Below are 132,381 nucleotides of genomic sequence, written 5' to 3'. Positions count from 1 at the left end.
AGCTAAGACTGGTGCACTAGCTGTGACCTCGTCCAGGCAGAGATAACCTAGCCACAATTTTTCATGCTCCAGTGACATACCTTTTAGACTATTACAAAACGCAGTCTATGGGACTGCCCTTGAAGATAGTTCAGACAGTACAATTAGTACAAAACATAGCATCTAGGTTACATACCTGGCATATGGCACTCATCTTCCCAGCCTTGAATGAGTGCCCTGGGACCCAGTCCATTTCCAGGTTCAATGACAGCCCCCTCACCCCTGCCTGGTTATCGGTTTGTTTTGTTCTTGCTTTTATTGTGTATTTTGTGTTTCTGTCTTATATTGTTATGCTGTGAACCACCCTGAGATAAATAAATAATAATGTCAAATGCTGGTTTTAACTTTAAAAGCCCTAAATGACTTTGGAGCAGGGTCCCTCAATAGTTACTTTCTCCCTTATATGCAGGTCTCTTCATCAGAGGCCCTTCTATCGCTCCCACAGATGTGAGGTGGATTGTGACGCAGGACAGAAACCCAGACACATCCCATAATAAGCCATTGCAATGTATTAAAAGGCACAACCTGGAACCCTGGCAAACTTGAAATTGCCAATTCATATTACACTGATGTTTGGCGAAATGTACAAAATTTCACGAGAGCCTAGAGAGGGCAGTGCAGAAAACAGATATATTATCTTCTATTGCCAAGCAAGAAAGACGCAGATATAATCAAATACAAATGCGTTGCAATATAGTCCATTTATAAATTGTTTCCCATAGAATATCTCAATGCAATTTCACAGTAGAAACAATTCCATATTTTGAAAATTATTTCAAATCCAATACAGTCCCCCTGTTCATGCAAGGACTTCCAGTCCCTCTCCTCTCCCCATGTACCCTTCTGCCCCCCAAATCTACTCTGAAGGGTTGAAGGAGCCCCAGGGCAGATTTGAGAATGTGAAGGGCAGGAGGGGAAGTTGCATTGTGCAAGCAGAAGTCATTGCCCTACAGGGATAGATTTGTTGAATCTAACACAGAGACAGAGATGAAAATATATATGCATCTGTGCACACATGCATTGTGTGTGTGTGTGTGTGTGTAGATTACTAGATTGTGAAACAAGACTCTTGGTGGATAATCATAGCTAAACTAAAATTGTTCAAATAATCCACTTCCCTTCCCTTGAACAATTGAAGTGAGCAAAGGGACAGGAAATAAGGAAAGGTCAGATTTGCATGCTTTGTTTGTTTCCTTAGATTTTCCATAGTTGTGGAACTGAATGTCCAGCATTTGAAGATCAAGTTCACCCTTTAGGCTTGCAGTTGCAACCCTCTTCAGAATAAGAACTCAAATGGGGCCTTTGTAAAGAAATAGATATACACAAAACCATGATGTCTTCTCCCTGCTCTTGAGTGATGTCAAATGACCTCTCTACCCTCCAGCCTAAGCTGCTTTTCCAGACAGTGGAATCAATCACTGTATTCCTAGGAGTGGTGTAAAATTCACCTTTTAGCAGACAGAGTTTGGCCCATCTCACTAGGGACCCGAGCCGTGGACACTCAGAGCATCATTACATCAACCTAAGAGGAGAGCCGATTCCATCTGCAGTGTAAAGAGACACCAAACTATTCATTTCTCCTCTCTTTCTCTCTCTGTGTCAGTTAAAAATCCTTTAATTCATTATATAGTACTTTGCAAACCATAAACAACTTAAGAAGGAATACTCTTCCTAAAAACAACTTGGCCTCATCTAAACAAGTCTCATGGAAGACTGACTTAAGAGTAAGTAGGCTAGTCAAAGTGATTTGTCAATCTCGGCTTTAATGTGCAAAACATTTTCTAATCCTCCTGTCATTGAGCCTCCCAATAGTCTGTCATTCCCATTTTCTCTCATGGGATGCTGAACTCTGAGGGCCAAATGAGATGTGGCAACAGAATGTATGAATCTCTCTCAGATCTCTCTAAACTTTTGGAAGTAGCAGCCACTGTGTGTGTATGTGGAGAGGGGGATTGAAGTCAGGACTGCAGCATAGGGGAAGGGTATTGAGAGTTTTTTGCCATACAGCATCCTGGAACCAACATAGGTAGGGCATATGTCACCCAGTTCACTGCTCTTAATTGAAGTGCTAGGAACTGATGAAATCTGTCTCACATTGAATACAATGGGGCTTTGAGGAGGGGGCTTCACCTTTCGCTGGGTTGGACCTATTATTTATTTTAAAGGTGTGCATCCTGCCTTTCCTTCACTTGATCTCTTAGCTGGCTTGCATAATTATAAGCCTGTATAAGCAAAACAAGCTGAAAAACAGGAACAGACACACAATTATTGTGAGAATCACTGTACAAAATGGCAGATCAATCAAATGCATTCTGTAATAACCATCAATCCATGGGAGGGGTAATTTAAAAAAAATAAATCACCAGGCACTTAAGGGATAGAGGGGGGATGGGACGGGACTGAGACAGGTATGTTTGCTTAGGGAGTTTTCATTTATTTGTGCATTTATTAATGCATTTATTTATCAATTTTATATTCCGCCCTTCCTCCCAATGGAGCCCAGAGCAGCAAACAAGTGATAACAACATCTTTAAAGTCACCCAGCACCCACCTTGTCGTCTTTCCTGTTCGGAACAAAAGCTGTGTGTTTTGTTTTGTTTAACTGCCCCCAGCTTTTTAATGCTTTTACATTTAAACCCTTCTTTACTTGGGAGTTTGTACCACCAGTGCTTTTTTTCTGGGAGGACACAGGGGTACGCATACCCCTAAACATTTTGTGAATCTAAGTTTGGCCTCATTGAGGGGCAGTATTTCAATATGAGTAAGAAAATGAAAGTACCCCTAACCAAATTTTTTTAGGAAAAAAGCACTGTGTACCACTGAGCTCACTGGCACTTGCTACTTAGTATGCCTAGGGCTGCAATGCACAGCTGTGATCAAAATCTATAATCCTTTCCAGGTTTTGTATTCTGCATTATGCTTTCGTATCATTAGAGTGTTTTCTTTTTGTTTACTACACAAACTTATTTTGTTTGAAGCTGTTTCCTTGATGGAGATAACAAGGTGCCCTGGGAATACCTATCAATCCAGCAGGGAAGGTGTGCATAACAGTCACGGAAACACATAAAACAAATGAAGGCTCAAAGGGGCCACAACAGAAAAGTCCCTGTCACTGGTGGCCATCCACCCAGCCTCTGAAGAGGGGTGAGAATTGGAGAAGGGCCTCAGTGGATGATCACAGTAAATGCACACGCTTGTGCCTCCACATTTGCTCAAGTAAGAGATCATCATGGCCAGTGTACTGTCCTCTGAATCATTTGCAAGCAGACTCTTTAATGGATGTATTTACCTATGCCCCGGAAGAGAGGCAACTGGACACTTGGGAAATCAAAGCTATTTATATTATGTTGCTACATTTTTATCCTTTTCCTCTTGGTCAGGGTGACATGCATGGCTTTCCCCTCCCTCTTCCATCCTCTCAACTAGGGATTGGGCAGAAATTCGATTCAGTTCGCATCTGAAGGGGATCTTACCAAATTCGCACTTTCTGAAAAAATGTATGAACTGAAACACAGCCATCCTTCAAAATCCACCCTCTCCCAGATTTTATAGTGCGTTTTCCCCAGTCAAGCAGTGTGTACAGAAAGGGTAAAGTAAAGACACATACTAATGAAAGCAGTGAAATGACTTTAAATGGGGGAAATATTTATGGGGGGTTCCTTTTGGGGGGATCCCCTGCCCCCCAGCCCTAACTTGAGCTTCCAGGAATTGAATTTGAGATTTTCTGCATGCAGGGCAAATGGGTCATCACTCTGCTATGGCCGTTCCCATAGAATATCTTTATATGGTGAACTTTGTTTAGAGTTTTTAATCTTTCGAACCTCTTTCCTTTTCATATTGTTTTTCTCAATATTGTTGTTCTGTTAAGATGTAGTTTCAATGAACATTTTAATTTCTGTAAGCTACTCTGAGTAACTGAGTTTATTAACTCAAGGATTGAAAACTTTGAATACATAAATTTTTTAAAAAAATTACTTCTAAAGAACACCTGTACCTTATTTAGACCTGTTTTCCTTCAGACATATAACAGCACCATTATACAGCAATGTATGGCAAAATCTGCAAAGGCTGAGTTTATAAGGTTTTATTCATTTCACATTTTGATAGGAATTTAACTGCCTCCCTCAATGGACAGCCGCCATAGTGTTTGCTTCTACATTCTTAAGGGTGGGGTGTGCTTCGTGTTCTTCACAGTATTTGAGGATGAGTCACAGAGAATGAACTACCTATCACTCTCTGAAAAGGAATTTCCTTCATACAAAGAACTGAGGTCAATCTGTGATGGAGGGAGAAGCCAATAGATCGTAGATGGGGCATAAAAGTAAACTTTAGTTTCCACAGCTGCCTTCTGGCAGCCTGGTTGTGTAAATGCATTTTATGGAGCAAATAGCAGCTGTTGACCCCACTGCAAATTAAAGCTGTATCTTAAGCTAGGGCAGAGGCAGAGGCATTCAGCACTGTCTTATAGGCTCTTGCAAATCCTGTCAGATAGCCTTCCCCAACCTGGTGCCCAGCAGAGGTTTTGGGCTGGGCACAATGGGAAATGCTGAATAGTGCTGCCTGCTGAGTGCCAAGGCATTACAGCTACCTCCACCTTTTGTACTCTAACTTTCTTCAGAAATGTCCAGTTGACTTAGCTTTCATTGTTGTTGTTTTTTAAGAGTATAGGGCCCCTGCTAGCATGGGGCCTGGTACATGTGTACCTCTTGCACCTCCCTGTTAGCAGCCCTGAACATGAGTAATTCAAAATTTCTATCAGTGATATAAGACAAGAACAGTGAGGTCACATCTGTGCCATACATTTAAAGCATTCTTACACCACTTTGACAGTCCATGGAGAAGCTTGGGAACTGTAAAGTGCTGGGAATTGTAGCTCTGTGAGGTCAGTGCCAAATACAAGCAACAATTCTTGGAATTCTTTGAGAGAAGTCATGACTATTGAAAAGATATGAGAAATTTCTGTTTCAAATTTGTGAGGTTGATGTGACCTGAATTTCAGGCACTGCACTACGGGGCATGGGGGGGCGCGGGGCACCACGGGGATCTGTAGGGAGGTACCAAAGTCTTTAGTGCAGTGGCTGCTGTGCATCTGGAGTTGGGATTCTGGGTGGCAGGGGAGCTTGTGGGCTTGTTGGTTCCTTGGTTTTTTGGGTGCTGCAGTGGGGCGGAGCCACTTCCAGTCCCTGAAATCAGCGGCTGCCCTAAAAAACTGAGGCGGACGTACCTCAGCTTGCCCTCAGCCAGCCCCCACCTGCCTACCCCGCTACTTACAATCAGTCCAGGGGGTTTCACTGTCTGTCAGCTTCTTCCTTCTTTGGTCTCAGTGTTAACTCCAGGGAGGGGGAGGGGGGTAGAAGTAGAATTAATTGACTCTGCCTCCCATTGGCTCTGGTTCCACCTTCTGTTGGGACTTGAAGCCAGACACCCAACTACTCCCCAGTGTGCACCAGCCACCACTGAAGCAGGTGGAGGGATTTGTAGAAACGCAAAATGGACAAACAGATGAAGGGGAGGAAAGCACACAATGAGAGAGAGAGGTGGGTGGCAGAGAGAGAGAGAGAGAGAGAGAGAGAGAGAGAGAGAGAGAGCGCTCTAGACAAACACCTACTGCTGACTATAGCTCCACACACTCCCAGCACCCAGCCCTTGGCAGATCCCTGCTGAGAGAATGTAGGCCTTCATTTAAAAAAAAATATATTTTTCATGTCCAAGGCAAAATCTAGTGTGCTACTTCAGGGCTTCTTTACTGGCGGCTCAATATGCAACATTTATTGACTTGATTGGCCAACAGTAACTGTGGCCAGGACAGTCTAGTGTGGCTGCAATTTCCTCTTGTCAGTAGGATGTTAATTAACCAGCCATTGGCTCTGTCAGACATTGCACCTCAGGCTGTTATAGTATTCCTGCTCCTGTACCTAAGTTGCATTTCCTCTATTTTCAGAACCTCACCACGTCCTCTTCACCTTCTGGGCCTTGGCACCTGCCCTTCAGCTTTGCTTGGAACTTAACCTAGTTCAGATCTACTGCCTTCCCCTGAAAAAGGGATGTATTTGCTGTAATTACTTGCACAACCTTTTTTGATTCTATATATCTGAGGTTCCACTGAAGCTGCTTGGTTCCCGGTTCCTACTCTGCTGGCGATTATTGACCATATTGATGGATTAAGGCCAGGGATGACAGATTGCTTCCCTCACCCTGAAAACTCCAGGCTCAGTGACAAAAAGACAAACGGTGAAGACACTTTTTAATGTAATTCCTTCATATTTTGCCAGTGTTTTGTTCCTGTCCACATTTGGCCACAGCTGACTTTTCTCCTTTGCTTTTACTCTTCTCTGTTTGTAGAATGTAGCTTGTAAAACTTTTAGCTGGGCTCTCTAAAGCACCGTGTATATTGATAGTACTCCAAGTACCAGAGAGAAGAAACAACCAGGCTAACTGTCTCCCAAAACTATGACAAAAATTAAATAGCCTGATGATGACATCACTGCAAAACAAACAAGGCCACCATTTTAATACCACTCATGTTGAATGCAATGAAGATTAACAGTATGTTTATTGCTTTTCGAAACAAACAAAACGACCCAGGTTGGTCTTTCCTAATGGAAAGTTGCAAACTTTACAAAACAGATTAAATTTGGGGGGGGGGGAATGTACAAAGATTTTCGAACAGAAGCCGAGCCAACACTCAACAACTTCTCAACAGCTGGGTCACTGTCGCCTACCAAGAAGGGTGGGGCAGTAGGGAGGTCAGAATGGTGCAAATGCACCGCCAGAATCAATCTAGAATTCTTCTATGGCACCAACCTCCCTGCTGCCTCACCTCCCTCCCAGTAAGCAACAGCAACCCACCTGCAAGGAAGCTAGCTTGGTCTACATAACTCACATCAGTACTGACTGCTGGCCATGATGTCGGGGGCTGGTGGGAGTTGGAGTCCAACAGCATCTGGAGATAGCAGGTTCCCCAACCCTGTTTTAGATGCTTGACTAAACCATGGCTCTTCCAGAAGACTTTCCGTTTATTGTTCCTCTTGGCTTTGTTATATTAGTTATACTATGGCTCATATCATTTTATTGGTGGTACTTCATCATATATACATATATGTGTATATATGATGTGTTTTGAGGTATTGTGTGGTTGTTTCTATATCTTTTCCAGTGCTATGATATCATTATTGAAGATGGAACAAGCAGAACTGTACATGGTCTTCCAATCCACACTGGACAGTTATGTAGAAGCCCAAAGAGACTGGCAACTTTATTTTCAGTGCCTTCACTAACAATATGCTAGCTATACATAACAATGATAGCAAGATAAAGTATGTCTGAACTGTTACCCCCTTGCTTTCCTGTGTTCAAATGGCATTGTTTCCATCCTGCTCACTTTTCAAATTCCGTCTCACAGGATTGTCATGGTTGCTGCAGTCAGATGATATTACAATTGCACATAGTGAATAAAAAAATATATATTTAACAAATAATTGAGTCTTTCATTATTTTAGTCAATGGTATGAATGAGAATTCAATCCATGAGCTCTTTGTTGATTTACACAGGTTGGCCCTGTAACATCAAGTTTCAAGATCTTAAGGTTATGCAACAGTACCAGAGTCTGCACTTTTCCCTCACAATACACGTGCACGCATGAACACACATCCACACTTGCTACAACTTGCAGTTGAAGCTGAACTTAACAACAGAAGCACATGGTAGCATTTGAGAGTGTGGCACTTACAGTACCGGCTAGTTTCTGCATTTTAGAACACATCGTTCTGTACTATTAATCCATCAAAACTGTCTGGAGTTGTAACAAAGACACCACTTTATTTATTATAGCACTCCCCTAGCAACATGTTCTCTGTGGAACCCAGGGCTGATCTGTCCCCTACCTTAGTGTGTGAAAACTAAGTGCAACGATATTTACATCTGCAAAAAGCTAGGTCAAGTCTGGAGCAGCATTGAGACTTTGCAGTTCAGTTTACAATGTTTTACTTTAATAGATTTACTGCTTCAGGCCCCATTTGCATGGTTTTTGACCAAGGCCCAGTTCAGATGAAATGCTGTATGCACAATAGTTTGTATTATAATATACTAGCAGAAAGTGCTTCGTATAGCCCAGCACTGCTAAGGGGGGGCGGGACCAGCACAGTTTTGAAATCTGTGGTTAAAATAAGGGCAGTTTTGAAAGATTTAGTCCACCATCTTGATTATTGTTGGGTTCAATTGCATACTGTATTTAGACAAAAATCTCCTCTTTGATCTCAGGAACCGTCATGAAAAATTTGGTTACCATCCTTTTTCGAATGAAACCAAGTCCAGCAGTTCCCAGACCACTCACGGGGCAATCTGAAAAGAGAGATCTGGTCACAGTCCAAAGTCAAAGCACAAGAGACAAGGTCAAGGAACAGTCCAAGGTCAAAACAAAGGCCAGCCAAAGAGCTGGTACAAAGACATTCTAGCATTCTTTGCCAGGAACTGGGGGCTTTTAACCAAGAACCTTTAGAGTCCCACCCACAGCAAAGTTGCAGACCATCTGGGTTGCATGAAGAGTTTGGTCTACTTGTGACAAACAGTCTTTGTGGGAAACAGTCCCACAAATAGTCTTTTACACCTGAGGAGTCCTTGTTCTCCAAATGGGCACTCTGGTATCTGGCATCTGAATGGGCCTGCATTTTTAGGTACTGGTGGTCCCAAGATTGGGTGGTGGCTCAGCCTCTGATTCTGTTCAGGGACCCTCTGTGTCTTGTAGAGGCGGTTGGGCTACTGTGACTCCTGAGAGACCTGTATCTCCTTGCTGTTCATTGTCAGAGTCTACTCCTCTGTGATGTTTGCTCTGGGGAATGCCAAGTGTTCTTCTGGATAGGGTTCTTCCAGAAGCAGCCTAGCATTTAAATTATCTTCAGAAGTCTACAAATCAGTGTAGTTTTGAAAGGATCAGTAGCCCATCTTGATTCAAAATGGCGTCCAATGGTATCCAAAAGCTGCTCCTCAACATCAGGAACCTTTGTGATAAATTGGGTGGCAATATTTTCAGAGATGTACAAATCAGTGCAATTTGGAACATTTCTGTCTGCCATCTTGATTCAAAATGGCATGTGATGATATCCTAACTGATTCCTTTATCTTGTGAACTGATGCACCAAGTTTGGTGACAAAATCTCAAGAGGTGTCCAAATAAGTGCAGTATGGAACGTTTCAGTTTGCTGACTTGATTCAAAATGGCATCCAATATTCAGACAAGCAGTTCCTCCACCAAGGGAACCCTTGTGCCAAATTGGATGGCAAGAGGTGTCCAAAACACAGAGAACAGATGGACAGAGAGACATGTCAATTTCCAAAATATGTAATAGATTTGGGGGCTACACAATATTTTGTTATAGGAAGCAGAAAAATCAATGTCTGTTTATTCATGTTAACCCTTTTTCTACACAGATAAAATCACAAATGGTTACATCAAAAATAGTACCAAACCTCTGGCTCATGTTATGCATCTGAATGGTAGCCATCTATTCTCTAGCAATTAAAAGACAGTCATCTCTGTAATGTGCATTTTACTATAACCATTGTATTGGGCACACTTGTTTAAAAAGAGATAACGAAAAACAGTGAGCTTTCAATGTATACTTCTGGAAATATACATCTAACATCAACACTGTGATACTCATTGTAGAAGATATAGTGCACTCACTGCTGAATGAGGAAATAGTCCACATTAAAAGGTACATGAGGTGAAGAATCAGGTAATAGTGGTAATAGGTAATTGTAACCATGGTCCAATTTTAAGCAGGCATCAGAATCCCTCAATAGGTAATTCTGATATTTGTTTAGCACCTCTGACAGAAAGGGAACACTGGTGTCAGAAGTATCCCTTAAACCAGGGATCGGGAACCCATTTTAGCCCGAGAAACACATTTCTACATGGGGAACTTTCCAGGGGCCACATGTCAGTGTTGGATGAAGTCAGTGGCAAAAATGGTCAGAAGAATGGATGTGACTCTTACTTTTGTACAATACGCTACATGCCAGTGACACAAAATCCAGAAGTTTCTACATATACTAACATTTGGAACATGTGCAGAGTGGTGCCAACAAGATCATACTGGGTCTGAAAACCAAGCCTTATGAGGAGCAGTTGAGGGAGTTGGGAATGTTTAGCGTGGGGAAGAGAAGACTGATATGATAGCCATTTTCAAATATCTGAAGGGCTGTCACATGGAACATGGAGTAAGCTTGCTTTCCGCTGCTCCAGAAGGTAGGACCCAAAACAATGGATTTAAATTACAAGAAAGGAGATAATGACGACACAAGAGGAAGAACTTTACAACAGAGCTGTTTGACAGTGGAAGAGATTACCGTACTTCAGAAGGTGGTGGACTCTCCTTCATTGAAGGTTTTGAAACACAGCTTGTTCATCTGTCAGATGTGATTCCTGCATTGTAGGGGGTTGGACCAGATGACCCCTGGGGTATCTTCTAAATCTACAATTAGAATCATAGAATCATAGAATCATAGAGTTGGAAGAGACCACAAGGGCCATCGAGTCCAACCCCCTGCCAAGCAGGAAACACCATCAGAGCACTCCTGACATATGGTTGTCAAGCCTCTGCTTAAAGACCTCCAAAGAAGGAGACTCCACCACACTCCTTGGCAGCAAATTCCACTGTCAAACAGCTCTTACTGTCAGGAAGTTCTTCCTAATGTTTAGGTGGAATCTTCTTTCCTGCAGTTTGGATCCATTGCTCCGTGTCCGCTTCTCTGTGATCCTATTATCTTTCCATTCACCATCAAGGAGGCATGATCACAGCTGAATGTCACCTTTTCAAAATGTATTTCTCTGCTTGTTTAAAAGCATTTATACTGTGTACCACTTAGCATTTCAAAAATCTCTAAGCAGTGTACAGCTTGAAAAACAAATATAGAATGAAAACATTAAAGCAAAAACACAGCCTAAAAACCAGTTAAGACAGCAATATAAATACATATAAAAAGCACACAAAAATGAATAAACTCCCAGGATTCCATGATGTGAAATGGGGCCTTTTGATCATTTGTTTTAGTAATATTTTGCCAATAAAGCAAATCAAAACCAGAGGACAAACTAGGAACCAGACCCAGGAAACAAGAACACGCCACTCCTCAGGTAAACCTTGTTTTTCAGGTGAGGCATCGCTGGAACAGGAAGCTTGTTATAGTAGTCCTTTCTGCCCAGGAAGATCCCATGGCCAGCTTGGATGGGCAGTCAGTCCAGGGTCTGAATGTACCGTACTCTACTTAAAGAAACTGCTGCCTGCAGTTCAGTGGTTAACCACATGGGGCAGCTGCATCCAGCAGCTCCTGACAGTGCAGCATGAGAAATGATGCTCACATCATATGTGTGTTAAATTACTGAATTTCTGTCTTTCATGTGGTAGTTCTGTGGCAGTCCTTCCTGATTATTGTTTATTTCACAATCAATACTAAGTTGTTGCACAGTTGTTCAGAGGAACTGTGAGTCTTTTCCACAGCAAGTTCATCTCTTGTGGGGAAAATAACATTTCCTTGGTCTTCAAACTACAAGATCTTATCAGTTGGGAAATGTAAGAGAGAAAGAGAATTCAGATGTGGGGATTATTGTGTTAGTTTTTCTGCTTATGGTGCCAGTGTTTCTGTCCCAGATTTTAATATTCCTTTTTAAACAGCATACCTGTGGACTTTTAAAAAAATGATATACCATTGTCATGTTGTGCTACATTTCATTCACGCCAATAGGAAAATTCAGTGTACAACATCCTCCTGTTCCCATCCCAGTTTTTTAAAAGCATTTTATATTTATGTTTCAATTTTTTAGAGCTCAAGTGTTCCATGTACAACTCAAATAAGCCTTTCAACATTTAGGAATAAGAGATGTTTGTCCTTATTTTATAGCCATCTACTGCCATTTTGTAAGCCTTTTCCATTTTTTTCTCTTCTGTTTCAGTTGTGGGCTATGTCAATCACTGTTTACACTGTTTTGGTTTTTTTCAGAATTTTGAAAAAGAAAAAGCAATACACCATAATACCGGCTTATCCAGGTATAAGTTTCTTAACTATTATGTGACTTACACTTGAAATGACAAAAGGAAAAGGTATGTGCTGTTCATTAGAAAATGAAAAATAATACGTTATAATTATTTCCACTTTTTCTAGACACACTTTGGCTTAACCTTTATTCCCAGTCGTAACGCAGCTTTATGTACATCATGTAACTTCATTTCCTCAAGTTTTCCCCTCCCAACCTTTGTACTGCACTTCCCTCTCCCAGTGTTTGACAGAGAATCAGACTGTAAGCTCCTTGAGGTCAGGGAACCTTTTTTGCCTATATAACACTGTAGAGGGATAAATAGGTGTTTTATTCCAATAGGGGTTTTATTTAAAAAAATAAAAAATAAAAATGTGGTTGAACCTCTGCTCAATCCTTTGAGTAAAACAGGGGAAAGAAAGAAAGAAAGAAAGAAAGAAAGAAAGAAAGAAAGAAAGAAAGAAAGAAAGAAATGAACTCCCATTTTTAATAGAAAAGGAAAAAGACGAGCACTAGGACCTGCCCGGAGTCTTTGAATCAAGAGGTCCCTTGATTCATTCAATCTCTCCTAGACATACACATACACTCTCTCACACACACTCACACAAACTGCAACAAGAGGAGGAAAGTCGGCCAAAAGGGCTTTAAAAATTTCAAAGTTTCCATTTGCAGAAGCAATGGGGAAACGTGGCAGGCCGAGGAAGGAATTCAAATGTGAAGATGATGCTGTGGAGCCTGGCGTAGGGCAGCCGCGGCAGCAGCAACTGCCAGTGGCAGATAATATGTCCAGGTGCCCGTTCAGTGACATTTTCAACACCAGCAGCGAGGACTCCATGGAGAAGATCAACACTTTCCTACAGAACGTGCAGATTTTGCTGGAAGCAGCCAGTTACCTGGAGCAAATCGAGAAGGAAAACAAAAGTAAGTGGAGTTTTGGTTATGTTTGGTTCCTTCTTCTGCTGCTCCTTTAAAAAATAAAAAAATAAAGAGAGCCAGGCATGTGCGATGACAACAGAAAATGAAGAAAATCTTCATGAAGATGCAACAAGACAGAAAGAGAGAGAGCCGGGGCTACCAGATCAGGCTAAACTCTCGGTTAGTTTCACCCTTACAACCACATCCCAGCAAATATATACGGTATTTCTTTTTTAATGCACCAAGCGATTTCGATTTTTTTTATTAAAAAAAAAACACCCGATCGAATTAGAAAAACATTGTTTTTGTATAGTTCTCTCTTTTTTTAGAAACAGAAAAAAGCAAAGCCACAACCCGTGCTATCCGTAAAGTGACCCAGAACAATGTCATCATGTTATATTTGCATCTTTGTGGCATGTTTTTCTGAGATCTCCCGTCCCCATAAAAGACTGGTAATGTGTCAAAAGGGGCGGGGGGAGAACAAAACTGGCCCAACTAGGGGCTGGTGTGGAGGGAGGAGGGGAGACAATGCAAAACAAACTTTATGCTCGGCTTGTAGACAAACGGAATACTTCGAAGATTTAAGCAGAAAGGAAAAGGGAGGAAGGAGCTTGTTTATATTTTTAAACTCTTGCACTCCTCCCCCTCCCTCCTCCGTCCAGAAAACCGAGCCGGATAATAAGTGAAAAGGGAACAAAAGCGGGGTAGCCAAATAGAGAGAGATGTGTATTTTTCTCCCCTTCCCCCTCTGGTGGAAAAGGATTTGCCCCAGCACCCCTCCCCCCTCGCTAGCGTCGCCGTCAGCGAAAATAACAATCCGTCGGGAAACGCTCGTTTGCAACGTCTTCGCGCGGGGCTCCTAGAACAATAACAAGCCGGGGATCGTTTTAACCAAACCTCGCTGGCGTGTGATCTACTGTACCAGGAAGGTCAGGGGGGAAATAAATAAAGCAATGCATCGCGTCAGCCCCTGCAGTGGGGAAGAAGAGGGGGGGGGGATGTTGAAATAACTCGCTCCCCTTGGGTTTAAGTTTATTATTTGCATCTTGCAAGCAGTCTCTGGGTTGTGCGTTTGTTGTTTCAGCCCCACGGACAAAGTGGGCCTGACGGATCTCGCGCTCCCCCCCGCCTGTCGCCCCCGCGCAATCCCCCCGTGTAAATTTCCATTGCAGCTCAACTCGCTTAGCCTTTGTTGATCGCTTTCTCTCTCTCTTTTTAATGAATAAGTGGATATGGGTATTGTTTCCGGGAGGAGGAGGATGGAGGGCGAAGACTCGACAAAGCCTCCCCTCCTCCTCCTCCTCCTGGTCGTCGAGCTTTGCAATGGCAAAGGCCTTGCTGTCATCAATGGAAATATTTTTAGAAGGCAGCTCGTTTCCTTGTAGATCCTGTTCCTCCTGAGTCGCCCAACCAGACTTGTGAGGACTCAGGTGGAGGGACCTTCGCTTGACGCGGCCGGATCGCACAAGGCAGATGAGCTAAATTAATGGAGCAGGATCCCACCCCCCACCCCCGCTCCTTCCCTCCCTTTCCAATGGGAAGTCACGTAGGCAAAGAGCAAAGAAGCCAGGTAGCCCACGAGAGTGGGGTGGCGCCCGCAGTTCTCTTTCTCGGCAACTTGGCCCGTGTGGGACCAGTCCATGTCTCTTGGTCACCTCCTTTCATTAGTGCAGGTGAAGGTGGTGGTGTACATAACTGGGTCAGGCTCGCCTCTCTCTTTCTGAGCTTAGAAAAACAAACCTGCACCAAAGTACAGTATCAGTTTCCCTCCAGAGAATTTAAAAAACCTCTTCCAAGCTTTCTAAAAAGACCTCATCCAATGCCAAAGAAAGGGAGAAAACAACAAGGGATTACATCAACGTAGCAACCTACGCATTGTCTTGCTAGTTCTGTAGAAGTAGCCCCGCCAGTTATCTTGCATGGGTTGTCGGTGCTGACAGTAGTTGAACTCAAAACAGTAATTTTGCTTACAGCGGAAGATCTGCGTGTTGTTAAATGGTGCTATAAAAATGGTTTATTTTTATATTCTCTTTGAATCAGCAAGGCATATGCGGTAGGAACACTCCTCGCCTCCATTATGTCCTCCTCCTACAGCTTTATTTATTTTGAATTCGCCAGGTGTCTCCTGCAGGAAGGCCTAGATAAATATGAAACTTGATGTAAACAGCAGCACTCTCATTTAATGCGAACTTTTCGATTATCCCGTATTTTTTGGGACGCTCTCCAAGCTATTTGGATAAATGGAGGGGCGGCAGCAGCAGCAGCAATGCACTGGCTTCAGAAAGCAATCCGAATATTCATAACGCCTCCGTGGAATAACACTGCAGTCCCCCTGGACCCGATTTGAAAGTCTGTGGGGCTGCTGGTTTGGTGAGTTGTAATCTCCTCCAGGGAAATCACGTGCGCGTCCCCCACCCCACCCCTTCGGGGAACAAGCATCTTTCTCGGTTTACTCTGGATTTCTCACACCTTGGTGCACGGTTAGAAAATACTGAGGAGCAGGTGCTGCCTTCTTTTCTCCGCCTGCATTTGCAAACAACAGTGCTGCAGCCCCCCCACCCCCTCCCCGCATGTAGCTCTGCTTCACTAAAACTTTTTAAAATGCGCTTATCCAATGCCATTTTGTACAACTTCTTTAAAAACACACACAAACAAGGCGTGAGGACTTGGGCAGCGTCCACACGCAGCCCCCGCCTCTCTCCGCCCCCCCTCCCCGCCCTGAAGTTTCATCAGCGAGGCTGCAACGCAAACGCCGGGGCTGCCTCGGCTGCACTCTGATCCGCCTGGCTGGGTTACAGTATAATCAGCCCCGGCTCCGCCTCCTGCTCAGAACCACATGGTTTCCACATGGAGACAAACTCCTCTCCTCTGATTGGCCCCGCTCTAACTCAGAAGGCGCGGCTATCCCGGGCCTCTCCGCCAATGGGGGCGCCCCTTCATCCCTATGACGTCACGCGTTGCTGAGCCTGGAGATCAAGGGGAGGCGCCTGCAGCCGAGAGGGTGTCCTTGTTGGGAGTTGTGGTCGGGTGATGTCATAGTCTCCGCTTAAAGGGGCAGGGGCCCTCCTCGTCAGGGCGAAGAAGCGCAGCAGCGGCAAGGGCAGGAAGGGGTGCCGCGAGATGCAGGCTTTTTCCCCTGCGAGGCAGGCAATGGCAGAGCCCCTCGTAAATTCCTGCAGGATTGCAAAGCAAGTGATGAAATCCTTTATCTGCGGGGCGCCCTGCTTCTCCCGAAGGAGAGCACGCTCAGGCCGCCCAGAAAATGCTCCGTGTCCTCCTTCCTTGGGGCACAGATGGGGCGGGTGCTTTGCCAGGCAGTAAAAGTTATTTATGTTTGGAAGGCTTTCCTCTCTGTTTATTTTTCCACCAGCTGGATTTATGCCCGTCAAGGTACCAGAAACTCATAGGCCTCGATAAAAGATTGGAAGTTTTTTTCCAGGATGTTTCCAGTCTTCTGTCGCACTTCGCTTTGCCTTTGAATTTTTGGCACATCAAAGGCTTTGTGAAGCCAGTGCTCTACCGTAAACCTTCGTGCGGAGGGCACGAGCAGATTCGCGCTCACCTCTTGTTTACTAGCTGCAGATTGGTAGTGCCATCCCCGCTCCCCGCCCCCACACGGACCAGTAAATAGGACTTTCGGGAAAGCCGCAGTTTCTTTTAGGATATATATATATATACAATGTAAATTAAATCACCTTGCAAAGCATGGCTTCTTTGTGATATGTAGAGAGACGACCGTTCCAGTCCACTAAAACAACGTGTGCAATTACTTTGCAAAAATAAATAAATGCATAATTAAAGGCAGCGAAGAAAGAAAAAGTAACTCTGACTTAACATCAATATCATTTTAATTTTTTATGGCAGGTTGCACTTGGCTTGTGCACTGTCTTCCCCCTCCCTTATATAAAATATTTATCATTTTCACTTTTCTAGTGCCTGTTTATAACTCACATTGGAACAGGAGAGCTCAGTTCCATTTCATCTTCTGATTCTCATACACCATATGTCATTGTCTCCGCACGCAGGCTACTGCTTGAGGGCAATATTTGCATTAATTTTATAAAGCCCAGCACTGGCATAATTCACAATAATGGTGGTAATCATACTAGTTTAATGCATTTTCCAAAAAGCATAATACTTGGGCATGTGCTTTAAACAAACATCTCAGGCCTAAACATTTTTAAAGAAAGGAATCCCCAGTTGCAGCACAAGATCATTGTAACTTCAACATGTGTATTTGCATTGTAGATCAAAATGGAAACAATACAAAGCACCCATAATGGAGAGAGAAGAATATCTGTATTTTAAAAATGCATGATTGAAAGAGGCATTGGTATTACTGGCTGCAAACATTTAAGGATATATCCATATGTTCATTATGAGATGAATGCTCAAACCGGAAACGCTTTTTTTAAGGTTAGCAATACAATAATAATTATACCCTACATGCTTTGCTAGCCAGCCCATCAGCATATCAGTAAGGTCTTTTCACCCTCTTGGGAGATTGTCTCAAGATGATTTTTACATGACCTTAATGATTTCCAGAAGGGAAGCCACGTTAGTCTGTTATAAAACAACAAAGAGTCTTGTGGCATCTTAAATGACTAATAAATGTTTTTATTCTGTGGCCCACATAGTCTGTAGCCCATTACAGCTATTCCTGTAATAAATCTGTCAGCCTTCAAGGTGTCACAAGACTCAGTGATCTTTCTAAAAATGTGGCATCATCAGAAGCGCTACTGTGGTGCCGGTGGTACACCAGTGCTAGTCTCTGAGCTTTGTGGCTTCCAGGGTTGATAAAAAGTTGGACCACATCAGATCACCATGGCTCCTGCTTCTCTTTTTAATCACCCAATGTCTAGAAATGTGCTTTACATAATGATTTCTGAGGCAGGAGTGTTTTGCTTAAATAAATGGTATTGACACCCCTCCAAAATAATGAAAAATGTTTGGAGGGCCCCCCAAGCTGGAATCCTTGATTCTGCAAATGCTAAATGCCAGCCATATAGCCTTCTGGCTGACAAGTGACACCAAAGTTTCTTTCTCGTGCATCCTTAAGACCAGTGCTATAATTGTGTTGGACAAATGATCCATGGAGCCTTCTGAGCATGTGTACATAAAGCATAGAAGTAAGACAATTCACACAAAAGCCACATGGACTACAGATAAAGCAAAATAATAACACCACAGTGATTCTTAGCAATTCTACCATTCAACAATAACTCACCATTTCCCAAAGATTAATCCCAGGATTAAAATCCACTTCATACGTTGTAATCTAGTGACAGTCCATGTGGGAGCTATACTGTCTGAAAGCTGCCATCCACATGGCTTGGCTTCAACATGGGGATCCTTGTAGACTGTGTGATGGTCCTGGCATACATACAGTTAGGTTCAATCATGGGTGAAGTTAAGCATTTTTAAGATGTTACCAACACCATGGTCCAGAATATATGCAACTAGCATCTAATTGCAAGGTTTTTTGGGGGGAAGGATCTGTTTTAAAAAAAATAAATGTGGTGTGATTCCCCACCCCTACCATCTTTACAGATTTGTAGCGGAGGTTGTGGACCTTATTCTAGTGCAAGAGGTTTCCTTAAATTTACCACTTGGTAAATTTTTCATCAATAGTCATAATCCATAGCTGACGACAGTGAGCAGAAAAGGTTTTTGCTTTGAGCTACAAGCTCTGGTAGTGGTTCCTCAAGGTGGTTCCTCAAGAAGTACCTTGAGGTGGTTCCTCAAGAAGTACCTTGCCTTTCCTGCTTTTTCAACATTATGTTATGCTCTGTTTTGATTTCTGTTCTAAGTGCTTTTATGTATTTTGAAAGATTTAAATCTTTGCAGTTTTCTGAAGTATTTGCTTATAAGTATATTTCTAACAGGACTTTTTGTGTGTTTGATGAAATTTTTCATAACGAGGGCTGGGTGAAGTGTGTGTGCTCATGATCAATCTTAATTGCAAAATAATAATAAACATAATACTATTTTATGATTGTTCATTTCCATTTTGTTTTCATTCAGATTGTGACAGGCCATAATATATACATCAGACTTCCTCAACCTAATGCCCTCTGGATTATTTTGGACTTTGGCTCCCATCAGCCTTAACAACACAGCCACGCATCAGGTTGTGGGAGGCTGATCTATATTCTTCAGGCATTGGTCATCATAAGCATGTAGACTATGCGGGATAAGGTACCAACCATGAAAAACTGTGCCAGCATTAACTTGGTGCTAATATAGCAGAAGAAAGTTCCTACAAAGGTCACATTTGCTTCGGGAAATGCATGCATATGCACACATCACAACAGTGGATTTAAAAAACTGACAACATGCATACAAAATAAGGTATGGATAATCTAGAACAACACATCACAAGCTTAGTAGCAACGCAACAGAAGGCTTCATAGCAATGGCGCAGCTAGGTGCTGTTGCTTCTTTAGAAAAAAATAATAATCCTGAGATTAATAGCCTTACAGGGCCCCCTGTATATTTTTTGCTGTTTGGCACCCAGGACTTCTGCCCTGACAGCCCCACTGCTGCACAGGTTTAAATGCAACAGAATCTTCTTTTTAAATCCTGGGCTTTTCCCCCTAAGAAGAGAAAGAGAACAACTTCTGAGACAGAAAGAGGGAGGGGGTGGAGAAAGAGAGAGAGGAGACAATGTTCTGCTGACTTGGTCAAAACAACACCATGATCAGTATGAATAACTTTTTAAGACTACGAGGACAGAATTAACCATATTTTCCCCTAAAGAAAGAATCAGGAAATGGTGAGAAAACAACACTAGGGCAATGCATGGAGAAATAGTCTTTATGTATAGTAGCAGAACAAGTCAGTAATGGGGTAGAATAGAAGAATACTACAAATCCAACCAACCATGGTCCTTTTATTGGTGTACCTAAGCATACATTTTATTGGTGTACCTAAGCATACATTTAAGAAATTAGCAAAATTACACTGTGGTCAGTTGGATGTCTGTATGCACTCCATGTGGAGGTCTGCCATATCAATAAGATTTTAGCACCAACACCCCTTTGAGGCCATAACAGATGAAGTGGCCCTGAGGAAGGAGCTCCAAAGACCCCTCTATGAAGAGCGCTCAACCATTGGCATAGCCCCATGGCTATTTTTCATGTTTGTGAAAATACGTTGTGTGTTCCCCAAATTAACTATTTAAAGATTCATTTTGCTATGACAGAGGTAGAATGATAAAATAAGGACACACATAGGAAATAAGGTTGAGTGCCTGTGGCATTCAGCATGCATTTAACAAAACACTTTTGGTCTGTTAGCCGTTTTCGTGCAAGTTGGAGAATATATAAAGAAAAGCATTGTTTATGTTCTTTTATCAGAAGCATCTCACTTATTCTGTATGCATCAGTCAAAGTATTAATTTCTAGTTGGTGGTAAGTTGCAAGTGCTGCTATTAGAATGAGGTAGCATAGTTCAAGTTCACTGTAGCTTGAGTGCATTCTCTTTATTGTTTTTCCTTGTATGTATGAAAGTGCTTCAACTTCATCTCATCCATTATTCCCTTTTCCTTTTTTCTTCTTCACCATGTATCTGCAGTAAAAATAAAAAAAAATAAAATGTCTGACCTCAGTGTAGCCTAAAGGCTCAGAAACCAGATGGCAAATAAAAAGCAATCTAAAATGTATTATTTTAGATCACATAATATATAAGCCTCTCTTGCAATTTGGATGAGGATGAGAGTTGACTTGCTTTTCTGAGCATCAGGAGTTGGCAAACCTGATTAAGAAGGCAGATAAATGAAGGGTTTAAAGGAAAGACAACAGGAATGTGTCTGCTGCAGCAGAAGGGCAGGCAGGACAGCGAGGGGCAAAATTGTTTTGTTACCAGAATCCAGATGTCTTGCTTAGCTTTCACAGTTGACCAACATAGACTGAACTTGATACCTGCAGAGGTGCTACGCACTCTTCTCCAAATCACTTTGCTTTCCAACGTGCCGCCAGGAAATCATTTGAATCTCATCCATGCTACTTTCTGCCCTTGGGAATCACTAGTCGCAAGTACACTGGAAGGTTTTAAAATTATGCTTTCATCGTTTTTCTGCTTGTCTAAGAATAAGGCAGGTTAGCAATTGTAGTGGCTTCTTGTCCTTTTTCCTCTGGTCCCCCTGATAGCGCTGAGCAATATGTGTGTGGCTGAAGCATCCCTATGGAACGCCGCTGCAATATTATTCTCAGGTTAAATGGGTATCTGAACAGTATTATGCATTTATGTGGACTTTGAGGCCTCCTGCTGCTATAGCCATAGAGGCTTATCTTGGATGTTGAAGCATATGTATCATAGACCCAAAGCAACAAAGGTAGGCGGTAGAATAGTGGCGGAGTGTTTACACATATATTCATGGTAGTGGAATTTTGATATATCCTCAGGTATCAAGGGTAAAAGATTACACACAGGGTGCCCTAATTACACAAAGTATTAAATATTTAGACATATTTATCAATGCACATGTTAGTGACAAGCATTGCTTCAGAAAGAGTGACAGACATCCAACTAAGTAATACTTAAGAGAATTGTTTGTTTCACTGGGTCTGCTCTAAGTATGATAAACACAGGATATTGCCCAGCGTCTCTGAAACCAAGTGCAGTTATTTCCATATATAAAGTCTGGGGAAGTGTTTTCATAAGAAAACACTTTTTTTTTCATTATCTTAAGATAAACCAGAGCCTGCTTCTTCAGTTTGGTGTGTTGGCAATTTGAGTTTGTGCTTATGAACAGGAATTTGCTATGGAGGTCCTTCCTTGGATTCAGGATCTTGTTAAGAGATGGAAGGGGTTGGGTGTTGAAGTGGCCATTAATAAGATGTAAACAGCCCCTTTCTTAAAAGGTCAAGTGGGAGGAGGCAGCCCATTGGTGTCAAAGCTGCCAATTGGCATGCAGTGAAATCCAAAGAATGAACTGACAAGGACATCATTAGCCATAAAAGGTGCTCTCTTCTTCTCCCTGACTGTGACCTGATCTGTACTTCTTGAGGGTACTCTGACTTTCCATTCGATGGTTACTTTGCTGTGGTGTGTGTCTTGTGATACGAGAGGTTTTTAACAAGCTAACCGTCACAAGACTTTCCAAGGAAATGATGAGAAGTTCATTTAAAGGGGGGGGGCTGCATTATTTGCCGTGGTTGATGTTTACAGAAGAAAGCTCAACCGAAAAGTTGATGTGAGAAGTAAAATTCCAAAATACCTCCAAACAACGCCCCTCCTCCACAGCCTAACTGTGTTTTCTGGGTGTGAGGAGAAATATAGCACTTTTGCTAAGCAAATTTTACAGCCCTTATTTCCTTCAATCTCAGAAAACTCCTAAAATGGCCCCACTTTCCAGATGAGGAGCTGAGCTTGAAAGGCAATTGTTTACATACAGTTCCTGGGGGGTTTATGGATTAGTCAGCATCATGGGACACCCTGATGTAGCTTTGAACCTTTCACTGATGGCACAAACATTTTGGCAGATAATTCCAACTCACTGGATTGTTGTTGTGAATCTTGCAACCACACCACAGTGTAATTTGCCTATAGAAGAGGGATGGGCCCTCCAGATGTTGTTAGACTCCAGCCCCATCAGTCCCAGACATGGTTACCCTTGTTTTGGAAGGATGCTTTCACCCAGTCCGCACCTTGCATCTCTCAGGTCTGCATCATGAGATGGTGAACCGTGTTACGGAAAGCCAGGATGTTGGCGATCCTATCCCTATGATATGAGAACTGAAGGGAAAGGCAATAGTGGACACTTTGACATAAGACTGTTTTGCTCATTTAGTAGGAGAGTGACTTTCTGCAGTTAAGACCAGTCCTAGAAGACAGTCATGAAACTGGATGGCATTCACCTACAGTCAGTTTTACAGGGTACTAAATGCCATCTAATTTGTAACCCGCTCTTCTGCCAAAGTGATCAGGCAACCACCCCACCCTTGATAACATTTTTTATATGCATTGTGATCGGTATTGTGATAGTTTGCCATGCCTCATTGGTGAGATCAACTTCTATGTGTTGGGGTGCATAGAACCCAATGCACTTTGGCTCCTGCAACATGATCTGTGCACGGGAAATAGGGCACAGGTTCATGCCAGTCTATGTGGTCATTAGTGCATGCCAAGGGGCAGGACCAGATGGCACAATTATATTTGGCCCCTGCACACAAATAAAATGCTATCTGCACAAGGCGACAGCGGTGGTGATTCCCATGTGGTCTCCCTTCTAAGCACTGCTCAGGACCAAACGCTCTTAGCTTCATCACTAGAACTCTTCACGGGCCTTCATATTTTCTGGGCTAAGGAATGCAGACCAACATTTGAAAATCCTAATCAAAGATATAGGCTGTGTACACACCAAACATTTAAAGCACCCCATGACAAGAATCTTGGGAACTGTAGTTCCTTCCTGGAAGTGCTGCAACTCCCAGTACCCTTAAACTACAGTTCCCAGGATTATTTGGGGGGGTGCATTACATTTTTAGCCATAGTTTTCTCCTCCCTTGATGCCCCCAACTCTTGCTGAAATTATAGACTTTTAGAAGGGGAAAGGACCTTGTTTGTCTGGAGCGGGCAGTAAGGCATGCACCAACAGTGATGTGCTTTCGGCTCTTGTTGAAAACTCACTTGTTCTCCTAGGCCTTTGAGGCTCGTTAGTATGAGCTTGCTGTATTTTAGTTTGGTTCTTTGGGTGGTGTCATATTTATTTTTGAATTGTAATGATCTGAATGGCTTTGCATTTTATATTGTTGTGGGTTGCCTCGAATGTTTTGAATAGAAGGTGGCATATAAATGCATTGAATAAATAAATATTTCTCAGCTCAAGGGCTACATGCCTTCATGGACAACGCTCCAGGAGTTGCATGCCAGTGCTGGGCAGGGCCAGCAAAAGCAAGCAGAGCAATGGACTCTTACCTTTGTTCAGCTGGGTACTTTCCTGCAATGAAGATTTATGACATTTATACCCCGCCTTTCTTCTGTCATGAACCCCAAGGCAGCTTACGTGTGGTTTCCAGGGAGTCACCCATCCACGTGTCTACGCACAATACACTGTGTACACACTGTGCACCTTTAAAGCACATTCATAGCACATTCTTATCTTCAAAAAATCCTGGGCACTGTTGTTTACCCCTTGCAGAGTTAGAATTCCCAGCAACCCTCAAACTCCAGTGCCCAGAATTCTTTGAGGGAAAGAATGTGCTCTGAATGTGCTTCAAAGGTATTAGTCTTTTATCCAGGCACACGAGATGGACACATTCCGGCCAGGCAAAAGCGCAGGACTGGAGTGTAGACTTGGAGAGCCTTATATAGCTCCTGGGCCCAAGGCTTCCCACCCTTGTAGGGGATCTTGTCCAAGCTCCTGCTCCATGCAGGGCACAGTCCTGGGTTGTTTTGAGTTTGCCCAAGCCACATTCCTGCAGGTATGTTAGGAGCTTTTTATGAAATACTAAATAAATAACTAATTCACTTGCCCAGGATCCTAGAATTGCACGATCCACTTGTGTTTCTTCCTTTACTGTGTACCCACTATACTTTTAAAGAACATTCAAAACACATTTCCCTACTTAAAAAATAAAATAAAATCTCCAGCTTTGCTAACGCAAGGATTACTGCATACTATATTCCTTTGCTTCTTCCTTCTGTCTTGCAATTAGGGCTAGAGGCATGCCTGAAGAACTGCTAGTGTTTATATTTTTGCAGAGAGAACAGCTGTGCTTCTCTGTCCCTACAGTTTTTGGGACAACCTGAGATCCTTTGCATGAAGCCTGGTCTAACTTAATTAAGGCTTCAATTCTATGCACACTCACCTGGGAGTAAGACGCATCAAACACAGGAAGTCTTACTTCTGAATAAGGAAACATGCATAGGATTGTCCTGTACTTCTGCACAGCATGTCCTCCCCATCATTGTGTCTTCAACTATTACCAGTGCTTTTTTTCTGGGGGGACGCAGGGGTACACATACCCCTAAACATTTTGTGAATCTAAGTTTGGCCTCACTGACGGGCAGTATTTCAATATGAGTAGGAAAATGAGAGTACCCCTAAACATTTTTTTAGAAAAAAAGCACTGACTATTACAAATTGCAGACATTGTCTTTCCAAAATGTGCTCAGCAGTTCTGTGTGCCCCCCTCTCTCTGTTTGTGTGTGTGTGTGTGTATGTGTGTGTGTGTTTACAATCCAGTTTGCTGAAGAGTTTAGATCACCTGAAAAGCTGGCTAATTTCTTTATGGCTTTTAATTTGTTCCTAATAAAAGTATGATGTTACTCTTGCTTTTGTGTGACAGTTTATGTTGCATTTTTTGTTAGCCTAGGTGGCTCAGTTTATAACTTCTAATGTTTTTCTTTTCTTTGTTTTTATTTGCTGATGTTTGATTAGCCGAATTTTAATCAACCTGCAGGACAGGTTAGTTCAGTCTGGCCTATTATTGCATTTCTAGAGTGGCAACAATGGCAGCACCAATAAAAAGGATGGGAAGCAGAAAAGTGGACTTCTGAAATTTATTTCTATAACAGGATTTAGATACTTAATGATCCAAACCTGTAAGCAGCTTACCTAAAACATCTACATTAAAATTACCAATAAAATCAGATGTTAAAAAAGGTTAAGCTGAAAAAATTAAAAACAGAAATAAAACCAGCACTTAAAAATATGAATTGCAAACTAAAGTTACATATTAAAATATATGCCTGGGTAGCTTGTTAAACAAACAGACAAACAAACAGTACAGCAAAAGCTCTTGCCTAATATCAATGAGCAGGGAATTCCGAAGTGTACATGCTGCCACTCTGAAGAATAAAACTTGAGGGTGAGAGTGAGCTTTCTCCTTACATGACAGTGGTACCTCGGGTTACATACGCTTCAGGCTACAGACTCCGCTAACCCAGAAATAGTACCTCGGGTTAAGAACTTTGCTTCAGGATGAGAACAGAAATTGTGCTCCGGCGGTGCAGTGGCGGCAGCAGGAGGCCCCATTAGCTAAAGTGGTGCTTCAGGTTAAGAACAGTTTCAGGTTAAGAACGGACCTCCGGAACGAATTAAGTACTTAACCCAAGGTACCACTGTATATTGAAGAGAAATTACAGTATTTTTCACGTTAACACTCTCATCCTAAACCTATTTTCTCTTAAGTAAGGCTGCAATTCTAATCCTGTTTACCTGGAAGTAAATTCCATTGAATTCAATAGGGCTTATGTATAAGTAGCCATTGGTTAGGCTTGTGCTGTTAGTCCAATTGATTTTGATGGAATTAGCTTTCAAGTAGTAAGCCTGCTTAGGTATTCAGCCTTCTTTTAATTTTCAGTTGATTATTTGGGAATAATCTGAATATGAAAAGTGCATCTCCTTGAAATAATTACAGGGGTCTGGCAAAGTGGTAGGGGGTGGGTGAAGGAAAGGACCACTTGTGAGAAGGGTGCATGCTTGCTTTCCATCAACCATTCCTCTGCCCCCACCAATGAAATAACCAGGGATCTTTGATCACCAGTCAAAAATTAAAATACTTGATAACGCTTCAGATGACGCTGGCAGCAGTAACAAACCGCCTATCAGACTGGCATGGAGACAAATCAGCCCTCCTAAGTGGGAGCCTTTCATGCAAACAGAGTGGGCAGTTCTAGGCTGAGATATTCCTGTCCTGATAAGACTCCAGAAGCTGAGATTTGGCAGTGCTGATTCTGAATACGTTTGACCTTGTGCTTTTTACACCACCTCGGGTGGATTAACAGCAGGGTCCCCATCCAGACTAACCCTCCTACTACCGCGTTTTTACCGGACAGCTCTGCAACATAGGGAACATGAGGTGAAGGATTTTCGTCCAATCAAAAATGTGTTTACTTCGAAATAAGTCCCACTGATCTCAGCGAAACTGACTTCCGGCGTCTGCTCGAAGAGTTGCAAGAGCAGAATTTTGTAGTTTTGACAGCAGGCATTAAAATGTTTTAAAAAATAAAAATAAAAGCAACGCAGAACATATGCAGTCTTGTAATGTCACCCCCTCCCCATACACACACGTTTGTGCCACAATTCCGTGCACACTAACTTGGGAGCAAGTCCCACTGAAATCAGTGGCGCTTACTTCCGAGTAGACCCAGATAGGCTCTGGCTCCTTAGCTGTTCCGTGCAAGTTAGGGGCTCAATTTGCGCAAAGTGCGAGGGACACTTTAAAATGCAAGCGATTTCCCTCAACGAGCGTCTTGGCGGCAAGAAACCTGCCTGCATCACTCAAAAGGTCTCACTGAGCCTAGATCTCGGATTTTGTTAAGTGGGGAATGAACGATGAAGGGGCTTCGCCCATTCCCGGGCCCCCCAAGAAACGCAGGGGTGCAACGGGAAGGAGGGTGGGCGAATGAAGCCAGCCTGCCTCGGCGATGATCGCCTCGCCGCTACAGCCGCTTTCGTCCAGCCACGAAAGGGTGCGCGCAACGCGGAAGGCAAGAGGCTTCCCACAATGCCATTGCTATTGCTATTGCTGCTCCTGTGCACGCTCCCCGCCCTTGAAGGGGGAGCGCAGGCAGGGAAACTACATTTCCCAAGCGGCCCCGCGGCAGAGTCTTCTCATATGTGTGTGTGTGCGTGCGCGTGTGTGAGTGTCCCCTCCCCCCGCCTCCCATGATTTCTAACCAGAGGTAAACAAACTGTGAAAGAGGCAGGGACCTACAGGATCTGCTGCAGGAGGCGGAGAGAAAACGGCCGCCAGATCCCAGGGAACAGGGCTTGGACCATGGATGCAGGGGCAGCCCCGAGGTGGAGAGGGAAGGTGTAGGGTCAAGGGAAGGAGCGGGCAGCGGCGGCGAGCAAGGATGCAGGACTAGCGGGGCAAGGCTGACGGAGAGGTCGGAGGAGGGATCGATGGTGGGACTCGGCGTGTAGGGAGGGGGAGGCGCGGGGCAAGATCGACGGAGAAGGGGGGAAGAGCACCCGAGAGCCAAGGATCAGGACTGGGGGGTCGCGGGCAGGATCGGTGCTCCTTGACCAGGGGATGAAGAAGGGGGGTAGGAGACTGAGCGCCAGGCTCTCGAGGTAGGATGTGGGCAGGGTTCAGGGGCAACTACGGCAGGAGTTGTTAGGTCCTCTCCATTTCTTGGTCTCGCTGATCAAACTTCCCGGAGGCATCAGAAGGGACCCCCCAGCCCCTTAGTACCGCCTCGCCTGCTGCCCTGTGCCCGTCCCCTCCCGGTAAGAGGAAGCGGAGTTGTTGCCACCCTTGCTGTAAAAGGGGAGAGCAGGGAGTCCTTCCTCTCAGCTCTCCAGGAGAAGATCTAAGAGTGCCCAGGGGCTGGCAAGCGGCCTCATCCAGCCCAGGGGCTATGGAACGGGTGGAGGTGATTAACATCCAGCGCCTTCTGGAGGCAGCTGAATACCTGGAGCGCAGAGAGAGAGGTAACTGGATTGAGGAAGGGGGTGGGGATTGGAGTGACACGTCCCCCATAAGGGGGAATTGTTCTCTCTCTCCTTTTTAATGAATGGGGTGTTTGGGGAGGGCTTAGGGAAAAGGGGGGGCGAGCAGGCTCACATGCTGTAGGTAAACAGGGTGGAGAGATGCCCCCCCCTCAAATGTCAGAGTCTAGGCACTGCTGGCATGCCGTCCCAAGCATTTGCCTGCTATGTTCTGGGCTCTCCCTCGGACAGGTGGCTTGTTGTCTGTAGCCCCTGTGTCCCGTCAGAGTTCTTGGTGGTTTGAAGCCACTCCCTGAGGACTTCTCTCTGGGCTCGCTGAAGCTTCCTGCCTAAGTCCATGTGTCCTTGGAACCTACTGTTTTGTTCCCTCTTGACTGACCCTTCTCTTTCCCGTTTGCTGGTGATTTCTGCAGAGTGTGAGCATGGGTATGCCTCGACCTTCCCCTCCATGCCGAGCCTTGGACTGCAGGACCCAAAGCCACCGCAGAGGCTGAGCCGGGCAAGAAAGCATAGCAGCGGAGGGAGCAGCACGGGCACTGCTAACAGGTACCAATTGCAGGGAGTAAAAAAAAAAAAGAGGCTTTTGTCATCCTTTGTAAGCCCATCAGGCACAATAGGCTGTATTTTGCTTGCAACTTCTGGGGATTCAGTTTCCTTTTCTCTGCGATCTCACTTCCTCTCAGTCCTTGATAATCTGTAGGCTTGTGCCTTTTAATAGAAAAATTTCCCAACATGCTGTTGTGGTAGCTGGCTCTTTAAATCCAGCAGAGCGAGCTGGCTATGTAATGCCTCAGCTTCTGCAGGTTGTGCCATGCTGCCTTTTATGTAACTTTCCATCCTTCATTCTCACTGAAGGCTTTTCTAAGCAAGGATGACTTTGCTTTAGGGAAACTAACTTTGGTTTTGAGCCTGATCCTATGCATGTTACCTCTGAAATGAGTCCCACTGTGTTCCATGGAGCTTATTCCTTGGTAAGTTTGTTAGGATTGTAGCCTAAATATTGTTTTGGAGAGTGCATACGTACCTGCAGTTCTAGATCTAGCCATATTTGCTGAAACATTTCCCTAAGAAATTATAGGTGCCCCTTGATGTACTTTTGCTTTGTGTTACTTCTGTGTAGTAGTAGTATGACCACATAATACTAAACTACCTACCACTATGTGAATGGCTTGCTAATAATGTAATGTAGAAACCTGCTTTGTATGCCTCATGTGGTATGCATTATGCAGTAGTGAGTTGTCAACAAGTTCTTGCAATCTTTCAAAAAAAACCCCAAAACCTGCAGAGTTCTTTTCAATAAAGATAATATTTCTGAAGCCTCGTGGACTGCTTTAGTTGGAAGGTTTCACTTGTATTTTGATGGCTGCATTTTCCTGAAATAATTTCATTCTATTGCTTTCTGTTGAATATACTTAAACCAACTTGTCCAAAGTTACCCAAGTGGTGCGTAATCATTCACTTCTTTAAAATGTTTGTGTTTGTGTGTATTGAAGTTAATTTAGAATCCATTTTGTAGAGACATGAAGTTATTAAAGCTAAACAATGCCCTCAGAATTAACTATATATAATGTCAGAATACCACATTCACAATTTCTGCATAGATGCCATTTTAGTTGCATGATGTGTCAAAAAACATGCAGATTTGCCTAAAAATAATTTTGCCGGCTTGTCCCCCAAAAGTCACAGGAATTTTGTCCTGGGTTGTGATAACAGATAATAATAATAATAATAATAATAATAATAATAATAATAATAATAATCCAAGGAAGACCCCAGATTTAAAAGGGCAGGAAGTGGACAGACTTTGGAAGGAATCCTGAGGGTCATTAGTTTTACACACACACACACACACACACACACCCCACCCTATACCCGCAGGTCTCAGGGTAGTTCACAAGATAAAATTACAATATAAAAACCCAAAATACAAAATCAAAATATGAACAAAAACAGCTGAATAACCACCCCAAAACACATAAAAACAGTTAAAAACATTTAAAAACAAGACACAATTGAAAAGCAGTTTAAAAGAATGTAAACAGTAGTCTCTGCTGGGCAGCAGCAGTCCTTTTGTAGTCTATCAGGCCTGTCCTGGGCCTGGTAGACAGGCAGCAGCAGGACCTCCTGCAATGCAGGAATATGCACTGTCCCTTTTCAGGTATGGGGTGGGTGTGCAAGGACAGGGAATGTAAAACATAGCAAATAGGGATAAGTGGAAGCTGCTGTTGGAAAGAGGGAAGGAACCATGAGTAAAAGGAAGCAAGGTGTGAGGTAAGAGAACTGCTAAAAAGACAGAAGAGGCAGAGATAAAGAAGGCTGAAAATCTAAGAGCCCATCTTTTTGCACTCTTATTCAAAAGTCAGTCCCATGAATACAAGGAAGGTTACTCCTTGGTTTGTGCCCCTCCCACTTCCAGAGCTCTGTGGTCATAGAATGTTCTGGAGTAAAATCTTGAGCAGAGTTCATGGGCATAATTGGTGATGAGTTTTCAGTGTGCTTTCTGTTTTCTTGATGGCATTTCTGTTACTTCCTGGTGTTGACTTTATTGGTGGGGTGGGAAGGACTCAAACAGTTCTAAATTGAAGAGCACTTCGACATACAAGCCTGTGTGTGGTTAATATAAAAGTGTATTAATAGGTAAGGAGGGCTGAATTTAGAAGAACTGTTTCTAACTGTTGAGGCCTTCGCCTATGTTTTCTGAATCTCCAACAGGCCTCAAAGCATATAAAATAATGTACAGGGAGTGTTTTTGTTCCAGGAAGAGGAATTTCACTTTACTAGAGCTGGAGTAATGATTACTCAGTGGCGTAGCATGGGGGGTGCAGGGGGGGCCGGCTGCACCGGGCGCAACATCTGGGGGTTAGGGTTAGGGGGCGCAAATCCACGGGTTAGGGGTGCAAATTACTTGCCTTGCCCCGGGTGCTGACAACCCACGCTACGCCACTGTGATTACTTCACAACTTTCCTTACTTAGTAGGGTAAATGTAGTATTTGACACCATTTAGATTATTTGCCATGAAGAAGCTGTTGTTTTTCTGTGTTTGCATCAGCAGTAGGACAACAGGGGGTATATACTGAGTGTATATACTGAGTGTCAGGATTCCCAGCACTGAAGCATTCATTATCACAGCAACTTCATAAAAAACAAACAAACCCTGTGGGCTGGACAGGCATAAAACTAAATTTATTTTTCACCAGCCTGCTTCTAATACCAGAATTGCACTGGATTTGTGGGTAGGGAGAATCATGATTTGATGGAATACAGGGAGTTACAGCAGGGGACAAAAATTTAGTTCTGCTTGTCAATGTGCACCTTTTGTTGTAAAAAATAGAACCTACCATTTTAGATTCACATGACTGCACCATTTGCACGAGTCAGTGTGGCTGCCCCTACCATGTTTGGCCTGCACTCTTCCCTTAGTAGTGCCATGCAGAATTGTGTGCTGTATTCTTCACATGACGTATGCTATGCTGTGCTTCTACCAAGCTAACATGGTAATTAGCAGGGCATGAATAAGGTGGAGAATGAAGCAGGCTGGTGAAAAATCTGCTGGTTTCCATGAGATGGAGGTATAAATTTGTGGCCCCGTACTTGTAATTTATTTTTGCTCTGGCATTTCCCCCGAGCATTGTTTGTTTATTTGTTCTGAAATTTTTTTTGACTTCTTTCATACTTTTTTTAAAAAAAGTCTAAGCAGTTTTCAACTTGGTGCTTTAAAGCATGGAGCTGTGCCCTAAAACATAACATGAGAATATGACACACAGATACTAAAAGCAGGATAAAAATGTAAACACATCAGAGGGGGAGAAAGATATAAGAAGAAAAATAAAATAATATAAAATCAGGAAAGGGGGGGGGGGAGAGAGAGACGTTTTTAATAAAGTGCCTAAAGCAGGTAACTGACGGTGTCCTGAGGATCTCAGAATAATCATTTAGCAATGTTCTCCATTGGAGATACCTGAACTGTCAAACGTCACATCATAGTTCTTATAGTGCCTGTAGATCATGGGGTTCTCTGCTTAGCCTAAGTAACAATGGTTATAAGAAAATTAGTTTCCATTTACAAAAGGAATACTGATATTCTCCGGGTGCTGCATGTACAGCTAGATTCCAGGCCAGAGAACTGGCCTATGACTGCACTCACATGTAATGCTAAGCTATGATGCTAAGCTATGATGGCTGTTTTTGTGAAACCCAACTGCTCACAAATTGCATGCAACCTGAGCACTCCTGCTTTGCGTCTCCCTTCCAGCAACAGGGAAACAAACCATGGAGCATCTGGTTTAGCTTTATCTCTGCACCTGCAATCCTGGACTGTTTGACCCATGACTGCAGGTTCAGACACAGCTTTAAGCCAGGCAGCTCATGCACAGTATGGTTTAGCTAACCATCCTTAATGGTTTAACCTTGTATGTGAATGCAGCCTTTGCTTTGTTGGGTGACACCTCTGCACGTTTTCACCCCTATGAAATATACTCTTGTTGCGTCCTTATTCTGGACATTCACTATTTTAATGCTTATTTGTTGTGAACGGGGGTCGGGGTTGGATTTTCAGTTTTCTACACGGATGTCATTTTGTCTCATTATAACTGAAGGGGTGGTTAACGCATCTGCTCGCCCAGCAGTTACTCATTTCAGCCATGCATGCCAAAGCTGTGCTTCCCCATGTACTGCTCCCGAACAACCCTGAATTGTTTCAATAGGACTTGTGTGGGAGTGGAGTCTGGTGGATTGCAGCCTCGGTGGCTCTTCAATAGCCAAAGCATTATTGCATGAGCAGGAAATCAAGAAAGCCGCATGCATGCAGACGGATGCTTTTTCCAACATATAATCAGGTTAATGAAGTTAAAATGGTCTGTTGTGTAATCCCTCAGTCTAACAGGGTTCATGAAAGGATACGGCAAATTGAGGCTGAGAGCACTGGTGGCTGTTAGTAGGCAAAGTCAGGAGGTGCAGCTTCACACCCAGCTTGTGTAGGAAAGTGGAAGTGGACAATTCGGAGAGAGTTGCTCTGTAACAAAACTTGTGGCATCTCTGAAACACCTAATACAGTGACTTGATGCTGAGTAAGGTAGAGTAAGTAGAGTGCTATGGTATTTTGGTCCGTAGGCTTGACTATTTGTGTTGCAATCCAATTCATGCTTTTATTTTTAGAAGAGCACGTTTAGCTGTCATCATTGTGGGAAGATGCTCGTTAAAGGGACAGAAAGCAAAAGTGGGCCTTGCTAGGATTTAAAATTAAGGTTTGTGAGGGGACCTCTTTCCCCTTGGCTCCTTTTCTCTCCTTATACCACCAGGCAAGGGCCATATCCCCTATCATCCTTTACTAGTCCTGGCTCTGTCAAATTAATTTGAACTGTATGGAATTTCCTTCAGAACCAATGGTGCAATATTAAGCATATTTATAGAGACATGGCATTCTGAGCACGGAATTTGGGTCCTGTTGATTTAAGACTTGCTCCTAAGTAGACATGCATGAAGATTGGCTTCTAGCTTCTAAACAGCACAATCTCCTTTGCCAAAGTGGATATTGTAAATTAAGTGTAAATCTAACCCGGACTCCATGGAGGGCATTGCATTGGTCTATAATGGAAAATAGAGAAACCTATTGAGAGAATGAGTAGCTCAATAAGGTCATGGGGCATACTTGGGTTTTTTTTGGGTGGGGGGAACCTTCATTCATACATTATAGTATCAAGAGATTTTGTTGTATACTATGTGTATACTTGGTAAACTCTGTAACTATTTTCAAGGACAAATAGTCCTAAATGGGGAGCGGGGAGGAAACATTATTATTACACTGACAAAAATAAATCCTTCCATACTTATGTATGAATCAGCCACTGAGGGCAGTGTTTGGCATTATGCTGTTCTACTCTTTCAAAGAAGATATCTGAAAAAAGTACTTATTTTGGAATATTTTTGTTCATCCCGAAGACATTTCTATGAATGTACATGCAAAGTGCACCCAAATTTCTATACTTCCAGCCACACTGTTTTTGAATGTCCGGGACCTGAAATTTAAGTAGTTTTAAGTAGCGCTGAGCCAAAATGGGAGATGAGCACTGAGTTTCATGAACATTTTCTTTCTGTGAGAGATGTGCTTCCCTTTTCTGGACAATTTTGCACAGCCCTTTGTGAAAGGGGTATGAAACTCCTTGCAAGGTGTTAGGTATGTAGAGGTGGGGAGGCATCCCTGTTGCTGAGGCACAATTGCTGCTCCATTGCAGCAGTTTAGTTACATGTAGTTGATTTCATTACGGCAGGATAGGGATGCACATCTGAACATACTTGTACACAAGGCTTATTGTGACAACACTCACTGGTACACAGTACTGGAACCTCTTACTTTGGCCGTCCTTAGCAGCCATTTTGTGATGGTACTCAAAGCACTTTTATCAGTGCAGAATATGCATACTAGCATCTCTCTTCTTCTTTTTGCATAGGAGTATCCTATTGAAATCAGTGCAGTGGAGATGGTTAGTGTCTGCATCTGAATCCATATTCCTATGTGCTGTCTGTCCTAGCTCATGTCGTGCAACAAGAAAAGGAGGGACATTTGCTGTGTAATGCTGGCATATGATGAAATTGCCTAGTGAAGCAAGTTGGGGACCAACAGCCTGGTGGCCTGAGCTTTAGGCATGCATTCTCTCTTTCCTTGTTTTCCTTCAGTGTGAGGGCAGTGGGTAAGCTTCATTTGCCCTTGCTGAAATCATCGTATGTTCAAATATGGCTGTGCGATGACTTAATTCTGTTCACATTGTGTGATCCCTAGTTAGCTAGAATTGCATAGTGAAGAAGCCCTTTGTGTGTGTGTGTGTGTGTGTGTGTGTGTACACACACATATATAAAAACAATAGGAACAATGGCAATGAACAGGCATGGAAGAAGGTAGGAGGTTTCTTGCAAACTTTTTGCCCCCTTCAATACGTAGCGCTTGCTTTTGAAATAAAAAACATTTGTGAAAACCTGGCACAGCACTGTTTTTAGTGTCATGTTTCCCAGATGAGCCCTGAAGCTCTTTGCAAAATCTAGGCCCAGTCAGAAAAGTCAATTGCTGTTTTGCTATGTTTAGGCAGTATACAATTCAGTGGTTTCAGTTTGTCGGGTGTGCTGTCCCCTTGTTTAGAAAGAGAATTGGCAAGGCTGCTGGCATTTTCTTAAGTGCATGCTGTGGAGTGGCAACACAGAACATAGTGATAATGTTACACAAATAAAGTTACTTCCTTATTGCTGCTAGCGCCATTAGGGGATATGAAAATCTCTTATGTAGGATTATTTTATGCAAGTTTAGTTAGAAGTACTGTATTTACTTGAGTCTAATGCCCCATCAAATCTAATGCACAGCTCAGTTTCAGAACCTTGAAACAACTAAAAAAAGTTGGCAAGTGTAAATGTGCCACCGAATCTAATGCACACCCTAATTTTCGCAACATAATTTGGCCAAAAAAGGTGAGCATTAGATTTGAGTAAATACGGTAATTATTACTGATTTCAGAAGTGCTAATTCATGTTTAAGTGTACAGTGGATTTGAACCTTGATTGATTTTATTTTAGCCACTTATAACCCATCTCTCAATTCAATAGATTCATAAAGTGGCTTATAAAATCATGGAAGGCCAAAAAAAATTACATAATCCATAAAAATAGTAACATAAAATGGCAACATAAAACAGTGGCATTGTTGTTGTTTGTTAAAAGCCTGGGTAAATGCATATGTTTTGGTTTGATATATTTTTAAAAGCCAGTTACCCCCCAAGGTCCTGATCCTGCAAATGTTTTCATGAATTGAACTGCTGAAGTTTCTTCTCTGGTGTGTTAAGGCTTGCACTGCTTATCTGATAGAATATTTTTGTCTGTAGAAATTGAGGATATTTTTGTCTGCATGAAATGAGGCATATGGATACTGATTATCAAAAGATCTTTCCAGATTGTTTTAAAATTTATTCATGAGGATCATCATAATGGAAAGGTCCTCCCAGATCCTTTGCTCTATACTTGTTTTGTTGTAATGGATTTGGGTTTATTTGTTTTGGTTTTGGTTTTACTCCCAGAAGCACCCCTTATTGGTCTGTTTCAGTTTTAATTCTGATTGAATTTCTCTTTCTTCTGTCCTTTTTTTCTGTTTTAGCCCTTGATTTCTGGTAAATGAAATACAGATGTTATTGAATCATTTTGAATTCTGTAAGGGCTTGTTCATCTCTCTCTCTCTCTCTCTTTTAACCTGAGTACTCAAACTACCAGAATTTAAATAGCAAATTCCATGTGTTGTGCCATCAGTTGTGGATGATTCATGCCCATTTAAGTGGCTGGGCTTCCCTGCAATAAACAGAAGTGGGGCCCAATCCTTTTTCAGTCACCATTTCTGTGCACACTGCAGAGAAACCTAACCATTTAAATGCCCAGGTACCGTTTAGAACTGATGGCACGGCTAAAGTAGTTTGTCATTTAAAAAAATGTAGCATGTGTCCACATTTAAAAAGTAAAGTGTGAATGGCTCTGAAGCTGTGTTTCCAAATATATATTTGCAGATGCGTTTTATATATGGTGCACATGAATGTGTCACTGTTGTGTGCAGTGTGTCCCGAGTTCATTACACACGACTGTATTCTGACAGATAACTGAGCCACAGTATACAAGACGAACGTGATTGCAGGTGGCATTGAGATGCCAGCGACCATTGTGTGCAATGTCAGCTGTGCTGGGTTACTCCTGATTTTATGGATTTAGAGATCTACCTTCTGACTCTTCTCTTCCCACCTCAATGTATTGGAGCTGCGACAACATATGTAGGATGTAGGCCTCTTAAACTCTTTTGCAGGGCTGATATTTTTAGAATACGCAGACCACATACATGGGATGTTGTCCAGTACCTGGTAATATCTAGGAAGTGCAAATACTTGGGGATAGAGAGAGTTTAATTATATGTGCCAGATTTGTGTGATACAAAATACCTGTTTTGCCTGAACTCCTATCCCAGAACCCTGTGGCAAAGGAGAGGCTTGCAGTAGGCGATGCTTTTTGACAGAACTGGGCTGCTTACTTCTTCATGTATATTGTTCTTCCTGTTTGGCCAAGAAAATAGGGGTGGTGTATATATTGTGGTACTATATGTTGGCTCCTTTCACTGGATTCTAATCCAAATGAAATCCAGCTTGAAAGCACTTGGATTTCAGCTGCTGCCTAACCAGATGGACTTAATATTTTGGTTATGCGGCAAGATGACTTGGTCTTTCTGTTACTCTGACACTTCTGAAGCTTAGCGACTGCTTTAAAACCAGGTGCCTCTGGAGAACTGCTGAGCATTGCTGGCTTGAGAAAGCTGATTTGGTGGCCAAAAGTTTACCCATAGGAAAGATCACGAATGCAGCCAGTGTGGTGTAGTGGTTATAGTGTCAGGCTAGGACCAGGGAGGTTCAGGTTCAGATTCCCATGCTGCCACAAAGCTTGCTGGGTGATACTAGGTTGAATAATAGTGACTGGCCCAATAGGATTGCCATGAGGGGAAAGGAAAGGCACAGGACACCCTGTACAACTGCCCTGAGGTAGGATGGATGATATATTTAGCCCCAAGAGGTCCAACATGACCTCCTTTAAGGTTTTATTAGCTACAGAGACCACAGCTTTCCTGCATGTCTGTAGACTGTCTGATATTCCTATCAGGCTGGTCGTAGGAGGCCAGCTGTGGGAACCGCCCCACACTTATCAGAAAGGGAGCTGTGTATTTCTTAGAAACTGAACACTGCTGTTGCTAGGTTTCTGGAGGAAGAGTTAGCACTATTTTTGTGGCTTTAGGTTTGTGCCTGCTTTATTGCAATCCTGGCTTCTGCTTCTACAGACTTTAATGCCATGAGATCTTTTTGCTGGAAAGGACCTGCAGGTCATCTAGTCCAACAACTGTCCTCTATAACCAAATGTTCCTGATGCAGTGGTGCTCTCCAGATGCTGTGGACGACAACTCCCATCATCTTTGAGCATGCAGCTGATGGGAGTTGTAATCTGAAACCTTTTGAGGGTACCATCTTGGCTACCCCTGCTCGAGCAGAGCACTCTGGTTGAGGACAGCAGGATCCAAGGTGCCTAATGAAAGAAGAGGTGCCTCTTATCTTAAACTAAAGACTATTAGCTTTTTTCAATACAGATAGTTGAAAATACACACAAGGCATGGTGAACAAAATTCCTTTGGAGTTATCACTGGTCTGACCCTGGTGATGTGTACATTCTGAGCATGAAAGCAAGCTTCAAGGTACTCTTGAAGTTGCCCTTGCAGTTTAGAAATATTACCTAAAGCCTTTTGGAATATGTGGATTTTATGAAAAAGTGTCAACTTACCATGTTATGAAAATATTGAAAACTGCCCACAATAAGATACTTTATTTTATCTATAAAGCTGAGCAATATGTTTGAGTTGTTTTGTTTTTGTTCTGTAACTTTTATTTTATTACTTGTTGTTGTAACTGAATATTGGTTTATATGGATTAGTAACATTGAAAATGAAACACACACACCACAAAAGTGTCTGAAATATTGCTCAGGCCTCTCTAAACCTGGATCATAAATATCTGATACAGACACCTAGCTCTTTACCACCACCACGTCCAACCCTGATTTTTTTAGTGTTGATGCTATACTTTTGTGTCTTTTGGCCAGAGCTCTACAAACGGCATTGCAGCAAAAGTGCCACAGATCTAACAGACATAGTTTGATAACCGCCATACTCAGAAATGTTCGGTGAAATAACTGCCTGATCTGGATCCAAATGTAGATTACTGATAGTTCTCCTGGTTACTTTCAAATTCCAGACCATACATATTGTTGTCATTTAGTCGTTTCCGACTCTTCATGACCCCGTGGACCAGAGCATGCTAGGCACTCCTGTCTTCCACTGCCTCCTGCAGTTTGGCCAAACTCATGTTGGTAGCTCCGAGACCATACATATTAATCCATTTCTAATCTTGATTCCTTGTTGGTTTCTCAGTGCTGAAACCTTTGGCGTATTCTCTTTCTGCTCCTGTGTTGTAGTGATTCCTAATGGTTATGACAAAACATTTTGCTGGTTGGTTGAGTTCCACAATATTTCAGCCTTGGCTCTTCACTACCTTCCAAGCTCTCATGGAGACAAGAAGAAACCATGCTGCACATGTTATTATTGTAGAAGAGATGAGCTGATTGTGATGTAAAACCTGGGGCCAACCTAGAGGTGACTGCAACAGTCCCTTGCATTTAAACGTGGAACTACCTCCGTCACGTGCAAAGATGGAAGGAATCTCATGGAATGGAGAAGAATCCTTGCTCCACCCAGAATGTCTCTCCCTGAGCACCTTTTTACGCCTCTGATCCCAGCAGTAACCTTGGCTGGGTGAAAAGCACTTGGAACTTGGGGGGGGGGGGTTGCAGAGGGGGTTTAGAGCCCCCTCGCACACATTGCTTTGCTGCTGTAAAAATAATGTTCTCTTTGCCTCCCACCTTCCTGTGACTGAGGTAGCCCTGTGTTTGAATGCACAGACTTGTTGCTATCATTCTGAGTTTGAGTCTTGGTACCAGGTTTCAGCAGTGGGGCAGTGTGACTCCAGTGGGAAGCTAGGATCTGGAAGACCTGGGCTCAAATCTAAACTCTGCTATGAAGTTCAGTGGGTGACCTTGGGCTAGTTGCACATTCTACTTGAGCTGCTTCACCCTATGGTACTAAATCTCTTTTTTTGCTGGAGCATATTTTTAGGTTTATTCTAGTGAGGGCAGACCAGTGAAGAAGCATGTGACTCTATTAGGATGCAGGTACATTCTGACTGGATTCTAACTATCACTCTGTGACTTGACCTACGCCTCAAGTTAAAACATAGCTCAGGCTCAAACCTGCCCAATTGCTTCCTCTGCCATTCTGAATTTTAGCTTAATATAATTCCTCCCAGGGTGTGATCCGAAGGCATATGATGCTGCAATCTTGCTGGTCTTAAGTCAGGTCTTTGCTTAGATGGAAGACCAATCGCCTTAGGAACCCAAGTTCCATCATGGAAGAAAGGCAGAATAATAAATTGAATAATAAAATAAATCTTAAGGAAATATAAATTCATCAGTACAGATATTTAAAATCAATTGACATGTCCAACTGATCCCAAAGGTATTGGCACCCAGAAACCAAGCGAAGAAACATTGTTTGAGATGGGCAGTGAAACAGATCAAACTGCAAGTAATTTACAGTACTGTGTCAGTTTTTATTTCAAGTCACATTTATTTGTTCTAATTGAAAAAGTGAACTTGGAAAAACAGAGGCTGGGTTATTTTCACACATAGGCTTGATTTTAAATGGCCACTTTTGACATGGAAAAGTCATCACTAGATAGCATCCTGGCAACTTTGTGAAGTGCAGAGGTCTTTTATATGTACCCCTTGATAAAATGGTCACTGTTTTATTATACCATTGGAAGTGTTGCATTGTCATCAGGTGGTGACTCTTATATGTGTAAAAAATGTCCATATGAATTGTTTCCCAAGTATATTTTTATAATTATTATGTTTAGAGTGGCTGTGCCATCTTAGTAGTGTATAGTAATAAAAATAAAGACACAGGCAGTGCCCATGGATGTAACATTTTAAATATAAAACACATGTAGTGACACTCCAGTGAATTTAAATATATGTAAAGAGAATCTTGTGAGTTGCAATCAATTTCCAGGATTGCTTGCTTCTCCAAGAGTTATCGGTATTTTCTATGCCTCTGTAGGGGTTAACTTTGGGTATTCATGAGGCTGTATTTCTAAAGGTCGTTTTTCCATTCCCTGGAACAACATATTTTATTTAAATAAAGAAACTAGGTTAAGCAGATGTATTATTTTACATTGTCTTGGTTGTGCTGAGGACTTGACGTTGCTTAATATTTCAATAACTTACTAGTAGCAAAGGTCTGGGTTAGCAGTCCTGCTCAAAGCATTGCAATTGCCATTTTGCAAACTGGCCCTCATACTCTAGTGGGTGTATTATAGTCATTGGCCTAGATAGCACATCATATGAAACCATGGTTTTCAACTAGCTGTGGTGTAATTTGAATGAGAAATGTGCTGGTGCATTCTGTTCAGATGTTTCTGCAGGGGTGTCCCCTCCTCCTGCTGTTGCCATACTGCAGATGAAAGAAGACTGAGTTTGGCTTGTTGTTCAGACCAGGCTTGTGGATTGTTTTCTTCAAACAAACCATAAGCAGTAAGCCCAGAACAAACATTGGTTATCACTCAGGATTTCTTTGGAGGAAAGAAACTATGAGCTCAAGTCCAGGCAACACAACAATCCAGCCTTCTAAGGAACACCACAGGAACTTTTGAGCAGAGTTCAAAAGTACTCTACTCTTTGTAGCACAATAAGTTATTTGGACGAGTACACTACTCATGCAGATTAAACCCGTTCTTGTTATCAGATTATGGTTTAATGTGACGTGTGAACTGGGCCAATGTGTTGTATGCCTTTTATTCACCAGGTTAGGTCAGGTCTGTACATTTAAATAACCTTCCAGGATGTTTTGTTCCAAAACACGACTTCTCTTGAATTCCTATTTCTTTCAACGAGTCTGGTATAGCAGCAGAACTGTGAATTATGTCCCCTTCCCTACGCTTCTTAAGTTCATCAGTATGAATGTGCAAAGAAGGCTGTTGACTCTATTCTGTCTTGGATTTTGCAGTTTACAGGGAACGTCAACAGCAACACGGGTTTATATGGGGAGACAGGAGAGAAACAGCCTCATTGTTCTGTTGCTCATATGTTTCTGCATGCTGCCTTGATGTGAAAAGATCTTTAGCTGCTTTGATGTATGAATTGTTTTAGAAATGTGAAAGTACATTCCTCCTTTGTAATAACCACTTTGGGGGAAAAAGACGATGGTAGGTTAGGTTACAGAGAAGGGCGGGTAGAATGGGTTTGCTCCCTAGTGCCGTTCTGCAAACTGTTGTGCAAAGCACTAGGGGAGACCTTGCTGCACAAAGTACCTGCAGCTGCAAAGGCATTATGCAACGGCATGCCTGTACACTGGGTACATGAAGCTCTCCAGTGCATAGTAAATATTTCTCTGTTGCAAAGCTTGTTTTGCAGCAGGGTTTGGGGGATTTCAAACACCTTACTTGCCAATGTTTCCCAGTGAGGAACTGCATATAACCCAGCTGTTAGGACAGGGATGGTGAACTTATGGCCCTCCAGGTGGTTGCTGGACTGCAGCTCCTACCAGACCCAGACAAGCACAAACAGCTACAGAGGATGATGGGAATTGTAGTCCAGCAACAACTAGAAGCCAGAAGTTCCCCATCTCTGTATTGGACTGTGTTTTGGGCATGCGAAAAGAGGGTTAAAACTATACACAGTACAAGATACAAAATCCAGTTGGGAAAGAGAGAACGTTATCTTGTGCAAATGGAAGAACACCTCTGGATTTCACTTCATTGTGAAATGTTCTGCCAAGTAGGATCCGATCTTGCTTTGAGTGGAAGGGCACCTTTGGATCCACGTGACTCTTTTTGAAGTTAAAAGAAGAAGAAAAGCTCATGCCACAGTCGTACCACTCCTTATGCAGAAGGAGATCCGCATCCAGCAATCTTCCTTCTTCCTTTCTCTCCCAGGCTATGCTGTACCTGTGCTACGATGGCTCATGGCCATAATTTTTACAAATATTCTTGGAAAAAAATAAAAATTACTTTTCATTAAAATCATCATAATATGCCCTGTGACCTTCAGGTTACTCATCTGCTTAGTTTTGGTAACTCTGCAATATTGGGTGTTTCCAGACCATTCACTGGGCCTTTCTCCAAGATGAAGCATTTTAAGCCTGCACCCAACTATTAGGACTATGTCAGGCTGGAGGGGAGTGGCTTACCCAAGAGATCTGTTTGTGGCTGTTCAACTATTACCTTAAAGACTTGTGCTAATTAACTTTGCACTGCCTGATACTTTGTATAAGGAATAGCAAATGCTGGGCAGCCTATTTTCTGTCAAAAGGAGGATTCCTTAGTGTGTGTTTTGGGGGGAGGAAGCAGGGAGGTAATCAATCCATGTCTGTGTGTGCATTTGCCCATGCCAGTGACAGAGCTAGAATTAATGATTGGCAAAGCCAGGGACATGCCTTCTGGACTGGCTAATCCAGAATAAAGGTGGATTTGCTTCAGTTTTCCCCATGGCTACATCAGGTTTGAATTACCAGTCCTCTGAATTTCAAATTTCGAATGAAATTATTTCTTTCTGATTTCAGTGTGTGTGGGGGGGGGGGGAGAGACAGACAGATGGACAGATGGACATCCACACTGTACATTTAAAGCCCATAACTTCCCACAAAGAATCTTTAGGTTGTTAAGGGTGCTGGGAATTGTAGCTCAGTGAGTGGTAAACTACAGTTCCCATGATTCTTTAGGGGAAGCCATGGCCTGGATGACAGAAACGTACCAGTTTGTTCTCAGACAGCTGGGGGGAGGGGGTTATTGTGGGACCCACATTTCCCACCTGTGTTCTAAAGTAAGGGGTCAACGTCGAAGAACCACATAGCCTTATGAAATGGAGGCAGCAGAGTGTAGAGCAGTGCCACAAAATTCAGCAAATATACAATGATGGAATAAAGCTTGCTTTACTGAGGGGGTTCTAAGCATTGTGCTGAATTGTGACTAAGGGTGCTTCTAGATAGGAGTTTATTATGGAATTGGTGCTGCTCATGTAGACAAGGCTTGGTTTTGGTTTTTGTTCTTTTTTTTTAGTTTCCACATGACATCATTGCCATTAAAATACTGGTCCATGCTTCAAAAGTAATAATAATAATATGGATCTCCCCTTACTATAGAAAATCCGATTAGTAAAAGCAGCCCATTAAGACATCTGCAATTACAGCTGGTATGGAAGCTTGTTAGCATTTTGGGGCGTGTGATTTGGGTGGGTGGCTTCTAACACAACACCCCTATACTTCCATTTGCTTCCCAGTTGAGCACAATCTAACCATTTTCTTCCTGGTAGCTCAAATGATATGAGTGGGCTTATTTCCACCAACTGCGACATGCTGAAGGCACATTTGAATTTCAGCAACCTGATTAGGAAAGGCTGTTTTTCAAGATCTCTCTACTGTGTGTGTGTGGGGGGTATGTACCTCTGAGACTATGGGCTCCTCCACATTTACCTTTTGCCCCACACTTTCTAGGCTTTAAAATTAGATAAAAATATTTATCCCTCTTGTGCAAAAACCTTGGTACTAAAAATTAGAAACAAACAAATGGAAATGTCCACCCTCCCCCACAAAAAAACTAAAAACTACAAGTCTCTATTTTTGCTTATTGTGAAACAAGATAACCAAGGCTTGCAACATTTGCTCTTGTGAACTTCCTGAGAATTGTTTATGAAAAGGTGTCCGGAATAGAAAAAGTTTGTGCAGTTTGTGATGTAGAAGTGGGGCAACAAACCCACATGGGTGGAAAAACGATGAATACGCAGGATTGAGAAAACTGGGGTGTGTGGAAGCCAAATACTCACACAGAGAGATTGTATCTGAATGACCCATTTGTGATATAAGGCCCCAGTCTGGAAACACAACTGCGTGCAATTGAGTCAAATCTGGTAAACAAGAATAATAAGAATTGGAACCATTTGTGCTGTTCTGCAGCTAATCCCTTCTCCTCATCAGATTTTAGCTCCACTTCTGGCTAGCGTTATGTGTATATGTAATAAGGCTGGTACTTTGAAAAACTGCGATGTCCTGTACCAAAATCGTCATTTGGGCAAACATTTCGTCCCTTCAGCCTCACAGAACTTCTGTAAATCCTGTATACAGTATCGAGGCTCTTTTCTCTGCCTTTACCAAAATAAAAATAAAAATGGAATTAATCTGGTGGTCATGTGGACATCTATAAGGAATAACAATCTGCTTAAAAACACAAAACGCTAACTAGGATTCAGGCTGCTGTTCAAATACACTTACCAGGGAGTAAACCCCGTCAAGAGAGTGGGGCTTACTTCTAAAAAGACACTTAGAAGAGTGCACTGTTAGCCAAATTCTGCCTAGCATACAACTGAGCGATGGTTATGCAACCGCACAATTTAGTCACAGTCGTGGGCAATACTTAACACATGAGTGTATACGATCTAACAGAAAGTCAGGATGTTACTCCATTGAATGATTATAATTTTTAGTTTAGAGGCAATTATGAGTGTACTTACTACGAGGAAGCTATGGAAGAAATGGCAAAGATTTCTGAGGAGAGAATTCTGATTATACCTCAAGTTACCAAGGAGAACACTAGATGTATTTCAAAATGCTTTCTATTTTAAGGATTGTTCGTCGTAATAGTCTGACAGGATATATTTAGAAGCGGCAGAGGTCCCCCCCTCCACCCCCCCTTCCTTGTTTGGGAAAATTCATACTACTTTATGCCAATATGGTTATAAATCACATAGTAAACTTTCCAGTTTCATGGAAAAATGGTAACCCTCCTCAGCTTTGGTGTCTGATAGAAGGAAGATAAGTAATAAAGAGTCTCCTGTGTGAGAAGAAATAGGGAGAGCCTGCTGTTTTAATTTTGTTCCCAGCGGTGGGCCGAACTTTGTTCTTTCAGCGCCAACCTTCATGACTGGCTTGATTATAATGTTGGAATTCAATCCCTTGCATATCTTTGGGTTTGGAGCCATTAATGGAGTCTCCAGGAAGAGGGAGACATCTCCTGCAGGAACATAACAGTAAATAAAACTAATAACACACTGGATTTACACACAGTAATTTACACACAGATTACTCGAATGTGTAAGTTCACAACAGTGTCAGATTTTATTTCTATACCTTTAGATGCTGCTGCTTGAAATACAGTTCAAAGGAATTTCGTTTGTATTTCTTGGGACATGGGAGAACTGTAGTGTCTCCCACCCCTCTTTCATTCTTATTTAATAGTTGAAATGCATGTATTTTAACACAGTGCACAGTCCAAAGAATACCATGTATGAATAGGAATATGATATGTGTGTGTGTGTGAAATTTAAAACTACCGTATTTTTCGCCCCATAGGGCGCACCGGCCCATAGGACGCACCTAGATTTTTTTTGGGGGGGGGAAATAAAGGGGGGAAATATTTCCCACCCCAGGTGCGGGGCAGGGGCGGGGGAAGCCCGAGCTTCCCCCGACCCCAGCCCCGAGAACGGGACCCAGAGCCATACCGAAGCTGCGTGCAGTTTGGCATCGCTCTGGGAGCTTGCGGGGCTGGGGGAGGGGGAAGCCCTCCGCCAGCCTCCAAACCAAGTCGGGAGACAGCGGGATGGCGCGTTGCACCTCCCCGCTGTCCCCCGAGTTTGCTGGGCTGGCGACGGGGAGGAGCAGGCTTCTCCCCCCGCCAGCCTTCTAACCAAGTCGGGGGACAGCGGGATGGCGGCGTTCCGCCTCCCCGCTGTCCCCCGAGCTTGTGGGGCTGGCGGTGGGGCTCTCCTGAAGCCTGGAGAGCAAGAGGGGTCGGTGCACACCGACTCCTCTCGCTCTTCAGGCTTCAGCGAAAGCCTGCATTCGCCCCATAGGACGCACACACATTTCCCCTTCATTTTTGGAGGGGAAAAAGTGCGTCCTATAGGGCGAAAAATACGGTAGTTGTTCCAAAATGAAGATTAAAAGGATGTTTATAGCATTCTGATGACTGCTGGTTATTATGGGGACAACCTAAGAAATGGGTAGGGGTGCAGCTGTGTTATACCAATGAGCTCAAACAAACATTTAATGGCTTGGTCAACAAAATCTCAAAATGGTGGAGAAGAATTCTCATGAGAACGCCAGAAGGATGTGAATTCTGTCCTCTCATCTTTTTTTTTCATTTCTAAGTTTCTGCATAGCATGTGACAATAGGGTCCCCTTGTTTTTACATTTGATTTTACTCCAAATGCTCATACATCTTTAGGCTAAAAAAAAAGTTCATTGAATGTTGCTGGTTTTCTTTTTACACTTGTGCATTCTGCTCTAGGCTTTGTAATAATTTGCACAGTGGGAGAGGAGCCAGGCGTCTGTCCATCAGAACATAGGAGACTGTGCTTCTTAGAACCAGCTACCAAATTCCTGACAATATTATAGTTAGTGGCTTATGCATGTAGCCATCCATTCAGTTCCAGGTTGGAGGTGTGAGTAATTCAGATTAATCTTTGTGTATTCTACTTCCCCAGCAAAAGTTGGCCCTGTTCACCAGTTCCCCTACCCTTATTTCTTAAGAAGCTTCTGATTTAATAGAGGAATCGCCATTGAGTTTGGAACTACTGTAGTTTTGAAGTCAGTTCTGTTGTCATTTGGATTCTCTGCAAGGATCTTTTAAAGATGTTGATAGAGTGCCTCTCCCGATATCAGCCTGCCCCTTTCTTAAGATCCAAGGAGTGTCTTTAGCATGTCCCATCACTGGTGGAGATGTGGTATGTGGTGATGCAGAAGAGAGCCTTCTCTGTGGTGGCACCCTGTTTGTGGAATATCCTCCCCTCAAGTGAGATTGGCTCTGACAATATTGTTTCACCAGGGCAAAACCTATTATTTGCCCAGGCATATTATGGTTTAGTTGCTTATTAGCCTGCTTTGTTATTTTTATCTCCCTCTATTTGTTTTGAGGGTTTCGGTGCTGGTTGTATGGTGGTTTTTAAAGTTTTGCACCCTGGCCAAGTATCTGTAGATGAAGGGTGAGTTATAAATATTTTTAATATATTAAAAGGAAATAGTTGGCCTTCAACCAAGTGTGATGTCAATTGGCAATCAAATGGATATTTCTTTCTATTCTTTTTCTAAGCCACTCACCTCTTATTTTAAGTTAGTCTATCATAAAATATACATGCTGCTCTCAAATTCTTTTATGTCAATTTTTTTTAAGTCATAGGATCTTGTTGGTTACGGTTAGCACTTTAAATAATATAAAGTTTGATGGGATCCAAACATGCATTGTCTCCTGCTTCCATTATGTTATCCATGATGTAGGCCAATAAAAAACAAACTTTGCAGTCTCATTAATACAAAGGGCCTTGGAAACTTGCAAATTGCTCAAAATAATTAAAACTTCTGTAAATTGGCTTGTTCAGGATGACTTATCCTGAGTTTGAAACCTCTTCCACTGTTTCAACTTCTGATTTGTTTACGGGAAGAAGTGAACAGATGATCAATGGGAGCTGAAATATGATCTGAGGAGCCTCATGAGTACAGTGGAACTTCAGGTTGCGAACGTGATCCATGCAGGAGGCATGTTCGCAACCCGCAGTGTTCGCGTCTTCACACGCACGTGACACGATTTGGCGCTTCTGCGCATGTGCAAAGTGTGATTTAGCGCTTCTGCGCATGCGCGAGCACTGAAACCCAGAAGTAACCCGTTCCAGTACTTCCGGGTTTCGGCACATCCGTACCCCGAAAATGCGCAGCCCACAGCAATCGCAACCTGAGGTATGACTGTACTCAGGGCTTTCTCCCAGATCTCTGTTTTCATCTTGTGGTACCTAACCTGTGTAAGCTGTATCATAACTCTAAGATTCTGTGGGCCCCGCTGCTTCATACAGGGCACTGGTGGTGACTGAAGCAAATGAGCAAGTGAAATGAATGAAAATCCCAAGCCTTGAAAACCGTTGGTATAATAAGATCTAGAGCTCCAAATATTTAAACAATAATCAAGGACCTGTACTTGTAGGGTCAGTAAGTACCATATTTTTTTCTATAAGACGCCCCCTATTTTGGGGGACTCCAAATTAAGAAAACATTACCAGTGTATAAGACGAGCCCCAATTTTAAACCTATTTTTTTTTTGTAAAAAACCCTAGTCCTATACATGGAAAAATACGGTAGTTCTTTGTGTGCATGGTTGAATGTGCTGCTCTGATCCATTGTAACTAATAGAGAAAAACTGCTCACAATTTAGGGGAACTGGCTCTTGAAGTTATAAAATGGCTAATCCTTTTCTTCTTGGTTTATCTTCCAGATCTACGCACAACGAACTAGAAAAGAACCGGTAAGTTACTGATAAACTGTCTTCCTGAAAATGCAAACTTTTATCAGTGTGTCTAAATGTTAAACCCTTCAGTTTGCCCTGGCAGCCTGGAAATGCCACATTGCACCAGGTGAGTGCTTTTTTCTAAACAGAACAAAACAGCGTGCACACACAGACACACACACACACACATCCATGCAAAGATCTGGAAAGAAGAAGTACCTCTCTTACCCTCCCCGAAATGCAAAGAAGTGACCCATTTTTGCAGCTCATCTGTATGCAGAAGAAATACTGTTTCTCTTCTCTTTGCAAACTGAAATCTGATTGGGTCAGTGTCCATACATGAGGTTGCTAGGGTATCGGATTTCTCAGACACTACATGTTAAGGCCTGTCATAATCCCTGCCTATTGCAGGGAAATGGCATTGTCCAATGGCTTTTAAATCTGGCTAGCCATTGCTCCTCTGGAGTGGTGCTCTTGTAACGTGCTTCAGGATGCAGCCCGCTTATCCTTGAGCCCAAGTTTTTCAGCAAGTCATGCAGTTTTGTTGCTTGGCTAGCTCTACTCTATGACTCATCTCCTTTGTAACAGGAGTTAGAGTAATATAAATACTACTGAGACAACAGGGACTTAGTTCACACGCAGATCGGGTTATGGCATTGCTTTCAGGATGCTATCATTGTACCCAGGCTTCCTATTTATAAACGTATCTTCAGGATTGGGGAGGGTGGGTGTAGGGAGGCTGGTTGAATCACTGTTCCCAGGCTCACTGATATGGTCCTGTGGAAGGGAAAACCTCTTGCATGGGAAGGGGAGACTTACTCAGACCGCCTTCCGAATCCACTGATAATGAAGAGGGGACTTCAGGCCTGCGGCTCCAATGGGACCCAACCACCTCTCTGTCTGGCTGTTGGCCACACCCGTCACAAATTCTGCCTCATCAGCTCCTTGAACAGGTGCGGAAAACCCTTTTGCCCTGCAGATGTTGCTGAACTACAACTACACCAGCCCCAGCAAACCTGGATGATGGTCCAAGGTGATGGGAGTTCAGTCACATCTGGAGGGGCAAAGCTTCTCCACACCAACCCCTGAATGTCTTTTGCCTGCCCTCATACTCTGTATCTTGCTTGCCTGGGTGGAGAGTAGAGAGGGGGCTGTACGAGTGTGGGTAGAAATTAGCTTCCTGTGCAAAGGTAAACTTCACCTTTGCTGCCTTGCTCACTTTTGCCTCAGGCCCTCTCCACCCCCGGCATGTGGCCCTCTGGCAAGGCGCTCAGATTGGAGCCCAACCCTCGGTCTGAAATGGGTTCCCCCCCACGCCACCCGCAGCAGGGGCATCTCCAGCTTAGCATCCTGGCTAAAGACACAGCCACAACTCTCTGGCTGGAACAGCAGAAGTTAACGTGCTTCCACAAAATCAAAAGGTTCTGTGTGCACACCAGCGTCCCTCTGTCACAGCAGCGCTTTGTAGTTTTTGTTTTGGTGTCCTGCCTTGTCCCCTGACATCGCAAGCCTGTTCTTTGTGGGTTTCCTGTGTATGTTTACTTCCTTCTGCAAAGGGCTGGGGGTTGGGCCCGTTGTTGTTGTCGTCTTGAGCTGAGCTTGCAATTTCAATTAACGATAATGCTAAAAGTGCACACAGCTGTATGCTTTTGAGGCACCAATAGTTTTGTGAGGGGGAGGGGATTTTAAAAAGGAGGGAAAAACACTAGGGGAAATTCCGATAGGTCTGTGGGAATGCAAAGGAGGTCAAGTTCTGAAAGAAAACAGAGGGGAGGGAGCAACAGATGCATAGGCACAAAATCAAATGGGAGAAGCTGGGCTTTATTTTCTCGCCTGCAAAGGGCCATCGACCACAGTGGGAAGGATTCAAGAGCCCTTTTTATGCATTCAGGCGTACACGGGTGGGCTTAAAGTGGACGTATGTGTGTGTGTGTGTGTGTGTGTGTGTGTGTGTGTGTGAGAGAGAGAGAGAGAGAGAGAGAGAGAGAGAGAGAGAGAGAGAGATCCTTCATGTGTTCAGTGTAGAGGGGGCTCTAAACAATTTTCAGTTGAATCTGGATACACTCTACCCTGTGATTGGAACCCCTGTACAAAGGGAGGCTTCTGGGCATGCTCAGTTGAATGCAGCCAGAATCTCCATGGGAACCCAAACATGGAGAACTTCAGGCCTCTCTATCTGACTTTTTAGGCTCGGCCTCCAGGTCACACCCCTGTGTGCCCCCCTACACAGTTTTCACCCTTATGCATTGTTTTGAGTGCCCAAAGAGGACTTGGGAAAGAGGTAGGCAGATGAGGAAGATATCAGCTGGACTGTATCTCTCTCTCTCTCTCTCTCTCTCTCTCTCTCTCTCTCTCTCTCTCTCTGTGTGTGTGTGTGTGTGTGTTCCCCACCTAAAGCTCTTCTGCTCTGTAGGAAGAATCCTGATGAATTGTTAGATTTTTTTTTGGAAAATATTGCTAGTATGATTAATGAATCTTTCTTGCTAATGAGCAACCTCGTATGCTGAATGGGTACTGATAACTGTAATAAATGAATAGGTGCTACGGGCCACGGATTGAGAGAAGGGGTACTGTAACGCTGTTGCTCATCAAAAAAAGGGAACATCACAGGAAAGGAGGAAGTACCCAAGTTGCAAAGAACTGATATTAATGTTTACAGAAGTCACATCCATGCCACACCATATATTTAAAGCGCTCTTGCGCCACCTTAGCAGTCATGGTTCCTATGCAATTGTACCTCTGCCAAGGGGTCTCTGAACAACTTTCAGCCTCCTTAACATACTACAATTCCCAATATACTTTAGCAGCATAAGAGTGCTAAACTGTGATAACTAGCACAGGATATTTCTGAGATTTTGACTTCATGATGTATTCCTAAAAGCTACTGAGGGGAATAGTTACAATTTTAGCTTTTTGCGGGTATGCCTAAATAATGCCCTTTGTCAGTATCTTTATCGCCCCAAAGGACTTACAGTGGTACCCTGGGTTGCAAACGCTTCAGATTACAAACTCCGCTAACCTGGAAGTAGTTACCTTGGGTTGTGAACTTTGCCCCAGTTTGAGAACAGAAGGCGGCAGCGGGAGGCCACATTAGCAAAAGCGCACCTCAGGTTAAGAACAGTTTCAGGTTAAGAACGGACCTCCGGAACGAATTAAGTTCGTAACCCGAGGTACCACTGTATAGGAGTCTTAATGGTGTAGAATTTAGATTTATCACGAGGAACATAGTAGCCTTGTTAAATTTGGACATCTCCTTGGGAGGGGTGGGGAAGAAAACTGTCCGCTATTTCGTGCATTTAAGAAACACATAGTCACAGTGCATTGCAATTTATAGATCCCTATTACGAGCCAAGTTGCTGTATGCTGTGTTTCAGTTTCCTGTCAGTGGGTTGGAGACAGGGCAGGAAGACTGAAATATGCAATGTGGGGAGAAGTTTCTGCCATCCTAGTACAGCTAGAGAGCTGCAAAGCTGAGCATGCTGCCATTCAGGAACCTCACATCATGTATTGTTTACTTTCTTAAACTCTTCTTGTTTTATTTCCTTTGCCCTTCACAACAAGAGCTAAAAATCCCCAGTGTGTGTTCTTTATTCTCTTTTGTGTTATGTCAGCAGCATTGAACTTGGGACGCTTTTAAAATTAGTTTTGCCCGTTTTTGGTTTCGTTATACGCTGTCCCTCCATTACGTGTGTGTGTGTGAGGGGGAGGGAGGAAGCGAACACAGTAAAATGGGAGCAGTTCCCTGAGGTATGATTCCATGTTTCCACGTAAATATTGCAGTCACAGAGCTGGGTCCGGTCTCTTTGATCTTTCCCACCTGCCAGCTCCCTTTTCGCAAGGGTTAGATTAGGGAAAGTTCCATGCAGGTGGCCCCATCCATATGGCTGTGATATACACAAACATCCTCTCTTGCAACAGCAGAGGATCATGTTATGTGGTTCTTGCACTGTTCTGTGTTTGTGAAGGAGCTTTAGAGAATTTAATCTGGACTTTCAGCCTTCAGAACTTCTAACTGTAAAAGCTCAGAGCAGGTTTGGAGATGACTGGTCTTCTCAGACTTATCATCCATCTTGCTTTCAATGAATAACCTCCTTCACCCTACTCCTGAACACTGGCATCCAACGTTGCCCTAATGTTTTGGAGCAATACTTTGCGCCCTATTCCAGTCATGCTCAGCTATTGAGAAAGCAGTCTGGGTTCACTGTAGGTTCCGACAGCTTTATCACTGAAGCAAAGTGCTGCTTTTGGGTTGGCGGCATTTTGCTTGAGGAGTAACTTTTGCCTTCACTTGAAATGCATTCTGTGTTTTTATATGTTGGGTGCTTACAAGGATATCAGTGGGCCACTAGCAGGATAGTGATTGGCTCAACACCTGAAGAGCACAAGGAAATAGGCAGCAGGTAGTGAGGTGCAGGGTGTTTGGGGGAGAGGACGGTGGCAGGGTTCTCTGGCTTGTGTCCCTTTTCTCAAGCCGTTTATGCCAACAAAATTTAATGGACACCCTTCTGGTGCAGCTAAAAGTAGAAGTAGCTAAAACAGTCACCTGAGAACCAGACAGTGTGTTTTAATGCTAGTGGAGAAATCTCCTTCTGGGCTCCAAGGCAAACAAAAGGATTGCTTCACCTTCAGATTTTCATTGCTCTCTATCTGTAGCGTCTTTAAGTCTGCAACTGTCTGCAGACTTAACATTGGCAAAGATAAAAGCCCTGAATCTAATGGCTTTGTTGCAGGCAGTTGCTCCTTTTTGCTTCTTTCTCTATTCTTCCCCCACCCCCTTGTGGAGATTATTTCCTTTTTGAATCCCCCTGTTATCTCCATTATTGACATACCCTGTAATTTTCAAAATTGTCCACTATTAGGTCCCTGACTCAGTTTCTTCCCCCTTTGTCTGCAAGTGGGTGCTTGTCTGGTGTGGTGTTTAAATTTTATTTTAACCCCTTCTGGTCAGGCAAGTGTGGCTTTTAAAAACATAGGCACAGAAATCATAGGCTTTGCTAACATCCCTCTTCTTTGTGTTAATCACTGTGTAGCATTATGTCTGCACTGAGCTTAATGTTAACCATGGTTTGCTTTAGATGGGGTTTGTAAACCATCGTTGGCTTCTCACGCCTGCTCTACTAGCTTGGATTCAGTATTGTTCATAGCCCTATTTGCTTTTCCTAGATGCCTCTGTTGCATGGGCAGCTAGCTTTGGGCTGTGTACCATATCCATCCCATCCACCCCTCTCTGTTTTACACTCAACTGGCTTCACTGGTTTCTGGCTGGAAGCCAGATGGTGCTTTTTTCTATTAGCATTCTAACTCACTTAACTCACTTGCTAATCTCTCTGCCCCCCTCCTTGAAATTCTACAAGATTGCTTCAAGTGGGCCTGCTAACTTCAGTAAACAAGCTGAGACTATGTCCATTGGCGGCACTTTTTATAAATTCTTGGGACAAATATTTCCCCAGTGCTTTCTTTCTGCACTTTTCCAAAGTGTGCAGCTTCGTTTAAGCTGTGAGTCAAATCTGTGAGATGTGTTTTAATAGTATCTCCACCCACAACCTGCACATTTTTGAAACGTGAGCACGTATTTAAAATATTTATATCCCATCTTTCAGCTGAAGTTCCATTTGGACCCAGACATAATTCACTGTTGCTGCCACTGTGTGTGAGAATACCAAACAGAACAATCCTGACCTTAACCTCCCTGACTCATTTTGTAAATAAACTCAGGAAAACTAGATCAAGTATTTCACATTCATTTATATCATATTCCTAAGTGTATGGTAAAATCTGCACACATTTATTTCCAGTACTTCATATTAATAACTTGTAAGACAAAGTGCTAGACGCAAATCTTATTCTTCTGTTATGTTCAGTGCTTAATAGACTTGTAGCAGTGTGCTTTCTTTCTTTTAGAAAGACCCTGAATTTTACCCAGCAATTTGGATCTTGCAAATTATAGCTTAAATTTGTGAGTGATGTATGACTATTTTAAAGTTTTGCATGGAAGAACCTAAGGGCTTTGATTTTCTGGTACCCTATTCAGATTAATGTATGCGTATTTATTGGTATCCATAGTACATTCTGAGTACATAGTGCACTTTTAAAAACTAGAATGTGTGTAGTTTAATTTCAGGTTCTTTAGTTTCAGGTTCTAGGACTTGGCTGTGTACAAGTTTTGTCTCCCTTAATAAGAGTTCCTCTTTGGCCATATCTGTTTTCGCAAGTTGTCCCCTCACTGGAGGAACTTACCCCTCGGTAAATTCTTCCTTGCTTCTCTGTATAGTGTGCACTTTGGGAAAATCTGCGTGTGATGTTATCATTTATATGTTGGAATAGCTGTGCCCACCTGATACACAGTAAAGCCTCTTCCCTTTGATGAAAGTGGTAGCTTTAGGTATGAGCTGTCAGCACCTCTGCTGCCAGAGAGTTGAAATGTGGTTCTGGGAAATCTAGATTCACGTCTAGTCAGCCTTATACATTCTGGATAACCTTGGGGACTGGCTGCCTCTCAGCCCCAAGCCCCCACGTGCGAAAGGGAATTGTTGTGACCTTGTTCAGACGTTTCTTGAGTTGATAAGCAAAATAATTATTGTAAAACACTTTGAAAATGAAATACTGCTGTATAAATGATTGATAATGCAGGAGCAAACCATTTTTATCCTCACGTTTTTGACTAGCTGTGATGAATGTTTCATTTTGGAGGTGAATCAGAGCACTTCTAAATGGTGAATCTCCTTTTGTAAAGGAAGCGTGCATACAAAAGTACATAATTTGTGTGGTAAGCCTGCTATGGGAGTGGACAAAGCACTTTTTAAAATATACAACCTTATTTTGTTCCCTGTCTGGTTTTGTGGAAACCAGTTTTGTTACAGCAGAAACTGGCAGTGTGTAACACTGATTTGTTTATAGACACTGGTAACGCCACTAAGCCATTTCCTCCCTCCTCCCTGAAATATTATTTAATTGTTTTTAAATTGATTCTACATTTCTAAAGGAGCAAAATGTACATGCAGCACCTTGAGGTAAAGTTACAAGAGCCCACTGAAGTATGAGGTGAGGGGCAAGGAAAGATAACTTGAGTCACTGGCCATTATATCAGTCAAACGTCCTCAAATGCATTTATGTCTGGTGGCACCTTAAAAATTTGTAAATGCTGGAACAAGTGGTTTCAGAGGAATGCTCAAGAGATGCAAAAGAAAGAAAAACCCTTTTCTGTCATTGCTTGATGAGATCCTGGAGGATCTGTTTATGTTACAGACCTGAAGTCTTAGCTGTGTTTTCCACGAAGGTAGTGGGATCTGCGGAAACTGGTGGCATTATAATCCTGAAAGTTGGGTGCTTGAATGGGTGGAAGGATTATACATTACTACACCTACTTAACCATTTGGCCCAAGGGAGCAAGAAATGGATTTCTTGCCAAACCAGTGCTCCTACTGGCATCTTTGCACTGTACCAGCCTTGCCCTTCCCCTTCTGGCAAGCCGCAGTGATGCAATTGACTGGAGGTCAGGTGAGTGCTACTGCGAGTTGCTTTTAAGATGGGCTGAATGTCAGCCTTGGATTAGGTTATGTCTAAAGTCTGTTGGACTGAAGGTGGACATCCAGTGTGGAAAGGAAACTTGCCTGCAAGTTTCGGGATGGTAGTGTGGTTCTTTAGCTACTTGACTGCTTTGCCTGCCTTGAAATTTGTGCTGTTGTTGTTTCCCAACCACAAGAGTTGTTTCCCCTGTTGCTACAAAGGCAGTAACTGATACAGCAGCGGCAGCTTGATGAGTGCACACTGCAAACATTATAGAAAGGAATAAGACTCCCTTCCCATCCCGATTCCTGATTAGAAGTATGTTCAGGCAGGTAAATGGAGTGTTGAAATGGACTTGTCCGAATCTCAAGCAGCTTCAGGCCTAGTTAATTCCACTCAGGAGAAGTTTAGAAAATGTGGTTGGAAAGCTATACTATATGGAGAAAATGGATTTTAGAAATAAGATAATATTTTCGGGCTAGTGTGCTACTGCTTTGTGGCTTAGCTCATTTTGTGCTTAGAGATGCATGATTAAACAGGGGTTACGCACATTCCATTGGGTGCTTCAAAAACCACTCCATGCCTGGGGAACAAGTTTTGGGGTAGAATGAGCCCTGCCAAGACTCAAGGAACTTAAAATAAAATCAAGAGTTTGCAGTGCTGCAATTCCAGAAATTATTTCAAGAACAAAGTAAAGACATCCTTGAAATGATGGTATGTTAGTGTTTAATGGATTTGTGGCATGTTTAATGTTTTTTTCTAATAAGAACAGTAGTTACCTTCAGTCCCCTAAAACCTGTGCATTCTCTTACTGTGACTATAAGTGTGCATGCTCTTGCATTCAAATCTGATATTGAAACTGTTGACAATTCAGTTTTTCTCTTTTTTCTTCATAACTTGGGTTTGTGTCATTGCCTGTGGCAAGGTAAAGGGGGCAATGAGCCAACAGTTTAGTTACAGGGAAAGAATTATAGATTTATAACAAGCTATTAATATGTAGGGAATGTAAGCCCCACATCTATGAGCTGAATAACCACATTCTGCAACTAGAATGTGTTCTATCCATTCAGGAATTGTACATGTTTACTTTTTTTGCATTATTAGAGCTGAGGCCACTGCATTTCTTCAGTGCAGGACTTTAAGTATTATTTTCTTAAGATACTGGATCAGTGGCAGGTACTGCATCTAAACGTCAGTGCCCAGGAATATGTGAACTAGCCAGATCTCAGAGATATCACCTGAGCCAACCACTGGGTCTGGATTTCCAGCTCATGTTTAGGTTTGTTCAGGTAAGGGATTCTGATGGAGCAGCTTGTTTGTTGCACATCACATTGCTACATAGACCCATGAGCATCGCCAGGTAGAAACCACTTGGGAAGTTCTGGCGAAGAGAAGATGAGGTAATAAGAGCATAATTTTGCCAACCTATCAAGAGTGCTTTAGAACATAAACAACTTATGTTCCTTAACTATCTCATTCTTTCCTATGTAGCAGGAAGATAACCCAAGCAAAGAATATGCACATAGCTGTTCCGATAAATAAAATCATGAATGTTTGTGAACATGATAAATACACAGTAAATATACAGCCATTCACAGATGCATGAATTCTGATAATAGCATGCAGGTGATAAGTCAATTTTATATGGTATGCTGGTTGCTATGATATCCATAAAGTTGGGTATCTTTCTGTGCAGACACCCATTTAAAATATTAATACCATGTTAGGGAAATGAGATACACTTGCAGCCGAAGTGCAGCTTTGAAGGAACGGTGCAGACTATGTACAAAAACTTTTAAAATGATGGGGGGGGCGGGGCGGAAACCAAGTTTGGTGATGCTACCAGGTAGTGGCATATAATGCCCATTTTTAAAAAGCTGGATCAAATTAAGGGAGTACATTGCATATTGTTAACCCCAAAGAGTGAACATGCTTGTTTGCTACCATTGTTTCATAAGTGCCTATCTTCTCACTTCTGAGCATTTCTGCACCAGAATTGGCAGGTTCATGGAAATATTTGCGCCACCTCATGTCCATGCACCAAAGCATTTTTTCCCCCTTTTGAAATCTTGGATTTAGAAAGGTTAGGTAGGCTGAGTGGGTTTTGTTTGGCTCTTGAAACTTGATGCAGAATTCCTTTTTAAGGCAGATCGGATGGATGGATTCATGCATAGACAGAAGTAGGTGGTATCTCAGAAATGGTGTATCCTAAGAACAAGGATTGACTCAAAATCCTTGGAGCAGCCATTTCCAAAGCTGCATTCAGTGATAAGTCCAGAGCTTGATTATTGAATTACACCTGAAGTGTTTTTAGGAAAGCAAAAACTTCAGTATAAATCAAGCTAATCACTAAGTGTAGCTTTAGCTTATACTTCTAATGTTTTATACAACAGCATACCAATAATTGTTGTGTTATGAAGACCTTGAGCAACAGACCCTGCTTTGTACAATACAGATATTGGAGCTAATCTTGAGAAATGATTTTCTATATTCTCAACACTTTGAAAAGAATTAATTTGTTTCTGTGGGTAGACTGTCATATGGGGTGAATCTGTACTGAATCATGTACCGTACTGAGTCAAGCAATTGGTTATTCCAGGCATGACTCAGTTTAGATCCAAACCTTATTAGTGCCTGTTACTAATAGTACTATTTAATTTCTGTTCCATGTCAAAGCAGGTTATAACTTAGCCCGCATCCCCTCCTCATCTTGCAATAATTTTGTCAGGTTCATCACACTGGCATAGCTGCTTAACCAAAGCTATGCAGTGAACGTCATGTCTGAAAATCAATCCTCATGTTACGCTATTCTTAACAAAGGGGTGTGTGGCACTCCTCCCCCTTCCCATGTCTCCTACAACCACAATCAACAATACATTGAGATTCATATATTTAGGTGTGTGCAACAGGAGGAACATAAATATTTTTATTTCTGCAGATCTCTTCTTTCTCCCCATCCGCTTTTGTTCTTCAATGTCACTGTCTGATGCTCCTTTTGTTCAGCTCTTCACTTTCTTTCCGCCAACATTCCCACTTCCACAAGGAAAAGGAGCCATTTGCAATGAAGCAAAGCTTCACAATTTAATTTTCATGATACATTTTGACTGTAGAATTTGAATTGTGTATTGGAAACTTCTACCAGGTTTTTTTGTATTATTTTACATATTAGTTGCTCAGTAAAAAAGAGTCTCTGGGCAACTTGCAAAAACTTATGAACCAAGGGCCATAGCATAAAAATGAAAAGGACACATCACAATAAAACCACCATCAGCCCTTTTTTGTTGGTGATCCATTTCAACCTTGCTTTTCATGATCTCCTGTTTATTTAAAAGGCATTTCTAAACCACTTGATCTTTTTTTAAAAAAAATAATCACTAAGCGGTGTAGAATTATAGATGACCAAGGGCCATCTAGACCAACCGTCTTCAATGCAGGAATCTCAACTAGATCATTATGTACAATATGAAACCAATATCCATTAAAACAAAATACAGCCTAAACCAATAAAACAATATAGAAACATATAAAAGCCAATAAAACAGAGATTTATTTGTAGACATAAATCTGTGTCCAGTCTTACGGATCAGACAAAACCTGGACAAAAGGAAGTATTTACAAAACGTCTGAAGCAACTAAGGGCAGAGGGAAGGGCATTCCACAGAATGAGCAACAGCCGAAAACGCTGATATTTCTACACTTAATCTCTCTCCTTCCCTCCACCTCCACCCATGTTTCAAAGGTTCCAGTCTTGTGATCACTCAACTTGGAGGAACCTGGAGGTGCAGTTTACATCATCATCCCAGCTAAGGGTAAAATGTTTAAGCCCAAGCCTCCTGTCACTCATTTTATTGGGGCGTCTCTATACACTGCTCAGTACTGCACTAACCTATGGTTGTTCACTAAACTGCCCTCATTATCAGGAGTGGATGTTGGGTGATATGAAATCTCTTTCTGGGATGTTAGGTTTCATGGGGCTGTTTCACATAAGCAAATTATCTGCTGGTGCTGCAGTCACTGAATGATGAACATGCATGTACGAACTTGCCCTAACATATCTGGTGAGGCGGATTGTGAAGTAGAACTGCATAGATACTAAACTCCATTCCATTTTCTGTTATGGGGGTGGGGGGAGGACATTTCCTATGACGCTTAAGTATTCTGCCAGCAGCACCATTTCCCCAGACCTATCCATAGTGTGTCATTTATAGTCCGTGCGGTCAAACCACTAAATAATAGTTGTGGGTGTGAAGAAACAGTGCCATAACTGTGCTTTACAAAGGGAGAAGCTTTTAATGGGAGCTATTTTGAGTCAGCCTGGGGAAGGAAATGGAGGAAACCAGAACTGCTTTGGAGAGATATTATTTATAAAGGCTTGTTATATCATCTGAGGGTTCCCCACCCCCCTTGCTTATACAGGGTGTGTGCTAACACTTGATTCAATCTGGGTTTTGTTGTCTTTGGAGCAGGACTCTTTCTTCCCTCCGTGGTACCTTCACAATCTTGGAGATCTGATGTGGTTTATACAATGGTAGTTTGGCTATGGCAGAGGGCCTGTTGTTCTGTTTCTATATTAGTTACTTTTCATCCAATACCAAGCAACAAACATATACTCTTTGAGGGCAGGGAGGTATAATCTGATTATGTTTAGGCAGTATTAGTGCTGCTACTGAAATTGACAAATATGTCCCTTAATAGATTCTGCAACAGCCGTGTATCCTGTTCAATGTTCCTGGCAGCCTTCTCACATGCATAGTGCTTCCCTCAAAGCTAAGGTTCCCACCATTTTGAACTGGCCTGGCTTCTGTACTGCTAATGATAGGTCTGAAATGGAGAAATTTAGCAGCTAACATTTTCATGCCTTGAAAAGCTTCACCTGTTTACTTCTGCGTTTCATTACTGGCTTTGATCCTGTGCCTTAGAAGGTCAAAACTGCAGGCCTGCACCAAATCTCTTTGGGAAGAGAGCTTTGGGAAGTTTCATAACTTCCTTCATGCTATAGTAGTGGGTGTTTTGTACGCTTGCAATATCTGTATTCCCATAGCGTTTTCTTTTCAAACTCTTAGGATCAAAATATTCCCATCTGATTCCGTAATACGACATTTTCGGCTTCAAGGCTTGTTCAACAGTCAAGAGTTATTTGGCACCCACCATTCTTGAAGTCTAAAAACCTGTTTATTTGTGGATCCATTTTTAGCCTGCCTTTCCCCCAAGGACCTCGGGATGGTGTATTTGGTTATTTCTCCATTTTATCCTCACAGCATCTCAGTGAGGGTAGACTGAGCTGAGCAAGAATAACAGGCTCAAGGTCACCCCTAGAAAGTTGCGTGGCTGAGAGGGAGTTTGAACCAGGGTCTTCCTGGTCTGATATGCTAACCACTGCACCACACTGGCTTGTAGATCTTGTGCTGCAGTACAAAGAGGCATGCAAAACAATATTTGGGAAATGTTACAGAAAAATAAGTAGTGGCATGCCATGAATCGCTCCACAAACCGAAATCTCCTGACAAAAATAGGTTACTGGGTTCCCAGAAAACAGAATGAGTTACAGAATTCTATGAAGATTTCAAACCAACTCTGCTACACTGCTTCAAGAAAGGAGTTGCAGCTATATGTTGGGTGTTTCCAAGCTTTTTTTAATAAATAAATTAACAGAAAATGTAAGAAATGTAATATAACCTCTGTACAGTGCAGAGTTGATGAATTACATTGTTTATTAATAGTGCAATCCTATACATGCTTACTCTGAACTACTGGTAAGTCCTGCTGTGTTCAAATGGGGTCTGGTCCCCAGTAAGTGGGTTTAGGATTGCATTCTCTTATTCTACTACTGATGAAAAGAAAGTGAAACCATTCCTTCTCAAAAGTATCCAGTTTTACCTTTAACATGTGTTAAAATCTGTAAGGTTATATGTAGTTGTTATCTATACCCGAATTCATTCATCTAGTCACACCTAGGTGGAAGTAACTTCTTCTTTTTAGTCTCTGGCAATCAACATTTGTTTCTTTTAAACAATTCAAATTAATTTCTAGCTTCTGGGACATCATACAATCACCTCTTATCATATGATGCAGTTTGCCCTGCATGTTCTAATTGGGCAGTAATAAATACGTGTAGGAAAAACGCATATTGTAAGGCAAGGAATGTTTATTTTACAGCAGGTATATGGCACAGAAAATTTGTACACAACATTTAGGTGCTAAAACAAAAAAGTATTACTTATGTAAAAAATACATATTTTCACAGCTTCCTTACAGGATATTTTTCTCTAGGCAGTATACAAAAATAAAAACACAACTCTAATAATAGGACATAAAACACAAATTGCAGCAGCCTGCTAGTAGTAACTACGGACTAATCGAGCCTTTAAAACAGTGTATAGACCAACATAAAAATAGCCCAAAAATCCTGATAACCAGCAGCAGATTAAAACCAGATGCTCTGAAAACAGCAGCAGCCTAAATAAAATCATCTAAATTAAAATCACCTTAATGCTTAGGAAGAAGGTTGCTGCCTAAGCAGAATCTAGTGGAAAATGCAGACTTCTAAGAGTTATCATATTTGAAATGGAACAGAAAAGTCTCCCGATTTAGATTGTCAGGAGTTGAAGTTTTTCTTTTTGACTCACTTACTGGAGTTATTTGCAGTGTGCCTATACTCTGATTATTCTAAACTGCACAAAAGTAACTTATTTTATTTGTTTATTTTGCACTTGTTCCTTTGGTGCAAGGATTTCCACTTCTGCAACAGAACTTCCCCCCTCTCCTCTCCTGGCAAGTTCCTTGCAAGCTCCTCAAATCCTCTGTGGAGTGTTGGAAGAACCTCACAGATTAGATTTAGCAGGTGCAGGGAGAGGAGAGGAAGGAAGGAAGGGAAGTTCCACTGAACTGGCAACTCCACCCATTAACTCAAGTCTAACCTGTTTCATAGACTTTTTGTGAGAAAGAAATAAGAGGGATTCATGTATGCATTGACCTTCTCCTCAAAATAAAGGTGGAAAAGAAATGTCATGAATAATGCTCTATATTCACCCTTTCTTATATGGGTTCTGGTGAGCTCCATTGAGCACGATAGAGATGGGGGGTAACCCCTGTGATTACAGATTCAGAATATCTGGTAAACAAGAGGCCCCTGGGAAATCATAATACAGGATCAAAGCTTCTAGTAGGAAGACTTTGTGAAAACGACATAACACTCTGGCTTGGGTGTATGATAATGGGATGAAAACACTGGTTTTGGCAAGTGAGTGGCGCACATGCTCCTCCTCCCCCCCAAAGCAAACAACTTTGTTCCCTTGATGCCTGGAGAAGTAGGAAAGCAGATCTGAGGGAACAGCATGTCCCTGTAGTATATTCTAGGTAATATTACTCTCTTAGGAAATCTGCAGTGTTCTCTAGCTGACCCTTTCTAAACTGTTGACGACTAGAAAAATTGGCTTATTAGGCTACATATTTTCTTGAGAAAGAACATGTAGAGCAGGGGTGCCCAAACTTTTTTCAAAGACGGCCAGATTTGATGAAGTGAACATGTGTGAGGGCATGAAGGGTGAAGTTGTTGAGCTTTTTTTAAGATTGAAGTTGAGCTTCTTTTTACAATTTTACAGAATAAACTGCCACAGGGGCTGGATTAAACTGCCACGGGGGCTGAACTAGGCCTCCGAAAAGGATTTTGGACATGCCTGGTGTAGAGGATAGGTGACATTTTGGAATCTGAGTGGATCCAAAAGCCAGGATCTTGAGCCGCCCCATACAGCAGAGCAGAGACATCAGCCTCTGTAATAATGCACCTCCAGGAAGAATCTGGTGTTTCTTTTGATGGAATATGCAATTTCCCCCCAACAATCTGTGTAAAAGCTTAAAAATGGGGAAAGGGGGGGAAGGGTAGGTTTGGGCTGAAAATAGACATTTGCAAAGGAAAAAGTTTTAGGAAAAGTACATAACCTTCAGTTGATGTTTGTAGGCCTTGCTTTGGGAAGATGTGTTGTTTAGATCAGAGGTGTAGAATTGGTGGCCTTCCAGATAGTGTTGGGACTCCCAAGTCTCATATAGTATATCCCAATCTACTGCTGGGGTTGCCAAATTCCATTTGGAAAGGGATTCCTGTGCCTTCCATGGCTGCAAACAAAAGAGCATTTTGCCAAATAATGCTTCTGCCACCACTGCAATGTAGTGGCGAAGAAGCTGCCCAACGTCTCTACCTGTATCAGATTGGAGGTAGAAGATTTCCGGAAGCCACCTAATGCAGTCCAGCTAGGACCTAACCTCTGCTACCTGTGTACAGTCCAGGCTAGAGTAATCCACAGAAAGAGAGCAAGTGCACTGCAGAAATATACCTACAGTTCATGTGGCCCTAGTGAGTGAGGCAAGTCACATGCTACAGGCAGGGCTGTGTGCACACTGCGGTCCCACTGTTGCACCATGTAGGCATGGCTGAAGAAATCATCACCTTGGGAATCTTTGTTTTCTTTGCTTTAACGTAAGATTAACCAACCCTTGTAAATTGCATGGTTTTCAGAAACAACGTAACTCTGTGCGAGCTAGATTTGTGAGAAACACTTTGAAGCGCCACATATGTAGAGATTTGTGGCTATGCTTAGCATCCAAAGGGCTTCTTCAGAAGTTCTGTAAATAGATCTTCCCAGAGTCGCCCGACTGTCCAAAGAAAAGAGCCATGTGGAGCAAGCAGTGCCTGAACCACACATCAGTGGATGCAGCCACTCGTTCTTGGCAGCAGTGGAGTGGTACTTTATAGCAAGCATTAACATGAGCGTGACAGCTGGAAGGAAAATGCAACTGTACTCAGGAATGCGCTAGGCCAAATCGTGTGTCCTCTGTGTGGCTTGGGGATAACAGAATGAAGCAATATTAGTATTTCTTGTATCTCTTAGAGTGTGGTATTTTGGAAATTCAGGAAGCCGTAACACCTATCTTTATGGAGGGAAATTGTGTCACATGATCACTACCATACTGTGAGCCATTTGTTCCTTTTAATAGAAAACACATTTGGTAGTGGACTGTTTTAACTGGAGTTCCAATATGGTCCCATTTTTTGGTGTGTGTGCCCCCCACCCCAAATCGTCTCTTGGAAACTTCTGTGGAGGTCTGCTGGTATTTAGTTATTAATCATGTAAAAATGGTTTAATGTCAGGTGAAATGTTAATTATTCTAGTCTTGTTCACAAGGCACTGTGGCTTCCTCCCAGGAGATATTGTTTTGTCCTTTATTTCCACTGCAAGAACTATATGATTCAGCATGTTTCCCACCCTTCTTGAGTATTTTTTTCATTCCTTGCAGGCTTGAATCTAACCCATTCCAAGGCAGACATTTGCAGATTAGGTGTCTAAGCAACTGGGCCTGTGAGATATTAACAGGAAGGCTTGGTTTCCTACCAGAACTATAACTGACCTTGCTGTATGAATCTGAGCCCTTTTGCTATATACCATTTGGTTACCAGGCAAAGTTATCTATAACCTGATGAAAGCTGATCAAGAAGGGGTTCACTAGAAATTATGCTCTGCTCATTTTAAAGAGTGACTTCAAAGTGTTGCATGTAGAATTTTCCCTCCGAGCTCAAGGATCCAAAGCAGTAACTTCCTTGCACATTTGATTATTTAATGGACAAAAGAAATTCTAGAAATTACAACTGATTTGTAAAGGACCAGCATTAGATGGAAAACAATTGGCATTTGTAGGATTTAAGACATTGTGACTGCTGAAATTCAAGATGAGCAAGATTTGGAGCTCCTTTAGAATTTCTGGATCTGGCATTTTCTGAAATGGAAAATTAATTTCCAAATGTAGGCACAGTTTTGGTTCAGCACTCTTGGATTGTTGACAAATAACACATTTGAAGGCCATGGTGTTTTTGAAAACACACACACACCTGTGTTGAATGGCTTCTAAAGAGGAGTGACTATAATGGGATTAACCAGAATGAGGGCACAGGATACACGATCAACTATTTCCATAGCAGTCCTTTTTTATTTTTAGCTTATTTTTAGCACCATTAGGTTAATCTTGGTGTTATAATTAGCACAGTTGCATTCCACATCACATTCATGGGAAACACCTTGAGAATAACATGCAGAAACTTTTGAGAATAAACCAAAATCTCTACCTTTTCACACAGTACAAAACTGATCTGTGGGCCTGGCTCCCATCAGTGATGTGTATATTTTCCATTGCTCCCTCAAGAAGTTCAAGGCAATATATGTGGATTTATTCCATTTTTATCTCTCAGCAACTGTGTGGGGATAAACAGTGGGTTAAAGCCAGAGAAGCTGTAAGAAGAAACTCCTTCACTGGACGAACCTTCTCTGGATCTAACAGTGATTGGTGCGAAGTCACTGGATGGTATCCAACTTGTGTTTCTTGTCTATTGACCTCAGTGAGTCTACACTGAGTATGATTCATGTTGGATACCACCCTTTCAATTTTAACTTTTAAAAATTATTTATTTAAACATGCATGCACAGTTGTCAGATGCCTAAGGAACAAGTTACCTAGGCTCATGACTTGAGTTGGGACTTGAACACAGATTTCCCAGAGCCACAGCAATACATGAGTTCTTCTTCATATGGCGCTTTCACAGCGCTTTAAATTGTGAAGCAATTTGAAAGGGATTCGGTTGCAGCCCTATGCACTAAAGATGGGAGAAACTTCTGCTCTCCAGATCTTGATGAATTTCCAACTCCCATCTGCCCAGACCGGCACAGCTAGTGGTTAGGAGTGATGGCAGCTGTAGTTCGACTACTTCTGGAGTGCCACAGAGCTTCTTATCCCAGCCTATACTTTCTGTAGCACATGCCTAACAACTGTTTGTGTGTTCTAAGCAGATGAAGGTCCATTTTGCTTTGGCCCACTTGCTTTTCCTCAAAGGTCCCACAGATTGTTGCCAGACATGGATGTTGGGGTCTTCTGTGTATTTCTGCCAGACCTACAGGGAATTTTCCTGTCATGTGCCCGGGCCTTTTTGGTGTCACACTACATGTGTGTATGAGTTGGGGTTTGACAGAGAAAAGCAAGCTACTTTGGTCTCCAGGGAGGGACAGGTAAGCTGGATGCTATCTCTGCTTCCCTTGCAAGCAGTTGCTTTGAATGCCTGGAAAGCACCCCTGTCTGGGGTTAGGAGGAACGTAAGGGGTTTGGTGGGACGCGGGTGGCGCTATGGGTTAAACCACAGAGCCTAGGGCTTGCCGATCAGAAGGTTGGCAGTTCGGATCCCTGCAACGGGGTGAGCTCCCATTGCTCGGTCCCTGCTCCTGCCAACCTAGCAGTTCGAAAGCACGTCAAAGTGCAAGTAGATAAATAGGTACCGCTCCGGTGGGAAGGTAAACGGCGTTTCCGCGTGCTGCTGTGGTTCACCAGAAGTGGCTTAGTCATGCTGGCCACATGACCCAGAAGCTGTACGCCAGCTCCCTCGGCCAATAAAGCAAGATGAGCGCTGCAACCCCAGAGTCAGTCACGACGGGACCTAATGGTCAGGGGTCCCTTTACCTTTAAGGGGTTTGGTGGCGGCTGCCTGAGTGCTTAGGAGGGCACCACCGACCTACTCAGATGGGAAAAAGGGGAGTAAAAAACGTTCTTTATCCCTTCTATTACATGAGGCATAATACAGTCACCTTGTTTAATATAAAGTTCACCTCCTCTCCCCTCTTGAGGAGAATATCAGCTGAAGAAGTATGTAAATAGATCAGGTGTGGCAGTTGTTTTCCTGGGTGTGTAGAGATTAGGGATGTGAAGGGGGTGGGAAAATTGGGAAGGGGGTCCTCCCCATTCTTCCAGGTTTTTTCCTGGGTTTCATGCCTCTAGTAGTGATATTTGCATTGTGTTTGCATTGGGAGACAAGCCTTTGAAAGGGGTACACATAGCTTTGAATTTAAAGGTGTGAATGGACATGTCTGGAGGGAATGGGGTACAAGATGTTCCTATATTAGTAGCCGGAGGAAGGCAGGGAAATTCCTTCAGGCCTGCTCTTATCTTGTTTTGGTCCTTGTTTTGGTTACGTGGCCAACCTGTATTTAGTTTAGTCTCTGGAAAGGGGATTTTGAGGGTGTGTTTGTAGCCTGCTTTCGTGCCACAAAAGACTGAAAGTGAAAGGGCAGGAGCTCAAGGGCATTTTATTTCTTGATTTCATATGTTCCAGGACTGAACTTTGTCTCCAATTAAACCCTGATTGTTCCAGTAGCTACACTGGCACAAATGTTTTGGATTCAAGTAAATCGCTCGAGAAAATGGGGAAGAGGCTTCCCTTTCTGGTTCTATTGCTGCTTCTCTATTTTTAGCTGCAGTTTTTCTTCTTCTTACTCTTTTCCGTGTTTAACCAAACGCCTTAAGTTAGTTGCTGTGTTTTAATTTTTACATTTCTTATTTTGTTGACTTGATTTCAGAGTTTCTTTACTTAGAAGCTCTGGCTGAAAGGGTGTGCAGCCTTTTAAGTAAATAAACTATTTCAATGCAGCTTATCTCTTAATCGGCTGGAACTACTGAATGGGGAGGAAAATTAAATGGCAGCTTCCATCGAGGAGGAGAAAACAGTGCTTTCCATTTGGCTCCATTATATTTTTTTTTAAGCAAAAAGTATGAAAGCCAGCAAAAAGCTTTCTAAATTGTGGTAGCCGAGTCTGTTTCCGAACGGTGTTGCCAGCTGTGTATTTCCTGAGAGTAAGGTCATGTGTTTTTGCATTTGTATTTGACAGCCTGCACCTATGAGCAGAGTTACTGAGGACTGGCAGAAAGCCACAGCCGTGTTACTGTGCCTGGCTCAAGGGTTTGGAGCACTTATGTAACACTATAGCAAAGGAAATACAGTCTCCATCCATCCCCAGCCCTTCGCTGGCTTTCCATTTCTGGTTTTGTTACTTAGCAAAATCTTGGGTTTCGTCCTTTCTCTGCTAGAGAACAAACTGCCCAATAGGAACCTGCATCGAAACAGCAGCAACCAATGGAAGGGTGGCTGGGAGGGGGGTGGAAAGGAGAGAGAAAGATTTGATTGTCTTTTGGGTTAAGGATGAAGCAAACCCGTCAAGTCATATGATGGCTTTACAAGATAAGCATATGACCTGGGAATTGTTTATGGAAGGATGCCCCTGCTTGCTTTCCTGCTCTCTCTCTGAACATGCAGAATTTATGCAGATGCCTCTTATTACTTGGCCCCAAAATGATACTCTTGCAATGATTTATTAATACAGGCTTGGCTGCTTGTCTCCAGCCATTATTTTTCTCCTAAACGATGCCTCCCTCCTCTGCATTTTTGTAGAATACAATTTAACTCTGTATTTTTACACACACACACACACACACACACAGAGAGAGAGAGAGAGTTTATTTCTTGAAAATGCGCTTTGTGTGTTTTTGTGTGTGCGGTTTGTTTTTTATCCTGTAGCCATTGTGTAACAAATCCAGACAGGAACATTTCCTTTCCTCTTCTCTGCCCCTATTCAAGCAAATATGCTTTCTGATTTGAGGATTGAGTTAGGCTTGTGATTGAGAGAAAAAAACTTTGTTCCCTTTAGGGACATTTCTCCCCTTTTAAAAGAATAAGGCTTTTAAGTGCGCCATTGCAAGACACGCTTGGTGTTAAGCCACATGGTACCTTAGCAGAATGTGACTGGGTTCTCTTAAGATTGTGCATGCCAAACCAGCGACATTGTGTGTTCTATGCAGCTGGCCCAGTTATGGGGGAGGGGGGGATAGATTGTTTAAAAAGAGCTGAATATGTCACCTTAGTTTTTGTGGTCCTACTACTTCCTGCATGTGGAATTTTGCAATACAGCCTTGGGGATATCTTTAGCCTTAAGAAAGTATGAGAGGGTCTCTGCCCCCCCTCTTTTGTTTCTTGTGTAAAAATGGCTGCTGCTACGACTTCTAATAAATAATAAATAAATAATATGTGCAAATGATTCCTGAATTAAGTCCCTTTTGGTTTGCATTAATTGAATTGGTCCAAAGATATATTTAAGCTAGCAATCTTTGCCTACTTGGGTAAATACAAAATCATTCCTTTCCTTGCCTGCATCAACCTATTGTGTATCAGAAAAAAATGGGTTTTTCTAGAGCCTTTTTAGTGTAACTCTTTCTTCCTTTTGCAGATAAATGGTTAAACATTGAGCTGCAAAATAGGAAGGAAAATGCAAGTGACATTCCATATAATCTGAGGCTAAAAATGATTGCAAGTATTTGTGTCCATGTATTTTGTGGTCAGATATGCCCTGTTGGTATCTTATGACTCTTAACTGGAAATCCCTGGGGGTTGTATCTAGCTAAATTATACTTTGTGAGTAGACTCATTGAAATCAGTAGGCCTAAATGAGTCATGTCCATTAATTTCAGTGGATCTGTTCCAAGTATGACTTACATTGGATGCAAATCCCAGGTTTGGGGATGGAGGTTATCCCTCTCCTGCCCTCTCCCATGTGAGGATATGAGGTGAACATTGGGTGAAGATTCATACATTACAAGCAGCTTCATGGAAAAGCATGGGAAACACTTCCACATAGCAGTGGCTCCGGGCAGCAGTTATAATGTGGCATCAGTGCTGCCTCATGAAACCACCAATACATGGGAAAGCCACTTCTATGAGATGGTCATAATGTACAAATCTGTCCAAATACATGGAAAAGGCTTCTCACAGGGATCATTCTGAATAAGGAAAGAGCCTCCACACTGGGTTCTGACGCCACTGGGAATATGGTGTGGTAGTGTGTGTGTGGGGGGGGGAACCTTGTTGTGACTGGTTCTTGTGCAATATTGCTGCTCGTGGAGCTATCACTGTGAGTAAACATTTCCACCAGCACTAATGTGGTAGCTTTAGTAGGAATCCCTCTCTTAATTGTGGTGGTGCACAAAGACCTCATATTCTGGTGTTTAAAACCAGTAAAAAAGTGCTCCCTGAATTGCCCCCTCAGTGTTCTAGCCCTGATCTGCAGGGAATCTACAATTATCATTCATAAACTTCGAGTTTTGGCAGGATTTCTGCCGTCACTGTGCCCAAGAGGCAGAGGAGGCAGTGTCTGGCCCTGCATGTGCGTGGTACAGTAGGGCTCCAGAGCTATGCAGTAAATGCTCATAAAAATAGGCTTCCTCCCTGAGCATTATATAATCAGAGGGAGTGATGTCATTTGTAACTGTGGAGAGTATCTCTGAAATTGCAGCCCTCCGCAGATGGGCGACTGCTCACCGAGTGAGAGGAGGAAAAGGAGACCCGTCCGACTGTGGTGTGACACACTGCAGTGTGGGGTTTTATGGCTTGAGAGAAGGAGAAAGCACAGGCTGGCAGGGTGAACAATCTGTCTTTTAACATGCACTCGTGTGCTTGTCGCATAAGCTTTGTTCAAGGGAAATATGAAATTACATCCATGTGCACCCACTTAAGGAATGTTGGTGGGTGTAGGCTTTTCTCATGCCTGCCTGTGAAGGTGAGCCTCCCAAAACATACTGGATCTCATCCACCTTTGCATCAGATCAGCCTAATCCAGCCAGGATCTCTGCCTCTTTCATTTTGAATGGATCTTGCACGTGTACTCTTATGGCTAGCCAGCAGTTTTCTGTTGAGAGATGTAGAAGCTGCAGAACTCCAGACTCTGTATCTACATAGCAGAGTCGAATTTGACCCATGTTTGCAGGAGTCTTCTCTTGTGTTTTAACATGTTAAAACTACTTGTGGCCTGTTTTGAGAATGCAAAGCACCTTCCTTTATTAGGTCAGTGTGAACATGGAAGCTGACCTCATTCATTCCTCCCACACTGTTCTCCTTCATAATGATACCTTTCAGTGCTACAAAAAGCGGTGTGCTTTGAAACTGGTACTTCCTGTCTCTGCAAAGGGCCTTGTGTCAGTCATTTTTGCCCAATAAAAATCAGGAGTGTGGTTGATAGGCTACCAGGTCAACCTTGGTGCTTGCTTGTTTATACCAGTACAAAAGGTGTGTCAATCTGCTGCCAGACAAATATGACCTGAAAGAGTTGTGTGTTGTTGTTTTTAAAAGAGAATTTATATACCACATAGCATTTTTGGAACATTCTCTTAAGTGGTTTGCAAATATATAGAATTTAAAATCAAAATACAGTAAAATATACAAATAAAGATCAAAGTACAGTAATTGCATTGTAAAAGTTTCGTCACTTAAATGAACAAATTGGCAACTGAACATGGTAACCTGCTCAAGCATCGGAATGAGGCCTGAGTAACACACAACCAAGTTTTCGGATATGTTTGAAGCATATTGGGGGAGAGTTTTCCAGAGGGTTGGGGCTACACTTGAAAAGGGCTCTTTTTGTAAGGTTTCCAGATGGCAATCCACAGTCTCTGATGACTGTAAAGGTCAAGTTGGGCTATTGTAGGAAAGGCTATCTGCTGGGTATTCGGATCTCTAGTTGTTTAGAGATTTATGTGCCCGTAACAAAACCTTGAAACTGGCTCAGTAGCAGATAAGCAGCCAGTGCAGATCCCTAAGCACTGGTGTCATATCTGTAGAACTAGCCATACCATTTGGTATTTTAGCTGCTGCATTCTGTGCTCACTGCAGCTTCCAAACCAAGTGGAAGGGAAGCCCCACATAGAACAGGTTGCAGTAATCGAAGTGTGAAAGTTGCAGTTATTGGGGTTTAATATGACTGTACTGATGCCCCTCCCTCAAAAGAAAAGGTGGGAAGTTTCCACATTTCTCCCCTCTTCTGCTGGAATAATCTATGCATGTGTTTTAATCTGAAACCAGGTTCTCTTGATAAGTAGTGGAGCTTTACAGTTCCTAGTTCCTCTCTCAGGGAACCTTCAACAAAGACACCCCCAAGTTAGATCTGCTTTCCTTCCTATCATAAACTGCATCAAATATTTGGTTCTTTTGCCTGGGCACCTTTGGTATGTATTTTAAATAAGGGTGCCTGTTGCTCTGCGAAAGTCCTGTTGTAGACTAAGGAGACAGATTTAAGTCCTCAGGGTCTAAGTGCCCCTGCTAGACATCGTTGAATAAGGGACATTTGGTGGGTGGGGAAGCTGGTAACTTTGATATCAAAGCTTGGCCTGATAGGTCATCTGCTTGTGAAGCATCCTGTTCTGCAGGATTTATTGTGATACTAAGCAGCACATGGTCAACTCCCATCCTGCTTGGATTGCAGGATGCGCAAAAGCCAGTTGGTGCGTACTTTGCCTGTCCATTTAGGAGCATTTCAGGAAACATCTACGTAGGTCACACGGTTTAGATACAGAGAGGAAATGATTCTCCAACATGTTGCAGAGGACGTTATCTGCAGAACGTTGCCTTTGTTCTGACTCAGCCCACAAGCCTACCACCTGGATATGAAATTCACCAGTTCTTTGCACTGGTTCTAACTCCCAATAGTGACCATCTAAAAATTCATCCTTACGTCTCCTGCAGACTATGGATTCATCCACATCTACCACTTGGAATTAATTGCTTAAAATATAATGGTAGTCTAGATTATCTAAATGTGCAAGGCTGATAAAATGCAGAGACGGGAAGCCACCCTATTATGTACAGAAAGCTTTTCTGAATTTAAAGGCACTGCTTTAGATTTGAGGAAATATTTTCACCCCTGGTGTCTGGGCAAGATATTATGTTATGTCAGCATAACCTGCATATTAAGAGCTGGTAAAGTTGACTCCTAATGCTATGGGAGGTAATTACCCAGCAAAAGGGCAAATATTGAGAGGTGATGAAATGTGTTACCTGGTAACTATTATGTTCTGCATTTTGACTATCTCTGAAGGAAAACAGGAAACCACCTTTTACCGAATCAAAACTTTGGTGCACTTGGTTCAGTATACTCTACACAGACTGGCAGCAACCCTCTAGATTTTTCTCCAGAATTCTTTTCTCTCTGATTCTTTTTGTGGAGATGTTGGGAAGTGAGCTTGGGATCTTTGCTATGCAAAGCCTCTGCTCTTCTAGTGAGGCCCTGAAGCTGAATGCATGGATTCCGCTCTCTCTTAAGTCCATGAATCAGAGCCACTTCTGAGTAGACAGTTTATAGCCATGAGAAATACGCACATATCATGTCGGGTACAAAGAGCAAGATCCTTTCATTTATTTACAGTATTTGTATGGCACTTTTCTGGCAGACCTCACAAAGCGGCTTACGGAAGATTATTACAACAATAAGCACCTGCTTTTTAAAGAAGGGTTACAAAAAGTGGAAAAGACAACCTGTTTGTTTAGAAGAAGCTGTTGGTGTTTTTTCTCCCCTCCCCTCAGGGCAGGTGGTCCCTTCAGATGCCCCCGTGGTGACTGTTCCAAGTTTTTAAAAGTTTTACACAGCTTAGGACCCAGGCGGGTGTTGGATCATCTTTTCCACCCAGTCACTGAGTTTGCTGTCTTAAAGCTCTCATTTGGGTGCTTCTACCTTTGGAGGCAAGGCAGTGACCTGGAGAGAGCCATCTCTGAACTCTTTCCCCAGGAAGTTTCACCTACATCATGGTCATTTTGACAGCAATCAAATACCTTTTTATTCCTCCAAGCCTTTTTAAAACCTTGGAAGCCACTGTGACAGCTTTATCTGCTGTTTTGTACTATACATCATCAGCTGGTTTTTTTGTCATTCCTTTGGAGCTTTTTTATAACTACTACTACTACTACTACTACTACTACAACTGTGATCCACTCTGTGTGCCCCTTTTGTGTCAAAGATGTGGGTTATGCGTCCTGTCAACCTAGTTCAACCTTCATAACCCTCGATTTCATGTCACCCTTCTTCAGTGCTGCCAGACAAGGGGACTTGTTTCTGCATAACAATTAAAGCAATGTAATTAGTTTACCCATAGTTATACTGTGCCCTCAAGTCATACGATGATCTTATATTGCTGCAGTGAGATGGCTGGACAAATCTGAGTGTATTTGCATAAACAGTCCTACATGGACCTCCCCTAATTCGAATTAGTCACTACCCTTCAAGTCCAGCAAAGCCCTCCTAAGGCATTTGCAAGTGCACCTGTTGCTGGGGTGAGAACCATTAACTTGTGTCAACTCCCTGTGTCAACCAGCAGCTGTCAATATAATTTTGTTATCTGAGTTGCGGGGCCCTCTTGATTGGCAGCGTGGGTGAAGTGCTAAATAGTTTTCTTTTTCCATTTTAGGAAAGATACGAAACCCGGGGCAAGAAATGGAAGGTGTTTAGTATGCATTGTTCTCTTCCAGAGTTTCTAAAGGTTTTATTTATTTTTTTACGTGTTAAAAAACAAATCCAGCAAAGACCAAGTCAGAGCCTTGGGGCTGTTTTTCCAAGTGAATTACAGCCTTTTGTGAAGAGTTTTTTTGGAATACGAACACTGACAGGCTGTCCTCTCTAGTGGGTGCTACTCTTCCTCTGACAGTTCATCAGCCAAACCCCTGACCCCACCACCCTTAATCATCCTTGCTTGTCAGTGATATAATTGTGCGATTACCAACACCTCCCCCCTCCTGGACTCCTTTCAGATTACTAACAATAGTGCATGTGAAATACAAAATGTAAATGAAGCACCCAGACTAATTTTTCGGCCTTCATTCAGATGGACTCAGCTTGCATTCCCCTCCTTTGTCTATGAACATGACTGATGAAGGCTTTCAGGAACTCGGGAGGCCTTCAGTGTAAACGGAGAGGCTGACGTCATGGTGTTATCGATTTGGGGATTTCACTTTCAGTCGCAGGCTGTGAATGAGCATTGGGGAGATTTCTTCAGGAGAGGGACGCAAGAACAAACGGCTACCAACTCTACCTTTATTGGTTTAGTTCAGAAGATGGGCATTTTGGCCATTGTTGAGGAGTGTTCTGCATCATCTTAAAAACGGTTCGGGGGGGAATATAACTTGTCTTCACCTTGCCTCCCTGTTTCGTATCCTATTTGAAATTCAGGTTTTTAGTTGAAGAAACTGGCTCTTTTGCATATATTCCTTTAAAGCACCATGTATGTGGGTGGTGCTGTATTAAATATTTTGATGGGAGTGTTTAATAAAATAATTTTGCATATTGAATTCAAAGTGAGCTCTAACTTAATTCTGTGTGTTCAGTGCCTCCTCACTTCACCTCAGTGTAGTCTGCATGGTCTTACCAGGGTCAGGAAGGTCTTTATTTTGACCTGAGAATGGATAGATGTGCTTTTTATCTAGTGAGGTGCTGGGAACAGCCACAACTGGAGATATGATGAAGGACTTTTCCCAGGGAACGGGGTGTGTGGGAAATAAAGGGTCCAAATAAGTAAAGATATGCACATATATACCTAGAATCCAAGGCTACCATTTGTAGTAGAACCGTGACTGAGCAGCAGTGAGGCCTGGGTAGACCTGACTTCTGAGAAACTTGTATTCCAGATCCAGTCCTCTATTGCTTTCCATGAGTGACTTGGCGTCCAGACAGCTTCTTTCCACCTCTAGCTGTAACCCTGAATTCTCTCCCTGGCTCCCTTCACCGCTTTTAGCCCTACAATAAACTTTGCAGCCCCCTCCATCATCGTGTTTCCTGAAAGTGGGGGAGATGACATGTTTTTAGTAGGCATTGTAAAGAGTACAGTGAAGGCAGACCTGTTCAGGGAAGTTTTTAATGCCTGATACAGTAGTACCTCTGGTTATGTAAACTTTGGAACGCAAAAGTGGCAAACCCAGAAGTATTTTACTGGGTTTAGCCACATACGCAGAAATGGTCCTCCAGTTGTGAAAACCTCTGGATCCGGCCGGACCTCTGGAACGGATCCCATCCACAACCAGAGGTACCACTGTATTTTATAGGAAAGTGCAGTTTGCTCTTATTTAAATGAATAACTGTTCATGTGCACCTGTCTTTGCCCTTTGCCTTTGTTTCTCAAGTAGAAGCCCAGTGGTAGGTGAACTATAATTCAAGATATCAGGATCGTTTTTCTATGGGGCTAGTAGTGATTTCTCCCTGCTTCAGGGAAGACCATGCTAGAAGACTTGAAAAGGATGTGCTCCTTTGTATCTAAGGGTGTCCTGACAACCAGTGTTTGTGTCAGTTGTGATTTTAAAGCTGGATTTGTCAAATGTGTGGTGTGTGGGTTGGCTGTGAGTGATTGTTTAGGAGTTCCAGCTGGTACAAAAAATGCACCAGCCTGTCTCTTGTCTCCTGACAGGAGTGGGTCACTAGCAGTATGTTACACTCATGCTTTGGCATCTGCAGTGGTTCCTCATTCGCTTCTGATCACGATTCAAGGCTTTTTTATGTTAGTTTAGGCCTAGTGTACTCCTGTGTTCCACTGAAATCTTTGTGGTTGACCAAGAAACGCCTCTTGACTCTGCCATTCATTCTAGTGTTGAAGGGAAGCAGAATTACCCATAGCTGTATTGCTTTATTCCCTCGAAGATTACAAAAAACCTCAAGCCTTAACTTTTAGCAAGTGTTAAAAAGGTTTTTTTGTTTTTTTTCTGTTTTGTTTTTGCTCATTGGGCCTAAGCCAATCAAGGTTAGATTTTTTGGTAGATGCTGTTGTAGTGTAATATTTACTTTGATTTAGGCTCCTGTTACCTGTCCTGTAGTATACCGAGTATTTTAAAGAATGCAAATTAGCAGTCAATCATGAGTCTGATATGCAGTTGTATTTCGAGTTAGCTAGTCTGGTATTGATGTGCTAATATTCATCAGGACCTTGACTTGTGGATCTGCATTTGTCCAGGGTATGGAATGCTATATTTTATTGAGGAGAGATGGTTTCAATTTGCATCCTTGCCATGGACTCATCTGTAGTATTAATAATAATAATAATATTCATTTTTTTTAATACCCCGCCCATCTGGCTGGGTTTCCCCAGCCACTCTGGGCGGCTTACAGCATATATCAAAACATAATAAAACATCAACCATTAAAAACTTCCCGATACAGAGCTGCCTTCAGATGTCTTCTAAAAATTATGTAGTTCTTTGTCTCCTTGACATCTGAAAGAAGGGAGTTCCACAGGGAGGGCGCCACTACCAAGAAGGCCCTCTGTACTGTTACATATGAAGGACTGTATGTCTTGTGCTCACTACATGGTATTGTATAATCCTAGGCTCCTTGTTGATCTTTTAATAGGAAACATCTTGAATCAGTTCCCTAAACACAGTGGCTGGATGTCAAAATAATTGCATGCGATGGAAGAATAATGGTGGTGGTGTTGAACATGCCGTCTTTGTTTGAGCCCTCTTTAGTATATGGGGCCACTGCATTTCCAAGTTTCTTTACTGAACACTGAAAAATTCAGGAGTACTCCAATGAGTATGTGATAGGTGTTGCCGATGTATAACCAGTCGTTGCATTTATGTCTGGGAATGAACTTCGTCTTAGGTCACTGTAGATGGTAACTATAAGGAAGGCAATGGATTGACTTTTCCCACAATGTATGGGACAGATCATCTGGTTAATCCCTTTGCCTGTGCCTTATTGAACATACCATTCTATTGAGGTCAGAGTTTTGCCATGTAAAGTGAAATCTGTTGAATGTCAGGTGCGGCTGAAACAACAAGGTTGTTACCAGATGCCTGGGGGAAATGGGGTACTGTTGTTTGGGAATCTAATGAAATGCAGCTCTGACTCCCACATCTCTTCCTCACAGACGAGCTCACCTCCGCCTGTGTCTAGAACGTTTAAAAGTTCTGATACCACTAGGACCTGACTGCTCCAGACACACAACCCTCGGGCTGCTTAACAAAGCCAAAGCACATATCAAGGTAAGAGCTGCATCTCTTTGTGTTTTTCCAGCACGTTTCAGTAAGATTAGTCTGGTAATGAAGTTTTGATTATCTAGGAGCCATAATTGCACTAAGGAAAGTTGACACCCTACCTTGGAGGATTAGTACCATAACATGATTACATTGTAAGTTTTTTCTTACAGCATAGTCCTATGCATGCTGACTTGAAAAGGGCTCAGTGAATTCAATAAGACTTTACTGAGTCCCAGTAAGTGTGCATAGGATTGCAGCCTTAGTTTGGCCATTAATGCACAGATCGACCTAGCATTGGGAATACTGTTCCTGAAATGCTACTCTTTGTTTTTAAATGATTCTTTTAAAACTCCAGAACATTTGCAGTTTCACAAACCAGGAAATTCACCAAGAGTTTGTCTTGCACCAATGCCATTAAAATCAACAGGAGTTGTGCAGGACACTGCAGTTTGTAAGCCATTGGAGTCAATTGAAAAATATTTATTGTGCAAACGCCATTAATTCCAGCAGGGCTTGCACTGGAGTTTTAACAGACTATAATCACTATAATATCCAAACTGCGGCTCTCAGCTTCATGTTCGAAACTATAATAGAAAGATACCAAAGTTTAATGAATTCACTGCAGGAGAAGCTGCAGTCAGATGTGGGAAGGTTTCTGTCTTCCCCAGCCTGTTCCTATATGCAATGAGTTTATTGCACTTTACTACGTGCGCCTAAAATTTATATCTGGTGTGATTCATTATGTCATTAATCATAGTCTTAGAATGCAGATTTTTCCACAAAATTAAATTAAGAGTTGGATCATTTGAAATGATGTGCCCTTCTGCTGGCATTCTTTGTAAATTAACTCTCAAATATATTGAGTGTATAAATACCACTGAAATACTGAAGAAAACAGGATAGTAAATAATATGGCTGAAATCATAAGATGTTTACTTGGCTAGAATTTCTCCTGAAACTGTAATATGCACAACTGAAATAAAAATAGCAGAGTGTCCCTTACTGCCTTAAAGACTAACAAAATTGCTGCATTAATAATAGCAGCAGAAGTGTAGTTTCAAGTTGGGCTTTAAACTCTTCAGAGATGGAAAGGGGGGAAATAGTAGAATTTGAGCTGGATGGAATTGTTAAAAATCAAGCCCAATCTCAGAAGCAAGGCAAGACCAGTGAAAGATCATTCAGCATAATCTAGACCAAAGTGTGCCATAGAGAGAATCTGATGTTCAGCACAAATTACTCCAGGTAACTTAAGCAAGTGAGCCAGGCCACATGCTATAGGGAAATGCTGCTAAGGACCACCAGTGTTAACTGTTTGGTTTTTTTTTTTAATGCCCTGAAAAGGGAAAGCCAGCACAATAGTCAGTAGCAACACAAAGAAAGAGCCAGACTGTTTTGAAGCAACACAGCAGGTGCTCGTGTTTGCAGTTTTTCTGACTCTTCTCCTGATGGTTTGCTTTAACAAAGGGTAGTGCCAGGCTCACAGGGATCAGGATGTGCTTAAACACACTGGAACAGCTCAGGCTTAGCAAGGGAGGGGAACCGTGCTTGCTTAAACGGATGGCATTAGCCTGAGATGACTTTAGAGTTATGCAACATGCTGGCCATCAGGAAACCCTGTGCACTGGCCTGGTAAGATTTCCCAGCTGCGATCAAAGGAGTCTGCAGCAGATTACATAAACCACTGTTCAACTGGGAAACTGCTTCGAAGAAATACCTAATAAACCAAATGAACAAGGGTACACCAACCTTTTTAAAAAAAACCAACAACTTCTAATGCCTTTTCCACTTAAATAATCTGAACAGGGCTGAATGTTCCTGGGTCAGGAGACTATGATCCACTAATGGAGAGAGCTGACAGTGCAGCATCCCGTGTTAATTAAGCGCTATACTCGATCTCCCCTTGATTTTGTCCTGTTAATTACTCATCAGAATCCTCACAGAGATGTTTTCGTTCTTGTTGCCACCACCAGCAAGCTGTTTCAGTGCCACCCGAGAACATAATTCATTTCAGATGTTAGTCAACAGAGGGAAATGAGCCTGCAAAAAAATACTAGGGAAATCCTCTGTAAGGATGTAAGAAAAGGTTCATCTCGTCCAGCATTGTGTTCTCACAGTGGCCAACCAGATGCCTATGGGAATCCCACAAGCAGCTCTGGGGCGCAACAGCACTCTGCCCACTTGTGATTCCCACAGCTGGCACTCAGGGGCGTCATGCCTCTGACAGTGGAGGCAGAACATACCGTAGCTGTCAAGAAACAATAATTTGCTTGCTTTTTTATCATGGCAGAAACTTGAAGAGGCTGACAGGAGAAGCCAGCACCAGCTTGATAACCTGGAAAGAGAGCAAAGATTCTTAAAGCGAAGATTGGAGCAGCTGCAGGGCTCTCAGGAGATCGAGCGAATACGAATGGACAGCACTGGATCAACCATTTCCTCAGATCGCTCTGATTCAGAGCGGGGTCAGTATTTCATCTGTGACTTTAGAGAAGGGTGCAGAATTTTTGAGGCTCCCTTTCCACGCATCTCCCCTCCTTCAGCCCATGAGCAGCTTGAATCTAATTCACCTGGCAAGGCAGCCTGCTTTCAGACATCTAAAACATTATTTCTTTCGTGGTAGTTTCTTAACAAGGCTCACGGCTGGAGTCAGATGAGATGGGGTTCAAGATATCATTTTGACCCCATGCTGCTTTTCGTTTCCTGTTATGGTATTGGTTTTTGATTTTCACCACCCTGGCCCTTCACCTGGCCCTGTTCAACACAGAAACTAGTAGCACGAAGCACAATCCAGCGCAAAGATAATGGCTTTAAACCCCATTGATTTGCCATCTCCCAATGTGCACTGGAGTGTTTCATGTGTTGGATCCTCCAGTGACTGTGAAGAAGTGGGTGGCCATACCCAAATGTATTTCAAATTTTCTTCTTTTAGTCATGAGGGACCACAAAACATATTTGGGGAAAGCTCTCAGATTCATTTGTGGCAGAAACATCTCTGGATGCAAATGGTACCAGTGTTGTTACTATATTTAAAATGGATTTGAAAAGCACAAACTGTGAATACGAGAATGACATCACTAAGGTGTGACAAGATGATTTGCACTTCTTATCCTACATAGTACAGGCAAACCTCGGAGATATTGTGGGTTCAGTTGCAGGCCACTGCAATATAGCAAATATTGCAATAAAGTGAGTCACAGAAACTTTTTGGTTTCCTAGTGCATATAAAAGTTTAGACTATGGTATAGTGTGAACATCTAGTATAGTGTAAAGTGTGCAATAGCATAATGTCTAAAAAAGCCCTCCAATGTGCATATCTTAATTAATGTGACACAGAAGCACAACATGCATATGCTGTTGGAAAAATGACTCCTCCTTGACGCAGGGTTGCCACAAACCTTCAATTTATTAAAAACACAGTATCTGAGAAGTGCAATAAAGTAAAGCGCAAAAAACGAGGTATGCCTATAATTGGGAAGCAGCGTTAACCAGAATGATTGTCACATTAACACTGATAAACTCGAACCTAGTCTGCCTTGGCATAATATCAGTATATGTCAACATGGGGTTCTTAGATAAGATGAAGGGAATAGCAAAAATATTGTGCCCCAAGTTATTGTGTCTGTGCAGGATCAATTAGCAGCAGAGTCTCATCTCCCTTATAACACCCTTGCTAATTTGCTCTTGCTATGCTGGACTGAAATAAGGCTGTATGTATCTGGCATAGCTATTATTTTAACCTGATTTCTACATAACCATTGAGAAATCTCAGAAGTGGAGATGTTTGATATGTTTCTCCAGGATGACTCCAGATTATTATATATTGTTTCCCCCTAGAAGTTTGTTTTATCTTCTGAGGATGGTGAGCCAGTGTGCTTGATGACCCAAAGTATTGTCCATATATTTTTAATGGCATGGGACATAATGTGCCATGCAGTTTGATACACTATGTGGATTAGTGTCCTCTTTCATTAAAGCCTGTCTTTTATGGTTGCCTAGAGGAATTTGTAAATACAGGGACACACTTGCAGGTCAAGGCTCTTTGCTGATTCAGTCATTTGGAGAAGTTTCTAGTCTATATTTCTCCCTGAAGTGCTAGTTTTCCATATTCCATTTTTTTATTGTATGCACTAGAGCATTTCAACATGTGTTGCATTCTGAGATAGTACAGTTCCATGCTCTGCTGTGTGTTTTTTCTAAGTGTTTGAAACAACAGACTGTAAAAGGAGACTCTGTGCTAGGCATCCATTGGTCAAGATGGCTGAAGGTCTGCATGTCTTCCTGCTCCACAAATGACCCTTTCCTAGACCTCATTTGCCCTTGCAAATTTAAATCTCTGAGAACTCAAAAATTTAGAATGAATCGTGCAAATTAAGTGAGAGGATGCCAATTTACTTGTATTACTAATTCAAAGCGTAGAATGTGATAGTGTGTGGGTATAATTTGCATGCAACGATTAATGTGCCTTCCCTGGTTTGCAACAAAGCTCCTTGTTGTTGATTTGAGAAGGGGTAATCTGTTTTCTAGAGCAGCAGGAGTTCAGATTTACGATATTGTATTGGTAACTATCTGCTTAATCCAAGGCTGTGCCACTAGATATGAATTTTCTCTCTTGAGCTAGCAGCTGAAAGTGATAATCTAATCAATAACTTTCTAATCAAAATGACTGAAAATGTACTAAGCAGTTAAATAGTTGTGTAGTAATAAGCTCCTTTCCGTGCCCAGGAGCGCTCACCAATAATTTAAAATGTTTAATCCAAAATCTGTTAAATTGGGAGTCCAAATCAGCTGGCACCAAATGGGCTGTAATAATAATTCTTTCAAAACATTGATTAATATAACGACAGTTTCCTGACTTCTGTTCTTCCTTTTTCCTCAATGATACAACACTAGACATTTCCAAGCAAATCTCATGATGTGGCCAGGACCTTTTGCCAGTCTAGATTGAACAGTGGACCTACCCTGACACTAACTTGGGGGTCTTCCTTCTTTTGCAGAAGAAATCGAAGTGGATGTGGAAAGCACAGAGTTCTCCCATGGAGACGTGGATGATATCAGCACAACCAGTACAAGTGACATTGATGACCACAGCAGCTTGCAAAGCATTGGGAGTGATGAGGGTTACTCCAGCGCTAGTGTCAAGCTCTCCTTCACTTCCTAGAGCATGGTGCTAGGGCAGAGCAGATGATTTCTTTGGGGTAGTTGAAGTTCACACAGCAGAGCTCTTAGATACAGTATTTTTCTTCTCCAAACCGCACTTCAACAGCTAAGCTTGGACAGATGCAACTCTAGAATAGCTCTGTGGGTCCACAGGAGGGTGGGAACCTAACAGGGGAGTCAGTCAGTCTCCATACTGTCATAGTCCAAAATACTGACTTAGTGCTGAACCCATAGCTATTTTGACGTCTGAAGCAGGACTCCAGTTGTGCACAGCTGGACTGAGATTTGCCCATGTATAAGTGGATAGCTTTGCTAAGAGATTATTTGATTTGGACAAGGGATCTTGGTTATTCTGGCCCCAATCCTTTTTCTCAGTTTGTCATACCTTCTGAGAAATGGAATTTTTTCCATCTTCCAAATTTAGCAAGCTTTGTTAAGAGCCCTTGTGGTGCTAAATATAAATAAAAACGTTAGTCCAATATCTCATGATGATGATCTAACGCTAGTCCCAGATTGTGGGACAAAAGTAGCCAAGGTGATACTAGTTTCTTGGACCAGCCTCTTCTGATGAGTTTGCACAATTTTATGAATTACAAAACTCCTTTTTTCATTCTCCTTAAAATCCCATCACTTGATTGAAGCTTCTTTCCCCCTTTAACCTGAACGCGAGAACTATGGGAAGTTCTTGTGTACTCTCACCAGCAGTAGCTAGTCCAGTCAACACCTTCTGCCCACTAGGTTTCTCCAGTCAGCTCTGATCATTATTACCTAAGAGATAACAATAATAGTTAGAAGCTCTGCTCATGCCCTGTGAAAAGAGAGGTGCTGCAAATCTGGAAGCAATTCTCATTCAGCTCAACTTTTCAGCTGGACATTGTTTCAAGGCAAGAGCTTGTGCCGCATTATTTAGCACTAGGGTGTTGAGCTGTAAAATACCAGCACACAGTGCAACTGCTCTCTGGATTCAATGGCTACAGCAGTAACTCCTTGTCTATAGAGTGATGCTTCTGACAGAGCGAGACAGACAGACAGACAAGCCTGTAAAAGATATGATGTTCAGGAAAGGCACAGCCTCCATTCTGAGCCGCAATTATCCTTTTTTTTTCCTTTTGCAAATTATTTTGATAAATGTTTGTAAAAGTTGTTCAGGTGAGAGAACCTACATGCAACAATGTCTTTTTAGAACTCCTAAGCATGATTCTGCAGATGTCTTTTGTAACTAACACCAATGGAAAGGGACCCGTTTTTCTGCTGCCATGCACAAAAGGAACAGGGAACTCTCCTCGGGTTTTATGGCTCTTCCTTTTGATTTCCTTTATGGATTCCCTTTGCAAACTTTGCCACCTGGATCCAACCATAGTTGTGGGCCCACAGTTAACATGGCATGTGTCTCACAGTTCCTCAGGGGACGCCTCTCACTCTCCCTGAGCAGGAACTGTTGCAGTTGTCTTGCTGTTAACAAAATAAGATTGTATCCAATTTTTAAATGATTTTCCTTTTGCGATAAGCTTTCTAACCTGCACTTTGAGGTCTTCTTTGCTTTCACTTTTAAGTTTTTAACTACAAGGATTTTTATTATTGTTCCTTTACCAAGTTTAAACTTCTTTTTTTTAGAGACCTCATTTATGACACTTGTTTGAGACTTAAGTAATTTGCCTACCCCGTAATTACTAAGGGAAAAAAAGAGAGAGAAAAAAATGCTTTATAAAATTCATAACTTATTGCTGATTATAATTATTGGGTTGTTAATTTCAGTCCTGTAGATTTTTAATTTTATTATTCTTTAGATAGGGCTGGGCGACAAAACAAAAAAAACAAAAAAAAAACAAGGTAACCTCATTTAGCAGTGCAGTGGAAATGTGTTTAAATGTTAGCATATGGTTCTGCTTAATAGTAGCACTTTAACACCATTAAACATTTCTGTATCTGAAATGCACTGTGTTCTGCCATTTTGGTCACTCATGATAATATTTTAGAATTCCCATGTTCTTGTGCCTGGAAGTTTTTTAAAAAACCTATTGGCCATGTGATTAGATGACCCCAAATGACCTCTCATGTAGATCTTGTCTTGATACTGATATGCTGCGTGTATGTTTGAACCCACATGTTATCCATTCACCCCAGAGCTATTACTGTGTCATATAATACAAGACACAACTTTAGAACCTGTGTCATGAAATAGAAGCATAATCCCACCAAGGTTATAGTGTGTTTTATAGAGCTGGGGTTTTTTATTTTTTATTTTGTTTGGTAAAGCCTGGATCCAGTTGTTGTTCTACCTTAATCTCCCCTAGGTGACTCTATAAACATTCTGGTTTACTGCATGTGGTACTCTCTCCCTCTAGTGGCTGGAGTAAGAACCCATTAGTTGTAGTTAATGGGAGTAAAACGTTCAGCTGAACCAGTAGCAACAACTTTTATAGTACTGAGATCTGTTAATTGGCCCATAATCTGCATGTGTGAAGCTATAGCGTCCCAGCACAATTCTTTGGGGCTGTCAGAGTGACTGGCGAGAACTCAAAATGAGCCAAAATTGTAGCACTGAGTTGTGTGGGTAGCCTTGGTTTGTGATTTTGCAGACACAAAAATCTGTCCAACTGACATCCTTTGAGTCCATTTCTGATCACAGGAGCTCATGTAGCAGAGTACATGCTTTGAAGGTAAAAGGAGTTGAGTTCAAACCCTGACATCTCTGGTTGGAAAATTTTTTTTAGAAGGACTAGAAAAAAGATGAACCTGGAAAGTTGCTGTCCAGATGTTGAATACTGATATGATTTAAGTGCTGTTATGTGTCAAGATCATGTAAAAAATAATTAGATCGGAAGGATGGACAAATCTCTTCATGCATTACTTTGTTGAAGGGGTAACATGACTCTTCCTGGACTCTCTTGAAGAATGTTTGGGGAGGAGGAATTTCCTAGCTCCATAGATTCCCAAGAATGATTTAGAATGTTGGGGAGTCTACACCGATAAAAAGGTTCTCTCCTTCAGAAGTTATTCCTCAACAAGGCACCAGGAAGAGCTGTGTGTGACCTTTGGGTTAGAGCTAGACACACAACCTCCCTTTGTATAATAACACACAAAAAAGATTCTACCTATACTAAATTCTGCACAAGCACAATATAAACCTAGAGGGTCTTTGAAGTGTTGCTCTAGAATCGCATAAAACAGTTTGTATGTTAAAGAGCCACTGCAACAAGGTACAACAGGCTGAATATGTATGTTATGTTAGCCATTCTATTAAAAAAAATGAAAAGGGTATGTTTGTGTAACTTAAGAATCATAGTGATAGCCAGAAAGCAGCTCAAACTTCAATATAACATCTAGAAAAGGCTTTATTTCCCCATGTTCGTCATTAAATTGAATTTATATCTTGAAATTTCCTCTTGTTCCTTACACTTGAGATACATTTATATGTAATCTTCTCCCCCGCCCCATGTCTAATTTGTAATGTGACCCTATGCGTGTTTGCTCAGAAGTCACACTGTGTTCAGTGGTGTTTCACTTTCAGATAAACGTGCCTATATCTGTAGACTGAGACCCAAAAGTTAAATGTGACTTTGCATTTGGCATAAAGATTGCATCAGCTGCAGGAATGGGCCATTTCCAAAACTGGTAATCCCATATAGGTGCATCACCAGGCCTTGAATGGCTGGGAAATTCTCTTCACCCAAAAGTTAATGAACATAAAAAGGCTAAACTGACTTCATTATCACCAAGACTGTTGACATTCATAACGCTTACTGAGAAATATATCAGTCCAGGTTTGTCTTCATCTTGGTGAAAGCTCTTATTTCAGGTATTTGTCACTGTTAATGCTTGTGTGGGTAATGCCAAGAATGGATGTGTATCTTACTATATCCAGAAAATGCACAAGAGTTATGTTTGTTTTCTGCCACCTATGAAATGATGGACATAAGCAACCACTGGTGAGGTTGCTAGTGTCGATGTTTATTCTCTCTCTAGGATTAGGCATGGATATTTCCAAACCTTGCTATAGGAGAGCCATATTCCTGGAGATGCAGGGATTGAACTCTTTCCATGCAAATCATGTGCTCTATATCTGAGCTTTTTTGAATGTGATGAAAAATGGAAGCAGCAGCTGTACATGCATGGCCACTTTTCCCTGAACAGTCTTGAGTGAAGCAACTAGACAGCACTGAACTTCAAACTCGTGCAATGTGATGGACTATATGACTTGGAGCACACTATGGCACTTCAGTTCAAAGACAGTAACATACTAGTGGAATGGGCTAATATGGGCAATAACAACTTACAGTTAATTAAAATTCGTGATTCTCAGAAACTTGAAACCCTCTTTTGTTGTGACTTCATCTTTTGCTCTTCAGACTTCATGCACTGAGGAGCTGGAAACTGCAGTTCCAGTAGCACATGATTGGTCATGCAACACAAAAGTGGGAAAAGGGTTGTGAGTTAAAGGAGATTTAACCAATGTGAACCAATGATCTTAGCTTCCAGAGGCAGAGCACCAGGACCAGTTGAGGTACCATGGTCTGCATCAGATCAATGGCCTTAGAGAGAAACTGGCAAATGTTAGAGCCAACTGAAAGTAGCAGTTGTTACTGTCCACTCTTCACCTATAGCCTAATCCTTAGCCATTTTACAACGCTGTAACAACTGGCCTCCCTGGTGCACAGTCTACACCTGCCATCATTAAATTATACCACTGGAAAGTTCTAAACAATAAGATAATTTAAAAAAGAAGGAACACTAAAAACAGAATCGTCAACATCAAGAATTGTTCATTTTTCTCCTCTCTAGCCAAGTTGCAAAGAATTTTTTTAACTATACTAAACACTATCCACTATTTCTCTGTTCAGCTGGTCAAACCAGTGCAGGTAGAAGCCAGTGTCAGAACTATTTTTTAAAAATGCTAAAGATCCCTTTAAGAAAAACAGGAAATTTGGATGTAAATGCTACTAAAATAGCTATGAATATCTACGTCCTCATACTTCAGATACCACTAGCATTTACGTAGTTTGCCCCCGCCCCTCTTGATTCCTTGTAGCACAATATGATCTTGGTTTTAGTATATTACTCTATTAACAACCACTGCATACAGAAGGAACCTGCTTCTATGACTATAACAGGACTAAAGCTCAGGGCCAACTCAGATGATCACTGTACACAAAATAGCTGGGGGGGGGGGAGAGAGAATGCACAAACGTTCTACACTGGACTAACCTTCAGCTCAATACTAGGCAGAGGATCCAGCATCAGGAGTTCAAGAAACAATGGTTACTGCAGCATGCCAAAAGCTGAATGCTGCATGTGGCTGTGGGTGTATAAGACAAGCTGCTCAGGAAAACGGCAGGATTTTCCAGTAGCTACTATTGTGAAACTTCTACGTGTGTGAATCAACCTTCAGCTCCTTTCCTATTTTCTGTACATTTAAGATAGATATTTAAGCAAAGTTACTTACCTGAAGTGGCTACCTTCCTCACCCACCCCCAAATGCAAGCTACAGTAGCATTGTACAGTTTCTCAAATACACAGCTATCCTTAATTTCTGTTACAAAAGCAACAGGGACCAAGTCACACACAAAGAGTTCAACAGGCTGGTCATTTGATTACAGTGGGCTCAAGCATGCCAAACACTCTATTATACTGTGGCTAAAATCTCCAGTCAAGTAAGTGTAGCGGCATTACTGCTCCTAATGGTCTGCAAGATTAACTTGTCATATAGAAACAAAAAACAATGAAATCTACAACGCTATGTAGGATTTGAAGAGCTGAACAGTAAAATCAATTACTGAATCCAATGTGGAAGACACATATCAATTCAGACATTTGCTAGATAGAAAAATATCAGCAAGTCCTGCTAGAAATTTTACAGGAGCTAGGCAACTTAGCAGGCACTCCAACACACAACACAATATTGCATGTCAGGAAGCTGAGTGTAAGTTATATACCCTTCCCTATAGGGACTTCAGCTGACCCCCTAAGGGAGGGACCAACCAGGTTGTGCAACATGATGTTCAAATTGGCAGTAACTAGAGGGTGTATTCAGGCAGGTGTTTCTTGCATAGCAGCTTATTGCTATTTGCAAACTGCCAGAACAGATTAATCCCTTTTTTGAATGAAGAACATGCCGAATGAAGACAAGCTAACCCTTTATATGCATAAAATGCCTTACCCATTATAAAAACATGATTCAAATTCAACCCAAATAAGTAATGATAGGGCTCCTCCACAGAGAAAATGTGCTTCTCTGGAGATATTTCTGATAGTGCTCTTGTTGGAATAGGCTGATGTCCCTATTCAGCACCTATTGACATGGTACATTAAATTGTTTTAAAATCACAACAGCTAAGAAAAAAGTGCATTTTTTCATCAATCACTGTTGTGCTACGTAGCTCTTGGATTTTAAAATGTCACAGTCTTGTGGTATATAAACAATCCTGCTACTGATCTTCAAGCCTAGCCATCGCAGAATGCAAAGGAAATTGTAATTCTAGCATGACATCTCACTTGCAAATCTCAAAATGTTTTACTAAACTTAGTCTTCTGCAGCTTTTAACTATTACTTTGCTATTTTAAAAGAAAAGAGTTACTGCAGTGTAATCTTGCATAGGATTTATGTTTGCAACTATTATATTCTAATGTAAAATGACAATACAGGTCTTTAAACCCAGTAAGTACATTTTATCTTCAATCACATTAACCAGTGTCTGATGCACAAATTAGGTTTGTGCCATTATAATTTTTCCCAGCTGTTAAAAAAATACCAGCAAATCTGTTTCAGCCTCTACTGAATTATGGGTTTCCTTTGTAATTTGTGTATTAAAGGGGGGAAATGTACAGTGCTATGTTTCTATATAATGATACTGCACTGGTCTAGGAATGCAATTCCGTGTTTAAACAGATATGTATCCTCTTGGCAAATATTTTTATGTGCAAGTTTATTTTTAAGATTTCTGTTATCACTACTTTTGCTTCCTCTGAGGTTTCCTGAACTTTGGTGCAGTTACTTTAATGGTGCTGTAGCCAACTGCTACTTGAGGAACTGAATGATAAAAACCCCCAACCAATCCATGATTGGTGCTTAATTTGACCAGCGCCAATCGTCAAAACAATACTGAAACAGCATTATCTATAATGATGCAGGGATGGTGCTGACAAAGATGTTACATTTTCCATCATTGTAAACATTATTCTTTTGTTTGTGGGCATCTATATAAACTTGTTTAAAATATACAAATAAATTTTATGAAATTTTATTTCTAGTAAGCTTTGTTACCCTTTTCTCTTCCCACATCGCTAATGAAAAAAATTAATACTAGTTCAGTTGTCAAACTGCTGCAACAGCATAGCTCCATCTACGTTAATTAGAGGCTTACCTAGTCTACTGAAAATTGCAGCCCAGTTTTCCATACAAATGCACAAATCTCCTGCAGTAAGTTAAAAGAACAGTAGGCTCTGCTGCACTGGCCTCCATCTTTACCTGCTTTGAAAAGAAGTGAAATGCTTTCCCATAGGAAAGTTAGCTATTCAGTCACAACAAACAACAGAATCAAGATATTAATCCTGGCAGTTTCTCATCTCAGGACCCAGGCATTCAGAATTTGAATGATCAGCTTCAAGGACAACTGAAAATCCTGCCTCAATATGCATGTCTTCTTAACAGGTAAATTGTCATCAATTGCATAAGCCACAGTACTGCTAGATAAAAAGTAAGATACTGCTGTAGTCCAATTTGAACAAGGAACATCTCCTTTAGAAGAAAAAAAAACCTTAGTAGCCTGTGAACTTTACAAGTGTTATTTCAAAAGTGTTGTAACTCCTACGATTTTGACCATATTACGTAATTTCATACCAGATTTAAATTTTTTCACATTTTTAGATTCTTTGGAACAAAGCCAAGAGGTTTTGAATTCTTTATTTTAATAAAAGTTAAACATACAAAACTGAAATCAACACAGTCATAAAAATTACTTCCTCCTCTTGTTAACAAGAAGAACCTCTCTCTATGGGTGAATTCTAAGCTACTAGATATGGATTTTAGGCTCAAGTAAACTGTCAGACATTTACACTAATCAGTGCATCAACAAATGCTGATGGTTCCTGATCTTATTTAATTCAGAAAACAAATTACAAAAGGGAACTACAACAACATAATATACATGGGGAATGGAGTTCAGATTAATGAGCAAGAATTACTCTTGTACGAGAAATAACTAAATCCAGTCTTGTTCATTAACTTAACACCATATTTTACAAAAATAATTATCTACACTGTATACAGGGCTATACGTTAACTTTTTGTGTCAGACACATTTCAAGATTGAGAGATAGACTACAACCCTAAGCAAAGGGAAGCAATTGCATCCACAAGATACAAATAGGCCTGGACTTTTACACATGGTTTCCCAAATAAAATCAAGGAGGGCCAGCAATACTAACGTAAGTTAAACCTTGTAAGAGGAACCTCCTGTTGCATTTAAAAAAGTTGGATAAGCACACAAAAAATTCAGCACAATGCAGGTGACTTGCCATATTTACCAACATAAACGCACTGAGTAATTCTCAAGAGGAATAACTATTTCTATATGTAACATTTGACTCTTTGAACACTTAAAAGTGCTAATCAAACCTGCAAAGTGACTGAATACATCTTAGGAAGCCTACAGGTAGGTTCTCAAGACCTATAAATCAAAATGTTCTGCTCCTGACAATAAATATGCTTACCTGCTTGGCACTAGCAAGTGCTTTTTTTTCTGGTGAGAACCTCCACCTTCTTGAGCTGGGAGAAGGATGGTGGAATCTTCAAGACTTTGGATAATACCCAACTAAGTTAAAGCAGACCCCCTGATTTGGGTAACTTTGATTTCAGTGGGTTTGCTCCAAGTATGAGTTGGAGATCACCCCTTGTGCTGAATTCAGAGATTCCCCTAGTTTTTCTCCATACTCCGGAGAGGGCAAGAGAAATCTACATCAATTTATGATGAGCATTGGGGAGAAGCAAGACGTCCTGCTTTCGAAACAGTGCAAGATCTGGGAGTTCCTTCCACCACCCTCCCAACCTTGCAGAGATTTTGCAAAGTGGGAAAACAGCAGTGTATCCTCCTGCTTTTCAGGGATTTTCTGAGGCTCAGTGTGACAGAGACAAGCCCCTGGTTCTGCTACTATCCAGCCTGGGAAATGACAGGGACATGCCCCTGAAGTCACGCTAAGCTTTAGAGCATCTCTGATACTTCATGTCAAAGCTCAAACCCCTTCTCCTCAGTTGAGTCAATCATGAGCACAAATTTTGCCTACCAAGACCAGTCAAGCTTTGTGGAAACCCTGTTTTGCTCATGAAGATGGATTTTGTCAACACTTCCAGCACAATGCATTCAACCTGTAATCTTAAAATTTGAACTGCACTGTTTCTGGCTTATGAATCATTAACTGGAGATTAGATGGCCCAGATTCATTACAAGCCAAAGAAGCAGATGCAGATTGTGATCAACTAACAATTGACTTTCAAAACAGAATAAAATCCAGAGAAAGTCATCATAATTGTACTAGTTCTGCAGGAGTTACAGTGCTTTACAGCTATCCTGCAATAAGATGGCAGGCCTGTAAGCACATAAGAGGGAGAAAGGAAAACTGGGATAACTATTTTATTTCACGACCATTTGTTTGATGGCATTCCCAACTAATGCTATAGGGATGGACACTTGAGAAATCAGACACTTCAGGATACTGCAAAGGGCATTTCTTCAACACAGTCTGACGTGTGCACATTTATGCAATTTACATCTTTAAGAGCAAAGGGGTCATCTGAACAGCTATTACCTTGCTTAAGGCTTGTACCAGCATAAGCCAACTGATGTCAACAACCATTTTCACTATGCGCCAATAGTTTACTTTTAGAAAAATAGAACAATAAAAAGGTAAATGTAAAGCCCTGCAGAAGTGATGTTAAGTCATTTTCTCCCTCAATTACTGGGGCATCAAATGTCTGACATTGTACTTGGATGTATCTTGGTACTGTGTCATGGGTTTGTCTGCAATTCCACACGTTCCAACTCCAACCTTCCCTGTTACGCTCTCAGGAGAAGCAAAGATGCTTCGCTTTACCTGTGGAACAAATTAAAAGCACCAATTGTAACTTTTTCAAATTTCAACAAGTCAGCAAAGGAGTGCTAATATCAAATGTTCACATGCATCATTCAAAAAGCAAAATACAACTACATTTTACTGATCATTAAACAGGAACCTTTAACAAAAAAGCTGTAATTGGAAATGAAGCACTTCTTCTCTGGTCATGGCACTCAGCAAGTCCTATTTTCTCCCAGTGAACCACTACAGTTCTATAAGGGTCCTTTCAATGCACAAAGAAGGGCTAAAGGAAAACAAAACCTTTTTTGCCCCCATAGCTATAAACTTCATAAAGTGTTACCAGCCTCAGTTGCCTGAAGTGTCTTCTGAATGCTCTGTTAAGGGTATCGTTACAATGTGGTGCTTATTAATGTTTTTCTTTTGCCACCACCACTCAAAATAATTTAGCATGCCAACAGCACACACTAAAAACCTAACTCACATTATCAATGGGTCAAACAGAGTGAGAGTTATATTTGGCAATACCAAACTCAAGAATATGAAACATACAAAGAGCTTTGTACCACGTACATTATGGCAGCCTGAAAGCATCATAGTGCAAGCAACTATGCCACAAGCTTTATAGGCATGAACTTTTAACTTTACAGGTGCTACTACTGGAATGGTTGTTATCAGAAATCTGTTGTTCAAATACAAAGAATTATACTCAAACTTTGCTACAGAAATGGCTGATTCAGATATCCAAACAGCCGGAGTTTGCTCATGTCCTTACTTGTTTGTGCTTTGCTGGTCACCAGCACCCATTTTGGGCTAAAACCATAAAAGGGAGAGTCATCAGACAAATCAGATATCCCTTTGTCTGGCTTTTGCTTATTGGCTGCAACAGTCTCAGGCAGAAAGCATGGATTAGAAATGTTCCCATAGGAAATAATGGAAATTGCGAATGCTTGCCTAGCAAACAATTTCCTGGAAATGCATTGTGCTCGGAAACTGGGACCTGTTTATCCCACCCTATCTGCAGGGACTCAAACTAAGTGTAGTGATATTTAACAATACAGTGGTACCTCGGGTTACAATCACCTTGGGTTTGAGACTCCGCTAACCTGGAAGTAGTACCTCGGGTTAAGAACTTTACCTCAACATGAGAACAGAAATGGCATGCTGGCGGCGCAGCAGCAGCGGGAGGCCCCATTAGCTAAAGTGGTACCTCAGCTTAAGAACGGTTTCAGGTTAAGAATGGACCTCCGGAATGAATTAAGTTCGTAACCAGAGGTACCACTGTACGTTAAGAATATTATAAACGGATCTCTCCCATTGTATATTCCAGAAACAAACAGCTTTGCCTATAATATTCTTTTGTCTTTGTTTGGGGGATTACTCCTGTGCTGCCATACATTTAACACTGCTCCTCTTCAGCAAGAAACCTCTATCAGTAAGCTACTAATGCAAGCATATACAAACCTGGCCTTTTTTGTTTTTTGAATAAGCTCTGTTGTTGAACTGCTGCCATTTGACTTTCTGGTCCTCTCGCTCTTGTTCCAGTTCTTTGATTCGCTGGGCCTTTTTCAAAGCTTTCTTCTTTTTATATTCTCGTTGCTGAGCAATCATTTCTTTTCTAAAATGAGAAATGGCACTGAAGGTTACTTATGTACCTCAGTTTCCTCTTCAGAAAGTCTAAGGGCAGTAATGTGTCATGGCAAGGTGGTTGCTATACAATCAGGGCAAATTTTCACAAAACATCAAACATGAAGAGATTAAGCCGAGGTGGTTAATTCTGAATTATCAATACTGCCTTACATCTACATCTTTACCCACCAGAACTGCCTTCTTTTTACAACACTGGCAGTTCAGCCACAGTATATGGCAATGGTTTTGTATGGGCATTACATCTACATTGCAACCAACTGGAAGCCCCACATCACCTTTGCTTTAACTTCACTTTTGTTCTCAGAACATGTAGATAAAAGCAAGGATACACTGATTAAGAGAGTCTCACCTTGGGCTAGGTGAATGTAAAGATAAACTCTCAGTACAATGGGGCTTCAGCTGTCCAGGCCCATTTCATTCTCCAGCTGTAGAAAGTGCTGTCATTCCTTCTGTAAAGCAATCTGTGCATTGCAAGTTTCAATAAAGCACAGCAAACCTACTTTCATGCACTACTACGAATAACGGCTCTCTTTCAGAAATCAGTTGAAACTAGCTAATGTCTTGCTAAACACAGAGCAACTCTAGCTCAGAATTTGTCCCAGGGGAAATATACTACTACACAGGTATGGAGCAATTATTTTGGAGTTCATGAGACTAACCAACTCAGCATGATAAGCATTCAAGTTAGTAGCACAAACCATAACACCTTCATCATAATCTCAAACCACTATGTATATGTTCACAGTAGGGATTGAGGATAATTTAAGAACTGCATTTTTAAGAACTGACCTAATTCACTCCATATATTTCAATCCATATTTAAATATTCTTTTTCATTTGGATTAAAAAAAAATCACAGATTAATGTGAAATTGGAAGGGACCTATGAACAAGCACAAACAGAACAGAAACTGACACATTTGACCATCCCTAGTTCTTAGTACCAGTTCAGTCCTAAGATGGCAAAGACTGTTTTGGGCTTTACAAGTTTCCCTAAGTTGGACCTCTAAAATCGGGGCAGCGAAGCCCATATCCTAAGGCATTATTTAATTTGGGGGGTGGGGAGAATAGACAATGTGCATTACCTCTTTCCCAAATCTAGGGTAACTACGCAGAGTATGGTTCAATAACATCTAAGGATAGTGTTGACTCCTATGACTTTTTTGCTGTAAAATCACCTTTGGGAAGATATGATTCATCAGCAAAGTAGCCTTACAGCTCTTCTTATTGCTATATGACACACTGAGCCAACTGAAAACTGTTTCAGCCACTTACTTGGACATGGGTTTGTTGCCACTGTCTTCCTTTGCTTTCCTTCCCTCTTCCACAGGTTTCAGATTGAGCAGGGGCGTGACTTCAGCATTGCCATATCCCGAAAAGGTGACTGCAGCTGTGCCATTCTCTTCATCTATCTCTTCAATTTCAGCTTCATAACACCTGTAAAGATATCATGGCTGTAAGCATGTGAGTAATGGTTTACAACTCAACCCTACAAAACTTGTATTTGCAGTGATTAATATTAATATTAAGTTTCAGGACATTCCTGCTTCATTTTGGATTGGCATTTCAAGGCAAAACTCTTAAAACATAAATTCTGTTCAATTCAAGAATTGTCAGGTGCCCTGCACACAAACTAGTTACAATCCTAAAGTCCAAGAGCTGGTTAGTCAACTAGTTTGAAATAAACTTCGGTTTTGAACCTTTTGTTACCACATATATATTTTCACCTTCACACATTTAACCTGACTTTTGTTTGATTTTGTGAGAACTAATTTGTTTAATAGAATCTGGAGGATTCATGTTTGGCTGTTTTATAATTTGTACTAATTTTCCCCACCACAAGAGGCATTCAGCCACAATACCCATGTATTTCGAAGTTCTATGGGACTTATATCTGAGGAGATATGCATTCATAGGATTACAATGCGAGATTGTAATTTGACAGACGTTTCACTGCCCTTATAATCTCCCTCTCTGAAAGCAAGCAGTGAATTACTAACGTAAGAAGATGGATTAAGAAAAGCATTAAGCAATGTAGGGTTTGTGACAGTAACTTAAATGAAGATAGATAATCAAGGTAATTATCTATTTTTCTCAATCACATCACCTGATACTCAAAAGCAGTACATCCTTAAGTAAACTAAGTGGAATGTCTGGGCCCAGGCATCTCAGGGGCCTAAATGGAGAAGCGGAAGGCCATGGCAAGAAAGAGAACCTAACCTTGCAGAAAAAGAACTGCTGGTTGTCTTCTTCCCATAAGGTATTAAAAATATCTCTATCAGCAGAAGGCAGGTCAAAGGCAACAGGACTAGGAGGAAATGTGTTGGTTCACACCAACACTTTCTGCTGTCAGCAAATCATACCAAACAGAATGACTCTGAGGGGTTTACTGCTGCATCCCACTTCAGCAAAGACCAAGGTGAATTGAATTTCTTCTGGTGGAGGACCATCACTGATTCACTTTGGAAATGTGCAAAAAGATACACCCTAGTGGCACATCACTATTTGTGAAGGGAGCTCTAAAAGTCTTTATTCAACCCTCTTAAAATATTTGCCTGTGGATAGTTTTGGGAAGGATGTTAAATACCCTTCTTTATATTCCCTTACCACCATGTCTGGATGGGTGCAACAACCACAGATCCTCCCAACAGCAGCAGCCTTCTACATGTACACAATTGTGAGCAAGGACCTCTGCTTTCTCTAAGCCCATTCCTGCCCCACTTCAAAGAATAAACTGACAGTACAGAAAAGGGGGAGGAAGCAGTGGAAAAGTTTGCTGTCCTATACTTCTTTCCCTACTGCCACCTCAATGGTTCACAAGTATATCTTAATACAATATCAACAGAGCTCCAAGTTTTGAAGTAAATGACATTCCTATTAACGTTTTCAGACTAGTGATGAAATGTATACACAACAGATTTCAGTTACTGCACATCAGATTTTTCGAAGGTGGCAAATTTTAAAAGATATTAGAAGCCATATTGTATTCTACAATGTTCTAGTCAAATTAAACAGTTAAAACAATGGACCTAGCTCTAAAGTTTAATATATTTTGTATTTGAAAAATACAAGATCCAATCAATGATTTTTACTGAACTGGTGCTCAGCCGAAGAGGAGAGTATAAACCAAAGGGAAGTATCTTACCATGGAACTGTATTATTTCATGTAACTGTTACAGAAGTTTGTTTCTACACTTACTGTCCATCTTCACTCCATATTGCCATACATCTGTCTCCAACCTTCCATGTGTGACTTGGAGGAGCAGAAGCAGAACTGTCAGAACTTGCAAGTGTTTCTGAAGGTTGTGTTGAAAGAAGGTCTTTGGTTAATTCTATAACTTCCTGGGGATGGAAAAGAAAAAGTCGTCAAACACAGTTTAAGTAGTCTCACCCCTGCCCATGCATGAAGACTATTTACCAACTGCGGTATTGCTGGCAAATGGTAGCAGACTGAACAACACATGAAATCTGACCGCATAATTTACTAAAGGTTTTTCTATAAGCTTTGGGAATCTGGTTTCTTAGCAAGTATCTAATACTACTCCCATAGCTCATCCCAATTTTAATATTGGGGGAGGGCAGCAGGGAAATTTCTCGTTTGCATTTTCCTCTTTGCATTACAAATGAATATTATATTTAATGGAAGAGTAAAAAGTAGACTGCAGAAAATGATACACAACTACAGAATGGAGTTTTCTGCTCTCCTTCCAGTGATAAAGCAAGTATTACTGAGACTTTAAAAAAAGAAAATTACTGTGCAATGAATGCACTGGCTAGTGGAAGAAATAGGTTTTTCAGCAAGTCAGTTTTCTTGTTTGAATACTGAAAAAGTGTACTTATGTGAGAGTAGCCCACTATACACAAACCAGATATAAAGAATGAACATGTACAGAAAATACTTTTCTTTATAAAATACATATGAGCAAGGGCTCAGTAGTTTCCTGCATATGTTTTTTTGCTATTTAGAGATTATAAATAAAACTATTAATAGGCTATAGCCACAGGTAATAAATTACATGTATTTTAGATTTTTAAATCTACTGGATTGTATCCAATACTGCTGTCCCACTTGTGCAACAGAACTTCTCTTTCCTTTTCTCTCCCTTGTACCCACACAAAATCTGTTCCAGAAGGTTGGGGTAGCCTCTGAAGCAGATTTGTGGGGTATCCAGGGAGAGGAGAGGAAGGTAAAACACATAACACATTGTTGTCAAACTAATTTCCCTCATCTACTTTTTCCTTCCTTCCTTCCTTCCGCTTCCCTTCCCCCTCCTCTTTTTCTCTTGTTCCTTTAATATGTAATCATGGGGCGGGGCCTGAACTTTTGATTGAGATGAGCTTCTCTGAGAGACAGTATCTGCCTGAAAGGTGGAATAAAAATAGAACAAATTTTAACAAGAAAAGGAATAATTTAATACATATGCACCTTTCATATCTGATGCGATTAAGACTTGTCTTTTGTCCTCAGATATTGGCAGCTGAACAATAAGCTTGTAAAAGGCTGCTCTTACATGTAGAAATGGCAAAGAAAACATGAATGAACAAACAGACCATATGACAAATTCATTTGCAAAATACAGTCTAAGAGGAACAAAGAGCTAGAACCACTGATGACTGTTTAGTGCTTACAAGGCACACCTGAATCATATTCTAAAGATAACAGCACACATAATAGTGCATTATCTAGTATTCTAAATTTGTTTCCTAAAAGACTCTAGTTTACCATGTTTTTCAAAAAGCAAAACTCAAATGAACATACAGATTAACATTTACTCCAGGACAGTGCTTTTCAATTTGTGGTAATCATTCCACCCGGCTAAATGTGAAAGATTACAATTTTTTTAAAAAAGCATTTAGAGATCAGTGTTAAAGTACCAGTATTAAAAAGACTGTATACAGCAATGAGCAAAATATAAAAGTACGAGGTTCTATTGATTAATCAGCTATATTAATCCATTAAAACTTTTTAGCAACTAAAAAGGTGCCCCAATTGACTGAGCAGAAGGTTTTTAAATATATGTATTTTTGGCACACAAGCACTCATAAAAATTGTGGGTGGCAAACACCATCTTTAAAAAGGCATTTTTTTTAACGCACAAGCAAATGCCTTTTCTGAGATAATAACTCTTACAATTCACATGTGAATCGTCGGAAAACAAAATGGCTTATTTGTTCATTTATTTTAGGGGTCAGCAAACTTTTTCAGCAGATCCCTCAGATCTTGTGGGGGGGCCGGGCTATTTTTTTGGGGGGTGGAGAACTAATTCCTATGCCCCACAAATAACCTAGAAATGCATTTTAAATAAAAGCACACATTCTACTCATGTAAAAACACCAGGCAGGCCCCACAAATAACACAGAGATGCATTTTAAATAAAAGGACACATTCTACTCATGTAAAAACATGTTGATTCCTGGACAGTCTGTGGGCCAGATTTAGAAGGCAATTGGACCGGATCTGGCCCCCGGGCCTTAGTTTGCCTACCCGTGATTTATTTGACTTATATGGCCCCCTTCATCAAAAGATCTCAGGGCGGTTTATTGCTTCAGAACTCTTGTTTTTACTCAGGTGCATATTTTATGTCAATTTAAATGCCAAAAATTCATACAGTTGAGATGCCTTTAATCACTTTAATGAGGTGACAGCCCTAGTTCTTTGTGAAAGATTTTAAACCCCAACATTTAGCACATCTCGTTAATATCACCATGGTAAATTCTTTGCCACTGACAGTGTAGAAGATCCTCTTCACTATACGTGTAAAAACATTTAAGTTACAAAGCTTTTTCTTATTCTCACCTGTAAGTCTTTTTTGAGTTTTAGTAAATCTTCATTTTCTCCATTCCCCGTCAAAGCAGCTTCAACTTGTTGGAGTTGAGCTTTATAGCTAGCTAACTGTTTTGCAAGGTCTTCTGACATCTGAAAAGGGAAAAAAGGCATTACAAAATACTGAGGGAAAAGTCTGTTTGAAAACAGTCTTGCAGAGGCAAAATACTTAGAATGCAAATCACTAATGACTTAGTGCAGCCTTATCAATAACAGAATATTTATGTAACTTGCCTTAGTTGGAAACTCCAGCTGATCCACAGCAGGCTTCCCAAATAATGCCAGATTACCTTGGCAGTAATCAAGTTATAAGGTAGTCTCTTTAGTATGGTTTGTTCCCTTACTGCTGTGTTAATGTTACAATAACAGAATCGTATGGGGTAAGTAAACACCTGTTTCCATCCTGGGAATTTACAAGAGATGCCCACCTTATGTCCCTGCCCTATACCTTATATCATATATTACATATGGTGGGAGGCAGGTAAACTATGTTTGTTTTTTGCCCAAAGTAAAATTTGCAAGTACTGTACTACTAAGCTGTAGTTGATTTCAAGCCACATGGGTTAATGAAATAGGGATTACTGGCACTGGCAAGCACTAATTGGCAACACTTCCTTTTTAGATGTTTACATTTTTTTATTTATCTGTTGCTGTACACCACCCTAATGGTCCTGTTACTTAAGGGTAGCTTACAAATAGATTAAACATTCTGCACATTCACAGATTCTCTGTTGTATTCAGTTTTCCAGAACACAGTCCTTGAGAAGTATGACTATTCAACTGTTCTTAACACGAGAGTCATTTTCAGCATCATACTGGACAACCAAACTCCTTGCCTGACCTTGACTAAATCCTTCTCTCTTAGCATTAGTTCCCGTAAGGAAATTCACAGCAACTCATGGATTGTGTTTATGGATCTTCTGCCACAATTTTGTTATCTAGCCTTGGACAAACCTCTTTCCTCAGTCTTTGTCAAGGTGACAGATACAAGATAGTACAGATAACAGAGTGGGTGAGGCATGGAGCAGAGCAGGGGTGGAACTATTGAGCATCACACTAGTGCTCACTTTGGAAATATAAAAACTGAAGGCAATCCAAACACAGATCCTTTGTTAATACATAAGAACTATCCTAGTCCTTTCAACACAGGGTGTGAAGTTTAGAAAACACTATCTGTACAGAATTAGCAAAAGCCAAATTTGGTAGGAATGGCTGGAATAGCACGTGACCTGACGTACTATTTTTCAGGGGCTGTGAAGTATGGAAAGCAAATTCTGCATACCAACACCATACTGTGGACAATACCCTCTTTATAATCACATTACACAGGATACAACCCGCCAATAAAGGAATTGACTCCAATTAAAAGGCCCATACGCCGAAAAAAGCCAGCAAAAGCAGTGCCATTGAAACCCAGCCGTCCTGCTACAAAGGAGCGGAGGTTTCGGGACAGAATGGAAGAGCCGAGACGGACCTCCCGAAAAAAAACACAGTATAATCCTCGGAACACAGAAGGCGAATCTTGTAAGCCGACGAAACGGGCCTCCACGTGCGGGAAGCCCGCAGACAATGGCTGGCCGTAGACAAAACTTCAGGCGGCGGAATCACTGGGGACCGGGCGGCAGACGCGCCTGGGCCTGAGGGAGGGCCTAACGGAGGCCCCGGAGCGAGTGAGGAAGGGGCCGAAGGCCTGGAGAGCCGAGCGCCGTGTACGGAGAGGGGAGGTCGAGGGCTGAGGAGAGCGAAGGGCCTCCCCGCCTTCGCCCAGCGAGAGGAGAGGGAAGTGGGGGAAGGGCCGCGCCTCTCACCTTGGCCTCGCGCGCCGAGGGCCTCTCTCCGTCCCGTCAGGCCTCAGGAGAAGCGTCTGTGCTCGCTCGCGCGCACCCACGCGAGATTTGCCCCCCTCCCTCCCGACCCCCAACAAACGTCGCCCCCTCCCTTCTTGCTGCTTCCTAGCGACGACGCAAAGAGCCCGGTCGGCGGAAATGAACGCTCGCGAGATGGGGAAGCCGGACCTGACGAACAAGCCGGATCACATGACCACTCCGGGGGTGGGGAAAGCGCAAACCAAGAGGAGGATCGAAACCGATACTTCCGACTCCCAGTTGCGATTCCTTGGTATCTTCCATGTGCGGGGCGAGAGTGGCGGAAGTGCAAAGGAAGCCGCGTAATAAGTAGCGTTCGGCATGTGAGAGTCAACCCAAAAAACCCAATCTCGCCGCAGGGCTTATTATTTAAACTGATCGAATCTTCTAGGGGGGAATCGGAGCGGGATTTGTGCCCTTCTGAAATAATTATCTTGGCGGGAGCTCCGCTGCTTCTAACTGCCTTGTGCTCAGGTTCTCCTCCGCTGGTTTCTCGCAGGCCTCTGGCTGGCCGCTGTGAGAACAGGATGCGGGACTAGGTGGGCCATTGGCCTGACGATCCATTGGCTCATCCTTTGTTCTTACGTTATGCACCTGGAAATAAACCCTGTTGGATCCCAACGGAGCAAGACTCTTAATCTCAAAGTCATGGGTTTGAGCCCCAGGTTGGGCAAGTTTCCTGCATTGCAGTGGGTTGGACTAGATGACCCTCATGGTACATTCCAACTCTACAATTCTATTATTCTAAAATATAAGCCCACTGGCAGGTACAGCCTTATTTTAATTATGCAACCAGATCAGCCTGAGCAAATTTAAAAAGGAAGGGAAAGGGGGCTTGGTTCCAAGAAAAAGGACTCTGGCAATTGAACCCAGTGGGGTTTGGCTTTACGTCAGGGGTCGGCAACCTGCGGCCCATGGACCAGAAGCGGCCCACGGGGGTTGTTTAAACAGCCCCCGAACCGAGCTGCCTGCTCGGCGAGTCCCTACGCACTGCGCTAAACCGGCGCAGCACAGAGCGGGGACTCGCTTCCATGGTGCCGGAAATTGCGTCTGCGCAGACGCGATCCGGCCCACAGAGTGATCTCCCTGGGAGTGAACCGGCCCAGGCGAGGTAAACCTTGCCGCCCCCTGCTTTACGTGATTTTGGCTTTCGGCGTGATCCCTGGAATGTAACCCCCATGTAAATTGCATACCCTCCAACACTTCTTTACTGAAAATAGGGACATTCTATTCTACATCAGGAAGCTTCTCCTGCGTTTGAGCTCTCGGCACACATATCCGTCATAAACACATGTACACATTGTGGGACCACAATGCTAAGATTGGAGACAAGCTCCTGTCTGCTCTCACAACTTGAACTTTGAAGCACGTGTCAAAATGGCACTTGGAAAGTAACCCAGTCAGGATCTGCCCTTCTGTGAGATCCAGTATCCCACCCCTGGTGGAGACAATTCTGAGCAGGATGGACCACTGTTCTTACTCAAAATAAGGCAATCTTTTGTTATGACCCTAACACCATCCTCCAGCAGCCTCCATGCTATATACCAGAATCATCACCCAACGCTCCATACAGTTGTTGTTGTTTTGTTGGGAGGGGGGATGCAAAATACCTTTTGGATTAGATGCCTTCTGTTCATGGTACTTAGGATTGTAATAAACATAAATCTGCCATTATTCGCTTATGGGGGACACAAGAGCCCTTATAGAGCCCTTTGTAGGTTCTCCATCGGTCAGAGAAAATAACGGAGGCCAACCAGAGAATATTGAGAAGCAAAGCAGCTAGTAAGCCTGATCTTTATTGACTGTTGCAACAGGGTACTCCCCTCACACACAGGAAAAGAGGAAGACCCAGAACAAAGGTGTGCCCGCCCTTATATAGACATTTTAAATTGCCCGCCCTGGAGTCCAAGACCACCCCCAGAAACATCATACATACATCACAGAAGGGTATAGCTCAAGACCACCCCCCAGATACATCATACCTACATCACAGAAAACCTACAACAGAAATCTGAGTGCATTTATCTCCTGTCTGGCAGGTTATCTGTTAATGGTCACTTGATTGGATTACCTGGGGAGCCTGGTCAGTCTTTTGTAATGATAAATACTTAGTTTCCTGAGCCAGGTCACAGGTTCACTCTATTCATACACAGACATACCCTTAAGACAGGATTCGTGAATGAAAAGACAACGGGGAGGCTTTTCCATTTTCCTTCGACCTTGCAGAGAAATATTTGAGATCTATTTGGGAGGGACAAAATGGTTTCAGGACTTTTTCTGTGGGGTTTCAGACATGTGGTTCATATATGCAGTTATGAATATTTATTATATATATGTTGTTGTTTAGTTGTTTAGTCGTGTCCGACTCTTCGTGACCCCATGGACCAGAGCACGCCAGGCACTCCTGTCTTCCACTGTCTCCCGCAGTTTGGTCAGACTCATGTTTGTAGCTTCGAGAACACTGTCCAACCATCTCGTCCTCTGTCGTCCCCTTCTTCTTGTGCCCTCAATCTTTCCCAACATCAGGGTCTTTTCCAGGGAGTCTTCTCTTCTCATGAGGTGGCCAAAGTATTGCAGCCTCAGCTTCAGGATGTGTCCTCACTCAGGGCTGATTTTCTTAAGAATGGATAGGTTTGATCTTCTGCAGTCCATGGAACTCTCAAGAGTCTCCTCCAGCACCATAATTCAAAAGCATCAATTCTTCGGCGATCAGCCTTCTTTATGGTCCAGCTCTCACTTCCATACATCACTACTGGGAAAACCATGGCTTTAACTATACGGACCTTTGTTGGCAAGGTGATGTCTCTGCTTTTTAAGATGCTGTCTAGGTTTGCCATCGCCTTTCTCCCAAGGAGCAGGCGTCTTTTAATTTTGTGACTGCTGTTACCATCTGCAGTGATCATGAAGCCCAAGAAAGTAAAATCAACTACACAGCTGCAATTATAACGTTATAAGTGTGTTATAAAAATGTGCCACCAGATGGTGCTGTAGAGCTCAATGACAAATTGCATACACACACACACACACACACACACACACACACACACACTTATGGGGGGGCGGTTTCGTCACATTTTTTATATCTGTGTAGATCCAGTGCCTGATACCTATTGATCTGAGACTCATCACTGAATTAATGCCATTAGTGCAAGGAAGGAAGTGGAAGATATAATTTTAAGATAAATACACACGTTAAGGATCATAGGCAGCTTAAAGGCAACACAAAAATTCAAAAACAAAAACACTGTTTTAAATATCACTTGTGAAAAACAACTTTTGAGTTTTTACAGCAGCTCATTCTTTTCTCTCCCCTGCAAATGTCTGTGCCAAGCACTAGATGGCAGCTCTGCTGCATTTGCACAAAACCTTCCCTCCCTCCCAGTTTCTTTGACTGTGCTGTGTGTATATATATCTAATATAACTGAATGGAAATATATTTTTCTAGGGGAAAGCAATTCATTTATGTTGACTTGGGGTGTGCTTAGCAGCTCCTTTTTGTGTTATTACATCTCTTATTAAACGTTTTTTACTAGATTACCCATCATCATGCAAACACTCAACACCAAGTATTGCAAATAAAATTAAGTTTATATGCTTTTAGGGCATATTTCAGGTTGCTCTTATGGCATCTTTAATCCCTTGAAAAACTGCCTTGGCTGCCAAGCCAGAATGTCTGGAAAGATTACACATTCTTTGAATGAAGAAAGGTAGGCCAGTCATGCAAATAATTTAGAGGCAACTACCCATCATTTGGCACACACACCTGAACTGCTCCTTCCTTTCCTCATTGGCAAAGATTTGCCACTGGCCCCTTTGTCTTCTGTTCACCTCTAAAGGCAAAACCACTACCTGCTGTCCGTGAAGTGGAACCTGTGGCAAATGCCTCTCAAGACACACCGGACCAGACCCGATGCACTTGTGTTTGGTTAAACACACGGTTTTTAGTTTGGCCATATAGGTCACATCCATCCCATACATTTAAAATTAATTTATATCTCTTTAGAACTCTAGCCCAATGGTTGCCATTAATTTGATTCAGAATTGATTTTAGAATGAATTGATTTTAGAATGTATTTCAATTAATTGATTGTGATTTTATGTAAACTGTGTTACTTTTACTGTTGTTAGCCGCTCTGAGCCCGGCTTTGGTTGGGGAGGGCGGGATATAAATAAAAATTTATTATTATTATTATTATTTAACAGTCACAATTTCCCCCAAAGAAACCTGGGAGCTGTTCTTTACTCCTTCAGACCTGCAATTCCTAGCACCCTTAACAATCCTCAGCAGTGATGGTGGAGTACATAGGGCTTTAAGACAAGTTTGAAATGCATCTGGAAATTTAGCTCTTGGATGACTGAAAATCTTGCTTCTATCAAATAAAGCAGGTGGGGGAAATCATCATATCTAGAAATACATTGACGTATGACGTATGATCATTGGTGTAAGGGAACAGTTCCAGTGCTACTTTCCCAAAGACAAGAAGACCCAAACGCAACATACACAATCAGTTAAGAAATGCTTAACAAATTAAAACACTCATCCAAACATTTTCATTTTAATCCATGGGGCAATTTCACTGCAGACCAGGGTGATCAAAAGAGACCATTTCTGCTTTAGGCATTCATATTACAGAGCTGGCTATGACTAATAAACGAGTTACTTCCCACAGTGCTACTGATGACCAATTTGTACAGCTAAAAGGAACAAAGCTAACACAGGTCGTGCTCAACATAAAGCAAGCAAATCCCAGGAATGAGTCAGAGATTGTGCATGATATTTTACAATAAATGAAGGGAACGGGCAGAACCACTTTTCTTATGTACATAAAGACAATGGAGCATAAGGAACAGCTTGCATTGACATTGTTCACTTTGTGGTGATGGGTTTTTTTTGTTGTTGTTTAATTGAAATGGTTTCCATCAACGTGTGTGTGTTCTTGCATACACCCTGTGTAAATCTATCCCTCAATAGGTCAAACATAATTGGAAAAGAAGAAATAAATTTATACGAGAATAATATTAATAATAAAAGATCAATAGGCCCATGGAAATACAGGCATTTCCCATTTCTGTTGTCCAAATTTAAAGTTGCATCTAGTTTTCTGATGACCAGGATCTTGAATTCTCTCAACCAAGCCAACAAGGCTGCAGTATTTTCCAGAATCACTGATTTTAGTTAGTTTGTTTTTTTAATTCAGCTAAGTTTCTGTTTAATTTATATTGTTTACCCTCTTTCCCTGTTTCTTCAGCTTATGATGAGGTTTACTGGCGACCATCACTGGTATGAATCCTGGCATAATTTCTGCATGGGGAGTTGGTAGGCAAATGTGAGGGACAGGTGTCTCTGGTTTGTATCCAAAGGACTGTGAGTGAATGGGGAAAATACATTGTGTAAATAATGTATGTAAGGCAACCGTTCTGGGGGAACTTCCATTCCTCCTCACCACTATGAGCTGAATAAAGAGCATGAAATCCACTCTCAACTCCGAGTATATTTCATGCAGTAGTGCTGTTCAGTAAATTTTTGTGCAAGAGCTAGCCGAATACATCTCATAGTGGTGTGCTATCACAGTGTTATCAGGGATTGTGTTACAATATATGCAGCAGTGAATGCAGAAAATATCAGCTGTCGTGTGCGTTCTAAGGAGCCATAAAATGGTCTTGAGAATGAACATGTGCAAAGTCTTACACGTGCATGACCCGTTGAGCTCCTCTGGGCTTGGAGCAGCTAAGTTGGAAAGTACTCTTTCATCAGCAGAATAAGCCTTTCTCCTAGCAGAAGCAAACCTTTGGTTCCAGCCCTGTGGCTAGGAATTTCACTTGATATCATACTGTGATGACAGCACTGCTCTGCATTTCTCCTCTTTTGAAAGAGCTAGCTGGCCTGTTGTTTTCAAGATGCCAGTGAAGAAAGCAAAGGCCACTGTAGTTTTAGTTTTCCTCTTTTTCCAATGTGGCAAGATTTAACATTTTGAACCTGGACAAACATCACAGGGATAGTATGGGTGAAAGAGAAAAAACGCAAAAGTCTAATTCCCCCGTGGAGCCTTGTTTTTCCTTCATGACGCATGTCTTGCCAATATTTGAGCTGCCCTCTTCCATCGTCTCCCACAGCGCCTGCTACTCTGGTCTGATCCCTTTGTGGAAAAGTGTATTTGAATAAAATCCCCAGGCAAGTGGCATGGCATGACACTGGATTAATGTAGCCCAAAGGGGTTGGAGCTACATGACTTCAGATGATGGTGACTTCTGTGACATAAATTCTTCAGCAAGATCAGGTAAACCTGTCACTTTAGAGGAAACTTGGGGGTATTTATCTTACAGCTATGACTAATCCATTGCACTGTGACTCACTCTGTGATGCGTCATCAGAAACCTCTCAGACTTTCTAGCGGTTCAGTTAACAAACCAATACATTTTAAAAAATCAATTTTCTCAAGCTAATTGGATAGGTCGCCTTAGTACTCTGGTGAGCTGCATGTAATGAAACGGGAGGGTCAAAATGGCCAGAGTGCGGGTGGCATAAATCTGGGTCTGAACATGTGTGAGGTTGCATTATGGCACCTACCACATGGCAGCGGCGTCGGCAAAGAAAAGTTACTTTTCTACCACCATTGTGTCCATAAGCAGCCTTCTGGAAGAGCTTTCCCAAGTGGTGAATGGGCTTTTGTCCTCTGGCCAAGAGAGCATTTCTCTGACACCCTCAGCAGCACTTTAAGGACAAAATTGCCACAGTTAGAGCATGTCCAATGGCGCTTTCCACTGCATTGTCCGCTCCATCTGTAGCAGACCAGTTTTGATTATTGAGGCTTGAAGGTGTTGACAAGCTGCTTGAAGAAGTTCAGCTGGCCACCTGCCCCTTGACTCATGCACATCTTGGCTTCTTAAAGTTAGCCCAGGGGGGTTGAGTGGATGGGTCCAGAGAGTGATCAAGTGCTTCACTGGACTATGGGGAGGTACCATTTGCCTTGAAGGAGGGGTCCATAAGAGAACCTCCCTGGAACCAGAAATATTATACAATTATTGCCCCGTGGCTAACACTACCTTAGTGGCTAGAAGCACCTATCTCCAGCTACAGCTGGTTTCTCCAGCTGCAGCCTCTTTGGGACAGAAATGAGGTAGCCCTGGTAGTCATTGCTCTGGTAATTTCCAGATTGGATCATTGCAATGCAGACACTTCACACTAGTATTTAAACACTAAAGGTCTTCTAGACTCCAGATATCCGAGAGACCCTCTCAGGTGTTGATAAGCCTGAGGGGCTGCGTTGGTAGTTTCACCTCCCTCAGAAATTCAGGGTGGTGGCGACCCAGCAGATGGCATTCTGTGTGTCAGTCCCTCCCTAAGTTGCGGACTTCCCTTCCCACAAAGCTGCATCCATCACCTTCCCTATACAGCTTTTGGGGAATACTGATGATGCACCTCTTCAGAGCCAGTGTGGTGTAGTGGTTAAGAGCGGTAGTCACATAATCTGGGGAACCGGGTTCGCGTCTCCACTCCTCCGCTCCTCCACATGCAGCTGCTGGGTGACCTTGGGCCAGTCACACTTCTTTGAAGTCTCTCAGCCCCACTCACCTCACAGAGTGTTTGTTGTGGGGGAGGAAGGGAAAGGAGATTGTTAGCCGCTTTGAGACTCCTGAAGGGGAGTGAAAGGCGGGATATCAAATCCAAACTCTTCTTCTTCTTCTTTACCCCATGTGCCTTTGTGTGTTTTTTTCAGGATGCACCCTATTCTTGTGATTGTAATTTGCTTCATATGTTTCTAACACTGAATTTAAATTGTTGTAACCTGCCTTGGCACTCGCTGGTGAAGGGTGATATTTGAAGCTGAGGAAACCCCGATCACTATAATGTTGATGGGTAAGCCATCAATACTCAGCGGCGTGGTTTGGTGCTAGTAACAAAATAATTAATGTGTATAAATATACATGCCTTGTTAAGACCATATCTACTTTAATTAGCTACATTAAATAAACAAAATTGGAACATGAAATAATTATGTTTTGCTTCCGATATGAGCTTAACGATAATATTAATTGCCTTTCAGCTTGAAAGACACCCAAGGTGATAAACAACTCAGGGGGGAAAATATGAAACACGAAGGCTGCATACTTATTTGAACAACGCGGGTCTTACTTCCAAGAAATCATGCATAGGATTTGTCTACCCACCACTGAGTCCCCTTTCCTCAGAGTCATTGTTTATTCACATATATTTTGTTGGGAGAAAAATTGTTCACTTAATACAGAGGATGTCAACAAGATGCCCTCCAGATGTTGGAGTACAATTCCCACCAGCTTTTGCCTATGTGGCCAATGACTGGGGTGATAAAAGTTGTAGTCCAGCAACATCTGGAGGGAACCACACGGACTAGCCCTGGCCTAATACAACCCAAGTCTTAAGGAACCTTACTGAGCCAAAAAAATTGTGGTAAATCATCCTGTTATGTTTTATCAACTATTTTGCAATTGCTGATCATGTATCAAATAGAAACTAACCATGAATTCCTGGGCAGCTACCATTTGATAGCTATGCCAGCAATTAACTCCTGTTGAAGCAGGTCTCTTCCCAGTAGCAAATGTGTTCTCTTGGCCTTCCTGGAGAAACAAGGCTCTAATTTATTAATATGTATTGTTCCATAGTAGAATGGATATGTGAGTGGGGAATACTAGAAGCTTTTCAGCCAGTATTTTGGTCTCAGGAGTCCAAGAAGTCAAGACCATAGGTCAGGAAATTATTCACAAACACCTGAAACTATTGATTATACTTCTAGCAATGAAAGGATGTAGAAGTTCAAGATATGTGCAAGACTATGGAATTTAGGAATAAAATTTACCGCATCCATGACCTTAAAAGAGAATTTGTTAAAAATGATGTATAGGTGGTATTTAACACCCACCAAGCTAGCAAAGATGTACAAAATGAAAAATAAGAACTGTTGAAAATACACTGTAAAAGAGGGCAATTTTTTCCACATGTGGTGGTTGTGTGACAAAGTGAAGACTTTTTGGGATAGTGTGTATAACAAGTTAAAAAAAGATCTTTAGGTACACCTTTCATTAAAAACAGGTGGCATTTTTGCTACGAATGGTTGGAGAGGACATTAAAAAGGAAGGTCAGAAATTCTTCCTGTATGCCACAACAGCAGGAAGACTACTCCTCGCACAGAGATAGATGGAAACAACAGGATATTCCTACAAGTGAAGAATGGCAACAGAAGTATTGGAGTATGTGGAAATAGCAAGGCTAACTGGAGGAATCCGACAGCAGGACAATGAGAAATTCCAAAAAGAATGGTCCAAATTTATGGTATACTTAGAGAAAACTGTACATAAATAAAGACACTCACAGGACTGAAATAAAACTCATAACGTTTATTGTAAACATTTGGTTAGACCATAAGATGTAGTGCTGTCATAAAATAAGGATTGTATGTTTAAAGTATAATACAAAAAAGTATTCAGGAATTATAGACACTTATAGAATGCATATATAGTAAACATGCTTAAGTAAGAGCAGTATGGAGAAGCCAGAAGAGGGGTGGAGGGAAATTAATTTGGATAAGGTATAGATTTTAAGGAGAATAATATTGTTAAGCTGTATTGTGTTTAAGATATTTGAAAAAAAATCAATAAAAATCATTGAAGGGGAAAAAAGGAAGTTCAAGATATGTGATCTGTCTCAGTGCTATTCTACATGTTAAACTAAATAATTAGGTAGCAGATTATAACGTTCATCATGTGAAAAGCAACTAGCGTTTAAAATGTTACAGGTGCCCTCCAGCAAGCTGATCTTCAATGAAATTTGGAGGGTTTTGTCCTTTCCCATGCAGAAAGAGAAGGAACCACTGCTAGCTTATATCTTGCTCAGCTAATTTCTCCTGCTTCTTAATTGTTAAGGAAATTAATTGTTAAGGAAATGAGATGAAAGAAATAACAGCCACATGCCAGCATCTTGTTTTCTTGATATGAAGGCAAACACCTCCAAGTTTTCCTTGACTATCTGGAAGACACCCTTAAATTGTGAGCAGTCAAAGCCTGTATCCTTGCATTTGGTCAATGTAAAACATAGCTTGTCTCTGAGGTGGCAGAATTCTGGACTGCATCTCTAGAGATTGATACAATCCCAGGTGGTCTTTTCATAGAGCAACATTAAAATGGAGTATCCCTACCAGCAAGCAAGCACAATGGGAAGAGGGTTTCTCTAAAAGTTTTCCTGCAGTGCAAGAGCTTTAAATATTTCCAGCACTCCAAGACAATGGTATTTTATGCATATATGCACTATACAGGGCAAATATTTGCTATTGAACCCACATCGCTATTGCTCCAAATGTGTTTGCAGGGAAGTTGCTGAGAACACTTTGCCACCAGACATGATAAACATCTATCAAACTACCTTATTATCATGGCACATTCAATTGCTTTGGGGACTGGGCGTACAAATCCGGGGAAAAAGATTCCATTTGACACTCATCAAAGCCAGCAACGACGTCTGCTTTACAAACACTGCAGAATGGAGTCTCTTTCTTTTCAAGCTGTTTTCACAGTTGGGATGAAATCACAGCTGTATAGATTTGAGAAATAACACTGTGCCATTTCAATAAGCACTGAAGTCTTGCTTAGGACCTCAGATGCATACAAATCTCCACTCCTCCTTTCCATTGTGTTATTTGGGAGGAGGAGCGCGTACAACACTTGAGGTGTGACAGAGCTGCTGTTGGAAGAAAGCTGTGGGCGGAACTAGACACACTGGGAGCATGCGCTAGCACTTAGCTTGGTTTGTAATCAAGGTCAGGAACTTCAACTGCAAGGGGGATGCCATGCTCAGCTTTGGCCTTTTCCACACAGTCACACAATGTCAGACACGTTCAAACACATGAACATGCATGCACCAGACATGTGGACACGTGTTTGCAAACACATGTGCAGCATTTTCAGTGCTCCCCACTCCGGCGTTGGGGTGGGGTGGCTGAAAAGATTCCTCTACTTGCCCTTTAGAGAATACCCATACACCCCACTGGCCTTTTACTTGTAAAGAGTAAGAAGAGGGCTTATCTCTGATCTTAGTGCTAGGCTCTAAAATAAGAGATCCCTCTGTCTGCTATTCAAGGTAGCACTTCTCCCTGCCCCAGCGCTGGAGTGGGAGTGAGAAGAAATGCTGTCTTTTACTCTTAAAGTTCAGCCAAGACATCTTATCTCACAATCAGATCTGGAAATAAAGTTGCAGGGGCTAGCAAGCCATTTTCTGCGGTTTGGTGGGCTATAGCAAAAGCAGACCTTCCGCAAGTAGGCTCCCACACAACTGGGAATCCCCAGAGGTGGAAAAGCTGAGTAACCTTATACTTTTGGAGAACCCATTATTGTACAAAAAAGGCTACTGTCTAGCTTAGATTATTTTCAGAATAAACTGTTTTGTTTCTTTTATGCAACCTAGGTTTCTCTGCCTGCTTCGCTTAAACCACCATCCCTGAATTAAATATATCTTAACTGATTGAATACTCATAGTCCCAAGAAGCACAATTTCTGCATTGCAGGGAGTTGAACTACAGTGGTACCTCGGGTTAAGTACTTAATTCGTTCCGGAGGTCTGTTCTTAAGCTGAAACTGTTCTTAACCTGAAGCACCACTTTAGCTAATGGGGCCTCCTGCTGCCACCGTGCCGCCGGAGCATGATTTCTGTTCTTATCCTGAAGCAAAGTTCTTAACCTGAAGCACTATTTCTGGGTTAGTGGAGTCTGTAACCTGAAGCGTATGTAACCTGAAGCGTATGTAACCCGAGGTACCACTGTATATGGCTTTTGGAGTTCCTTCCAGCCCTACAATTCTATGATTCTACAACTGCCCCTGCCCTGCTGGTTTACGTTGAGAAAATGGCGGATGAGCTGGATGTTGCTGTGCGGTGACAGAGAGATCCAGGCATCTCACTCAAAGCTCTTGTTTCTCCCCTCTGCCAATAAAAGAATTAAGGTAAACTGGAAAACTGCAATGTAAGAAATGACGGAAGTCTAGGCTGGGTGTGTCGTGTTAGCAACTAGACTTTTCCACACCAAACCCTTGAATGTCTTCTGACGAAAATGTGGGGGGGGGGGGAATTGTTGAATCTTTCCAAATATTATCTGATTCTGGTTCTTGCTACTTATTGTCCTTCCTGAAGCAAAAATGGCATCATCTGGTTATACTAAACTGCTGTTCTTTTGAGGATTTAAATGGGCTCCCATTAAATGGGAGGGTTTTCCCCCTGTATGTTTTCATTTGGGTGTGTGAGATAGCAGCCTGTCACTTTCAACTGCAGCTGTGAATTTAATGATAGTACAAATGAAAAGCTGCTAGTAATTAGGTTGCTGGGTGTTCCAGAAATTATTGGCATTTTAAATAATTTGGGTTTTTAAAAATAAATTAATAAATGTGCAAATCAAGAAAGTGCTGTGGGGAGTGGGGGGACATGATGGGAAGGGTTCCCCCCCCCAGCACCCAGGTGACAAGAGAAAATTGGAAGAATTTTATAGCTGAAAGAAATGATAGGGATATAGCTGTAGACTAAAGTGGAAAGAGTTTGGCTGGACCGGAATGTGGTGGTTGAATTTCTCATATTGCTGAATGACAGAGCCCTTTTCTCCAGCTGTTCTGTGCCACTTGGCTTTTGCAAGGAAATACAAGAAAGAATTACGTATTCTATAGTTCACCAGTGGTCTTGGTCTTTATGTATTTTTATGCATTTTTATTTGCTGTACACCACTTTGATATATGCCACTTAATTTGTGGCATATAAGTATTCTAAAAAAATTAATACATGAGAGCTGCTGGTCCATAAGGGACCCTGTGAGGAGGGATGGTCATGCGCATCAGGTGTGGGGAACCATTTTGGCCTGCTGAGCCAGATCTTCATCTCCCCAACTCCTGCAGGCTAACTCTGACAGTGGGTGGGGACCACTCACCTGTCAATCATCTGAGATCATGATGATGTCAGGTGCCTGACAAGTGGGCATCTGTCAGAACTGGTTCGAGGGAGTGGGAGGAAGGGGGTGCCTTTGACTTTTGCTGGTTTGGTTTGAATAAGAGCAGAATTCCTCCACTTCTACCCTTCCCTTGCTCTTTCAGCTGCTGGACATGGCTAGTAGCACAACTCATCAAGCATGAGGTGGCCTTGATGTCCCCTCCAAATATGAAGATGAATTTATATAGTTTTAACAGATAATGTCTAAGGACTGAAACAGACATAATGGTGGCCTCAAGTAAAGGAAAGTCGTAGATGATACTGTTCCCCGTCATCTATGCCCACACATGCCACATTAGCTGATTGGCCTATTGACATGTAGATACAGGGGTACCTCGGGTTAAGTACTTAATTCGTTCCGGAGGTCCATTCTGAACCTGAAACTGTTCTTAACCTGAAGCACCACTTTAGCTAATGGGGCCTCCTGCTGCCGCTGCGCCACCGGAGCACGATTTCTGTTCTCATCCTGAAGCAAAGTTCTTAACCTGAGGTAATATTTCTGGGTTAGCGGAGTCTGTAACCTGAAGCGTATGTAACCCGAGATACCACTGTACGTAGGTTCCCAGGTCTCAGACTTTGACATTGGGATTTAGTTTGGAGGTGGGGAATCATCCCCAAGGCAACAATTTATTTCTCAGGGTTATCAGATAGTTGTGCATGCCTGGCAAACACTGACATGTGCCTGTGTGTGATAACTATTGTATATATAAATTGCTGCCTCTTCCTACAATTATATACATAAGCACTGTGCAGGAGCAGTAGACTGGACTGGCCACATTGCTGAAAACTTGGTGGATAGAATAGCAAGTGGGGCTGAGGGAATATGCTTTTTAAAAGCGTCTCTCTCGTTATTCACAAAAGCTTTATAGTTTATCCATGAAAAAGAATTAACCCATTTTTCTGGGCCTTCATATCTCTTAGCATCATTCCTTTAGTACTGGGCCATACTTCCAGGTCAAATCCACCTATCAGATGTTTGGCTTTGATGGGCTGACAACCATGTGACACCACCAAGCTGCACCTCATGATGTCATCAAGCCCCACCTGTTGACTCTGGTTCTGAGATGCTGAGAGCAGGCAACCACTGTAGCTCACCAGTGGTTGAGGACATGAAATATGAACTTCTGGCAGTGCTAACAATATGCGGACAGGCTGACTCATGGAAAGCATGTTTATACATGACTGGATACAGAGTATACAGAAGCAAAAACTTCATAATTCTGTTTCAGCCTGTAATCTGCAGTACTTTTGCAATATATTTGTAAAGCAACAAAAGGGGAGATATATATATATTTAACTACCATGCCTCTATCTATCTATCTATCTATCTAGATAGATAGATAGATAGATAGCAGGGGGATACTGTAGATAGTTTTCACTCAGGTCCACATATGCAAATAAGGGATTGAAAGTGATGTTCAGTGATTGGATAGTTACAGAAAATGTTTACTGTTGCATTCTAGTGGAGCTCTATATAAGCAGGCTGGCTGAACCCTTCAGTTTAGTTCTGTTCTGGCCTGTGAATAAACAAGAGCTGTTTGAAGAATCGCTGTGTCGTCTGATATATTCACCCACAACTTAACAGTAAGTGCATGTCAGCATGTCAGCATGTCAAAGAAAGGGCTGCAGCTGAGTGCTAGTGCATCTGCTTTGCATGCAGGTCATCTCAGGTTCAATGCCTTGCATTTCCAGGTAGGGCTGGGAGAGATTCCTATCTGAAATCTTGAAGAGCTCCTGCCAGTCAGTGTAGACAGTACACAGCTAGATCAACCAGTGGTCTGACTCAGTATCAGACAGCTTCCTATGTCCATACAAATGGGAAAGCTTTTCACCCTGCAACTTCAAACCATCTCCTGCTTCACACTCAGCCTATTCACCCTATTTGCTTCTACCAGCGATGTACTTGCACTGTGCTGACCTCCCCACTGTCTCACCCCTCCGTCTCCCAGAGACCAAAGGATTACTGCCTAAAATATGACATATAAATGCTCCCCTGTGGTGAATTCACAGATTGCAGGCACAACACAGCACAGTCTATAAAAATGACTGACGTATAAAACCTGCTGACATTTTTCACACTCAGCTCTTTCTGAGCACTCACTTCTCATTAGTCACTCACAATCTGCTTGCCTTCTCTCATGGTTGTTCCCCTATTGTTGGAATCTAGCCTTTTGTCAGCACTTAAAATATGCTTTGTTTCTCAGAAAATATATTTCTGCCACATAGCTTATCTGTTGGTTTTGTGATTATTGCATAGAATATGGTTGCATAGATGTTGTAGGAATTTAGACGTGATTCCTGTACTGCAGAGGGTTGGACTGGAACAGGCTTCCTCAACCTCGGCCCTCCAGATGTTTTGTGACTACAGTTCCCATCACCCCTGACCACTGGTCCTGCTAGCTAGGGATCATGGGAGTTGTAGGCCAAAAACATCTGGAGGGCTTACGCTGAGGAAGCCTGGACTAGAGGAATCTTGGGGTCCCTTCCAACTTTACAGTTCTATGAGTATATGACTGAGTAGGGATATGAATCTGGGTCTTTCTAGTCCTAGTTTAACATTTTCCTCATTGCATTCTCAGAATGAATGAGTGGCAATCCAGACAACTTAACCATTTCCCTGTATAACTGAACCATTTGGTAAACTTCTACAAGTTTATTTATCTCTTTGGATGCTAACTGTTCTCTTGCTGTACAACTCCAAGCACATGTTATAGGAATTTAAGGTCTCAAATATATAAATTAATTGTTCATAAATTTACAAGGCAAACACATACATAAGTATATAAAACCATGTGTCTGAAATAGTACAGGAGAGCAATCCTGAAACCATTTTGACTCTTCCAAATTGACCTCAAATGTTTTGCTGCAAGAAGGAAATAAGGGACGCGGGTGGCGCTGTGGGTTAAACCACAGAGCCTAGGACTTGCCGATCAGAAGGTTGGTGGTTCGAATCCCCGCGACGGGGTGAGCTCCTGTTGCTCGGTCCCTGCTCCTGCCAACCTAGCAGTTTGAAAGTACGTCAAAGTGCAAGTAGATAAATAGGTACCGCTCCAGCGTGAAGGTAAACGGCGTTTCCGTGTGCTGCTCTGGTTCGCCAGAAGCGGCTTAGTCATGCTGGCCACATGATCCGGAAGCTGTCTGCGGACAAACGCCGGCTCCCTCGGCCAATAAAGCGAGATGAGCGCTGCAACCCCAGAGTCGGTCATGACTGGACCTAATGGTCAGGGGTCCCTTTACCTTTTTAAAGAAGGAAATGGGAAAGCTTCTCCCTTGTCTTTTGCTTACCTGTCTTTAAGGGTTCTTTGTGAATAGGCTGAACCTGTGACCTGGATTCAGGAATTAAAATATTTACCATCACAAAAGAATGACCGGCCTGCCCAAGTAAGCAATCTGTGACCATTGTCAGGTATCCTGGCAGACAGGATTTCTGTTGTAGATCGCCTCCTTCTGTGATGTATGTATGATGTTTTGGGGGTGGTCTTGAGCTACAGGGTGGGCAATTTCAAAAGTTTGTATAAGGGCTTGCACACCATTGTTCTGGGTTCCTCCTCCCTCCTGCATGTGGTGAGTGAGGGCCCTGCTGCCCTGTTTAATAAAGATCAGGCTTACTTTTTGCAATTATAAATTTTTATTTGGACTTCCCATGCTTCAAGTTTGGGGAGGCTCTGATCATCTTATATCTCTATTGCCTTGAGTTTCCAATAGTTCCTTTAAATCTTCCTGTTGTTAACCTTCCTTCGAATAAAGATCAGGTTTACTAGCTGCTTTGCTTCTCAATATTCTCTGGTTGGCCTCTGTTATTTTCACCTACCGATAGGGAATCCACTTAAGGACTCTATACAGGCTCTTGCCAATACCCCATAAGGGAAAAGGAGGAGGTTTTTTTCTACATCGCACACAAAAATAGCAGCAATGTGACCCCATACTTACTATCCTGCCCCATGCCCACCATCCTGTTAATACTAATGCTGCTACAAGATTATGACGATCGTTTAGTTTTGTTGTGTTTTAAAGGGGGAACTAATCAATGCAGCACAATAACATTTTTAAATACTTATGTGGGAGAAACTACAAAACACGATAGTATATTATATCATTGTTTATTTGCCTCTGAATTGACAGCCACCCCTTCAGAATAAGGAAAACAATACAAAACACCAGATAGAGTAGTAATTTTATTGAGCCGTGACTCACTTTTGTATCTTTTCCATTTTTTAGAAAAATAGATCGACACCAATAGTACTGTAAGGCAGATATTGATGAGAAAAAGACAACAGAATCCTGTTTGGGGACTTAGGCAAAATGCCAAAAGACTCAAGTTTTACAGAGTGTTCTCCCTCTCCTAAATCACACCCAAGTACCTCAAACCTCTTTGTCTCCTCACCTCGGCCACCATCACATTTCTCAGCCTGAGTATCTCCTACACAATGTTTCCCTGGTTAATTAAAGTTTACTGCAAAAGGAGCCAGAGTGGGCTGAGAGCATTGATAAAGAGATGACTAACAAAGTAATCGGCATGTGATTAAAGTGTGGGTTGCCAGGCATAGATTAGTTCTCCTTGAGTCTCCCAGCTTTTATCTTGGCTCTGTACTAAAATAATTCTCTGTTAATGATAGTGAGGTCTCCCATCTCTTACACTGCATTTGGAGAGAAAAAAGCAAGACAAAAAGAACCGAGAATGTTTAAAAGCCTGTGATCCAACTCAGGTTGCAGCCAATCAGATGAACCACAGAGGTGGGTGGCTGCATTTTCTCTGCGCCTGGTGGCTAGAGAGTTCAGCAGAGTGTGGGAGGTTAAAATGAGTTCACAAAGGCATCTGCCTCCATGGTGTGCATCATATGCATTCGCCAAATGGATAGGGAATCGTGTCTCATTATCCCCTGGTTATCAGCTCAACATGATTGAAGCAGTTAAGTCATTGCTGGGCCTTTGCACAGCTAGACAAGATATCCAAGAGGCACTTCCTGATGTCACAAAATCGTGACTGACAACTACCCTTTGATGGGATATTTCAAGCCTACTTGTGATAGCTGTGTTAAACATTTGCTGTAATATACACAAGCTGTAATGGAACCCATCTGCCTTCTAGATAAGAATATTAAAAAATAGCCCTGCTATCAGGCCAGAGGCCCATCTACCTGTGGCCCAACTAGATACCTGTGGGAAGCCCAAGAACAGGACCTCAGCTCAACATCAGTCTCACCACTATGATTGTCAGCATGTGAAGGCTATACAAAGCTGTACTGTACAATGAAGTTGCCAGATGCCCCTCTGTGCAGAGGCAATTCCACAGCTTAGGCTACAGAGAAGGTCCTCTCCCAAACTACCACCACCTGGATTTAGGACAGTGGAACTACTAAGAGGGCCGCCTCTGGTGACTATCATACCAGATATGCGGTCTACTGCTTTGCCAGTTCTTTGCGCAATCTTCTGCCTTACCAACTAAATAAATCCCAGTTGAAATATTAGAATGGCCTGCCTGAAAGCCACTGGTGATGACTTTTGAAAGCTGTTCGCCATGCAGAAGGCCTCAGTAATGTAGCAACTGCCAATGCTGGCATGATCTCCATGTGATCATACAGAGTGGCTTTTCTTCTGCAAGCAGCAGAATCTTGTTGTCGTCCCCCACCCCCATCCCACACTACCTAGACTTCCTGTGGTACCTTTCTCTTTTTGTTATTTTCCACTCTGTCACATTTACTTGCGTAGCTACTGTGCAGGGAAGTCTCAAAATACTGTGTAGAAGACAGGATGTGAGGCACAGAGGAGTCTCTGAACTGTGTAGCAGTTCATCATGCTTCCTGCAAGGGAGCCCTGCATTTCAAAGAAAGGTTCTCTACACATTTAGAGAAGGCAGTTAGTTTACCTCTCTCCATGTGTTTCAAGACTATATGGAATTATTCTTAGGAAAGGCTATACTTCTGCACAGATTGATGGTTCTAAATGCTATTGTTAATAATAAAATGTGATTTGTTTTAGGTATGCATAGCAAATGTACAAATTCTTTTGTATATACATTTGCATATACTCTTACGTGTGTCCATACTATTGCAATAGTTAGTATAACACATGTGTGTGCGCTGTGCGCTGTGTGTGTGTGTGTGTGCTGTTAAAATACATTGCATGTATTCTTCTTCTTTTCAGCTGATTACATTCAAAAACTGAGAATCTTGCACATCAGCATTCAATTTTCTTGATAAACCCTCCTCCTGTTTGGCATCCCTTGAAGTTTCCAGGATGCACATTTAAAGCCTTTTTAAGAGGAACATAATTGCTCCCTCTCCAAGCTGAAGTAGCCTAAAGTCCTATCAGTATGTGTTTTACAAACATTCACAATCTCTAACATTTCCCATTTTATTGTGGAATCTAACTAAAGAAAAAGATTGAATTGAAAACTCAATTATTGCTAAGGTAGCTGCTGAACAACAAGATTATATAAAAAATGTTAGTCAAGTACAGCATCCTTTTTTAAAAAAATTAAGTGGTGCTTGAAGACCAGACTGTCCATCTCAGAACAGCCATGCATGCTTATTCAGTTGTCCACCCCAATGCTTTCTTAAATGGGGACAGTGTCTTTTCTTTATATGACAAACAGGTGCATGCAAGCTACAGGAAATTAAACTGCCCCTCATTCCATGCATTTTTGTTTCCAGTACAGTGGTACCTCGGGTTAAGTACTTAATTTGTTCTGAAAAATCTTAACCTGAAATTGTTCTTAACCTGAAGCACCACTTTAGCTAATGGGGCCTCCTGCCACCGCCACGCCGCCAGAGCACAATTTCTGATCTCATCCTGAAGCAAAGTTCTCAACCTGAAGCACTATTTTTGGGTTAGCAGAGTCTGTAACCTGAAGCGTATGTAACCCGAGGTATCACTGTATTGTTCTTCCAGCCTGGCCAGTCATTTCTGATATCATAGCCAAGCTTGAAGAAGAGCCTGAAACAATGAAGCACAAAGAAGTAAGGCTGAGTTCACATGTCTTTTGTAGGAGGGGACACTAACTCAGCAGTACAACACAAGCTTTGCTCAGGTTTGATCCCTGGCATCTTCAGGCAGAGTCGGGAAAGGGCCCTGTCCGAAACCCTGGAAAGCTGCAACTAGTCAACTCAGGCCAACGCTGTTCCACCTTGCGTCCCCAGATGTTACAACTCCCATCATTCCCAGCCAGCTTAGCAAAAGGGATGATGGCCGTTGCAATCCAAAAACATCCAGGGATCCATGGTGGAAGGCAATGCTGAGACAGGCATGCCAAGGATCTGACAGTGGAAGACCTTTGTCCCCATGCCAGATGTGACCAGAGCAGAATTGGGGAGGAATTCAACACTGCACTTTTCTGATTCTTCTGTCACTGAGAGCATTTATTCCTGCTGGATGGAATTATCTCGTCCTCTCATGTAGAGTTTTGTGGGTTCTCCTGACCCTCCAGAGCCAATTTGGGGAATGCATGATGGAGCGGGAGCCCCATCACACCAGGAGAAGCTATTGCCAAGGCTTCTGCTAGCATGCCAGGTTAGTTGGATCTGGGACAGGAAGAACAAAGAGCTCCCTTATCATATCTAGCTTGGCCCCAAAGTCACAAACTTTGGAAGGGTTAGACCCATTGCGGCATTGATATGCGCCTCACTTGCAATTCAGTTTCATTTAGTAGTTGGTATTTTAAAATGATAGATAATTTCCAGACTGCCCTTCAGTATAAAACGCCTACATGCTTCCTGATGAAATAACACTGACCAACACACCCTCTGGTTTGACCTTCTTTCTGTGTGTTTACATAGCTTCACAGAGATCAGCTTTCCATATAACTAGCATCCAGCTGTAATTTCAACTACAGTATACGTTTTAAAAAACGGCCTGGCTTTTCCGTCCATTGACAGAATCCTGGGTTTCAAAATAGGACTTATTACATATATGTGATGAGCTTAATTCTACTTGCAGTCCTCCCAAATGTATTTCTAATGTAGTTTGGCTTCTCTCCAGCCTCTTCTAACTCAGTTGGTGTGTGTTGAGCCAGGAGTCATTCACATGCCAACTTATACATCCCTGACCCCAGCATTTTCCAATCAGCATAGAAAGGGTGTTTTTGTAGGTTATGGTTTCTTCCAGTTCTGTCATCTGACATGCAACCTATCAGTCTGCTACATGTATCTATAACTGCATGGGAAGCCTTATGCCACAATAAATCAGACATCAGCCGGAGGCAAAATAAACAGATCACTATGATAATATAAAATGCTGATAATATGGTTAGCATTCCAAAATAGGAAATTCAAAATGAAGGAATCTTTGGGTTCCTGCTTTTTATGCTGGGGAAGATGCATTTGAGTGAAAGGATATATTTTTGCAAAAGGCAGAAATGATTCATCAGCTAATGGGATTTTAATGCCTAGCAAAAACGTTGTATCATCATCCATCACGAAAGCCTGTGTTATACACACACGTCGCCCAGCTTCTAACACATTAGTACATGCTCATTCACCCAGTAATAGCCAAGCCACTCTCCCACTCCCTGGCAAACGCATCAGCCTCTGCTGCTGATAAACAGTGAACTGCTGTTCTGGACAAGGGATTTATTTGATGACAGAGTGCTCTCACCTTCCATGATGAGTAAGTTTCTTCTGTGCTTACTAACAGCTTAGGACAAATGGGCAAAGTTTTCTTTTTCTGAGTCTTTTAAAATACATGATCTCCTCAGAGTAGTGTGCATATATAGGCAAAAAGGTAAAGCACCCCTGGATGGTTAAGTCCAGTCAAAGATGACTATAGAGTTGCGGCACTCATCTCACTTTCAGGCCAAGGGAGCCGACATTTGTCCACAGACAGCTTTCTGGGTCATGTGGCCAGCATGACTAAACCGCCTCTGGTGCAACGGGACACCATGACAGAACCCAGAACACACGGAAACACCGTTTACCTTCCCACTGCAGTGGTATCTATTTACTTGCACTTTCAAACTGCTAGGTTGTCAGGAGCTGGGACAAAGCAATGGGAGCCCACCTAGTGGTGGAGATTCAAACTGCCAACCTTCCAACTGGCAAGCCCAAGAGGCTCAGTGCAAGTAGATAAATAGGTACTGCTGCAGTGGGAAGGTAAACAATATTTCCATAGGCTCTGGTTTTCATCACTCTGTTCCGTTGCACCAGAAACGGTTTAGTCATGCTGGCCACATGACCTGGAAAGCTGTCTGTGAACAAACGCCACCTCCCTCGGCCTGAAAGTGAGATGAGCACTGCACTCCGGAGTCACCTTTGACTGGACGTAACCGTCCAGGAGTCCTTTACCTTTCACCTGCATGCATAACCGCAAACCAGCTAAAGCCACAGCTTTTAAGACAGAAAGTTTGTTGCAAATGGCAACCTGGTCACAACAACAGTGTTCTAGAAAGGTGTACTACACTGTTCATGCAGTCAATCAACGGGCTTGTTGACATTTCTATGCAGATATAACGGCACACACTTATACCATTTAAGTGCTGGTAATTGTGATACTCGGCCATCTCAAGGCAGCAGGTTATGTCATATTCTATGCACAGATGATAAAAAATGACAGCAAAACTTGTATGCATTCCAGATAGTTCAAGTGTGGCCTTATCAATGCAAGTGGTGCACTATGAGAGTTACATGAAAGGGGTGGTAGCACATTGTTCTGTCCTAGACAAATGTTCCAACTGGAGGACAGGATTCTGGACCAAGTGAGGGGCATGTGTTATTTTCAGGTTCCAAGGAGACCATGTCATATACTACAAGTACCAGGTCATGATCCAGGAAGCAATGTCAGGTCACACAGAGGCCAGGTTCCAATAAGGCAAGGTCAGACAAAGCAGAGGGTAGGTCCAGATAAGTGAGCTTAGGCAAAGCACAGGTGGCAATCCAAGTGGGTAGCACCCTGGATAGCTCCAAGTGAATCCCAGGCTGGAAGTTGGACTGCTCCAACATCAAATCAACTCAACTTTTGTGATTTGAGTGTTGGGAAAATATGGATTTGCACATACCCAATGTACCATGTTTCAGTTATACCTCATCTGTTGTTGATCTTGTGCAAGGAAATGGCATTTTATTATAGACATGCGCCAACAACAGGGTTGGTGACTTCTATTCTAGATAGTTGCACATGTTCTTTTGACATCTAAACTCAACACAGAAGATGCAATGGGCATATATTGGTTTAAGGTACAGTCCAGACAAAATTAAGCACTTTTAAGTCCCACCAGTTCCTAAGAGAAAAGTAAGTATATGTTTATTTCTTATGATGTAGCTGGGTCATGTCCATAAATAATAAGATTTCTCCAGGTATACACCTACCCAAGTGAACAACTTTCTTGCTCTACAGAGAACAGAGTGAGACTGAGTTGTGAGATTTGAGATTGCAAGTCCTTCAAGGCAGTGATGTCTTATACTTTGTAAAGAGCCATTCACATTGATGGTGCTAAATAATAATATGAATAATTATACCAAATGGCAGATGCAAGAAGTATAAGCTATGCAAACATGACATCAAGGATTTGTCAGAGAAACCAGTTGATTAAGGATCAAGTTGTGAACAAGTTTCCAGAAATAAAACAAAAAAATGTTCCACATTTTCCAGGACCCCTCCGAGGGAATGCAAACCGAGCTATGAATGCACAAATTTTGCTACTTCCATATGAAAGAAGATTTATAATACATCCTGGGTAGCATAATAAGGAATCATTAGTATAGTCATTGTACTAGGAAATGCAGGTTCTTAGATTAAAAATGAGACATTAACACTTGCTAATATAACCACCATTAATTAGCTCATGATACATTTTGACATGTGTTCCAAGAATCTGCTAGCACTTTACAAAGAGGGAGTTCAGCTTAAATATAACACACAATTACATATTACACATAAGAGCGTCATTGTGATGAACAAGCAACTTCCAAGTCAACCAGTTTCAAGACCACACTTTACTTAAATGACTTGGCTCCTTGTCTCAGTTTCACTTGGACACTAAAGTACAGTGCAGGGTCCTACAAAAAGCAGCCTCATGTGGTGGCTGTTGACAGGATTGTGGTCAAATTTGACACTGAGAATCAAGAAGTGGAAAAACATATTGTTTAAAAATATAAAGGGCAACCCACCCACCCCAGCAGCTCACTGAGGACACAGCATTCTCTTATGCGGTTTAGACAAATTAATAAAGGAACAGTCTAGCAATGTGTGAACTCAAAAACAAAAAAAGGCACTCATGATCTTTCTAACCAGGGTATTATTTCATGCAGAAAACTAGAAGTTGCTTTTTAAAAATGGAGTTTGTAAACATTTTAAAAAGTGCTGCCCTTATGTCAATGTAGATAAAGCCCATCATTATTATACTCATATTTGAGGGTGTGCAGTACTCTGTCATCTCTGCTTATCAGTGTCATTACTTGGAAGGCATCTGATCTGAGTTTGCTTTCAAATGTCTCAGCTGAAGGCATTTTATGTAAGGGGAGCCAGGAAAGTTGTCACAGTTAGCTCACTGAAAGGAACTTCATTAGGAAGAGGATTCCAGTTCCCTGAGAGATGTAACATTGCGAGAAGCCTAAGTTACTTCATACATGCACACTCCCGCCATGTTCATCCTAGACAGCAAAACCTGAAGTAGGTTAAGTCTTTTGCCCAACTCAATCTGCTGGAACTCAATGTCAGATTCGATCTTCAAGCAGTTCAGTAAATATAGTGCTGATCTGAAGTGGTGAGGTGAGAGGGGCAGTGAAAAGGAGGAAGTGGAGTGATGTGGGAAGCTAAAGAATACTTCTTGCAAATGTCCTATTGAACTCAAGAAATCACTTCCTTTATGACATGGTTGGAAACCTAACTATTTCTGAGTAATCAAGCAGATGATGTTTCCTTATAATACTAAGAGGATAACCTCTATTATTTTTCCAAATAACTACCCTACAACAAACATACTAAAAAGCAATGTACTGTATTTGGTCAGATCTGGTCTAAACAGCACCAGAGTTGCTAACTCTGAACCATCTATATTAGAAATAACAAACACTAAGGTTCAGTTACAGAAAGGTAGCCGTGTTGGTCTGCCATAGTCAAAACAAAAAAATTTTTTCCCTTCCAGTAGCACCTTAAAGACCAACTAAGTTAGTTCTTGGTATGAGCTTTCGTGTGCATGCACACTTCTTCAGAAGTGTGCATGCACACGAAAGCTCATACCAAGAACTAACTTAGTTGGTCTTTAAGGTGCTACTGGAAGGAAAAAAATTTTTTTGTTTAAACACTAAGGTACTACTCAAGATCAGTGGAATCAAAGCAGATTAATTAACTGAAGTCAGTGTACATTTTAGCTGTCACATTATAGGTAGATCAATGCTTAGTGTCTTGTTATTAAATATACTCCAATTATGTATTTTTCCTAATTCAGAGTTGCATGTGCATGCACAACATTAATGCATGCAGAAAGATTTCGTTCAGTTCAGTGAAGGAAATGAAATGAATTAGCACAGTAAAAATGAATCCACATGCACACCACTATTGTGCATAATGCCAAGTCATGGTTTAGTGTTACAAAATGAGCTTGAGTGAGCCTTGGGGACGATGGCCACATACTCCCCACTCTCCTCTCCAATCTTGACTACAGAGGGATCAGAAGTTACCTCTTCCATTTCAAATTAGCTACAATTCGGAGTTATGTCCAAACTCTGGTTTGCTGAAATAAACCTTGGTTTGAAATGGGCTCCTGCCTCCCCAACGAACCACAGTTAAGATTATCCACAATTTGTCAAGGTACAGATGGCATGACAAGGTTTGGCTAATTCAGCTTGTGGCAGTTCTGGAAGGAGTGAACTCTGCTTTAGCATTACATCTGATCCAGCCCATAGACGGGTGCCTTTCTGTGAAGTGAGGTCCAGGTGAAGTATTGCAAGGTCCTGTGCCAGGAGTTGGTTGCTGGAGTGTGGTGACTTTTATTGAATACTTCTTGCTCCTTATCTTTAACAAGAACAAATGCTAGAATGATCAGTGCCAGATTTACCATTAGGCAAAGTACTGTAAAGGCCTACACATGGAATGGTGGGAGTCCTTTGCCTGACAGTTACCAGTGGTTGAATGGAGTCAGTGCGCTCTCTGACAAGCTGCCAACATAACAGGTACCTCAAGATCATTACTTAAAAGCAGCTAAGTAAGGTTTATAGTAACCTATTATGTGCTTGCACAAAAGGAGGGAAACAGCACAACTTAAAGCACAGCTCCTAAAAGTGGTAAGCAGCTCAGCAGTTATTTAACGTGTGGAGATGCAATGTACTAAGAATGCAGTTGATGCTTCCCAAATAAGTGTTTGCATATTTAGTTGAACCAATAATGTAGCGTGTATGATTTCTTGTAATTAGCCGGTGTATGGGTGTGTGGAATCCTTAGCTCTCATTACTCAGAAAACACCAGGTTTCCCCAATCAAAGGGAAGTGATATCTTGCAGTCATTAGGACAGCTGAAGTGGCTTTTTCCAATGCATGATTAGTCATTTGTGAATTTCTTCTAGCATTGGTGTCAGGGGTTGGTATTGCCAAGGGCCCACTGCTGATCCCTGGAGTCTCTGAGCCCTCCTCCTCCTCCTTCCTTTTGACGTTGTTCACTTGCCCTCTCTATCCAGCAAGCAGTGGAAGGAACAAGGAGTAAGAGCAGTGATGTGGCTTCTCTTTGCCTGGGATCTTATGGCCTATTCAGGGAGAGGACTCCACTGAAAGTACTTTGACCCATGGGCACTTCAAGAGCTGCAGCTGGTGCTAATTCAATCTTTCCGAGACACAAAATCAAATGAATCAGTTCTGGTTTCTATCAGGCAGGTTTGCACAACCCACCCAGCCAACCCAACCCACCAGCCAAATATTGCAGCCTGCTAGTGTCTTGGCAGGCAGCAAAAACAGGAAGCATGGTTGGTGAGCTTTGTGGGGCAAGGAGGGGTCACAAGTTGTGCAATACTTTCTCAAGAGTGGTATGCTTAAAGGCTTCCTTACAGGAGTGGGGTTGGCCACTGTGAGAACAAGGTGCTGGACGAGATGGGCCTTTGTTCCAGCAGAGCTCTTCTTGTGTACCTCGGGTACCTCGGGTTACAGTGGTACCTCGGGTTACAGACGCTTCAGGTTACAGACTCCGCTAACCCAGAAATAGTACCTTGGGTTAAGAACTTTGCTTCAGGATGAGAACAGAAATCACGTGGCGGCAGCAGTGGGAGGCCCCATTAGCTAAAGTGGTACCTCAGGTTAAGACCAGTTTCAGGTTAAGAATGGACCTCCAGAACGAATTAAGTTCTTAACCAGAGGTACCACTGTATTGTTTTTTATGTTAAGCTTGGATATAGAATATACAGAAAGGAAGAGGATGTAAGCACATAAAAATAATAAGCTTAAGCTTGCCATAGGCAGAAAGATACCTAACTTGTTTCTTTTCGTTTCCTTCATATGGAAACTGATGGTCTTATTGGTCTCATTGTGAAATAACAGATGACAGAAAACAAACACCGGCCTACATATTGGAGAGAAAGTTCTGGCTTTCTATGAAGCAGAAAGACCCTCATTCAAATCTTGCCTTGCCCGGAACTCACTAAAGTGGCCTGGTGATAGCCATTATGTCTCAGTCTCAACTGCAATAGTGTTCAACCTTTCAGGGTTGTGGTCCGATTGACATATTAACACAATGTTTTTGAATGCTATTTAAATCCTAAATATGATAATTAAAGCTCTGCTTGATATAGAGCAGAATCTCAACAGTGAACCATGGCCAATTTTGGTGCATTTCATTGGTTCCCCCCCCCTCATTTAATATGCTCACCAGGTGTTGGTAAATCTCTGATGTTCACCTGTGATGCACAGAGAGCTTAAAATGAATCAACTGAAGAAAGAAAAAAAGGTGCCCAAAATAGGCTCTGAAAAGCCTGCATTTTGTGAAACTGAGCTGTTTCCCTCCCACACAGCCACATAATAGAAGCATCATTTAACATCGTACACTCAAAGTGCAGAGGTGAGGCAAGAGATGCGGAAAATCTCCTTAAAGATTCATTAAAATAATAAATAAATAAATAAATAAATAAATAAATAAATAAATAAATAAATAAATAGCACTGACCGAAATATGGTTTCCTAAGCAACTCTGATGTGTAACTAATTAGTTTAAGAACTTTCTTTATTTACCTTCTGCTTAGGAGGTACTCTTAGATTCCTCTCCAGTGACAAGTTCTCAGCTTGCTCCTCCCTAGTGATAATGACAGTACTTACAGATGACTCATATCAACCAGCCTTTTGCAGACGCCTTTAAAAATATACATTTCATTAGATATAAAGTCGCCATTATTCCTTAGGGTAAAGCAGTTTTTTAAAATGTAAAAAAACAGAAGTAGCATATGTACCTGTTCTTCTGCTTTGTCTGTC

General features: G+C 42.0%; 2 protein-coding genes across 4 annotated transcripts; one reads left to right on the top strand and one right to left on the bottom strand.

Annotated features, from left to right (window-relative positions):
• The first annotated feature begins 12,624 nt into the window (after positions 1–12,624).
• Positions 12,625–86,298, top strand: MXI1 (MAX interactor 1, dimerization protein). 3 transcript variants are annotated; one of them, XM_053389249.1, is made up of 6 exons: positions 12,625–12,992; positions 28,806–28,938; positions 49,303–49,332; positions 79,348–79,462; positions 81,744–81,915; positions 84,451–86,298. In XM_053389249.1, exons 1-6 carry the CDS (start codon positions 12,749–12,751, stop codon positions 84,609–84,611), a joined length of 855 nt encoding a protein of 284 aa, XP_053245224.1. In that variant the 5' UTR covers positions 12,625–12,748; the 3' UTR covers positions 84,612–86,298. The 3 variants fall into 3 exon arrangements, with proteins under 3 accessions (XP_053245224.1, XP_053245223.1, XP_053245225.1); XM_053389248.1 differs by having other exon boundaries at positions 12,628–12,992; positions 84,448–86,298; XM_053389250.1 differs by lacking the exon at positions 12,625–12,992 and adding an exon at positions 27,627–28,374 and having other exon boundaries at positions 84,448–86,298.
• Positions 86,299–94,223: 7,925 nt separating this feature from the next.
• SMNDC1 (survival motor neuron domain containing 1) lies at positions 94,224–104,054 on the bottom strand. The gene is made up of 6 exons (XM_053389247.1): positions 103,957–104,054; positions 102,122–102,241; positions 99,524–99,666; positions 97,600–97,761; positions 96,140–96,293; positions 94,224–94,696 (listed from the first exon to the last, which is right to left on the bottom strand). Exons 2-6 carry the CDS (start codon positions 102,239–102,241, stop codon positions 94,559–94,561), a joined length of 717 nt encoding a protein of 238 aa, XP_053245222.1. The 5' UTR covers positions 103,957–104,054; the 3' UTR covers positions 94,224–94,558.
• Positions 104,055–132,381: the final 28,327 nt, after the last annotated feature.

This window comes from Podarcis raffonei, chromosome 5, assembly GCF_027172205.1.
Source record: "Podarcis raffonei isolate rPodRaf1 chromosome 5, rPodRaf1.pri, whole genome shotgun sequence".
Lineage (NCBI taxonomy): Eukaryota > Metazoa > Chordata > Lepidosauria > Squamata > Lacertidae > Podarcis > Podarcis raffonei.
This window is presented reverse-complemented; position numbering and strand designations above follow the sequence as displayed.

Bases quoted from the DNA above. Each gene is read 5' to 3' on its own strand.
- MXI1 (XM_053389248.1), top strand. From the start codon at position 12,749: ATGGGGAAACGTGGCAGGCCGAGGAAGGAATTCAAATGTGAAGATGAT. The intron at 28,939-49,302 runs GTACCAATTGCA...TTTATCTTCCAG, and splicing joins AGCACGGGCACTGCTAACAG to ATCTACGCACAACGAACTAG. The intron at 79,463-81,743 runs GTAAGAGCTGCA...TTATCATGGCAG, and splicing joins AAGCCAAAGCACATATCAAG to AAACTTGAAGAGGCTGACAG.
- SMNDC1 (XM_053389247.1), bottom strand. From the start codon at position 102,241: ATGTCAGAAGACCTTGCAAAACAGTTAGCTAGCTATAAAGCTCAACTC. The intron at 97,762-99,523 runs GTAAGTGTAGAA...ATATCTTTACAG, and splicing joins ATATGGAGTGAAGATGGACA to GTGTTATGAAGCTGAAATTG. The intron at 96,294-97,599 runs GTAAGTGGCTGA...TTCTCATTTTAG, and splicing joins GGCAACAAACCCATGTCCAA to AAAAGAAATGATTGCTCAGC.